This window comes from Nuphar pumila, chromosome 5 (genome assembly GCF_984573655.1).
Source record: "Nuphar pumila chromosome 5, dmNupPumi1.hap1.1, whole genome shotgun sequence".
NCBI classification, from domain to species: Eukaryota; Viridiplantae; Streptophyta; class Magnoliopsida; order Nymphaeales; family Nymphaeaceae; genus Nuphar; species Nuphar pumila.
Genome location: NC_143253.1, coordinates 121,232,819 through 121,349,420, shown reverse-complemented (window position 1 = coordinate 121,349,420; position 116,602 = coordinate 121,232,819). Strand labels below are relative to the sequence as shown.

The 116,602-nt window shown below is 37.9% G+C and overlaps 3 protein-coding genes, 1 long non-coding RNA gene and 1 pseudogene across 7 annotated transcripts; all 5 read right to left on the bottom strand.

The window, feature by feature from the left end:
- Positions 1 to 2,023: 2,023 nt before the first annotated feature.
- On the bottom strand, positions 2,024 to 14,474 carry LOC149838428 (fimbrin-2-like). 3 transcript variants are annotated; one of them, XM_090007688.1, is made up of 15 exons: positions 14,095 to 14,474; positions 13,831 to 14,001; positions 13,368 to 13,606; positions 13,090 to 13,261; positions 12,905 to 12,943; positions 12,648 to 12,716; positions 12,412 to 12,528; positions 9,743 to 9,954; positions 6,311 to 6,466; positions 5,933 to 6,132; positions 3,874 to 4,025; positions 3,688 to 3,784; positions 3,357 to 3,448; positions 2,251 to 2,554; positions 2,024 to 2,175 (listed from the first exon to the last, which is right to left on the bottom strand). In XM_090007688.1, the coding sequence occupies exons 1-14, from the start codon at positions 14,179 to 14,181 to the stop codon at positions 2,267 to 2,269; spliced, it is 2,091 nt and encodes a 696-aa protein (XP_089863814.1). In that variant the 5' UTR covers positions 14,182 to 14,474; the 3' UTR covers positions 2,024 to 2,175; positions 2,251 to 2,266. The 3 variants fall into 3 exon arrangements, with proteins under 3 accessions (XP_089863814.1, XP_089863815.1, XP_089863813.1); XM_090007689.1 differs by having other exon boundaries at positions 2,024 to 2,123; XM_090007687.1 differs by having other exon boundaries at positions 2,024 to 2,554.
- Positions 14,475 to 34,433: 19,959 nt separating this feature from the next.
- LOC149838427 (rho GDP-dissociation inhibitor 1-like) lies at positions 34,434 to 39,339 on the bottom strand. Its single transcript, XM_090007686.1, has 5 exons — positions 39,158 to 39,339; positions 39,013 to 39,079; positions 35,987 to 36,205; positions 35,622 to 35,746; positions 34,434 to 34,514 (listed from the first exon to the last, which is right to left on the bottom strand). The coding sequence occupies exons 1-5, from the start codon at positions 39,317 to 39,319 to the stop codon at positions 34,434 to 34,436; spliced, it is 654 nt and encodes a 217-aa protein (XP_089863812.1). The 5' UTR covers positions 39,320 to 39,339.
- A 3,111-nt stretch (positions 39,340 to 42,450) lies between these two features.
- On the bottom strand, positions 42,451 to 76,161 carry NHX3 (Na+/H+ (sodium hydrogen) exchanger 3). The gene is made up of 14 exons (XM_090008249.1): positions 75,997 to 76,161; positions 73,535 to 73,650; positions 73,342 to 73,439; positions 72,445 to 72,504; positions 72,299 to 72,345; positions 71,915 to 72,109; positions 70,790 to 70,836; positions 70,602 to 70,668; positions 70,374 to 70,474; positions 63,268 to 63,369; positions 60,585 to 60,726; positions 58,245 to 58,307; positions 58,081 to 58,164; positions 42,451 to 42,791 (listed from the first exon to the last, which is right to left on the bottom strand). The coding sequence occupies exons 1-14, from the start codon at positions 76,159 to 76,161 to the stop codon at positions 42,528 to 42,530; spliced, it is 1,551 nt and encodes a 516-aa protein (XP_089864375.1). The 3' UTR covers positions 42,451 to 42,527.
- A 1,866-nt stretch (positions 76,162 to 78,027) lies between these two features.
- Positions 78,028 to 78,598, bottom strand: LOC149838425 (uncharacterized). The gene is made up of 2 exons (XR_016432186.1): positions 78,473 to 78,598; positions 78,028 to 78,373 (listed from the first exon to the last, which is right to left on the bottom strand). It is a non-coding gene; the product is annotated as an uncharacterized LOC149838425 (long non-coding RNA).
- A 5,436-nt stretch (positions 78,599 to 84,034) lies between these two features.
- Positions 84,035 to 96,339, bottom strand: LOC149838424 (eukaryotic translation initiation factor 1A pseudogene; annotated as a pseudogene). The gene is made up of 2 exons (XR_016431960.1): positions 95,712 to 96,339; positions 84,035 to 84,309 (listed from the first exon to the last, which is right to left on the bottom strand). The product of XR_016431960.1 is annotated as a eukaryotic translation initiation factor 1A pseudogene (transcript).
- Between the last annotated feature and the right edge of the window lie 20,263 nt (positions 96,340 to 116,602).

Genomic DNA, 116,602 nt, shown 5'->3' with positions numbered 1-116,602 from the left:
CAAGATCAATCCTGCTGGCACATGGGAGCCGCGATTGCTTTATCACCGACAGTTGTGGCACGTAAGGCTGGGTGGTTGTGTCCTCAACCCAGAATTTTACCTTGCAGGGAGGCGAGCCCATTAAGTGACCCGGTTCTCAGTGAGGGTTTTCCTTCGTCATCTAAAAAAAGGTACATATAACATAGATAACTCTGCATACGTCCTTCAAATGTCATACATGACAGAGCCATGCTACTCACCTAGGTATGGAACGGAAAATATTGTTTGCTGCAACATTTTTTAACGCATGAAGGGCATTGCCTTAAAATCATAGATTTTGTTTTACATACCAATTCTATCCTCTTCTAAATTGACCATTTATAGGACAGTTTGGTTAGTATTTTTTTTTATTATTCAAAGAAATAGCATCTTGGATCGAAGACCTGATCACACGTTGGCTCAGCCTGCCATGCCTATGGTCGTCGTCCCAAAGGCGTAAAACTCTAGGGTTAGGATCCTCGCCCTGAGGAGGAGGTGATGCCCGCAGGAATCAAACCGTGACTGTCGTCTGACAGCAGAGGCCCAACCCCACTACGCCAACCCCCTTGGGGCTAGCTTGGTTAGTAATTTATTTCTTCTGTATCTAAAATATCCACTTCATGACTTGCTTCTTATTGAAGCCCATCCAATGTATTTTCAAAACTTTATGAAATACAGAATCCATATTGTCATACCAAGAACGAAGACGGAGAATTCATAATTATTTCATGGCTCTCATTTTATTCACACTTGCCTCATAATCTCGTTGAGTGCAGATATTATGGTTCCTGCACTATTTCATGCCATGCAAGTCAGGCTTTACCATGTACCCTTGATAGTATTGTGCTCCCAATCTTTGGATCTAATTGCTGATGTGTAATTTTATTTTTATTTTTATTTTTATTTTATTTTATTATTTTTTTTTTTTGGGGGGGGGGGGGGGGGGGAGGGATGAGGTCATTACCAGCTAATTTTGAATTCCTTTAAAAACCAGTATACGCATTAAAACCTCTTAGTCTAATGTGTTACGAAGAGATTATAGAGATTGTATTTGCATGGTTAAATCCACAACACATTTAAATGAAAATTTTAAAATTCAATAAGACAAATAGAGAACATGGTATCCTCAAGGGTACAACAGTAAAGCTTGTGCATGTCAGCTTCAATTTTCAATGCTATGAAAAAGCAACTGTAGGCTGTTGGATTTGGAATTTGTCTTCAATCGGTGGTTTTGTAGTTCCGAAAAGGAGTCGCATGAAATAAAGACGTGTGTGTGTGTGTGTGTGTGTGTGTGTGTGAGAGAGAGAGAGAGAGAGAGAGAGAGAGAGAGAGAGAGAGACAGACCGACCTGCTAGGAACTGCACTGGATGCTAGGGATGGTTTTATCAATGGGCTTCCAGTAAAATACACCCTGTGAAAGCGACTCATCAGGCATGCCAAGCTTGGTTTTCATAGATTATAGGGAGAGGAAGAAGCCAGTTTTGCAGCCACTTGGAATTGACAGAAAAGGTGGGGCTGATTTTCTCTTACACTTGGGGAGGTCATTTGCCGGGACTCCAGCTGCGCCAAAGAAAGAATTTAAAGGCACTTGCTTGGAAAAAATAGTATAAAATCTCCTGCCAACGCCAGGATATGCAAGGCATCACACCCTCATGATCCATAAACATGTGTTTCCTTTCCGTGAAAATTCCTACATACTTCAGGCCCACTTTCGCAGATCGGAAACAGCGATGTTTCTGCTGGCTCCACAGAGTCCCATTGAAACACAGGAGTTTCTTGATTCCAATGGGAGTGCCCCATTTTCAGCGGAAGCAAAATTGGATGAGGGGAGATCGGATTTCGTTTTAGGTCGAGGCTCCACGCTTCGCTGTTCGGGACAGATCCTGTATAACAAGCGGGTTCTTTACCCTCAAATTCAAACATGTGGATACAAATGCTAATCTAGCGCATCGTTCTGTGCGGAGAACCTTTCCACGTATTGCAAACATACTATAATTGAAGATTGACACCGCTGAATAGTATGGTTGATTGAATACAATACAAAGGCAAATGAAAGCTTCACAAATTGTACTCTCTTTTCAGCAGCTCCCAAGACAAAACTATTACTGCATTACAAGGATAGGATTTTCATCTACATACACTCTGAATGTCAATTATCTGCTTGTGTACAAGAACAAAGAATAAAGAAATGAAGAAAGAAAAAGAATATTAAATTTCTCATTTTTGCTTTACCTTCTTGGTCTTGCTCCTACTGTTGTGGAGGCCCACAGCCCGTGTTGTCCCCATTTCCAACAACTGGCAGAGAAGTTTCAGAGCTGGGCAAAGAGGCTTCAACAAGTTGTGACGATGTCTCAGAGGTAGTTTCATCAGTACCAGATGCTTCTGAGACTGTGTCATCAATGCTCAAGTTACCGACGCCATCGGAAATACCACCATTTTCATCATTTGAAGAGGCCGGAGGTGCCTCTTCAGAGGGTTGCTTCAGGCTCCAATACATGATGCTTGCAGTCAGTGTAAGAATCATCTTCTGATTCACCTGCCGGATTATAAGCAGAAATCACTACTCAGCCAAGACCAGACAAATCTCAGCAGTTTCAGTCCCAGAAAAATAAAAAAAAATTCCTCACATCTCCACAGGTTTTCGACAAATCCAAGGGAAAATACAAAAATGAAAGAAAAAATTAACAGAAACATGTAGATGCACCTATGTCACCTGAGTACGGGTGCAGGTGCAGGTGCTGAAAGTACGACACGGCAATTTCAAAAAATGTGGGTATGGGGACACGTGATATATATATATATATATATATATATATATATATATATATATATATATATATATATATATATATATATATATATTACATAAATACAAAATAAATTTAAAATAAACTGAATATAATCTAAATATATATGCTATATCTAAAATATGAAGTTATAAACTGAAAATATAATTATATGTCTGGGTACCATAGAAAAGCACTGTTACATTACATGTTACATGGACATGGTCTAAGTAGTTTTGTTGGACAATGGAATCTGGAATTGGATTTTGTCTTTGGATAATAGGGGCCTAGCCAACCAATGAAATACCATGTGGCCGTTATATTAATAGTTGACACCCAGTCTATTTGAAGAAAACGTGCACTAGGTTAGTACCACTAATGCATTTCTACCATTATTTTAATAAAATCACCCTTTTGCCATCAGTATACCAGAGTATTTCAAAACACACACGCATATATATATATATATATATATATATATATATATATATATATATATATATATATATATATATATATATATATATATATATATATAAAGTGAGCACTTACGTCCATTATGTCCTCAGGCAATAAGAAAATGGAACATCCAAGCTTTCGTGCCACACTGATAATATATGTTGCATTCAGCCTTTTCTCCTCATCTGCATCACCATCATATGAGTGACATGACAGCATAAACAACAATACATGAAGAAAACAGGATTGATTGCATGAAGTACCAAAAAGATGAACCCAGGAGTATCTCCATTATGGCATAAGAATAAACATTTAAATATCAACAATATGGAAACAGCAAAGAGCATTCTCGAAAATATTGCAGGTTCAAGATCATAACAACGAATAAAAAAGAATAGACCTAATGGCATTCAAGAAAGCATACCGGTTTCGCCTTTAGTGACAAGGTTCCAGTTGACAACCCTTGACTCAACAGCACTGAGAAGCTCAAGGAAAAATATTCCATTTGAAAGATTTTTGTCCTGAGAAAAAGTATAAAAGTACTCAAATGACTCATTGGCGAACCGTGGACATTCTACATATCATTTATGATCTGCCAAAGATTTGTTACCTTGAAACTTTCCATTTGGGAGTTCCTTCCTGCACTCTTGACTTTGTTATTTGCCCAATTTAGAATATCAGCATCAGTCACCTCCTTTCCCAAGGATCTCAAGTTCTTCAGAAGCTGAAGAATATTATATCTCATCAACTGCCACAGATAAGCTGAAAGAAGACCGTGCAACACCATGTCAATACAAGACGGTTGATAATAAAAAATATCTAAAAGAAAATATGGAGATGTCCACCATGGTTAAATTCTTGTAGAATTCCTAAAATATAACTTGATAAAATAAAGATCACTGGAATTACATCCAGAAACATAACACCTCTGTGTCTGTGTGTGTGTGTGTGTGGAATAAATCTAAGCCTTAAACCATCTATATGAAGTTTGGAAATGTCAACTTACAGAAATTAACAAAATACCCTGAAGGAACTGGCTCTTATGAAATTTACATTGATAATTTAGGGGTAGACTAAGACTTTCTTTTTGTTTTTTTGGAGGAGAAAGCGAAAGGCAAACAAGATTTTCAAAAGTAATGAAAGGTGATTAGGAAATTTTAGTTTGACAAAACTATAAGTAACTTTTATGACATCAAAAAATAACATGTTATTGAAAAGTTCCTCCATCTTTGAAATAGCAGCGTCCATGGACCTTTCATGGATGTTAACAACTTAATCATAAATTTATACCCTTAACGTATTAAAAATGACTTCATGGCTTTGATCCATTAATTGACACCACCATGGCATTTTAGTAATTTTATCAAGACAAGATACTAAAAGGCGAAGGGTACAGCAAATAGATGTGTCAAATTTGCTAAAATGCTCATGATGGCAACAATTAATGCATCAAACCAGGTAAACCAGGTATCATTTTAAATTCATTAGAGGCCTACAATTGTGGTGAACTTGTTATGGACCATATTAGTTTCTTAGTGTTATGTTTCATGTTTTCCAACTCAAAACTTATAAATATGATATATATAGTTTATTTAGTGGAAAACAACTATTAGATTAAAAGTATTTTATGTTTAAACAAGTCAAATCTAAGAAAAATCATCAAAAAATTGCCTTTAAAAATAAATTTCTGGGATAATATTACATATAACTGTGACTAGATTTAGAAATTCTCATGAGATTTTGGAGTGCAGTGTGCATGTCTGACATATGCATAGGTCTTAAAAATATCTCACAAGATTTTCGAGGGGCCTGTGTGTGTGCCTGCACACTATTTACCAACTAAACCTTGTAAAATGATTTCAAGGACCACAACTGCACATATGGTGTGGGTTAGTGAAAATTTAAAAGGCCATCCTTAAGTCAAAAGCTTGTTTATCCAATTGTTTAAAATGTCGTTGGCCTTTGAGCTTTCTCAGCAACAAATGAAGTTTATAGTCTGGTCCCATTGCAGCTTCCTGCCTTGTTTCTCTAGTTTCTTCTACTACTTCCTTGCACAGGAAAAAGTTGACCGTAGTTCAGCCAGATCTCCACTTTCCAATATCAGTTTAAGAACATGTTTTCCATTTTTTCCTTTATGTGTGTATGTGTGTGTGCGCCCATGGATATCATGCACATAAGTATCTAGGCAGAGACCAGTCTAATAAATTCCCTCGTCAGCTTTGAAGAAAAAGAATAAAATGAGAGATGAGTTAACACAGATTTAAATGTAATTCAACAATACAGAGGTGGCTTTTCATTAAAGAACCAAACCATGAGTTTTTCTTGCTAGTGGCATTTTGTTAGGGATTTGTTAGGCAAAACTGGGGGTACGTGTCATCAGTAACCTATCCAACAACATTAAGCAACAAAGTCTAAGATTTCTAAAAATTCTAGGAATGTCTGGAAGCAAGGTATATGTTAAACGGAATCTGTCATCACAAATTATAGATTTTAGTGGAATTGATATTAGCCAATGTCAATAAAAATTTGATAGCCCTGTTTCCATAGAGAAAAAAAACATGCTCCATGATTTATGTCATGAAATAACATAAATGCAAGTTGTTTAATGAGAATTCTTGAGAGGCTTAAAATTTCAAGTCAGAAAAATTGCAAGGAAACAGAAATTTTACCAAGTATCAATTTCTTGTTTCCTTGGACAATATCATTGCCAGCAACATTGACAAGAGAGAACTTCAACTCCTTCCCAATTCCTACAACTTGGTTGCAGTTTTCCACTTTCCTGAATGGCATCTTAATTGGAGGTTTTGTTGCTTGTTTCCATTTAACTATTCCTGGAGATACTTTGTCAAGAACTTCCAAGAGAACCCATCTGTCCATATGAGCATGCATTGAGTTAGCAAAGTAGATATCGCAGTTATCACTAAAATTCATTAATTGTGATTTAATTGATAATCAGGATTTGATGGACTGAATAGAGAGTCAGGTGAACTACAGTCACCTAGGTGCTAGGGTTGCTGGCCTTAAGCAGCACAAAATATGCAACTTACCCATTTCTGACATCCTCAAATACATTGTTGACATATGTATCAACACCAAGACTATTAATCCACAATCTGAATGCTCGCTCCTCTCTAGAAGTTTGTACATCCTCGTTCATCCTTTCGGCAAAAGATATTTTACTGCTGTCAACTGACAAACCATTCCTACAAAAAAAAGATTTAAGATACAATTACCATCAATTGGTAATTAAACAGTGTCTAGAAAAAGAAGAGCATAAGAACTCAGCAATACTTTCGCATGGAAAGAAGTTTGTGATACTGCTCTCTTCCTCAAAGAATGATATAAGATATTGGAGGTAAAAGGCTCAGCAAAGTTTCTAAATATTTGCTAAAATAGAGATCACATCCATTAGAAGATCAGAATGAAATCATAAACAATAAAGCAACAAGCAAGATGATCACATAATAAAATTTGCAGTTGTACTTCCTCCTTAGGAATGACAGATTGTTAGCACTACAAAACACCAGTCTACATTCATACTGTAGAATAGCATCCACAAAACTTTTGACCTTATGTATTACAAACGGGCGGATGGCTTTCTTTACTAAGTGAAGTAGAGACTTGTAATGTGGTTGTTATTGAATATCTGTGACCAATTCACAAAGTAGTATTGCAGCTTGGGATGTCAATGTATCTGATGCTGACATTACACTACTCCCTCAACCTCAATATGTTCCAAGAAGGTGAATACAAGTCACGTTAGAACCTCAATGTGGGTTTGTAATTTCAGGCTTGGATCTGGATTTTACCTATCTCCTGGGAGAGATGATTTACCCTGTTACATTGAATATTGGTCCAAGACCCATATCCGTCTGATTGAATCCAAAAATGGATTTACAATGGTCCCAAGAGGTTAGAACTGAATTTTTAAGAGTGAATGCCCTTTCAATTCTTCTGATAATGTTGAACCTATTCCATTGGACTCCTGGAAACAGCTGTAACTCACAAAACACAAGACTAGATAAACAGAAGATGACTGATTTGGATGTTTAACACAACACCATTTTTCTTTCCTTATTTTGTCTTTTGTCTTTTCTAGTAAGCAGAAACAGAGGATCTACCTGGTTATGTACTCTTGGCCTTGGGAAACGAACCAGCTTAGTATCAAATGCAAGGTTACTTTTGGGTCAATGTTGCATCTTTGGCATTCGATGAGCTCAGATCATGTCCATGGCTACTATGTTGGACCCTGGATCACCTCTATCATTGTTTTATAACTTCAGATACTATGGATGACATGTGACAAAAGGATTCTTAAAGACTCGTTATATCAAGAGGCTATATATGACTACCTAGATCTAGATGTTAGCTATATGGGCCGTTAAATGTGATTTTACCTAGGTGGTTTTGGATCTAGTACACATCCATAAGCTCTATCATATCAATATCAAAGTATAAGTAACATTGCAAGACTTAATGCATTAATGCAAACAAATAAAACTAATTACTCATTTTTCTTATAACCACCACTTTTTTCTCGGTCAGCCATGTGTCAGGCTTCATGGCTTAGATGAGCATGTCGTGCTCAGTCAATTATGACCCAATGGACCAAGCTAACCTTTGACATGTGCATTCTCTATATGTACATACTTGTGGAAATACTGGTTTGCTTTGTCCTTTTGAAGGCCCTTTACATGGTGACCAATCAACCGAGTGATGACATGGCCTCCCTATTGCAGCCTACTTCTGCATGTGCTGCTGTGCATAATGCAGACCAACTATGTAAGTGCAGCTCCTAGCTACCATTCATGATGTCTTCTTTGGCAGAACGATCCCAGAGGGTCACCAATAATTGTTTGCAGTTGGATAAAGAGGACATTCCTAGTGTCTCCAACCAAAACTCAAGAAGCAATACTCAACAAATTTCTCTGCTGAGAAGACCCTTGGCCGGGACTGCCTAGCTTTCTACCATTGCTAAGATTCTTTACTGGATTCTAATAATGACCTACATGTTGATATCTGGAGAGTGCTACACATGATAGAGATCACATTCCACTTGCAAAGTTTGCTGCATTAGCAACCATGATCATCTTAGAAGTGTTCTAGGTGAGACCATCATATTTTTAAGAAGAAACCTAAGATCTTTCGAGGAACTGATACCACATTGGATGCTGTCTCCGCACATCCAACAGCATGTTCCTTGCATGTTTTGCAGCATTTTCCGCCTATCACAGGCATACTTTAGAGTAAGCCACATGTGCCATATCTAGGGAGTTTGATACTATGCCAATAAAGAGAAAGACATGAAAGGTAAGGACCTGCTGTCTTTCCTTCCAAAGCATGGTTGCTTCAATCTTTCTATCTAACAAGCACTTTTCAAGAAGATCAACTGAGCTATGTCTGTCTCAAATGAAATTACAAGGTTCTCAAGCATCATGAGCTGCATCAATCACCATCATGGATAACAGGTTTTATTCAACCAGTTCTCAATTTTTATAACATTTGAGCACAAAAAAGAGACTCAAAAAGAAAGAGTAAAGGAAAAATACGCATGCATGCCATGCATATACGAGTGTGTGCACACAAGGATGCACATATGTATGGGTGATTGTTGGAATGTGTGGAAATAATTTTATATAGTCCATGCCATAATAAAACCTGAACATCCCAAATTCCAGAAATTTCCAAAAACAAAATTCTTTACACTAATTGGCAACAAACCCACTGAAGGTAAAAGTATTTGCAAATCACTGGCAGGTAGAAGTAGTAGCAACAGTTGGTCATTGGTAAAATTAATAATCTAAAATATAGTTGTGAAAGAAAACACTATAGAAGGTAACATATAGCATGGTTTGGAAATCTAGTGAATCAGTATCATCTCCTCTGGGCTTGACTTGAGAGATGCACAAGTCAATAAGATGACTCATCCAGACACGCACACACACACACAGTTATCAATCGAGCCAGGATCAGGTGACATCACATGGCACACTTTGAGTGAGCCTCTGCACCTGGCTGCTCTCCATCTGATTTTGGGCCCCACAACTGACAGACTGACAGCCAAAGATGGAGGGCAGCCAGGTGCAGAGGCACACTCAAAGTGTGACATGTGATGGCACCTGATCCTGGCTTGTTACCAATCAGGTATGAGGTGAAGTGTTTCAAAGCTGCATGTTCATAAATGCAATACATTATTTTTTTCTGGATTAGCACAATCACAGGATCAAAGATTATCTGATGTTTTGTGTTAGGAAGTAGGTGCGCATATGTGTGCATGCATGTATGTGCACCAGAAAAATCCAGCAGGACTCCACCACATCATTGGGTTGACCCAATAAATGAATGATCTGGTTAAACTCGGACAAGTCACAAGTTGTCACAATGGTTTTTAACCTCAAATAAGAAAACATCATTGCATGTGTGACAGTTTATTATTCCCAACTACTTTTAATGGATGTTGCAAAAATAAGCATTCTCACCTATGATGAAATATATGGGCAACAAAAGCAAGATTAAGATTTGGTGAGCCTTCAACAATGTCCTTAGGAGTTAAATATCTCTTGCAATCCATTCTCTCTGCATGTTCAAGTATCATTTTTGCTCTTTCAGCAGGATCTTTTGCACTTAATGTGGCTGGGTTACAGTGTTCTGGTGCAAGAACATTTAGAAGAAAGGCATAAGCCTCCCCATCCTGCAAGTGAATGACATAATTGTATAAACTTACATGAGAAGAATTCACAAAGCAGATACACTCTGGAATATAATAGGAACAAAATAAGAGCGATTAATATAATTGCATTGGAATCAAATAAAACTGTTACTTAGAAGGTCCCACTTGTGGATGGAACTCAGGCTGAAGAAAACATAAATGAAGCAGCTCAAAATATGTTTTTTCTTTCTTTTATTTTTTTATTTTTTTTAATTTTTTTTTTGTGGGCGAGGGGGCGGGGGGGGAGGGTTGAAGGAGAGTGGAACCAAAACTTGAGATATGATTGATATAACAGCCAATATCTGCATCTTAAATTTGGTTGAATTGAAAAGATCAATATATCGGACACCTATCAGTAAGAGACACAGAAGACACGGATAATAATAATGACCTGTAGATTTCCACAACAAAAAAACTGTTACTCAACAAGGAAAAGGGAAGAAAAAAAGCTCCTATGTTTTCTATGATATAAGAACCACCTAAACTTATCAAGGTGGTTAAGAGAAAGTAGATAATATCAGCATCCACGGGATTCTGACTGGAATGACATCACAACAGAAACAAGATAGTTGTATCAAAGAATAGTTCTTCCTAGAAGGAGCAGTTAGATTTCCAAAGTCCATGGGTGCTAAAAAGAAATGCAGGGATGCTAGTTTGCCTTTTCAGCTCAAACACTAGTTTATATTACTCTCAAGAACTACAGATGCTAAATATGTAGCATCTGTCATGAAAGATCCTGTTGATATTCCTGTATGTTTTTCTTTATCATGTGGAGAAGTCTAATAGATTTGAGAGGTTGGTTTTCAAGAGAAGATAAGAGGCCTATGGATGACATCATATGGACAGCTGATATGAGAATGCCAACTAACACTCTTCACATTTGTTCTATGCCCTACCAAAGATGTGCATATCACACAAACATGCTTTTAGATGTAATATAAGAATAACTTATTTGGCTCATCAGTCATCACTTATCCCAGTCTTCACAATTTGTGTCTGTTCAGTAGGTTGACCAGTATACTGCAAATCCAGGTCAACTCATAAGTTAGTGAACCAACACACTGGATTCCTAAACATCGAGAGCAACATAGAATTCTCTTTTCTTCTCTTCTGGGAGTAAGATGCCACACGACTTGAATGGCTCTTTCAAAACTAATATTTTATAAATGTTCACAAATGTCTGAACTGAAGTGAAGGTTAAAAGTGAAACCAGAATAATGAAAGCTTCTTAAAAGTGAAATCAGAATATGAAAGCTTCAATTAAACACTAAGGGATAATATCCTAGTATTGAATAACTTTATTTTAATGGGGGATGTATAGGATATGAACACATTTAAGATGTCAAATTTTAACCATGTGGTCAGCACATTCAACTGGCTCTGAATCATCCAAATAGCAGTTCACAGCATATACCTTGGTCATATAATCACACCCAACTTCCAAAGCATATTTATCAGATGATAAGAAAAACATGCTCTATTCCAGGAATATAGAGTTAGGATAAAGTATTATCAATTCCCTAAGTTTCACTTAAACACAAATTCTCAATGCACGGTTTGGTATATACTTGAGTATTTTGTATCAAACAAGGCAAGTGACACTAAATAAGTTTAACCTTCAGATAATTTAATTTCTATCAGGATGAAAATATGAAATGATCATGAAGAACCACAGCTAATATACAATTACCCAACTGAAACTATGTCACATGGATAAAGATGCGGGAATGGGATATGATGCGGCTACGCTTTGTAGGATATGATAATTTTCAAAAATTAGGACACAGGGACACGACCATCCACACACATAGATGTAAAAAAGCACTCTTAAGTCACTGGTCACTATAGTTAGGAAAACAATGAAACTAGGCTGAAATTGAAATATGATGTAATTGATGACAAATTTTAAAAGAATAATAACTCAAGTTAATACAAAACAAGTAAGATCATAAAAAGAAACAGATAAAGTTAACGACACAATTTTGACTGTGTTTGAAACTGACTGCGTCCATGAAGTGTCGTGTTGTGTCATGTTTTGTCGACACGGGATACACACGCCAAGTGAGGTGTTCGTGTGACATAGATCAAAAGCACAAATGGTAGAAGGTACACATACAACAACAGAAAATAAAACCTTAAATTAGAAAAATCATACTAAGTTGTTGTAAGTAGGTTAAAGTGAAATTTGTAAATAAGAAGAGAAATCAGAAATGACATCCTCACAAAAGCTGCTCTCTCTCTCTCTCTCTCTCTCTCTCTCTCTCTCTCTCTCTCTCTATATATATATATATATATATATATATATATATATATATATATATATATATATATATATATATATATATGTGTGTGTGTGTGTGTGTGTGTGTGTGGATGTAACGCTTGCATGTGTGTACTCACAAGAAACTGATGGCCATTTTCATTATAAGTTGATCATACCTTCACATCAGAAGAAAAGTTTGTTATATTCTTTTTGTAGCCAGCTTTTTTGAGATGGAAGTTCATCCAGCGCAGTAATATTTTCTCTGGAGGTAAACTCATCAGTTCCTCTACATCCTGTCAAACCACGTATAAATCACACAGATACCATATAAGTCCACAATTGTACAAGCATAAGAAATTTTGCAAGGGTTTAAGAAACACGAAACAATTCTACCTGCTTCAGTTATTCTTACCTTGCTATCATCTACCAATTCCACTAGCTGAGGTGTCTTCTTTAGGTTCAGATCTGCCAACAGTTGTATCTAGGAATAGACATTCATTTAGAAACCAACGAAGCAGAGTTAGACATCATATTCTCCTTTAACATGCGATGCACTTCTAGATGTAACAACATCAAACTACAACCTTTTCCAGAGTGCAGTATTATTTCAAAACATTTTCCCAATCTTTAAGCGCAAACATCAATGAATAAAAGAGCTGGGGAAGATACCTTTATAATTTGTGATATCAACCCAAGGACTAAATGGGACTGCACAAAGAAAAACAAGACTTAGTTTTATAGAACATTTAAACACCACATTGGGCTCAACCAAAAAAAAGTTCATGGCAACAAAAGAATTCATCAAACAAGGCATGACATTATACAAATGGACATTGAAGTCTTTTCTGACCTACCCTTCCCTCAACCAAATCTTGCGTTCCGATGTTTACGACAGTGCAGCCAATAGCCTTTGCAGAGTTGAGGCAAAGTGTATGGTTCTCATTCCTTTCCCAGGGATTAAGTATTCTTTTGGTGTTAATTGCTCGTTCATCAATGGTCCCAGGCACGGCAACATTAATCAATTTACTGCGTCAAAATCATAAATTCAGCAAGCCGTACAACATTCACACGTTTAAAACAGACACGGAAGCGACATCGCAAACATATTGCAGAAATCCTCATATGGATATACCAGAGAAGAACCCCATCTTTCGCAAGCTCGAAAAGACCATTGGTGGCAGGATCAAGGGGCAGGTATTTCTTCAAAAATGCATCTTCACCAAGGTAGCTGTTAATGTGAGCAACATACGATGCCTTCTCCGGTTCACTAATGGTATGCAATAGCGTTGTGGTCGCGTTCTTGAGAAACGCAGATGCGTGCTTCGCACTGCCAACTTTCTCATGAACGCGAGATTGCAAATTCAAATAAACCTGGCATGTTTGCGTCGCAGAATTTAAAAAAAAAAACTCCTTGGTTAAAAACAATCAAACGCAATTCCACCCATCGTCAATAATCAACCAAAAACTCTGTATAAATAAAAATCCGATCATAAATCCCAACAAAAATCCAAGCACGCAAGCATAATTCGAACTCGAAATCAATCAATAAACAAAACAAAAATCATCAATTTCAAAGAATGCGATCATCGACGAACCCGAAGAAACGCTTCGAAATCGATCTCATCCTCCGTGTTTGGATAAGTTTCCGCCACGAAACCCGCGATCTCTTCCACGCTCGAAATCTCGCCGAAGCGCTTGAGCTTCGCCATGCCGGCAGGCAAATCGGCGACGGTGACGTGCCCCGATTCCTTCCTCATAGAAAGGAACTAAACCCAAAACAATCAGATTAACCACGATCCGCCAAATAATCAAGAAACACTAGACAGTTCGATCGATTCAATCAACAAAAAACAACTTACGCTGGATTTCAGCGCGCGAAGCTCGACCTGAGTGAATTGGCTCTGAAGCCATTGATCGGAAACGAGGACGCCAACGTACCCGGACATACTTGCCACCGTCTGGGGATCACCACCAACGGCGACAAACAAACAAAGGAAGGTGCCAAGACCGTGAAGGGAAGCAAAGCGACAGCCCCTTCTTCTACCTCAAAACTCCTCCGCCAAAAAAACATGCAACCATGATGGGGATGGGGTCTCACGTCACGTGAATAAAATGTCACTCTCAAAGCGCGCTCGCTGGGATTGGGGTCTTCTCTCAACCCCAAAAACGGATCCGGAAAAGAAGAAACCAAAACCGTCCCTCCTCTGTCTCCCTCGGAATTCTTTTTCTGGCACTCGCCAACTTGGGAACGGATCGTCGAGAATTTCAAGCCTCTCTCTCTCTCTCTCTAGGTTTTAGAGAGAGAAAGAGAAAGCGTTGGTTGTCTGAGCGTGTGCGCCAGCTGTGGGGCAGCCCCGTCCTTGCGTGCACGCGTGTTGGCCCGAAATTCTCGGGGCCTTCCTATCTGGGATTGATGTGAGCACCGCACCCTAGCCACGCATGGCCAATTTCCGGAACCGTCTGCGGGTTCGAATGTTAGATCCTCATTAGACCCATTCTTTTAGAATGATAGGATAGGCAAACGGTTCGGATTTCGGATTAGAAAATACATTGGATCTGGAACAGCCAAAATTTGCAAAAGCTCCATACAGACCCGTTTGCAAACCTATATTGGACCCTGTGAATCGTGTCCTGATGATGTGAAACAATTACATACAGATTCGGTTTACAATCGGATTCAGAACAGCCAAAAATTGCTAAACCTCTATCTTGAATCTGACCCATTTGCATCCCTGGTCTTGCTCAGGCTTTTGTGAGTCTCGTGTCATGCAGGATATGATTGCAGGGTGTCAACGGGTTGGACCTTCGTTATTCCAGAAAAACTGTACCCAATTCCCGGCAATTCAAACCAATCCTTGAAAAAAAAATTAATTCTTTTATGCAATTTATATTAAAAAAAAATCCACGGATCCGGGACTTTTAAGTCTGGTATGAAATTTTATAAACCACACCCGACTCCATATGCTAATCGAACCTCACGGGTTCAACCCAGATAGTCAATCAGACACCTTTCTTTATTACTAAACCCAGACACTACCGGGGTTAGGATTTTGTGGCACCTGTTGTCAACCCTAGGGACATGTATTGTACAACTTAACACTGTTAACATGCCACGTATGGCCAGATTTTTGCTCTAATTGGATCCAATAGAATCCAGGTTTGATTATATTAAAATAGGTCCGATTAATTATCTGTGTCGGGACTTACCAAGGGGGGCTCCACCTGTTTGGTAGAAGCAGTTTGTGCAACTCACCACATGTGATGAGACGTTGCAAGTTCGAATCCCACTGGTATGGGTGGTTGAACAACTAGAACTGTCTAATTGTATATCCGCATTGCATATGTATCACATTTGATATCAAAGCTGGGCGCAAGTTTCTAATGGTTCTGCGCCAGGTCGCATCTGAGCCCAATACCGGCAACTCTATCCATTGACGGGTATGAACAGAGTTCATATGCACTCAATTCAGATCCATCCAACAAGGACTCTGCTCACCTGGCAAGGGAAATTTGTGAATGTCACCATGTTGGTGAGATTTCGTGAGTTCAAAACCCCTTGCCGCAAGGTTGAAGCCCGTGGGCTCCTTGGTGGCCAGCAAGGACCTCAAAGGGTTTTACCAACCAAAGTCCTGTCATTGTGCAGTCTGTGATGAAGGGGTTTTCTCTTGACCTAACAAAACCGCAAAAAAAAAAAAAAAGATGATGTGAGTTGGATATGGATTTGAATAAACTTATGACTAACCCATATCCTTATTCACTCTAACCATATCCAACATATTGTCATCCTCTCTAGATAGGACACGATGGAGGCTCCACCTAGTGCTGGCAAAATCAGCATGCTTTCAATGGAAAATCATGTGAACGAGGATGTGCGGACTGCAACTAGGACTCACCCCTGTATATATTATACTTGAGAGTCCATATATTTTGTATATATTTTTTATGCATCATTTTCTTTGTATATATATATATATATATATATATATGAGCTTTTTTTAGCTAAGCTGAGCCGAACACCCTTTATTCTAGCTCGTCTCGTTTAAATTGTATGAGCTGCTCGTGGCTAGACTCGGCAGCTATATGAACCGATCATGAACGAGTTCTTGATGAGCCGAACTGAGCCGAGTTACTAGCTGCTCGGTTCGTTTTCCAGCCCTAGCTCCACCTCCCACCAAGAGTCCCCGGACTGCGTAAATCCAATCCACATATAACTTATCAATGGACTTGTCGATTTTGTCTATCGTTATTAGAGTCATAGTGACAAACATTTTAAACGGCAATTTCTCATTTTTCAAAAACTCACAAGAAATTGAAAAAATTTCATAAATCTGGCATTTTTCTCGGCAAAATCTCTGCAATAAAAAAATAAATTAAAAATATAAAATTTATTTTTTATAAGAAAATATTAATAAAAAATATTTAAAAATAAAAATACACATTTTTTTGCAATAAATAGCCGTTTAAAACATAAATATCGCATTTAAATCGCGATATTTATGTTTTTTCATAAATCTCGCGAGATTTTGAAAATCTCACGAGAAATTGCCGTTTTAAACTTTCAGGCAATTTCTCGCGATATTATCGCGAGATTTTCGCGATATTTGTCACTATGATTAGAGTAAGATGTGAAGCTTAAATTAAGCCCCCTTGAAGGAGTGATTTTGTCAATGGAATGATTATACAGTCTTGATAATCCTGATAGGGATCGCCAAACCCCAGTTTGCCTATCCAGGAAGAAAAAAACAAAGAAGTGAAGCCAGTGTTGCAGAAATGTTTAATAGGAGTTGGACGCATGTAGTTTGAAGCGTTCAGGAAGCATAAAGTGACATCTCAACGATATTAGCGAGCAAAAAATGACATAAAAATATAACTATAAACTTATGTCCTTCACTCATGCATATTTTATAGTGAAAAACATAAGCTTTGAATAAATACAACTTTCTTAACCTAAGAAATTCATGCGCAAAAAAATCATTTTCATATTGCATGAAACTTGTTTTTCATTTCTGAAAAGCATAAAGTTTTTTGAGAGCATAAATTAAAGAAGCACATGGTTCATGCTTCCAAAGCAAGCTTGCTGATAACCAAAGGTTTCGAGGTCTTCAAAATCTTTAGATAATGTTGACACAAAAAAGAGGCCAGATCTTCACACATCAAGGACCAGATTCAGATCAAATCAAGCCCCTGTAGTACTTGTGGCACATTCAGATATTGGTAAAAAAAATGCAGGTCAGTTCACTTGCCGTAAGGTCGAAGCTAAATGTACTCTTTGGTCGGCAGTGGGGACCTCAAGGGTTCTTACCAAGGTGAGTGATTGAGGGGTTTTCTTTTGGCCTAGACCCAGAAAAGAAAAAGAAAAAACAAAAAACAAAAAGAGAAAGAAAGTGGAAGAACCCTAACTTGGTTCAGATAAAAGTGGGTTTTGGATCCTGCCTGATCCGATCTGATAAGCTATTGGACCCATTGTATGTGTTGGAGGTATGATCATGTCAGATATGGTTGCTGTCTGGCCCATTGACAGCTTGGGGACTACACCTTTGGTACGGAAACAAACGGGGAGAGACGAATAAGGTCAGGATGGAGTCTGGGACTGATGTTAGGCGTATGGGTTTGGCCCCAAAGCTTTGGTGAGCATGGTGGCTGGCTGTCTTGGAGATTGGTGCATAAGTCAATTACATGTAGTGAGCTCAATCTTCAGCTGACTTTGTGAATGCATTGTATAGCATTATAAGAATTATTATTTGCTACTATTGAACTGTACTGTTGAACTGGAAATCATAAGTCCAAGACTCAATCTAACCACGTAGATGTGTTTATTATAGTTTTTCTGCTAGGAACTGAGTCGTTGATTTTGGAAGCCCTTGAAAATCTGTCTACAAGTCAAAAACACATGTTTTAAAGCCTATTTGCTATTAAATAAACCGTGCAGATTACATATGTAGGATCTGATTTACAGAAGAAAAAAAGTGATTTCTTCTCCCAATAGTACGGTACCTTCAATAGTATCAAATGTTTACCCTCATGATCTATTTTATATAGAATGTAACAAGTTATTATTCTCAAGCAGCCAATTATAATTTTTTTTGAAATATTTTATTTTTCTTTTCCAAGTTCCCCTCTCTCTCTCTCTCTCTCTCTCTCTCTCTCTCTCTCTCTCTCTCTCTCTCTCTCTCTGCTTGGCCTTCCATGTAATAATGCAAGCAACAATTCCGTCCAAGGTTTTGTTTAAACCTTATTAGATAGTTTATTAGAATCCATACTACATATTGTGGACATATAAATCGGGTTCAACCCATGGAATGATCCAGTTTGACATTAAAAGCATTGTGGAGTAGTGGGCTGCATAATGAAAGACGGTTAATGTTTAGTAGAGGAGGTTACGTGAATGTGAAGTGTCCACATTCACTGAACCACCTCTCTTACCTCTACTATATAAAGAGGTGGCTAGGCAATGTATGATGACTGACATTGCATATCCTTAGCCAAGCCCACGTCAAGTTTATTGGGTTCAAGGTCTTGCTCATCGTCGACCTAAGGCCTGGGCTCATCGTGAGCGTCGACCGGTTGAGGAGAACGCTGAATACCCTGCACGTACTCTATAGCAAATATAAGTATGCTTTATGTGTTTGTTTTTACAAAAATCACCAACATAGGGTTATGGGCCCACCACGCTTCCGCTACGCATGGGTGCATGTAGGGCCTTTTCGGCATTGTTTGTATTCTGGCCATTCTCTAGTACCGCAGACAGCATGTCGTCGTGGGGCGACATGGGTCATCAGTCATTCCAGCAGCCTATCGCAAACAATAATAGATGATGGTGATGCATTATATTCCCCAAAGACTATTGCCATGGTGTGACAACCTTCATCGGCAACAAACCCATTTTTTATGCGATCGCCCATCGCCGTGGGGCAACGTGGGTAGTCGATCAATGGCAATTGTCATCGTGGGGCGACTGCCATTCCCAGCAGCCGTACACCGGTGGCGATTGCAGCTCCAACGATCCTCTATTAATAAAAAAAAATAGAGGATCGAGGGGAGGATCACCTATGGCCGTCGGGCTACAGGGATGTTCTGCCAACGTCGGGATCGTTGTAGGAAGCATCACCGGTGGAGGGGTGTGGTCGCTGGGTTGCAGGTAATTGGTCGATCATCGTCGTGGGGTGATGTGGCTCATCGGTTACCGTTTGATCATCGTCGACAGAGGTAAACCTCAACGTCTCTAATGGTCATTGGGCTGTAGAGGGGTTTACCTCGCCGGTGTGCTTTCGCCTGAAGATGGCGCCGGCAGATGGCGAAAGGGGTTTAAAAAAAAACCCTTCTCTGCTTCTTCAGTCGTCGGGGTTGATGTCGTAATCTGTCGGTCTTTGGCGGGCGACGTGGGGCGACGCGAGCTGCCGACATTGGCTGGCAGCTCCGACGACAGACATTAAAAAAAAAGGTAAATGTCAGCCCCTTTTCTGTTGTTGGGGTGTCACCGAGGTTGCATCATTAGAGGTGTGTCGTCGGGGGAGGTGACGATCATCGGTTGGTCACCAACGTCGATCATCGTACGGCAACGTGGGTCGCCGTGGGGCGACGAACGCAGAGAAACTGTTTAGTTTCTCATATTAAAAAAATAGAAACCCTCATATTTTTGTTTTAATAGAGGAAACAGATCAGTTCCGATGTGCAGACCCGGTGACAGACCCGTTCCAAACCCTTTTTGGGGTGGATCTGGTCTCGTTTTATTTAGATCGGACCCGAACCCATAATGGTTCCGGGTCTAGGTCTCATCCAGAAATATCGGGTCAGACCCGTGTCCATTTTGGTCTGGGTCTGACCCGTGTCCATTTTAGACTGGGTCCATATCAGACCGGGTCTGACCCCAGTCCATTTCGAATTGAGTCAGACCCGGATCCATTTTCGGACTGGGTTAGACCCGAATCCAGTTCAGACCGGATTGGATCCATGCTACTGCAGGATCCAGACACTATTTGGCCTGAACCAGATCAGGAACTGATTCAGCCTTTTTTGGGACCCGTTTAGAGTCATTTTTTACTGATTCCTTCTAGTTTTTCACCAGTTCTAAGATGCTAAGACCCTATTTTCATAAATATATGAAGATACAAAGATTTTGGCATACGATTATAGGGTTTTATGAATTTTTGTTCATATTTGGTACCGGTTCAGACCCTTAGATGATCGGTTTGGGGTTGTTTCAAACCGGTTCAAAGTGTTTTCAGACTGGTTCCTACTTGAGGACCCTGAGTTTTACTCATATGAGCATGCTTTTGTTATTTTTCATGCTTTATAAAGTGCTTATTTTAAATAATGCATAACTTATGCATGTTAATTCATGTGTTTTGTGTTTGTTAAGTTGTGCATAATGGTTTTCGGCATGAATTATGACTAAATTCATGACAGTTAGTTTATGTATAATAGTTGAAGTATGAACTTGTATTATGTCATGAATATACATGCATTAAAATATGTGTATGGGCGTGCTCCATAATACAAATAGGTTTTCAGTAAAATATCTTGATTAACCGATTCATGTAATCACCAAAGTGATCTGAGTCATGTTGATCACGAATTCTTTGAACCGTATTAAGATTCGTTATTATGATTGTGTATAAATTTATGAAACATCGATTCTACCCAAAGGTAGGTCGTTGTGTTTCAAATTTATACAAGGTGTGATAGTAGATGTGTATTTCAGCTTATGAAGCATGTTCATATCCAAAGGTACAGTGCTGAATTATCTCTGGATACATGATCTGCTTATTTCACCAACTAAAGTCAATTCTTTGAGAATTGAAGAGACTGAGCAACTATGAGTATTGTCGTTTCCACCAAAGTGGAACGATAATGGCTCAACTATGTTTGTCTCAGAAAAAAAGGTGAAAATAAAGGATCTCACTTTTACCTTTTCAACACGAGCCTCGTCTGAGCAATAATAGTAATGTTTTTCTGTTTTTGTTCCTTGTTTTATCAGGTTCCTTCCTTATCGACGGTTCCAGTAATATCCCCCTTTTAGATGAATCTAACTTTTTAGATTGAAAAGAAATTGTTTATTCACTTTGGGCTACATGGATTTAGATCTGGCCCTTAGAATTGACAAACCTCTTGCTCTTACAGAACAGAGTATAATCGATTAGAAGGTTGCCTCTTAAAAGTGGGAGCGCTCGAATAGACTCAGTCTATTGCTTTTGCAATATTGAGTGGCTAAGAATATTTGAGATAACATTCCTCATTGCAGGACAGTGAAGGAATTTTTGAGAGCCATTGAGGCTCAATTCATCACTTCTAATAAGGCAAGGGTCAGTACGCTCATGTTCAAATTAGTGTCTATGAAATATTCTGACGATAGTCACATCCGACAGCATATTTTAGAAATGAGGAATATTGCGACTCAATTGAATGGCATGAAGTTCGTCATCTCTGACTTCTTCTTGGTCCATCTGATCTTAACCTCATTACCTACTAAGTATGGACTCTTCAAAATCTCCTACAACCCACATAATGATGAGTGGTCTTTTAATAACCTCTTGGCCAAGTATATTGAAGAAAAGGAGAGATTGAAGGGTGAGAGGGTGCCAAGTGCACATATGGCCTCTCATAATAATAAACAGAGGTCGAGGCCAAAGAAAAGCTCCCTTAAGAAGAAGAATCAGAAGAAAGCCACTGAAGAGAGTTCAAACTCTCAAGCGAAAGCTAAATCCCACTCAGGAGGCTCTTCTATAAAGTGTTTCTTCTGCAAAAAGAAGGGACATAAGAAGGTGGATTGTTTGAAGTACAAGATGTTGATAAAAAATAAAGATAATAAGTCATTTATTTCTCATGAGTACAATTTAATTCATGTTCCATTGTATAGTTGATGGATTAATTCTGGTGCCACGGTACATATTGTCAACTCTTTGCAGACATTTTTGAACAAGAGGGAACCAACAAAGCATGAGAGAAACATCTTTTCTAGAAATAGTATATGTCCGCATGTCAAGAATGTTGGGACCTGCAGAATTATGTTGGAGTCGGGATTCATATTCGATTTGGTTGATACATTCTATGTTTTATCCTATAGTCAGAACCTGATTTCAATTTCAAAACTTGATAAGTTTAACTTTGTATTTAAGTTTAAAAATGTCAAACTTATTATTATGAAAAATTCAATGAATATAAGTTTTGTATATATGTGTGATGGTTTGTATCGATTAAGAACCAAATTCTGAATTCAAGAATCTCGCTCCATTGAGAACACAATGATTGACAATAAACGTGGCCTAAAGGATGATCAATCCTATTTACTTTGGCATCAGAGGTTAGGACATATCTCAAAAGCGAGAGTCCAAAGACTCATGAAAGAGAGAATCCTTGAATCTCTTGATTTTATGAATATAGAGCCATGTGTTGGCTGCATAAAGGCTAAGCAGTCTAACACGTATAAGAAAGATGTCAAATGCAGTAATAAAAAGTTAGAAATAGTGCATATAGATGTATACGACCCTTTTTCACCATGTTATACGGGTGAAAAGTATTTTGTCACCTTTATAGACGATTACTCACAGTATATATATCTCTATTTATTATTTGAAAAATCAAGTCTTTCAAGTTTTCAAGGACTTTAAGAAAGAAATAGAGAAACAAACTGATTGAGTTATTAAGGTTGTCAGGTCTGATAGAGGTGGAAAATATTATGGTTGTTTCACTGAGATAGAATAAAAGGAAGGTCATTAGCGCAGTTTCTAAAAGAGGAAGATATTGTATCTCAGTATACCATGTCTTGTAGTGCTTACCAGAATGGTGTAGCTGAAAGGAGAAACCGTACGCTTAAAAAAATGGTTCGAGCGATATTGAATCACTCAAACCTTCTTTTGACCTTGTGGGGTAAAGCTCTTAGGACAATAGTGCATATTTTGAATAACGTTCCTACGAAGGTTGTTCAAAAGACTCTTTACGAGTTATGAACAGGTAGAAAACTTTCTTCGTCATATATTCACATATGGAGATGTCTGACCGAAGCTAAATTGTATAACCCACATATAAAAGCTTTTGATCTTAGGACAACTAGTGGTTTCTTCATTGGTTATCCAGAAAGGTCAAAGAGCTTTAAGTTTTATTGCCCATCTCATACACCACAGATAGTGGAAACAGCTAAAGCAAGATTTTTTGAAAATAGTTCTGTTGAGATAAATGCATCTCAAAATATTATTTTTGAGGAAATACAGGATTCAAGTTTCACACTTGCTAAGGATAAAGGCCAAAATTTTTCTATCATTGTTCATTCAGATAATGTAAGAAAAAGTTCAGTCAATGAACATCAATCTCAACTAGATCCAGTTGTTGATGAGGATATACAATAACAACATGATACAGAGGTTCATTTTGAACCAACTGTAGCACCTGTATGGAGGTTCACCAGAATCAGAAAATCTGCTATACATCTGGACTATGTGGTGTATTTATAAGAGTCAAATAATTTCATAGACATTGATGAAGATCCCTTCACATTTGCAGAAGCCATTGAAAGTGAAAGATCAACATATTGGATCAATGTCATGAAAGAAGAGTTTGACTCTATGGCAAAGAACCAAGTGTGAGATCTTGTACATCGACCTGATGGAGTTAGTTGTAAATGAGTTTATAAGACCAAAACAGACTCTAAAGGTCATGTGGAGAGGTACAAGGCTAGGCTTGTTGTAAAAGGTTTCACACTGATAGAGGGCATTGATTATAATGAGACTTTTTCTCCTGTCTCAACTAAAGAATCATTGAGAATAATCGTGACCCTTGTAGCTTATTTTGATTTAGAGCTACATCAGATGGATGTGAAAACTGTCTTCCTTAATGAAGATCTGGATGAGGAGGTATACATGCAACAACCTCCTGGTTTCAGTATAGATGACTCAAATAACTTAGTTTGCAAATTGAATAAGTGAATTTATAGACTTAAATAGGCTTCTTGCCAGTGGTATAATAAGTTCAATCAGGTAATTATGAACTTTAGATTCACTAAAAACATTGTTGATCAATGTATTTACATTAAGACTAGTGAGAGTAAGTTCATAATTTTGGTTTTATATGTTGACGATATTCTTCTTGCAACTAATTATTTGAGTCTATTACATGAAACAAAAGTTTTCATTTCCTCTCATTTCGATATGAAGGACATGGGTGAGGCTACTTATGTCCTTGGAATTGCGATCTATCGTAACAGAAATAAAGGGTGTCCTTGGCCTCTCTTAAAAATCTTATATCATTAAGGTTCTTAAAAGATATGGGATGAAAAATTATTCTTCTGGTTCAACACCTATAGTGAAAGAGGATAAATTGAGCTTAAAGGATTGTCCTCAAGATGATATTGTGAAGGCTCAGATGGATGTTGTTTTATATGCTTCGACAGTTGAGAGTTTGCAGTACGTGCAAACCTGCACTTGACCTGATATAGCATTTGTTGTGGGAATGCTTGGTAGATATCAGTCAAATCCAGGCATTGCGCACTGAAAGGCAGCAAAGAAGATCATGCGCTATTTACAAGGAACAAAAGACTATATGTTGACTTACAGAAAAACTTACTACCTAGAGGTCATTGGATACTCTAATGCAGACTTAGGAGGATGCATTGACAGTAGAAAATTCACTACTGGATACATTTTTCTACTAGCGAGTGGTGTTGTCTCATGGAGAAGTGGAAAGCAGTCTACCACTGCTGCTCATACCATGGAGGCAGAATTTATTGCTTTATACGAGACTTCGTCACATGCCATTTAGATAATAAACTTTATTATAGGTTTTGGTATTGTGGACTTTATTGAGAGACCACTAAAGATCTTTTGTGATAATGAAGCAGTTGTATCCTTTTCAAATAACAATAAGAGTTCAACATTGTGTCGACACATGGAGTTAAAATATTTTGTTGTTAAAGAAATGACTGAGAATCATCTGGTATGTATTGATACAATTGGGATGAAGGAAATGACTGTGGATCCTCTTACTAAAGGTCTAGCATCGGAATTGTATTCCCAACATATAAAGCGAATGAGTTTTTTTTATTCTTTCTGATGTATGGCAATACATTAAGTGATCACATTTGTATATATGAATTTGATTCTCTATGGCTTTGTATATTATTGATTTTGCATAAAGAATCTCTCATATGGGTTAGAGAGAATAACAGAATAACAATATTAAATGATCAATAGAATAGATAAGAGACCAACCTATTCATAAAGGTAATTTCAACATGCTTAAGCACTGAAGGTGAATTGTAGTATAATACATGTGAATATGACATTTCCAAAAAAAAATGTTCATCTCCATGACTCATTTGATTCATCCTTTTGATAAAGGGTAACATGTGAACCCATATGAAGAATTAAATTGAGATAACGATATAAACCTCGATTTAGTGCACTTTTAGTGTTAATATGTCAAGTGGGAGAATGTTGGATATATGGATCGGGTCCAACTCATTGGGTGACCTGGTTTGACATTAAAAGCATTGTGGAGTAGTGGGCTGCATAATGGAGGACGGTTAATGCTTAGTGGAGGAGGTTGCGTGAATGTGGAGTGCCCACATTCACTGAACCACCTCTCTTACCTCCACTATATAAAGAGGTGGCTAGGCAATATATGATGAGTGACATTGCATATCCTTAACCTAGCCCACGTCAAGTTTATTGGGTTCAGGGTCCTGCTCACCGTCGACCTAAGGCATGGGCTCATCGTGGGCATCGATCGGCTGAGAAGAACGTCAAATACCCTGCACGTGCTCTATAGCAAATACAGGTACACTTTATGTGTTTGTTTTTACATAAATCGCCAATACATATTACTCAATTAGGTTCGTGCATTTGAGAAGAGGATATTTTTTCTTGTCATTCATTGAAATCAAATTGAATCAAGGGGAAAGTAAATTTTTTAGAGTTCTTTATGTGGATATATGCATAATTTCATATATAATATAATAATTAATATTGGCTTACCGAATAAAGTTTGGGATCTTGGTTTTATATCTTGCAAGAAATTTGTGTTTAAGGGAACATGGGAGTTTTTTTTAATCAAGTAAATTTGAGTGCCTTATCTGTTTGGCATTGATGCATATGAAGGCTTGTATGTTGGAAAGTGGTTTTCTTTCTGAAGTTTATGGTGAATTGTGAGATTTGGATTTGAAGTCTGATGGTTGTCCATTTTATGTTGAGAAACAGTCAGCGTGGAGTTTGTTTTGCAAGTCTCAACAGAGATGTAAACTACAGGCTTCGAGTAAGAAGAAGAAAATAGGTGAAGCTTGTGAGCAAGGAGGTATTGGAGAAGCTACATCCAATGGATCCGAGTCCAATTAAAAAAACAGATAAGAATAAGGAGTAAGCGTGCCAAATGACAGCTGGAGGGCAGTTGTGGTTATCTCCAGCTAATGTACAGATTTAGCTCCTATTTTTGCTCCACCGTTTCCTCCTTGTATCTCGTTATGATCCCTTGATTTGTGCCATGTATTCCCTGCTCTATTTATCAATGCAGATCAGCATCTCACTCCTTGAGAGAGTGAGAATCTTGTGAGAGTGGACGCAGGTTTATCAAAAACCCAACCACTATACATTGCATGTATTGTGTTTCTTGGGTCTGTTATCTTCTCTGCCTTCTTTTCTCTTGGATCTGTTACCCTCTCATGGTATCATAGCCATAAGAAGGCAGAGTTATTATTTTTCATTCTTTCACCTTCTTGCAGTTTCAGGAGTGCCCGTGTGTGGTGCAGAGCTCATGTATACCAGCAGTGCAGTTTCTGTGTGGAGGTGTTGTGACAGTGATTGCGCTGTTGTAAGCTATGGTGTGCCCTCTGCTGGTGTGGTGGTGCTGTGATCATGTTCCCTCTGCTGATGTTGTGTTGTCGTGAGCTGAGCAATTCGTGTGCGGAGGTGTTGTGACCGTGATTGCGCTGCTGTGTGCAGTGATGTTGTGACAGTGATCGTGTACCCTCTGCTGGTGTCGAGGTCACTTGTTACTGCTCAACGTGATTTCTGTCTGTGTGTGGATCTCAGAACTCAGCTATGTTAGGAGGTAACACAGTGGAATGCTTTTGCCTCGCTCGTTTCAATAAAACTCGATGGGAATAACTCTCCTGTGGAGATAAGAAATCGAGTTAGTCATACTGAGCCAAGATTTGCTGAAGTTTGTTGATGATTCTTTTCCCTGTCCCAAAATGTATACTGATGAAGTGAACAAGACTATAAACCCCGATTATCAGTCTTGGCATCCTTCTGACCAGCTTGCCCTAGCTGAATAAAGGCCACAGTCACATAGATTGTTCTTGGGCAAATTATATGTATGCACGGCTAAGTATGCTTGGGTTGCATTGGAAAAATAATTCACATCCCAATCTAGTCTGGGTATCATTTAACTGAAGGATCAACTTAGGAAAGACGGATTTTGTTCAGTGTGAGATAAATGGCCAACCCACCGAGTACGAGAGTTTGATCACTATGGTGACAAGTGACAACCAACACCAACAAATTTCTTCTCTCGTTTTACGAATGCTCTTGAATTAAGAGAGAAGACTCGAGATTATACAATCTTGATCTTTAAGCAATGAATCAAATATTGTTGCTTTCTTTACCTAAAGAGGACAAGGAGGTCATCATAATAACCACTATAACAATGGTGGAAGAGGGAACAATGATCAAGGAAAGAGGCCGTGGTCGATTTTACAATCAATCAAATCAATTCCAAAGAGGGAACAATAGAGATGCAAATCAATCCAATCATGGGCAGAATAATGATGGGAATTCTACTTATGTCAAGTGTCAATACTGTGGTCGATCCAATCATACCACTTGGCAATGCTTTGTCATTGCCCGAGCATTCTGTGTTATTGTCGTGTCATCGCAGCAGGTTCATCCTTGATACCCGGACACCGGGGCGACCCACCTGACGATCAAGAAATGGTGTATAGGAATGTGTATGGCGGTCAAGATTAATTGGTGATTCTGGGAAATAGAACTCAGTTGCCCATCTCCAATACCGTTATCCTTTTTCTTCCCTCCTCCAAGCATAAGTTTATTTTAAGAGATGCTCTTCATGTTCTTGGCATGTCTCATTATCTCATGTTTGTTAGATGTTTTACAAGGGATAACAAATGTTCTTTTGTCTTTACTAATTAAATCAAGTTTATTTATAAAGGGTCAACTGAAAGGGGATATCCTACATCAAGGGGCAATGTGTGATGGTCTCTATCACTTCATTCCAGATGTTAGAAATAAGGAGCATGCAGCCAACATTAATTTTAAGATCAATAAGCAGTTGTTTGCATTCATGACAAAGAGTATATCTATCTCGGAATGGCATAATTAAGCGGCTATGGCACCCATTACAAGATTTTGAATTATCTGTATTGACATAATCTAATTGAAGTTTGTGGAAAACCTTAATTTTCAGTTTGCTCTTCCTGTTTGTTAGGAAAAACTCACAAGTTGTCATTTAATAATTCCACATCACAGGCACATGAACAATTTGAAATTATTCATGGTGATCTATGGGGGCTATCGACCATTATCTCTCTAGAAGGTTATCATTACTACTTACTGCTTGTGGATGAATTTACCAGGTTTACATGGATGTTTTCTCTTGTGCGCAAGTCAGATACTTTGGAATGTTTCAAAATTTTCAAGTTGATAGTTGAAAAGTATTTTGGTGTCCAAATTAAAAAATTCCAAAGTGATGCTACTGGGGAATTTTTTAGCCATCATTTTTTTGATGTTTTAAGAGAAAATGAAATCTTTCATGGGTTCTCATGCCCTCATACCTCACAGTAGCAACAAGCTTGTTAAGCGTAAGCATAGGCATGTTGTCGAAACTGGCCTCACTATTCTCTTTCTCGCCTCCTTACCATTTGTTTTTCCAAACTATAATTTTCTTGGTAAATAGTATGCCATCGGTTAAATTAGGCTTTAAGCCTCCATTTGAGTCACTCATGAATAAAGCTGCTGCCCAAATTCTACACCCAAATGCACAAATTCTAGTGTATTTTGTTATCACCATCTTTTTCTTATAGAGATCACAAGATGCTGCCCAAAACCAAAGCATGTGTTTTCCTTGGTTGTGGGTTTAACACAAAGGATTTTATTGTTTTAAGCCTGTAAGTAAACATATTTAATGTGTCTCATCACGTTGTCTTTAATGAGACATCTTTTCTCTTCGCCGAGTTTGGGATTTTCCCTGTGGGTCTGGATTTAGTTCCAATAACTTGTTATGATCAGTTTAGGCTATTGGAGGGTTTATTGGGTTTTCTGATTTGATTTTAATTTTAATTCAATGTTATTAAAACATTGAGCAGGGTTTTGATTAGACCAATTGGGCGGCCCAAATCCATTGTTTGATCCAAAACGAGTTGATTGGGTCAAGTTATAGCTGTTGAACCCAAATCACCCCCATTGAGGGACCTGAACAGTGCTCTTTAACCCCAAAAGAGAGAGATGTTGAAGCCTAATTCTCTCTACTCTATATCATCAAGCAAAAGCTACATAAAAGGGGGTCTTTTGTTGAACTTTTTCGTTGAATCACAGTGAGAGATTTGAGTGTTTGGTAGCTTGCTGCCCTTCAGACTTGACACATCGAGATGTCACCTATGTGTGGACAGACCGTGTGAAGAACGACCGAACATCGACCTCCTAAGGTTCATCTGTGTGCTGTCGGAGTTAAGGAATTCTGGATTATCTCTTGGCCAATGATACCTTAGCTGGAGCTAAGGATTTGTCACTCTTGGCTAACACCTTTGCTTTGTTTTTTATGTTGTTTATAGACCGTTTGAATTGTAGATGCCTAAGCTGTTTCAGACATGGTATTTGACTATTCTTTATTGATTTTTTTAGTTGAATCTGGTTTATATTGTATTGAATGAATTATTGACATTTTGCTTATGACAGTTCTCTTTTGGGTTTCAAGAGATTTGTGGTTGATTGCCTAGGCTAAGTGTTTTGGTGAAATGCCCCAACAGTCCAGCTGAACTTGTTTGGTTCTCGTATAGATTGATATGCTTTGTTAAGCACTTAGGCTGATTTCTCTATGTTAACCTATTGTTTTACATTGATTCGAATTGAATTTAATTTTCTATTTTTGTTGAATTATTAATGTTAATATTTATGTTTAGGACAAGATATTGTGTTATTTTTACGAAACTCACGTTGAGGACTATAGGTAAAACATTGTTTGTGGTCTGTTTGAGAGGTGCACACCAATTGTTTGGTGAAACGCCTCGATGACCCAACTTTGGTTCAGATATTCTTGGCCATCCATTACCTTTTTTAAGGACTGAATCCTTATAGTGTTCGCACTTGTTAAACAGTGATTAGGCGTCCTTTAGGGTGGGGTTTGCTAATTTGTTGGGCACCTAAACAGTCCCTTGTATGGTGTGCTCAGTCTTGGATTTCTACCTTTTGATTTTGCAAATTTTATTTACTTGTGTGCATTCTGTTTAGTAGGATTGTTTTATTTGCATTGTCTTTCATAGGTTGTTCTGTCATTTAAGCATTGTTTGTCAGATATTAACTTTTTCTATTTGCTAATTTAGTCTTTGTTTAGTGTCACATTTTCTTGTTATGTGCCTTGTGGTCATAAGCATTCTCTAGGTCCCGAATCAGTCTATAGGCATGGCTAGTTTGGTATCAGAGTACAACTTATTTGAGTTTTCTAATTTAGTATGGTCCCATAGTTGCTAACAATGCCTTGAAGTAGCCTAGGCAATAATCTGCAGTTCCTTGAGACTGTTCAGGATCTTCGTCAACAAAGCCATGTCCTTCACCGATAGGTCAATAACTTGACACAGATAAATGTATGTATTTAGAGTCTCGTGTTTTGCATAGGTAAATTGAAAATCTAATATGGTGTATTGTTGCACTAGAAGGATGCTATATCAGATCAAATGACAAAAATATTGTTCGTGAGAAGGAAGAGGTTGCTTATTCCTTTGGTTTTTACTGAAGAACCTCATGATAACCTCTCTGTGAGATCCATGGTGATCTGATCTTCGACGAGATCGAAGATAGCGAGAAAGAAAAAGGCCCATATATCGCACTCATAGATGTCGAGTCTCTCGTGGGTGAAGCGGTTTTCTTATCTTTTGAATTTGACTAGAGTATGTGGAGTGAGGACAACTCTAATGTGTTCGTCCTCTATTTTGGAGATAATGCCTTTGGTATCGCCTTGTTCACTCTAAGAATACACATTGAATTCATTAGCTCTCAAAGGTTTGATTTTTTCGTATCACTGCTAAAATTGCATCAGTTTCAATTGCTCAAGTTCAAGAATCTTATCTTGTTATTATATATGCTCATGATTTCAGTATGCAATGAGTATAAATAAGTGCGAAAGCATAATCCATCACTTTGTTCATATTTTCTTATTTGTGGTTTGTCTTATTTAATCATAAACATTGGAAGCATAGAATGCAGGATGAATATTAGAAAGTGAAATTGAAGGTGTCTCAAGTTTTGAAAATTTGTCGTCTTGATATATGCTATTGGTGACATTTTGGTGTGTGATTCATCGATGCATAGTATTCTGCAACACTTTGGAAGAGTTACACATGCACCACACAAGGGAGCTAGAAGGATTGCAACTAATTATTTATTTGGTGTTGGATATGATGCATCTTATGTTTACTAATCTTTAAAAGTAAAGTCTCAGCATACATATTTTCTCTTAGCTAGCGGTTTTCCATACTACATCCAAGCCTGACACTCTTGAATCTGTTGTGTTATCTTTAAGTTGTTTTTCCTACAAATCTTTTGAATTGATAACTTTTATATTGTGTTTTACTTCTTTCCTTGCACTTCCTTATTTTGAATTAGGTTTGAATTATCATGTGTTGTTCTTAGAAGAAAATCATTTCTTTTATTTGTTTTTGAATGCTAAGTTGATAAGTTCTTGTCATTACATGTTGATGATCCACATTTTTTTGATGTTAGAATTATCTCAAGGTAAAATTGATAATTATTCTCTTCTCGATGAAATTTTATGTAAGAAAAATCTTTTGCATATTTTAATTGTCCTTTGCATTTTAGTCTTATGACAAAAGTACATAGTGAAGATCATTGTTTCAACAAGGATAAAACCAATCTTGTATTTTTTTTTGGTCGTACATACACAGAAAAGTCCACAAGTATTTTGATAAAAGGTGACTATAGATGATCTCTAAACCTAGCGATCTTATTGTTTTTTATAAGAGAAAAAGTACCTCCTGATAAGTATGAAAATTTTGTTAGTCATTGTATTATTCTCCATAAAGTTACTAAAAATATTTACAGGTTGAAATTAACATTTCATTATAATACATCTAAAATATTTATTTGCCTTCCCCATCTACGGCTAAACCCCCACCCCCATTTTCTCCCCTGAAACAGAGGGAAGAAGCTCAGGCGTAAACTTCTGACCACTACCATGGTGCCGCACAAGCCCAGGTTCCGGCGAAACCATCGGAGTTTCGACGAGCTCCAGTGACTTTCGTGCTGCTACCCCCTTTACCCCTTTTGTGTTTCAACCGAAACAAAGGGAAGAAGGGAGAGAGGCTCATGCATGAACCTGAGCTCACGATTTTGGCGAACTCCCCCATCACACCGAGATGAACGTAGGGAGGGTTCCCAAAGTTCAGCTGCAGCTTTTGGCAGAACCCTGTGAACGGTGGTGTGATTTTGAATCATGTGATTTGAAATCACAACCCTACCCGTGAGATTTCGAATCTCCCGGGTTGAAGTGATTTTTAATCACATGAGCCTCAAATCTCATGTTTGGTTGAGCATGAGATTTGGGGCCATATGAGATTCACTCTCTCATTCAAATGAGAAAGTGAATCTCATGTGATCGAACCAAACATGCCCTTAATGTATATATTGGTTTCATTCAAATTTATTAAAACTATTAAAAATATGAAAATAACATATTTATGTGTCCGTGTCCATGTCATCATGTCCGGGAGTCTCTAATCGTGTCACTAGGCCTGTGACATAGGTACCAATGGTATAAATCTAGTAAAACTTCTCCTCAGGACATCCTTTATGAGAACAGAAAAGTTCAAAGGTTGCCTAGTTCCTTTTTCTCTACCCAAGATGCAAACCTAGGCCCACCCATTTGGTTTCCGGCCAAACCTAAGGTGATCACAAATCTTAATCCCAGCTTAGCATTGGTTCAAATTCGATAATGGAAGCTTTTTGCTTTGTTCCTTCCTGTTTTCTTTGGTCGTCATACACAGGATACCAAAGTGAAAGAAATGCATTATATATTGTTCTCTTTCGCAATTTGATATTTTTAGTAAAATCCTAATGCAAAACCCAATTAGATGGATGGTGGATCTATGACCCAATCTGGTTGGATTAGGGCCTGTAGTTGGGTCACATTTGACATATGCCATATAACTTTGCAACCTGATATTGGATTTGAATGCTTCTGTCTATGTCAAAAGGCTTTTTAAGGATGTATATTCTATATTTTGGCACCAAAGAAACATATTCCTTCATTTTTTTTATTGACATGGGGAAACCAGCGCTTGGTCAGAAGGCCTGTCGTGCTGGTTAATCAACTTGTCCGAACAATAGTTTTATAGTTATATTAGGTTCTCTTTCATTAAAAAATTAGTTATATTATGTTCTAAGTTTTAACAATTAACTAATGGACTTCGTTTTTCTTATGGGTCATTGTTATCATGTCCCAACCCCTCACATTTTTCCAACTGGTTTAACAAAGAAAGAATGACTGCATGACACCCATGTAGATAGAGCACAAACATCCAAGAAAAAAAAGTAACATAACAATAATGAAAAATTAATCAAATTATAAATGGAGAGTGAGAAATTTATTCACTCGTGGTAAACAAATGTACCTATTACAAAACAATTACCCAAATAGACAATTCTATTAACAGCAGTATGAACCTAACATGCATGATAAGTTAATGAAAAGGCCACACATTTTTAACACTAATTGTTCCTTTGACTGCAATAGAGAGCGAACAAATACAATAGTTCCTTCAATGTTCACGAGCGATTCGGTAATGCCTGCTTGAATAATCAAATAATCAGGTCCTTCAATCCATTTTACTGATGTGCTCGAATCGAAGGTGCGATTGAAGTCGCTTGTGCAACTGCTTTCTGTTAGGACTATGAGTTAGCAAGCTGATCTAAATTCTTCTATAGAACTAAGAATAAGCTGATAAGCACGCTTACAAGAAGCTGGGACTTCAACTAGATTCTCGCCAATCTTTCTTGATAGCGAATGTATAGTTGATCTCCAGGTAGCACTTGTCGTCGTCATCTAAAAACTGAGACATCATTATCATACTATTAGCACTATGATGATTTATGGCATAGATCAATATAATTTTTATGTTCTCCAATCAATCTTGTATATTAGGCTCTGTTTGGAAGCCTTGAGTCAGAGGTGCATTCCGGTTTCCCCATCACCCTCTGCTGTTTGGGAGCAGTATATATATTGCAGTTTCCTCAATACCCAGCACTGTACAGTGGGAGTAGTGGAGTTGTCAGAGCTACTGCATTGAGGATAGAGTTGCAACTCCAACACCACATTTGAACACCATTCACAAGAATATGGTTTTGGCAACTTCATAACGCATGGAAATGTTATTTCCATCCCAATACAAGATTCCCAAATAGGACATGTGATGCAGCATGCAGTAACTAGTTGAATGGTTCCCAAATAGGACATGTGATGCAGCATGCAGCGACTAGTTGAATGAAACAAAGAACTAAAAGGAAGGCCAAGTGCCCACAAGGGCTCCACACATTTGATTAGGTTGCTCGGCTTAAGGTGTTGAAGTTGAAGGATGCCACAGGTTCAATACCTAGTGTGGCCGTTCCTTGCCATAACATTGACACTCCGCTTGTCTGGCAGGAGCAGTTAGTGCACATCACCTTGTGTTGGGACATTGCAAGTTCGAATCCCAATGGTATGATTGTATAACTGGTAGGGGTCTGCCTAACCCCAGCTTTCTCTGTCGAAAAAAACATTGACTGAGCAGATCCAGTGTTTGGGGCCAAATAAGTTACAAAGTACTTGGGCCACACAAACCACAGAAAATCGCTGCAAGTGTAACAATTTTCTGTGTTTTGTGCTTTACATAGAAAATCACTGATTTTTCTGTGTTTGTGTTTTACACAGAAAATCGCTGAATGCATTAGTAATTTTCTGTCTTGTGTGTGGCCTCAGTGCTTTGTAAAATACAGGATTAGGGAAACTTTCCCGGTCGGCAGGGAGGAGGTTCCCGAAGGAGTTTCACACTTCAGACACCGAAACAAGTCATGATTAACATGGCACTCTCGGCCCATATCGGGAATGTCTGAGCCATAACAGTAGTTTTTTCCTCGAATAATAAAAAATAAAATAAAAAAGGAAGGCCGAGTAATTGTACCTTTGATCTAGCCGAATATGTTCCTCTAGCAAACATTCCAGAAGGGGTGGTCTCTTCTGCCATCTCATATGTATAGGGCTCTTGTTGGGGACTAAAAGTTCCGAGCATTACTTTTGTACTGTCCACTAAAATTTTCATTTTAATCATTAAACTTTCAGATAGTATGCAACCTCATTGCTGTAAGAACAAGTGGAAATTGCTACTTACAAAGAAAAAAAGCAAGAAGAAAATAAGAGGTTCATCCTCTCATCTCTAAAAGTACACATGCATAACCTTAAATATGAACACCATGATGGCCACTACATAAACATTATGGGAACATTGAATATGAAAGAGTTGTCATGATCAACTCACTCGATGCTCACCTTTAAGGCCAGTTTTCCAGACGGTGTTGGTGTATTTAAGGCCAGAAACAATGTTATTGTTGACCACGAATGAGAACTTGAGGCTGTAGTGGCTTCCTTCTTTAAGAACAAACAATGGGTCACTTGAGTTGGTTTCCAAAGGAAAGGGAAGAACCATATCAGGTCTGCCAGGAGATAAGATTGAAAGGCTCAAGATCCTAACCTCTGCATCCAAGCTCTCTGCAAGAAAGAGAAAAGCAGCAAAACATCCCACACAAAGCTTAATTACTGAACGGGTCATAATTGGATCCTCTCAGGCAAATATGAGAGAAACTCTAAAACCATTTTTATTGTGAAATGATACAGTTAAAAGCAGCATCAAACAAACTGGTAGATGATATATCGCTTCCATAAGCATCAGGTTATATATATATATGGAAAATGAAAACCTCCTCAATAGAAAACCTCCCAAACCTACACAATGAGAAACATTTATCAGATTTTTGCTGTTTTTTTGAAATTTTGACCTTACAGATGTGTTCAGTATGATTGATTTAATAGAAATCGACACTTGAATCATGCATTTTGGATGGAAAAAATGGCATTTGGAGCCTCAAAAATTTATGAAATTACATGCCATTAATTTTCTAAACCTTATAAAAAGCATATCCATGCATCGGAATCAAATGCTCTAAGAACTGATTCCTATAAAAACAAGTGCATAGACCTTATCTGTAAGGTCAAAATTTCAAAAAAACACCAAAATTTTGATAAATATTTATTATTGGTTAGGTTTGGAAAGTTTTCCATTTGGTAGGTTTTCATTCCCCTAGAATCTCTCTCTCTCTCTCTCTCTCTCTCTCTCTCTCTCTCTCTCTCTCTCTCTATATATATATATATATATATATATATATATATATATATATATATATATATATATATATATCAACCTGCTTTTTATTAGGCCCCATTTCTCGTTCTACCCCATAGGTTTTAAGTGTTTTATGATAGATCTGAACCATTAGATGTGTTAACATGCTCAATTTAGTGGGAATCAACTCCAAAAAATATGTTTTTTCGACGAAAAAACATATTTTTTGGAGCCGGGAAAACAGATACCTTCATAGCCATTGATTTTGGATCACCGAAAAGACCTGTACACAGGTCAGATTCCAGCGATCCAAAAGTTGGTTTCCACTAAACTATCGATCACATCTATTGAGAAAAATACTTAAAACTATGATCTTTGAAGGGGCCTAACAAGACCTAACGGAAAAGAGAGCCTAAGGAACTCATTACTCTATATATATATAGAGAGAGAGAAAACTGAACATATTAGGCCTCATTTCTTGTTCTGAACCATAGGTTTTAAGTGTTTTATGATAGATTTGAACCGTTAGATGTGTTTAGCATGCTCAATTTAGTTGGAATCGACTCTTGGATCATGTTTTTTTGATACCCCATAGATTTTAAGTGGTTTATGATAGATCTGAACCATTAGATGTGTCTAGCATGCTCAATTTAGTTGGAATTGACTCTTGGATCATGTTTTTTTGATGAAAAAACATTTTTTTTAGCCGAAAAAAATGGGTACCTTCAAAGCCATTGATTTTGGATCACCGAAAAAACCCATATACATGTAAGATTTTGGCAATCCAAAAGCCGGTTCCCACTAAATAAAACTTATAGATCACATCTATGGTATTAGACATGAGAAAAAATACTTAAATCTATGATTTTTGAAGGGGCCTAGCGAGACCTTACAATAAAAGAGGCCTAAGGAATGCACTACACACACACACACACACACACACACACACACACACACATATATATATATATATATATATATATATATATATATATATATAGAGAGAGAGAGAGAGAGAGAGAGAATAATGTGTATTTTCAGACCATTTATCTCCTAGAGCTCTTTATAAAACATATTTGAACAAGTTTTTTTTCTTAATCCAAACATGTAGATGTGTTTATCATTGGTTATTTAGTAATGCTACAGCGGAGTACCTACTCCCACGTACTAGAAATCATGGTTGTAGATTGTATCTTCAGAATTAAACCTTATGGATGCATTTGATAGGAATCATGCTTTGGATCATATTTTTTTACATAAAAATAGGATTTTTTAAGTTATGAAATTTTGGTTGATTTGTAAAGGTATTAAAAAACATACATGTATGTTACAATCACATGATCCAAAACTTGTTTTCAACTAAATAATGCTTATACATCATATCTATAGTGTTTGATAAAAAAAAAGTTTAAGAAATTTAAAAATCTAAAGATTCTATTAGGTGGGAGTAGGTACTGGAGAAGCACCCTATCATTACCATTAACTATGTTTTAGATATAATCAATATAACTAAATCTCTAGATTTTTAGTTAATAAAGTTTTTGGTGCAATATATACTGGTGATTTTTTCATTGAGCTAAAAACACATCCAAACAAAAAAATACTTAAATTAATACATGTTTTCTACTAAATAAAGTATAGAAATCACATCTATGGATTTAGATTAAACAAAAAACACATACAAGTATGTTTTCCAAAGGAGTCCGGGATGGTTTGAGATAAATGGTCTGAAAAATACATATCACTATATATATAAATATATATAATTGAATCCTACAAACTCAAAAAGGAAGACAACAGGATGCATTATATCGCCCAAAATCAAACTGAGCACATCAAACCATGCAAAAAAACGCCTTTAGTGACATTCTTCATGCAGCTGCCTTTAAAGGGGGTCTTTGGTGGGGGCGAAAAGTCCAATTTGCATTTTTTTGTGATCACGTTGGTCCACCTAAGTTTGCAAGTGTTTTGGGTTTGTAGGATACCAACGGTGGTCCACTCTTATTCGCATGGATATACCCACCAAATGTTAAAAATCTAATTGTATAAATATGTTTAACATGTTCATTATTTACTACGTTAGTACATCAGAAATTCGTTTTTGGAAATGGTATCAACCGTTGACAATTCATGAATGCAAAGGTAAAATATCTTAGAGAGAGAGAGAGAGAGGAACCTCCAACAGAATTCAGATCCACGCTTCCCAAAAGCTGCTCCTTCCATCTCCTTAAGCTCTCGTCATCCTAGTGATCATCACATATCACCACCACATTTAAATCAAAGCACGATCATTTGAGAGAGAGAGAGAGAGAGAGAGAAACCTTGTCCTTCTCCAGCTGCTCCTTGATGGTACATTGAGGACCCAGATTCAGTTGGTGGCCGTGGCTGCCTTTTTCCTCATCATCATCCTCCGTCTCACAGAAGGAGGCCTCTGAGAAGGAAGCCTCACTCATCTGTCTGCTAAGCTTCCCACCTTCCTCCATGGTGTCTCTCTCTTCCTCCTCCTCACCCTCTCTGTCTTCATCACCACCCACTGCCGTTGCCATCTCCCTTCGTGCATCCACGACCCCAAAGATACCTTCAGAAGAAAGCTGAGAAACCCCAACAATTAAACTACTGCACTTCCTGCCAATCTGTGCAAGAAAAACGATAGGTAGGCCTTCTTTTTTGGTTGTGACCTGGTTTTTCTTCTTCCTTTCTAGAGAGAGAGAGGGAGAGGGTGAAATCTTTATTTATTTGGTCTTGAAACGGTTAACGGACACCACGATGAGAAGGGACGTGAGGGACATTACCCATTGATTTGAATGAGCAGTAGGTGCCACGTTAGCCACGTTTTCTGTTGGGGTTCACAGCCAATATTGGGGTGGAAAGTTTGACGCTTTCTCCTTTGATTTGAGCTGCGGGGGAAATACCCAATCCTACTGATCAAAGTTTTAGAACAGTTCTTTTTTTAAAAAAAATAGAACAGGAAAATGGGAAATAACGGCAGCCAAATTCTTGTGAAAAATAAAATAAATTTTTTTTGTTTACCTTGCATTTTTATGGGTAAAAATAAAATAAAATAAATTTTTTAAGAGAAAAATGTAAAAAATAAAGACAAATATACACTTGAAAATAACCCATTTCTCTGAGATACAGCCAATCTAAACATAGATATCATGATTTTTAATAAAATCACAAGTATTCTCATTAATACAAACAATTGCACTATTTTGAAGATTTCATGATACCTTGGCCGTTTAAAAGGATGACTAGAATATCACCTTTTCTTGCAATGTTTTCACACTATAATTGACATGGGTCACTGTGGATCAATGTTATTAGAACCGAATAGAATTAGCCCGATAATCAATTCGCTTCAGGGACCAATTGGACCTATTTAAAAAATCAGCCGATTCACCCTTGAATTGGTAGAATCGGGCTGAATCATCCCGATTTGAGCTAATTCGGGATTGAAAAAGCTCTTTTTTTTTAAAAAAAAATGCATTTTTTATTTTATTAAATTTGTATGATTTTTTTGAATTTTAAAAAATCGATCGATTGAGCCAACACAATTCAAGCCTGAATTTGGATGATTCTCTGAATCTTTTGGAAAATGGATTCGGGTCTGAAACCGATTTTGACAACATCAATGCTATGTAGTACATCCCAATTGGGTGCAGAAATACTGTTTTGAGGAAGAGTTAACCTGATCATCACTAATGATGTCAACTTTGGTTATCATTATGGATTATATGGAGTTAATTTACGCTATCTTATTAATGGAATGAGGCCCTGATTGTTAAGATGCTGATGAGTAGTCGGAGTGGCCCGCTCCTTTCATAAATTGGAAGGGCATAGGAATGTAAACGGATCGGATTTGGCTCGAATGTAGGCCTTACTGAGTCCAACATTATCAGATCCTGGCTAATGGGATTCAGGTGAAAAAAGAGAGTACCAAATCCATATCCAAAAAGCATAAAATGGCTGATTGGATACAGATTCAAATATTCAGACTTGAATCCGTCAGATTCAGGTACTGTTGAGATTCAGATGTAGAACCCTAAACCAAATCAAAATCCAATTGTTAATAAGATATTATTCATTCTACCTAATTAAACTAAACAGGTTCAGATTAAATAGGATAACAGATCCAAACCCAAACCATATACATCCCCAGAAGGCTCAATCCTCCTAGGCATTGCCTATCTTCTCTTCAGATTTATTAGATGATGTGTTTTAAAGTTCCAGTTCCATGAGAGCAGTTATAAGAGGACTTGTCTGGGTGTGATGAAAAGCATAATCAACGTATGCATTTATTGAGATGGAAGCAAGTTAGATTCCCACAAGGGCTGCGCACCAGGTTAGGTTGGTTGGCTTAAGGCATTCAAGTTGAAGGATGTTGCAAGTTCAATATTCAGATTTGTGCACCCCATGCTACAATACCGATGTGAGTGGCAGACTTTCTTGGCAGGATAGGCGGGAATTTTACACTGCAGACATTGAAACAAGGACATGGTCAATGTGGCACCTCTCAGTCCACATCTAGGATAGGGATGGCAGTGGACTGGGAAGAAATGGGGATCCATCCCAACCCGCCCCGTTTGGATCGGGGATGGAGGATATAAAACAGAGAATTGACCAGAGACGAAGGTGAAAATCAAAATCTGGATGGAGATAAAACAGTAACATGATATGACATGACCTAAAAGCAAACATGAGAAAGTTACTGCTTGAGAATGTGAATCACATAAATCACTTTATCAGGAACAAAACTTTCAGAGCTGAATAACTTGTGACCAAAACAACCATGCCCTGTATAATCTCACACATAAGAGCGTCCAACACCATCATTTCTACCTTCTTTTTATGACAAACAACCTGCCTGAATAAGGAGGGCGGATCAGGTGCAATCACATTGCACTGCACCTTGCTGCCCTATTATATACCTTTTGAATACAGCCTCTCAGCTGTGGGGCCAAACAGCAGATGGAGGGTGGCAAGGTGCAGCAGAACACATTTTCTGTGCAATATGAATGCACCTGACCTCCGTTCTCAAACAGGGGACTAACCTAACCTGCAAAGGACACTCACACCATGTGAAAACTCAGAAAGAATCGATCCAAGGCATGACAGGGTTCCATCGTCTTTCCAAGAATCGCCCTAACCACTTGGGCAAGCCGCCTTTTGCAAAAAAAAACCACTGGACATTATTTGTACTTTTTAAAAAGTATAGCTTTGAATGCATTTAATTATTATATTTATTAAAACTTCTAAATATATTTCAAACTCAAAAGTACCCACGCCCTACTTTTCATTGAAATCCCCTCGTGTCTCGCATCTGTATCACTAACACTCTTTTTTTTCTTTTCCCTCGAAAAAATAATTAGCCACATTTTCTTACAATGGAACTATTAAAAATATATTTTTTACAGAATATTTTTAAAAGTACACGCCCTGTGTCTTACTTTCCATAAACGTCATGTATTCATATCTCGAGTCCACATCACATCTGTATCCATGTGAAATAGCTTTCGAGTGGATAAAATACAAGCACGTTGGAATAGTTATACATTAATCTGTGCAAGCATGTAAGAATAATTTATTTTTACATACATATATGTTAAAGATACTATACAATTCTAAGATCAGCAGCTACTAGAAAAATTACACATACAACATCGCCAATATTCTTTCCCCCTTTATTTTGATTTAGCAAGGCCCACCAAAAACTGGTCTCATGTAGGTCTCATCAAACTTCCCCCAGTAAGAGTGTACAGTGGAGATTGGTCTCTCCAACAGAATTGACAGGCTGCTCCTTGCAAGTAGGATGCTGGTTGCAGCTGAGTCCTCCAATGGAAGGAAGGGGATGTGTAGCTCTTCCTTTGGGGACGACGTCTCCGGCTGGTTTCCATGCTCGTGTGCATGGTGCGGAAGTAAAACCCTTATCAACGGCCTGGTTAACAACCCGAAAACCTGTACAAAAACATTGCATGATTTCTTCTTCCTCCATGTTCAAGTTCTGGAAACTATGGTAGCGGATAACCAACCATGATGTAGAGGAAAGGGATGAAAGAGTCATATGCAAATGCACAGAACAATCATTAAATTAACATGAAACTTCCCCCACTATCAGCTATTTACTGTCAGCACAATGAACCGATACGCACCATTTTTCTAGGACCAAAAAATTCTTTGACTGAATCTATAGCCTGCATAATCAAGTTTCTTATTTCTTTTTAATTTGGGCTAATCAAGGAAACCACCTCACTCGTGAGCTCATTAGTGTAAAAAACCCAATTCGTTCCCTTAGCCCACCAGGGAATACACCCAGCATTGGCCTCATGGCATGGGGCTGTGCGCGTGCATTTTGAACTTGTAACATCCCTTCAGCTTGGTGACATTCATAAGTCACCTCTACCAGATGAGCAGAGCCCTCTCATAATCAAATTCATTCACACAATAGTTCCACATTCATATCAAAATTGTCCACAATAAAATATATTAAAGGGAAGAAGAATATTGTTGGAAGATATACACAAATAGATGTGAAGCCAAAGTCATGGTCCAAGACGCGGGCAAGGACCAATACTAAACCTTCAATCACAAATTCAAAATCCAAAGCCAAGATATAAAATAAACAAGCTCTCCTCAACCTAAATGCCATGGAATGAGGTGAACTTAGAACGCACTGGACAGGTTCCAATATGAATCAGAACATAATTACTGCAAATGTGGTGTCATGACTTGACTGTTTTGACTTTATCAGGGCCGAAAAACAAGCCTAGTAGCTCGTGGTTTGGCGCATAAAGGGCTCATTTGCACTCCTGCCACTTCAAGGAACTGTGTTTTTAACTGCTACTCTTTAATGGCGACCAAAAAGGTCACCTTTAAAAACAAGGAAATAACGGTGCTACAAGTATCGCTGTTATTGACACAAGTCTTTAACGGCGACTATAAATATCACCATTATTGCTAAGTCTATATAACGGCCATTGAATGTTACCGTGATAAATCAATAACAACGACACCAGAATGTCGCTGTTACTAGGTTTACTCTATAACGACGACTTTGCAAAGTCGCCATTATATACTTACTCTATAACGGCGACATGCAAAGTCGTCGTTATAGATTTTATAATTTCCCTCTTTAACGGTAAATCAGTAACGGTGACAACAGAATGTCGTCGTTAATAGTTTAGACTATAACGGTGACTTTGTAAAGAAGCGTTGCAAAGTCCTTTGGTGAACCGACATAGCTCCCCACCTTCCCTGCCTTGTTGCAGTCTCCATCTGTGTCACCAGACTCAGGTAATCAAACGAGTGAGTCCCTCGGCGAGCCAATACAACTCCCTACCTTTACTGCCATGTTTGTCTCCATTAGCGCCACTAGAGCCATGGTCCCAGCACCACACCACACCTCCTCTCTCTCTCTCTCAGATAATCCCTAGGGTGTTGGGGCTTTTATTGTGTTTGCAAAGAAGCTTTTTTCTCAGGCAAGCATACCCTAACTCCACTTTTTTTTATGGTTTTCTTCTTTTCTTTCAATAAAATTTTTGTAGCCCTGAATCTCCAAGTCTAATGCTTAAGGAATGGCATTTCCAAATTGGTTGTGGTGGATCAGAATTCCTTATGTATCTAGGCGGCTAACGTCATAAAAAACTATCCGTGCCTCAGTGAGTTTCAATTACATGGGTTTTTCTTCCTATGTAGCATTTTGAACTTGCAAAATAATTCCTAGGTAAGGTGAGATGGTAAACTTAGCTGTTGGAAAATATATATGAAAACTTAACTTTTTATTGTCAGTCACTACAGTTAACCTCAGTTAACTAATCTGAGTGGATCGACCATGTATCTCCAAATCGAGCTTTTTGTCTGCTAGGATTGGTGAATGACTGGATCATTTGATAAAAACCTTATTTAGATGTCTTTGCAGCACACATATTTGAAAATATTTGTGCTTAGAGAAGTTAAGTGTTATTTTGTAATGGTGATATAAAATGTTGAAATGTCCTACTTTTAATATAACTGGGCGTTCCTAAAAAAATATAGTTGAAAGCAACACTAGTTGCTTGTCTTTAAATTTGGATGTGCTTTTTTTTCTTTCAAGGGTTCTATGCATGAGTCAGATAGAGGGCTGAGGAGGATTGAACCCATAAATTATTTTTTATTTCTTTGCTACTACCAGCATTTGTTTAGATTGCTAATCATGTTAGCACTCTCTAGTATAGGTATCTACAAAGTGTTGGTGCATCAAATTTGATCATCTTATAAAGTGTGGAAACCTGTTTATGCATGGTTAGAATTGTAAACCCTCTCCGTCGGAGGGGATAACCTTTTAAAAAAAACAGATGGTTCCCCATTTGGGGGAACTGCCTTCTCAAGAAAACCGTAGGGGGTGAGGATAAACCTCACCCTCATAATCCGCAGGATGGGGGTGAGGGTTATCCTCATCCCCCCTCACATTGCGTGAGGGCTATGCAGCCGCTCTTCCTCCACTCACATCAAGAGAGAGAGAGAGAAGGAGGAGGGGGGCGACCCCTCTGCCACAAGGACGAAGGAGGGAGAGGGCCGGCAGGGGCCGGCCCTCTGCATATGTAAAAACGGAAGGGGCTATGCCCCTTTCGCTTTTAGGTTTTTTTAGCAGGGGATCAGGTCAGTCTGGGTGTGACCCAGACTAAGTCGGGTCGGTCTGGGCATGACCCACACTGAACCGGGTCGGTCTGGGTCACACCCAAACCGAGCCAGTTTTTTTTTTTTAAAGGGCTGATTCGACATGGGTGCGACCCAAACCGAACCGGAATGCACCCATACCGAACCGGGTCGCACCGAGACTGAACCACATGGTTCTTAAAATAAAATAAAATAAAAAATTGTTGGTTGAACCGATTCAGACCGAATCGGTTCAGACTAAACCAGTCTGAACAAAACCGGTTCAGTCTGACAGGGTCTCAGATCCATTTTGATTTGATATGAACCAGACCAAATATGGATCCAGTTCGATCCAGTCAATCTAGACAGATCCAATCTTGGGATTGGCTAGGTACTACCGGTGATTTGTGAAAGGGTTTTCTCTGTTAGCAGCTCCAATGACCAAGCTCACTAAGAAAGACGCAAAGTTCGAGTTAAATGACAAGTATGAGCAGAGTTTTCAAGAGATAAAGAAGTGTTTGACCACCGCTCCAGTGTTAGTCTTACCTTCTGGATTCGGAGGTTTCACTATTTACAACAATGTCTCTCATAAGGGATTGGGTTATGTTCTGATACAACATAGTAAGGTAATATCTTATACATCACGCCAACTCAAAACACATGAAGTCAACTATTTGACATATAACTTGAAACTAGCAGCGGTTGTATTTGCCCTCAAGATATAGAGACACTACTTATATGGCAAACAATTTAAAGTTTTTACTGACCATCAAAGCTTCAAATATTTGTTTTCGCAAAGAAACTTGAACTTGAGGCAGAGGAGATTGCTGACATTTTTAAAAGATTATGACTTTAAGATGAAATATCATCTAAGAAAAGCAAATGTATTCGCTGATGCTCTTAGTAGAAAGTCAGGAGCATTAGCCAGACTCGTAGATTGGGATTTATTTTCTTCAGTCGCGCATCAAAAAGCAGAATCCCAATGCTTACCAGGTCAGTTAGCATTTTTTAATATCACATTGAGGTAAGAATTGTGGAAGCAAATTAAGAAAAAACAATCCTTAGATCGAGAGTTGGCCCAAGTGAGGCAGAAGATTTCAAAAAGTGAGGAGTCAAACTTCAAAGTTGATGATAAAGGACTTCTCAAATTTTGTAATAGAGTATGCATTCCAAAGGATAATCAGCTAAGGCATCAGTTATTGGGTGAAGCACATCACTCTAGATATGCCATCCACCCTAGCAGCACTAAAATGTATCGAGATTTGAAAGATTCATTTTGGTGGAGCGGTATGAAGAGAGACATTGTAGAGTTTGTAAGCAAGTGTCGGGTGTGCCAGCAAGTGAAGATTGAGCACCAACAACCTGGTGAATTAGTGCAACCACTCCCTATACCTGAATGAAAATAGGCAGATGTCACTATAGATTTTGTTTCAGGACTCTCAAAGACCAAGAATTTGATGGATTCAGTATGAGTGTTTGTTGACAGGTTAACTAAGTCAGATCACTTTTTGGCTTGTAAGACAACTCACTATTGTGACCAGTTGGCTCAGTCATTCACAAAAGATATTGTCAGACTTCATGGATTACCTGATTCGATTGTTTCATATAGAGACTCGAAGTTCACATCCCGATTATAGCAAAGCTTTCAGGAAGCTATGAGGATGCAGTTAAAAATGAGTACGACATTTTACCCCCAGTCAAACGGACAGTTAGAGCGAACCATTCAGACCTTGGAAAACATGTTGCGAGAATGTACTTTAGAGTATAGTGACTCGTGAAATAACATCCTATCTTTGATGGAGTTTGCCTACAATAATAATTTGCAAGCAAGTATATGCAGGACTCAATTTGAGGCACTATACGGTAGACGATGTTGAACACCCTTGTGTTGGGATGAGGTCGGAGAAAGAAGATTATTAGAGTCTGATTTGGTGCAATGGATGACAGACCAGGTGAGATTTATTCGAGAGCATTTTCTGGCAGTGCAAAGTCGACAAAAAAGTTATGCAGACCAAAGACGTGAGTTAGAATTTGAGCAAGGTGATCGCGTATTTTTTAATATATCTCTTTTTAAGGGAGTGATGCATTTTGGTCGAAAATAAAAATTAAGTCTAAGATATATTAGACCATTTGAGATACTCGCGAGGGTTGGTCAGATGACATACCGATTGGCTTTGCCACCTTCCTTATCTCAAATTCACAATGTGTTTCACGTCTCTATGTTATGGAAGTATGTGCCTAATTCATCCCACATACTAGATACTGATGAGTCAGTGCTGAAAATACTAGATGATTTAAGCATAAGTGAGAAGCCTATAGAAATCTTGAATGTGAAAGTACAGACACTAAAAAATAAAGAAATATCTTTGGTTTTAGTTAGATGAAGTCATCACAACAAAAATGAGGCTACATGGGAGTTTGAATCAGACATCTGTGAATAATTTCCATAATTATTTTTAGGTAAGATTCAGGACGAATCTTCTTTAAGGGGGATAGAATTGTAAACCCCCTCCGACGATTTTGTCGAAGGGAATAACCTTTTTAAAAAAAAAAAAGATGGTTCACCATTTAGGGGAACCGCCTTCTCAGGAAAATCGTAGGGGGTGAGGACCCACAATCTGCGAGAGGGGTGAGGGTTATCCTCATCCCTCTTCACATTGCGTGAGGGCCAACCCCTCTTCCTCCACCCGCATCAAGAGAGAGAGAGAGAGAGAGAAGGAGGAGGAGGAGGGGGGCGGCCCCTCTGCCATAGGGAGGAAGGAGGGAGAGGGCCGACAACGGCCGACACTCTGCATACGTAAAAACAGAAGGGGCTCTGCCCCTTTTTCTTTTAGGTTTTTTAACAGGGGACCGAGACGGTCTGGGTTTTTTTTAAAAAAAGGAATCAGTTCGACCTGGGTGCTATCTAGACTGAACCGGGTCGATCTGGGTGTGACCCGGCACTCGGGCCGAACCACATGGTTCTTAAAATAAATAAAAAGATTTAGTCAAACTAGTTCAGACCAAACCAGTTCTGGCCAAACCGGATCCAGTTTAGTCAGTTTAGACCGAACCGGTTTGGATCAAACTGGGTCAGACCGAACTGGTTCAGTCTGACAGGGTCTTAGATCCATTTTGATTTGATCTGAACTAGACCAAAACTGAATTCAGTCTGATCTAGTCAATCTAGACAGATCCAAATAGAATTGGATCCAAAGAGATATGGGTTTGGATCTAGACTGAACATTCTGGATCTAGATCAAAACTGGATCTGATTGGATCAATTTTGGATCCAGATCAGTAAGCGTATGGATCCAGTTAGACAATTCTGGATCCAGATTAGAACTGGGTATAGATCCAATTAGACAATTCTGGATTCAGATCAGTAATGAGTCTAGATCCAGTCAGACAGTTTTGGACCCAGTTCATAAATGGATATGGATCGAGTTGTGAGTTATTTTTAAATTATGAAAATAATTTTGAAATAACTAAAATGACTTGTGAGTATCCAAAATCCATTTTTGGTAAAATGAATATAACTTCGTACTTCAAACTCAAAATCGAGTGAGGTTTGGTGAATTGAACTCGTATCGTAGAGGGAAATCTGCCTATCCACTGGTTTTAGTCAAATTAGATATACAAAAATTGAGGTCTCACGAGTCAATTCAGGAGTATTTTGGTAATTTTGTTAGAATATAAGAAGTTTTATGCATTAATACAAATATATTTATGCAATGACCATATCATATTGTTAAAGCATCTTGAAACTCGATTGCGACTAGAGCACAGTATTTGTGTTCGTGCTAAGGGATATTATAAGTAATTTTAGATGTGAATAAATATTTTTACATTGCATGTTGTTATGAATTAACATGATTAGCATGATAGATTTTAAGTGTGAAAATGATATGCATAAATTGACCATGCATGATATTATGAGATGATTGCATACACATTAATTGTAGAATACCTGTTAGTTATTGTATGTCATGCATGTTAGAAAGATTATTTTGTGATAGCATATCTATGTGATAAACTGCTAACAGTGTTGTTAAAAGCGCGCCTCAAGGCGCAAAAAGCGCACCTCGCCTCGAGGCGAGGCCCTTTTCGCCTTGAGGTGCACGTAAAAAGCGCAATAGCCTCAAGGCGTGCGCCTCATGCGCCTTGAGGCGTACGCCTTGAGGTGAGGCGCACCTCAAAGTGAGGCGCGCATTAAACATCGGATGGCCCGGACCCGAGTTCGACCCGGATCCGGGCCCGTATTCTCGAAAGATCGAGAACCTGTCTTTAAAAAAGACACAGGCGCTTCGAGGCGAGGGAAAGCCCTCGCCCCTTCTCTCTCCACTCTGTCCCCTTTCGTCCACCGCCACTGCTCGCCGTCGGCCACTGCTCGCCGCCGGCCACCACTCGCCGATCACCGCCTCTGCTGAGAAGGGATCACTCGTAGTGCGACCACTCGTAGTGCGACCACTCGCCGTGCGACCACTCGCCGCCGCCACTGCTGTCGCCGGCCACCACTCGCTGCCGGCCACCACCCGTCGCCGATCATCGTTGTCCTTCAGGTATGGCTTTTTCGTTTTTTTTTTATTAACCAGGGGCGTAGCTAGGGGGGGCAGGACTGGGCTGTAGCCCAGTCCTGCCTCCCGAAACAGTTAATTTTTTTTTTTTTAAAAGCCCAGTCTTACCCCAACCCTGATTCCATATGAAATAGATTTTTATCCATTTTTGTAGCTCAGCCCAGTCCTAGCCCAGCCCTGACTGCAGCAAATAGTTTGATTTGTCCATATGAAATAGATTTTTATTAATAATTGTAGCCATTTTTTGTCCATATGACTGCGGTCCCTTGTTTTCCTTTTTTGTCCATATAACTGTAGCGATGATGATTTCTTGGTGTGCAATCAAATATGCGATGTCCTGAATTGTTTAAGCATGCATTGATTTGGTTTTTCGTCAATAATGCTTGCTTACTTGAGGCATATGAGAGAGAGAGAGAGCCTGGACATCTTGTGCAGAATACAGTCTAGAAATTAATTCCTTGCTGTTAAATTTGCATATTTTATTATTCTTTTGGAAAGCATCATTTGCTTTTCATGGTGGCGAATATCAATCTGCTTTGAAAAGAAAGGAACTGAAAAGGCTCTTATGGAACTTGTATCCCTTGTCATGTTGGTGGTCACTTCATCGCAACTTCTCTTGAAGATAAAAGTTGGACATAAAGGAGCAGTTGTATGGTTATTTCAATCAGTTTCTGATGTATAGGAGCCCACCCGACCTACATTTTGGAAATAAATTTGTTGAATGAAACAATAAAAAACAACTTTTTCTTCAAACTGGCTATTTAAGGATCTCTCAAGATGCTATTAGGTCTATCTAGATGTTGATCCATAGGATATTTTACACTATAACCCATTTTAATTGAATTAATTTGTGATTTTTATTGGCTCACATCTTTGAGTATGAAAACAGTCTCAGTTTTGAGTGCTTTTACAATAGGATAATGAAGCAAACTAAAACAGATTGTGGGGTTGTAGGTTTCTTTTCACTAATGTGTAAACTGAGATAGAACACACAATTGAAATATTCAAACATAATGGTGACCTCTGTTTAGCATATTCAATATATGTTTTTTTTTTCCGGCATTTTCACAATTTCTTGGGGTTGATCTCCGGAGTTGGTTGGTGTTTTCTTTTTGTTTTTGAGAAGAAATCTGGGATCCAAACCACCTCCACTCTATCTCTACTATGTGTGTGTGTGGCTATAAGTGTGCATTATTGAATGAACTTTGAGACCCAATTAAAAAACTGACCTAATTATATTTATTATTTTTTTCTCGCCAATTATGTTTTTTTCTAGGATTCGTATATAGCTTATACACCAAGATTGTCTATTTTGCATTTGTTTTCATGTAATGTGGTCAGCAGAATGCATGATGTTAATATATATTTTGTGTTATGTATTTTTGCAGTTGAAAAATGGCAAAAGATGTAGGATGGGATCATGGAGTTAAAGTTCCAAATCCTACTAAAGATCCCAAACTTGTAGGACATGTAATTTGCAATTACTGTCATAAACAGACTACAGGAGGCATCTATAGGATAAAACATCACTTAGCTGGCACAAAGCATGGTGTAAGCATGTGCGAAGCGGTTCCACCTGACGTGAAAAGATTTTTTCAGAATCATCTAAAGGATCAGATGCTAAAGAAAGAAGAGTTAGAGCAAACCAAGTTGGATATCGGGAGAAGTATTTATTTTGGATCATCAATCGACGATAATGTGAATAAAGAAGCTAGTGGATCAGGTAGTGATGCAAAAACAAGTGCAGCTGGTCCTATGGACCTTTTTGTGAACAAAGAAGCACGGCAAACCACAATAAACACTGCTTTCAAAAGGGATGAAAGAAAAAATGCATGTCGTGCCATTGGTAGATTTTTTTATGCAAATGCCTTATCATTTAATCTTTGCAACAGTCCATATTTTGGTGCAATGGTAGAAGCTATTGCAAATTATGGGCGAGGGTTCAAACCACCTTCTTATCATGAGATCAGAACGTGGATTTTGAAGGACGAGGTAGATTGTACTCATGAAATTTTGAAAGAGTTCAAAAAAGAGTGGCCAAAGGTTGGTTGCAGTATTATGGCAGATGGTTGGACAGATGGGAAAGGAAGAAACTTAATTAATTTTCTTGTGAACAGCTCATCTGGGACAGTATTTTTGAAGTCCGTTGACATCAGCGACATGGAAAAAACTGGTGCAAATTTGTGTCAGTTGTTTGAAGAAGTTGTTAAAGAAGTTGGTGAAAGTAATGTGGTGCAATTCATTACAGATAATGCACCAAATTATGTGGCAGCTGGAAATATGTTAACAGTAGGAAAAACATGTTTTTGGACACCATGTGCAGCCCACTTCTTGGATCTTATGTTAGAAGATATTGGAAAGATATCAATTTTTAAAGATACAGTGGAAAAGGCAAAAAAAATTACAAGATACATTTATAGTCATGCATGGGTATTAAATTTAATGAGAAAATTCACAAAGAAGAAAGAACTTCTGCGTCCAGCCGTCACTCGTTTTGCCACAACATATCTTACACTTCATAGTATTGGATGTTATAAGAAAGAGTTAAAGTCGATGTTCTTATCTTCAAATTTTAGAACATCTAATTACTATAAGAAATCTGATGCTAAGAACATTTCTTGTATTGTTCTTAATGATCATAAGTTTTGGGCTTCCATATCATATGCAATTAAAGCTACACTACCTCTCGTCAAAGTGTTGCAACTCGTTGATGCAGACGAACCTGCTATGGGATTTTTGTATGAGGCAATGGATAGAGCGAAGGAGGAAATTGCTTCAAACCTTGACAATGTCCAAAGAAAATATAAACCTATTTGGGATATCATTGATAGACGATGAAACTTGCAACTTCATAAGTCTTTGCATGCAGCTGCCTATTATTTAAATCCACATTTTCATTATGCTGACAACTTCAACCCTGATGGAGAAGTTATGGGTGGCTTTTATGATTGTGTTCAAAAATTAGTTTCTGATGCAAATATTCGGTTGAAAATTACAACACAAATCGATGCATTTAAAAAGACAAATGGCTTGTTTGGCAGAGAGGCAGCTGTTACAACAAGAAAATTAAAAAGTCCTGGTAAGTTTGCAATTATGTTGTTATTTGTCAATATTTTTTATGTTTTTGTTAATTATGACATTCTTAATGTTTTTATCAATTTTTTATTATTTTATTTGAATGCAGTTGATTGGTGGAGTTCATTTGGGCACGAAAATCCTGAGTTGATGAATTTTGCAATTTGAATTTTAAGTTTGACATGCAGTGCATTGGGCTGTGAGAGGAATTGGAGTACTTTCTCATTGGTTTGTGACTTTGTATTTTATTTTTGAAATACATTTTTATATTTTAATTATCTTATATTTGATTATCAATGATTTGAAATTATAGGTGCATACAAAACGAAGGAATAGACTTGAACAAGAGAAGATGAATGCATTGGTTTTTGTAATGTACAATATGAAATTAAGAGAGAGAAATATGAAGAGGAGGGCTACCAAAGACCCTATATGTCTAGATCATATAGACTCAGACGATGAGTGGATTGTGGAGAAGGAAGATCCAGTGTTGCCAAGTGATCCCAATTGGTTGGAGGATTCATGGTTGGATCCGAACTTCGACATAAATGCCATTGAGCATGTTCCTATTGAAAAAGTCACTTCACCTCATGTTTCACAAAGTGGTTCTAGGCAAGGCATGTCTTCAAGAGATCGAGGTAAAGTTATATTCCTTTTACCTAGCTATGAATATAAATGTATTTTTTTAATTACATAACCTAAATATTTAATACATGTTTTTTTATTGAAGGAAAAAGAAAATCAAAAGAAGTAATTGAGGACGTGGATGAAGAAAGTGTAGATGATGAAGAGTCAGATAATGAAGATGAAGAAGAACCTATTTATATGGATTCTTCAGATGATGATATTGAAGACTTAAATATTGATGATGACGAGACACAACAAGAGCCTAGGCCCTAATTCATATCATAGAGCTATTGGCCATTTATATATTTTTTGGGACTTTCAGTTGTAATTGTGAATGTTAACACTCTCATTTTGAAGAATTCTGGACAAATACATTAACATTTGGTTGTTAATGTTAACATGCATTTTTTAATTATGACATAATGTTGTTAGTGCTAATATGCATTTTGTTGTTAATGTTAGTTTTTTATTGAATGAATGCTCATATTTATGCAATTAGATACTTATATAGATCAAGTTGTTGCATTAATGCTACTTTTACATGTTAATCTCATATTTTTTCGTATTTATTTGAGATTTTTTATTTCGTGTTGGTTGGCGCTTCATCAATAAAGCATTTCTTATTTATTTACAATTTTAGATCATTTTTATAGTTTTTTTTAAGTTTAAAAAAAAAAATTGAGGCTTACGTTTTGCGCCTCGAGGCTTACGCCTCGCCTCAGATTTTGGTGGAGCGCCTCGCTACGCCTCAACGCTTTTAACAACACTGACTGCTAATGCCATACATTGTGATGAGATTGTGTTTAGACTTGAGCCACATTTTTATTCTATTCATTTTGTATGAATGGATATATTGAGATTAGCATGCATAACCTCTTAAATCCTGAAAGTGGCGACCTGTGATAAGGGCTACCTGGTTAGCGGCTAGAGTGCAACCACTATAGAGAGTGGGTCACCGATGATTTAACGATGTGAAAACCCTACATCGTTGTGTGTTTATTATGAGAACAGTGTGAGTATTAATGTCATCCTGAAATTAAAGAATGAGATATGTCATGATCATCTCATGATATCACTCGTGAGAGAACGAATGAAATACGAGTTTGAGAATATGGATCTATATGTTGAACTTAGCCTTTGACTTAGGGTTACACTCACACAATGTTTAGTAACTCTAGACGACCATGGATGGTTGAGAACCATCATAGTTAGGATGTAGCATGAACCATACCGAGATTGAGATTGAGCTTAACCTCCCTACTAGCTACCGACGGAATTTCTTTCTTTTTTGTTTCACTACAGTGCCTGGTGGTTCGGGGACCACTAGGAGTGTATGTTCATTGTCTAGCCAACATGTAGAATTGAGGTGTTTTACGCGGATTGCTATGACCGATATAGCCGACCTAGGATTAATGTGATGTGATAGAGTGTTTAAGAGTGTATTGAGGGGTAATTAAAACATACAAACTTGTGCGACGTGTCAAAAACTAAACTCAAACTAGGGGCTTAGAGCCCACTGCAGTTGTAAGGTTAAATGTTTATTTGCTTATAATTATTTCTTACTGTGTTGTAGATTCACCCTCCTGTTTAAATTATAATTGTAGGTTCGAGGCACACTAGCACATACAATACTTGATCGACTACTTCTTTGGCAGAATACTTGATAGTTTTTACTTTCTTGTCATTGAACATTTATGTAATTGTTATCCTCTTTTGTTATGAGTGATGAACAATGTAAAGAAAGTGAGTTATTGGAAGATAATGAAAAAAAATTTAGTCATGTTTTCTCTTTGTAAACTTTGTACACCCTCTAAGAAGTAATACCAACCGAACTCGGACTCCCGAGGTCCTAGATCGGGGTGTTACAAGAATATTTCTCTCTCACGATTCTTCTTGTTGAAGCATTTGTTTTTTGCCATAGTGTTGCTGAAAATAAAGAATTCTGTTTTTTTTTTTTTGAGCAATTAGGTTTTTAGCTTGAGCTGGCTCTAGTCTGTGTGCAACCCTATTGGCAATTGAGTGCGCACACACACACATATATAAGCTGTCCTGAGTCTCTTGACCGTCTATCATGGTTTTCTACAGTCATTGACTCATGGTATCCATATTCTCATCGCAATATGTATTCTGCTATTGATTTTTTTCTCTTATTGTTTTTGGTGAATGTTCTGCTAGAAAAAAGTTTACGGGAACTGCTTTAAAGCATGACTTTAAAAGTTTTAGGCACTTTATGAACTGTTTATGTTATGCGTGCACTTATATATAACTGTTATAATTTTATGGACTGTTTATGATGTTCTGACATGTGCTTTTGACGACCACCCATACGAGCACATATGAAGGCCCTCAAGAGCGAGACACCATCACTAGCAATAGTTCTTCCTGGCATGCAAATGTTATCTTGTATTTGTTGCTACAGTGGCAAAACATGTTCTCTTTTTTCAATTGCTTACTCATGAAACCTTTGCAAGAATGAAATTAATGACTTTGCATGCGTGTGAAGAGGCTATGGCTTTGCACTATTTTAATTTGGTTGATTCAGACACTAAGAAGGTTTTGCTAAATTCTTTGAGAAATGGGTCTGAACTCTCATGGTAGACATGTAGATGATATTTCTTAATCACGTGGCTTGACTTGTAAGATGTTTTGCTTTCTGTTTTCATGGTAAGGTTTTTTGTTCTGGCAATAATTTATCGGATCCCCTGTTTTCCTTGTCTTTCTATGCTGCTTTGAGGTTAACTATTTCCTTCTCATCTGTTTGTGCACTTTGTAGACAAATATTGACAAAGATCAGATAAAAGCTGCCATAAGAGCTCACAGGACCAACAAATTGAGAATGTAAGATCTCTTAAACCTTGGCTAATGCTATCTTTTTGCTACTGCACCCTTACGGTTGAGTCATGGCTGAAATGCATCTCTGTTTCATGTTACTCAGTAACCACAAGAGTGCTACATTTTTCTTTTAGCAATACTTTTTCTTTTTAACTTTCTTTTTTTATGCATTTATTGTAATATATTGTTAATGGTAGGTTTTGGGTGCGGAGAAAAGAATATATTTTTTTCGCCGATACGGCGACAAAAATGTCACTGCTATAGGCCAATAATGGCGATAAAAATGTTGCCTCTATAGGCCAATAACAGCGACAATTAAGTCGCCGCTATAGGCCAATAACAGTGACTTAATATCATCTATAACTGTGACTTAATTGTCACCGTTATAGGTTAGTCGCCGTTATAGTTTGTTGGCGTTATAGGAGAGTCGCTGCTATTGGGGTGTACCCTTTATCGGCGGCCTATAAATGTCGCTGTTATTACTCAACAGAGGCCAAAACTAGATGGCCACTTTTTGTCGCCATTATAGACCTATAACAGCGACAAAGAGAGCAATAGTGGTGACTTTCGTCACCACTATTGACCCATATTCTTGTCACCACTATTGACCCATATTCTTGTAGTGTGCCATACGCTTGGCAAGCTGAACATGAATCATTGGTTCAGCTCATCTCTGTACGTGGAAGGACGTTAAGTAGTGATAAATATACTTTAGATGTATTTTGTATCAGAACATATAGTGTAGAACAAATTATTGAAGCATTTGCTTTGCAAGCAATAAGTTCAGAGATGAAATCTTATTGTTTCCAGCTCTGGAACAATGTACTTTTTTTGTAATCCTATTACTCCAGCTCTGAAACTATATATTTTTTCTGTAAACAAGCCAGCTAAAGCTTGTAGGGATGGCAGTGGACCGGGAGAAAGCGGGGCCCCGCCCCACCTCGCCCCGTTTGGACCGGGGATGAAGGGTATGAAACGGGGATGGAGGCGGGGACGAAGGTTAAAATCCATCCCTGTTCGGGGATGGACATACCCTTTTCCCCGCCCCATCCCTGCCACTTTTCCCCGCCCCGCCCCGCATCCCCTTTGAACCGGGGATGGAGGACATGAAACGGGGATGAAGGTGGGGGTGGAGGTTAAAATCCATCCTCGCCGGGGATGGAGGCAAGGATGGAGGTTCTAATCTTGAGGCGGGGCGGGGGTGGAGACCTTGTCCCCCGCCCCGCCCCGCCCCGCCCCACTGCCATCCCTAAAAGCTTGGCCTCATTATAAGCTTGAACTTGGCTTGGCATGCTGGAAAAATGATCCAATCTTGAAAACTTCAAGCTTGGTGCATTCGGCCCGTTTACCAGCCCTAATTAAATTTAGAAGCTTCGCAAACCTATACAGGGGTATGAATTGTGAAATACAAAATACATTTAACTTAACCAACTCTAATAAGCAAAAAAAAATTGGAAGCTTCGCAAACCTATACAGGGGTATGAATTGTGAAATGCAAAATACATTTAACTTAACCAACTTACCAATGTGCTAAAAAGTACAACGATAATGGTAGTAGTGATGATTGTAGCATGGACTGGGTTCCACGTAACACCAGAAAATGTGAACTACAAGAAATAAAATAATAAATGAAATGCAAAAGGAAAAGGTACTGCTAATATCATGAATATGTCAAAGTAACTTTAACCTGATTGAATGCCAAAGCAATAGAAACAGCACCTCTCATTAGACCAGCCCACCAGATTATAACCTACAGAAAGTTGCATATGTAAGCTAAATATTGATATAAGCCAAAAGGAGCTTTCCCCAACATGAAGTCTGAAAAGAAAACACGTGAAAAATTCAAGCTGAAAAAGAATTGCCAAGCATCACAATATCTGTATAAAATATAAATCATTCACAAGCATAAAACGAAGCCCCAGCATCATAAATAATTAGTTACAGTATAGTTATTGACTGTCTTTGGTAACGTAAAGGTAAGCAAACGATGGATTTAATTGATCACTCTTTGAGAACTCTGTTTCAACAAAAAATATTACAGAACTGCAAGCACATCATGATTATTATACATAAAACTTTATTTTATCCACCGAGTTCAAATTTTGTTTTTCATCAATCATATTCATCACAAGAATATAGTATCCCAAACTTAAAACCAAAGGTAGGCATCTAGGTCACATGAATGTTGGACACAAACACGAGCACAATATGAACTTGAGATACAAATGCTTGAATTTTATAAAAGGACGTGAGGAAACATACTTTTATAAATATTTAATCTATAAAAACAAGGGAAATGAGAGTATCCATGATGCGGGCTATGAAAACTGGGCATGTTTAGCACTTTCTCGCAAATCTGACTCTGTAGATGTGTTTAGCATGGTCTATTTGCTATGAACCAACACTTGGATTGTGTTTGTCCTATGAAAAATATGATCTTTTGAGGCTTGAACTTTTACTAAAATTTTGGGCCATTGATTTCTCAAACCCTATAAACACCTACGCATGTGTTGGACTCGAAAGATTTAAGAGCTGATACCTATGAAATCAAGCATGTAGATGGCTTCCGCATGGTCGGAATTTAAGGGAGGGGGGAGAACAAAAAAGTCCTAAAAAATTCCAGTTCGTATGGTGGTTCAAATATATCTTGTTTGCATCTTATGAAAACAATATTGCTTAATAAACTATGTAAAATATGTTTTTTATTAGACGGTATGCATTTTCTAGAGATATGTGCCCACAAACTAAGGATTGAACTTAAAGTATCAAGAAAAATACAAAAACAAAGCATAAAATCTATTAAAATATAAAAATGCATTCATGATGCACATCCACGTGAGGTATTATCATGTCATATCTCCTAGACATGAGACCCTAGGTATGCAAGCTTTGAATTTCTATAGATCATGAAATTTTTAAGCTGCCACTAAGTGACTTCATCAGACATTAAACCACTAAAGACAGCTACACTTTTGATTCCAACTTATCTCAGCAATTACATCAGTATAGATGCTGACATTTCCTACTGACACCAACAATCAAATGGTCATAACTTTCAACTTTTAAAGATTGGTTTCTTCTATCAAGCGAAGATGGGAACATATGCTACTATAAGCAGTGCATGTACACTCCAATCATTTTACACTTTCTCCATATACGTTGAGACCTTGATAATAACACCATGGACTATTTTCCATTTCATATCCACTAATGATCAGTTAGATGATTGAAATTTAAAATAATATACTGCATCAAGAATCTAACAGAAAGTCTCAACTATGTTATTTGATAAGCTAATTGCTCCTAGACAGGAGTGACTTAAAAGTGAGGAGTAAATAAAGTTCACTTGAGGAGGTTCACTGAATCACTTGCTCCACCCACATCTCTACTGTCAATTCAAGAAGATGGCGCGGATTAAAGCATGGTTCGGGAAGTAACTGTTAATCTTTCACTATTTTGCTGTAAAGGACATCAACAAACTCTAGAATGTTAAGTTGTCACAGATGAGATGATTCTATAAAGTCTTGAGCGATGTTCAGGACTTGGATTTGGCCAAGTACACTTTTTCGTGACCATAGATCAAGCGATTCATTTGCACAATATAGTCCAAACATCTCTGTTTATCCTGTCATTTTTCGGAAAATCATTTTGCTTAATTTCAACCCCTTGTCAACAAGAGCAGACTTAACTCTTCAAAATTGTCTAATAACAAGCAGAGTTATCCATCTTGACTCTCAGTTAATAACCTACTATGATAATTTTTATTGATCCTAATTGCCAACTATGGGAAAAAGTTGAACAAAATAGAATGTAATCCCTGTTAGCTGACTAATAAATAATGCCAATCACATTCACGAGTGCAAAAACATTGGATGGTTCATTTGGCAAACCATCTGGTTTGTGAGTATGTTCTAGGATTCAAATACTATCAGGAATACAAAACACAGTCCTACTCATGAATCTACAAGTGTTACCATATAATCCAATAACATGTTCAAAAAGGAAAAAGAAGATATAAAAGTATCACCTGGTGCCTGAATGTAATCTTCGAATTCTCAGCCTTAGCAGTCATATAATTGGACAAAGCAGAAAGTGGGAATACAAAAGCAGCACGCCCAAGTAGAACTAAAAGTACAGTCACAGAGAAAATTCCAAGGATTGTCTTGAAGCTGCAAGGCAAGAAAATTTTTACGTCCATACAGAGGGATAAACAATGATAAACTTCCAAAAAGAAAGTAAACAAGTATATTGAGAGGTAGCTGATTAATGACTACATGTTCAGCAGAAAACGAAAAAGGAATACAATTAACAAAAGTTGCAAAAACACATGCACAACTTGACTGCACACGACAAAAAAACCAAATGTAAGAAAATTTCTAGGATTCAACTTGTTTATCTTTTTTTTAGCCACTATTTTGTTCAATATCTCTGACTAGCCGAGCTTTATGCAGATGTATTCATAGACTGGTAGAATTTTTGCATTGAATTCATAATACTGGTAGAATTTTTGCATTGAATTTTTCCAGAAAAGAATAATAGGGATACTCTGATATGGAAATCAATTGAGACAAGTTGGAAGCATAGTCACATATATCGGTGATATTTTCAAAATATCATGATTTTATTGTGGTAAAATCCAAAAAAGATTTTACAGGAAAAATCTCGCAATATTTTGAAAATATCTAATATTTGAATTATCACAACAATATTGGGATAATATCAGGAAAATCTCAGGAATTTATATTTATGTTTTATGTTTATGTTTATGTTTATGTTTTATTGCATCTTTGCTTAACATATATTTTTCTTGATTATATTTATATTCTTGTTTTATTGTGTCTTTGCTTAACATACATGTTTTTCTTATTTTTCCAACTTCTAATTTATTATTTCCCAAGATTTTCTCGATATTTTCCCAATTTTTATCAAAAAACCTATAATATCCCGAGATTCTTCCTTGCTGAGATATAACCAAGACCAATGTTTGTGACCATGAGTAGAAGTTACATCTTTCTACTATGCAGACTTCAGTAAATGAATATCATTTCACAAAGCAATGAAAATGAGGTCTACAGTAACTCAATGTAAAATTCATCAATCTAGAGTCAATACTTACCAAACATCTGATGCATTTCCATCCCATTTCACTTTTTCTTTCCATGCTATAGATGTGTTCATCCAATTAAGGGCTAAGAAGAATCTAGCACAGCTTGTCTACTCAAACAGCACACTGATAATTTAGAAGGATTCTTAGGTGCTGAAAGGCCACTATATGGCTATTTTCATTGTGTCATGGATACACTAATGAATCACAAATTTTCCTACATTTGTAAAATGGGAATAATCTCTTTTATATAGAATGACACAATAGCAACTGCTTCAGACAAGCAGCTATTTTCAAGGATGCAATTATATTTTTTGATATTTTTTTTCTTTTTTAAATACTCCTTTAAAGGAGCTCTCTCTCTCTCTCTCTCTCTCTCTCTCTCTCTCTCTCTCTCTCTCTCTCTCTCTCTCTCTCTCTCTCTCTGGTGCATCACACCAGGCACATTTCTATAAGAATCAAACCTAAAAACTTGACACACTAAAAAAGTTAAATTAAGATTATAAATATAACAACTAACAACCCCCCAAAAAATGGTTTCCCAACTTCTCCCCACAATTCCAAATTACCTCCCTTAACTTGTGGGTCTTCTCTCATTTATTGGTGTTCATCCCTCAACCTTTGTCACCTGGATGCGGATGCGGGTACGAGATATGATGCGGATGCGGGTACACAGCAGTACAGATATTATATATATTTATATAATTATATATATTATCCATTAAAATTTTATAAAAATATGTATTTATAAGTATAGTTTTATCGTGTCAGACACCATATTGAGTGTGTCGGACACCGTGTCTGTGTGTCGGACATGTGTCCATGTGTCGAATGCGATGTTGCAGGTCTAGGTCCATGTCGTGTTGTACCGACTCACGATTCACCCCTTGAGGGGTGTGTCCTTGTGATATAGCCCTCAACTTCCCACTTTTCACCAACCTCCCCTCTTTCCCTTTCAAAAATTAATGGTTCCCATAACTGGCTGATAAGTCAAAGAGGTGGTACAGGTGGATGCACAAGCAGGTTCATCCTGTTTTCCTATCTCCTATGGAACTCTCTTCATAATGAGTTCTCTCTCTCTCATTAATTTAGACGGGCTAAAACCCTTTACAATTTTTTTTTCTTTTCGAAAATGTTGTATTGTGTTTAATTTATTTTCTTTTGCAGGTATAAACAAAACTATGTCAATCTTGATCCTTTAATCCTTTACTAGCTTAATGCATTTGACTATGGACAGGGAAAAGAATTCTTTTTACTTGTCTTGTGATTCAAAACATGTGCTCATGGTTACATAGATTTTATTTGAACATTTTTATCTTAGTGTTTTACCAATGAATTGATGGTTAATTTGGAAAGTATGAGTAGTTGTTGGAATGTAGACTCTCTCTCTCTCTCTCTCTCTCTCTCTCTCTCTCTCTCTCTCTCCTGCAGCTTGGTTCCGTGCACCATCACATTTCTAGTAACCAACTTAGATCACAAAAGAAATGAGACAGCAGGCCCATAAATGTTTAAATGCATTCACCTACATATGCTACTTCATATTGAACGATGGCCAAAATGAGCAACTTAATAATGAAAGTCATGACTTCACAAGTGAATGTATGACCTGGATTTTGTCATTTTCCATTTCTGCATGTCCAAGGCGTCCATTCCCACATACAAAAATATGAATGTCTCTGAAATAAAAGACATTGTTGCAAATTCATGTCTGCAGAAAAAATAATAACAAAAAGCATCAGAAAGTTATTGTAAGTAGACCAAAAGAAACTATAATTTAAAACAACAAAGAAATGGAAAATAATAAAAAGCAAACAAAAAATGTCCTCTAAAAAAAGAAAAAAGATTTCTACTGAACCAATTGGGACTTGCACTTGGGAAGTGCACTTCCAATAGGAAATGTAATACTTCTGGAGCACATAAGAAGTGCACTAAAGCAAGCTTCCCTTAGCAGGAGAAGCACATGATAAACCTGTTCATGTACCATCGGAAACATGGTAAGCTATTTGGATTAGATCTGTTTTCATTAAAAAAGTTAAAGTTGGTATGCTCAATGTTGGTAATATCGGTATCGGCCCTGAATCGTTTGGCGACCGATTCAGCTGTATCGGCCGATACCGATACTCAAGTGAATTTTTCTGTATCGTCCAAAAAACAATACAAAAATATTATGTGACAATCATAACGTGACACGTGTTAAAACTATTAAAATAATATTAAAAACAAAATTTAAGTCTTTTTTTGCATTTATTAAAAAATAGCCGATTCACCACTGAAGCGTATTGATTTTCTGCGATGCGTATCGGGGGATACAGGATAATATGCACTGATACTGATAACATTGGGTATGCTTATCCAATTTCAATTAATTAATAAGATCTAAACCAAAAGTTTATGAGTACTTGAATAAGAGAAAGCTACAATGAAGATGCATAATAAAATTTACATTATTGCTATATATGACCTTGCCTGGTCTTCACTTCAAACAATGAAACACTTCTAAGTGATGAACGTTACAGTCACTCATGAATGACTACATCCATCACATAAGCTACATTAAGGCAAGTCCTAGCAAATTAAATAAGCTCCTCTTCAAGACATTAGAACTTTCCAAAGTCTTATAATTCTTACTCTTCCAGAAAAATAATGATTATGCTTTATAGGTGTGTGCCTGGTTTTTACTCAAAAGCATGTCAGTGTGTTGAAGCACATTACACACTTTTCTTTGACAACCAAATTTTTTTTTTTCTTAGATCTTGCAACCTTTGTTACAGGATACCAAAATTCATATAACCTCTTGGTTAAGTGTCCTTAGTTCTTGGATTCCTCATACATCACCAAACGTGATTGAAATAGATGAGTACCACGAAAATCTTGGTCCATGCTCCTTTTAAAGACACTACTAAATTCTTCAAATCAAATTCTTGGGATTGTTTCAATCTATATATGGCTTTCTTCAACTTGCAGACTTTCTCTCTTTGTCAAGTGTAAACCACTGTAGCAATAGAGATTTCTCCATTGATATCTCCATGAAAGATATTATTACATTTTTAAACTAATGAACAGACCGTGAATGGTGGGATGCACAAGTATACCAATTTGAGACTAACTTCACTACGGTTTTCTTGAATTTATTAGAACACAAGCCGAGCACAAGTAAATATGCCCTAACACTCACTTGTAGAAGAGGCCAGGCTGTAGCAGCCAGCCTTTGAAAGTTCTCACTCCCTCCAAAAAGATGTTCCGCAGATTCCTCCTCCTTAAGACATAAAATGCATCTGCTAGGCCCATAAAAACCAAATTTCATAAAATGTTGTTGAGCATCTGCTAGGCACTCAAGGATCTAAGAACTACCAAATGTTTGTTGAGTAGGTTTCCTACCCAACTGCCACAAAAGTCCAATAGTGCATGTGCTAAAAGTATAGTCAAGTCAACAGCATCTCAGGTGAATTTCTTGAATAAAAGCGTTACATGTTACAGATATAATTCTGATAGATAGATATCGAGTTCAGAAGCATAGTTCTGTCACCTGTGTCATAAAGCATTTCTGCATTCTTGAAGGCTTGACATTGTTAGAAAGTGACTTGGAATACATTGGGTTCAATAATGAACCCATACTTATGCACGTGGAGTGCAAATATACCCATTAAAGGGAAACAACATAAGCACATAATGTGCTAACACATAAAACCCATAAAAAGGGAAAAATATGACATAAAGTCATAAGTTGCATATCATTGAAGAATAATGGAGAAGGGGTAAAAACCCCATTACAATGGAGCATAAGCTCCCTCAAGAATACAAAATACAAAGGGGAAATCCCCTATTTATAAGCATGAAAAGGAACCACCTTGGGGGCTCCCAAAGGGGACGTTGGAGAGCCCCCAACGGTCACATTTGTGACCGTTGGGGGCTCCCAACGTCACTTTTGGGAGGCCCCCAATGTGGTACGAAACCCAAAAATATAAAAAACAAAAAATAAAAATAAAACAAAAATTACAATGCATATTCCAATTGGAATATGCATAAAATGCTAATTTACAAGAATACCCTTGAGGGTATTTTAGGAAGATAAAATATATATATTTATATATATATAAATAGAGATATATATACATATATATATGTATACGTATCTTTATATATATATATAAATATATATATGTACATTTAAGGATCAACATATTTTAACACCCCCCCTCAATCTTTGCGGGGAAACGAAAAGATTGAACAAAGGGCAAGACTCCAAGAGGCTCCGGCAAGGATGTAATGGAACTTGAAAAGGCCTTCCTCCTATTGTCTTCAAATTTCCCGAACTATCCAGGGTACTTCTCTTTGTCCTATCTCTAAGATCCTGTGAAATAACAACAAAGAAACAAGTAAAACAAATCTTTGTACTTTTATTCAAATGGAACATTTCTAACTAGCACAGGTTAGAAGAGATGCAAATTATGCAAAAATGACCCCAAAGTTTCAAAATCATATATCATGTTTAAAACAAAATGAGCGGAAGCAAATTATGTAGAAATAAATTGCAAGAATGCATAATGCATTCATAAGGTCCAACGTTGGACAAAAATAACCCCATAATGGGGAATAACAAAATGGTCCACTAAGGGACACCACAATAAGCCTACAAAGAGGCATGATATACATAAACATTATTGAATGAGGGCCCAAAAAGGCCATAAAGAGCATATGCATATACTTATCATGAAATGAATTAATACTCAAAGAACTCATTAATGAACATGCTTCAAACATGTAATGAAGTGCCAAACAAGAGAAACAAAGTCTCCAAGCATACTTTAGGCAAAATAAACCCAAGAGTTCACAAGGTTTTAAAAACATTTATGAAAGACATACTTAATACACATTTTGCATATAAGGGTGGCAAAAACCATAAGCACTTAATATATAGATTAAATGCTAAGAAATCAACTTGATATGCATATCAAAAATATGATTTGCTTGAAAAACACAAGTCATGAATGAAATTTTGCAAATTTCAACAATAGTTTATCCATTACAAACATCTTTTTCATTAGTCCTCCAAAACCCATAAATCAAGTGTATAAGCTACTAGATCAAGAATATAAAGCCATTAAAGGCCAAAGACACACACAAAGGTGTATAAAAAAAAACCTTTTGTCTACATATAATAATACTTGAAATAAGTGCATCTACGACAAGAACAAGAGAATACATGCCAACATGGACTAAAAAGTATCTCTTGTCTTCGTAAAAAATACACTTAAAACCAAGTATGTTCAGCTACTAGAACAAGAGTAATAAGCCAACCATGGGCTAAAACATAATACATCTCTTGTCTACATATGATAGCACTTGAAATGAGTGAAATAAGCCAACCATGGGCATACGTCTTAAGCGACTAGAACAAGGACACAAACGCCAACATAGGCTAAAAATCACACACCATGGTATGAATCAACGTGCCTTGTCTACATATAAAAACACTCAAGACAAGTGTGTTCAGTTACTAGACCAAGAGAGCAAAAGCCAACAAAGGGCTAAAAACACACGAAGGTGTAATAAAATTCTTGTCTACATATGATGACACTTAGATAATGGGCATAAAAGGAAAAGACTTTTGAGGCAATAAACTTGTAATGAAAATAAACCTCGAATAAAACAATACTCCTTTTAAAATGAATTCTCATAACAATAACATGTATGTAAAAAATATCTTCAACAAGATACTATAATCGATAAAATAAAATCCTTGAGAACAAATGTGTGAACATACACACACCAAGAACACTTAGAATACTTGTGCAAAATCACAAGAACACAAAATCATAAATGTGCAAATGCACTCATAAGATTCATAAACAAGAAAAGGTTGGGCAATAATCCCAAAACCCTTGATTTTTAATATACCTTAAAACATTTAAGGTTTTAAAACACCATATGTCCATCACATTTACATAGAAGCATTCATAATATCAATGGCCACAAGAGAAAAAATGAGTGACACACTCATAATTAGAGATCATACAACAAATCATTTTAGAGTCCCAAGGTGCCCATAACTCACCTCAACAACCATCTATAATATGGAAGGTGGACAAACTAAAATGATATAACACGAGGTGCCCATAACTCACCTCAACAAACATCTCTAATATAACAATAATAAGGCCAAATAAAAGATGCATTAAATAACATGTGATGGACAAATATAAATGCCACAAAAAGGCAATAAACACTTAAGGAATCATTTTTCAAAGAAAAGAGGACCGATTAAAAAATTGAATCAAAAGGTCCAATAATCAATAATGTGCTTTATAACAACAATTTTGCATAAACATAAATTATGCTTAATCTTCAAACAAGTCATTTATACCAAAAAGGACTTATTAAGCAATAAACACAACAACTTAAAGAATTCATCAAGACAATCAAGCTTTTAATCAAAGAAATCATAAGAACCGTAATGGTTCACAAAGAAGGCTTTAACACAATACTCAAGGAATGAATATTTAAAACACTTGAAAATTTATAAATTTGGGATTAAATCCCATACAACAATTTTAAAAAAAAACTTTGATTGTGATGAGATATGCGGAAACATTCAAAGTGCTAAAAGCACTTACAATGATTTAAAAAGGACTCAATATCTAAATTCATTATATTTTTCACAAAAATAAATGTGCATAAAGGCTCCATAATGCAAAAATGTCTACGAAGAGACAATACACATGTGAGCACAAAAGGCTTTATAAAAGATGTGCACGAAGGCACTCATACAATACTTGAACAAATACACACTAAGGTGTAAACAAACATGCACTAAGGCATGTATTTCATAAAAAAAGGGGAATGCATACAAGCGCAAATATTTGAGAAACAAATGTGCACAAAACACAAAAATACACAAAAGTGAGCAAGTATGCACTTTATAAAAAGAGCAATGTTTGAAATTCTCAAACTTTAACAATTGCAATTGAGGACAAAGAAAACCATATTATGGCCAATGTAGGCATTTTTTTTTAAAGATATTATTAAGAGGTTTCGAAACCTTATGAAAAATACAAACCAACAAGTTTATAAAGATAAAAAATGAAATCATTTATACAAAAAAGGATGCAAAAGATGAACTATGCACTTTATGTAGTGTGAGAAATTCCTTTTTTAAAAAAATCTTTCCTAATGGTTTATCATAAACAATTTTTCAAAAAAGAAACATTGAAAAACTTTTAGGAGTTCTTATAAGTTATCATTAACAAGAACTACTTTAGGATTCAACAAAGATTTTTTAGATGTGAGAGATTTTCATATAAGGATTATATTAAATTTTTCAAAAAATGCACTAAAATTCATAATCAAAAGAGGAACTCAAATCAAATTAGGGTTCATATGAGAGTTAAGAAATCTTAAGAAAAGATCATTACTTTAGCAAGAAATCATATATATAATTTTAAAAATTAACTTATAGGTCAATCATGAGATAGTTATGTAAGAATTATAAATCTCACATAATTGAAAGTAATAAAAAAACATAAATTGCTATTATATGCGATGAGTAGTTCGATAAACACAAATTATATATTTGAACAACAAACGAGTTCACCAAATTTGAGGGAGATAATTTTAAAATATACGAGCACACGAAATGTGAAAAGACATAATTCAACTATCATAACCATTAAACGAACAAACTATATGCAAGAAACATATTTTCAAATGCATAATACTTTAAGAAAAGGGATACATACCGAATAACTTCAAAGCAAAAAGGAAGAGCAATGAATACTTCACCATTTCTTGAGCGACACGCTTTCCGTTGCACCAAAGGACAACCCCATCGTGACCTCGCTCTGATACCATGTTAGAAAGTGACTTGGAATACATTGGGTTCAATAATGAACCCATACTTATGCACGTGGAGTGCAAATATACCCATTAAAGGGAAACAACATAAGCACATAATGTGCTAACACATAAAACCCATAAAAAGGGAAAAATATGACATAAAGTCATAAGTTGCATATCATTGAAGAATAATGGAGAAGGGGTAAAAACCCCATTACAATGGAGCATAAGCTCCCTCAAGAATACAAAATACAAAGGGGAAATCCCCTATTTATAAGCATGAAAAGGAACCACCTTGGGGGCTCCCAAAGGGGACGTTGGAGAGCCCCCAACGGTCACATTTGTGACCGTTGGGGGCTCCCAACGTCACTTTTGGGAGGCCCCCAATGTGGTACGAAACCCAAAAATATAAAAAACAAAAAATAAAAATAAAACAAAAATTACAATGCATATTCCAATTGGAATATGCGTAAAATGCTAATTTACAAGAATACCCTTGAGGGTATTTTAGGAAGATAAAATATATATATTTATATATATATAAATAGAGATATATATACATATATATATGTATACGTATCTTTATATATATATATAAATATATATATGTACATTTAAGGATCAACATATTTTAACAGACATCCCTTAGACTACTATAGTTAGCTAAATGCATACAATCAAGCATTCTTCATGAATGCTAAGGTATGATATTTGCTGCAAGTCCCAGTGCATGAAGGTAGAAACTACACTCGAATAAAAAATTGACTAATATTTTGCATACTAAAGGAAGCTTCTACAACTTAAAGAATTTATAATCAATGCATTAAGCAGTATACCACATCTGAGAATATAAACCATCCTTGTTTCTAAGTAACTTGCCTTGTTGTGATTCTTGAGTTCTCTGTCATATTATGCCATGCATAATGGGACATGACTATTCCGCAAAAGAAGACTGTGAGAATCCCACTTAAATGTAATAACTGCACAGCTTAAATGATTAAGCAATGGGTAAATAACTGATAGACAATCCTGATTCATGGCACTTTCAGAACATCAGTGTCTGTCTTCATAAATTAGAATTGAATGAGGATTCTGAGTCTCTCTAACCTCTGCCACCATATAGGACAAGTAAGCCATCAAGGCCAGTAGTGATATTTCACGATTTGTAGAGTGTCTGTCAAAAGAAAACATTTTAGTGCAGACTATTTTGCACATATATATATATATATATATATATATATATATCAAAATGTACATTCATAAACATAAAAAAGAGTAATATTGATGGCACTTACCTACCAAAGTATAACATCTTAATAGCATAAGAAGTCAAAAGCCCAGTCTGCAATAATACAAAGTATCATTTTGGACAACGAGGCACATACTAAGAAGGTGTCCAACTATGAAGAAAGTTAAAGATCACCATATGCAGTCACTGATGGACTCACAATAAAGAACTTTGGACACACAAACTCATGTCATGCTCTGAAATCTTCCACTTATCCATCCTATGTTCACTACTAAACCAAGCATATATTCACGCATGCACCAAGGAAATTATAACCTACATAGAAAAAACTAAATTGCAAGCATGCTCCTCACATCGAAAGGTGAGCATATCTATATGTAGAAGAGCCCGGACATATACACCCACATGGTCCTCATGAATGCAGATATGAGAAAAAATAAAGAACACATGAAGTTCGTTCATACATGAAGAAAACCATATAATTTGATTGTATGCATGAAATGACAACGAGAAATTAAGAGGAATCCTTGCATGCATTGTTTGATAAGCCATGCCACTAGCATATGGAGTATGTAGATACTTACAAACATAATTTGCATGCAAGACTATCCAGAAAGATACCATATGAATGTACCCTGTGCTAGAATGCAATTACAAAGAAACAAATGCATATGCCTGTTACGAGTTAAAAGAGGCAACATCTCCATCCCTCTTCTACGAGCATGTACACCTTTGCAAGTCCACATGCAGTTACATGTATTTCTATATCCACATAACATGTGCAAATGCCACACAGGAAAACTTATGAATGGTATACATCAAGACATTGAAGGTGAACTGTATGTCTGCTCCCACCAAAGGGAGCACACATTGCCACCAAACAGGCATGCCCAGAAATCATATACCTTCGCTTGCAACAAGCCATGGTACTATTAATAAACATATTTTTTGAAAATGAGAATAGAATTCAGTGGAAGATAAACAAAGCACGTTAATTAAGAAAAATCAATCATGCAATTTTCATCAATCAGAAAAAAATATCTGAATTTCTTTAGCTGCCCAATATTAGTGTTAATCAAAGAAATATGATTCCTGCAAACAGGAGGGCCTGACTACCACTTTGAACAAATAGCGATAACAAATTTCCATTTTTCAAAAGTGGGATACTCACGAAAATTCCAAGTGTTGTGCTTGTTACGAAGAGGTAGACAAAATCACCAAAAATGCGAGCAGCAATCCAACCATCAACTGCAGAAACATAAAACTTCTGAACTGCTCTAAAAAGGACAATAGAAGTAGCATCATTTACAACCCTTTCACCAAAAACTAGGCTGTATAATAGAGGGGTCTCATCTTGACAAAAGACCTGCACGAAGTATATTGGTTTAATATCTAGTGCACATATAAGAATTGAACATGAGCTAAACTATTTTTGAGAAACATATGACCACTGTTCCTTTGATTTTCATCTTACTGTAACAAAAACCAATTAAAAGATACAGATAAAATGAGAGCAGACATAGTCCCAAAAACTAATGCACATAAGTGCACTGACCCGTAGCGTGCATACAGTATCGGTTGCAGAAAAGATTGCTCCAAGTGCTGCATAAAGTAAAGATATAACAGAAAAAATAGTAATTTTGAAACACGGAAAATCCACAACTATCAAATAACATTCACAGAGATTAAGATCAAGAATACCAAGATAATCCTGAAATTGGAGCCCAAAGAATCCAACCTTTGGAAAAAGCCACCAGCTACCTGCATCAAATAATGAAAACTAAACTAATAAATAATTACAATTCATGTGCCCAGGAATTCAAAGAATCAGGAAGAATCCTACCTACATGTAACACGTCTTTTTAAAACATAGAAATAATTGGAAGAGACCCCTTACATCTACAACCAAATACTTTATGATAAGGAAAGTTTTACGTAATCTCTTGAAGTTTGTCTTTTTACAAACCAAATAATGGTCCCTGATATCTATTTTTGAACAAACAACTGGTTCAAGAATGGAGCAAGAGGAGCTTCTTGCTCTGTGTGGGTGGCAATCAATGGCTTAGCTTACTTTCTAGTTTCTACCTTTTACCACTTCTAAGGGACATCTAACAATAACCCACTCTCCCATACTTGGGAGCTAAATATGTCAAATACAGACTGAATGTGAGTACATCAAGAGCCAAGCAAGATCCTTAATGTCCCACAATTTGACTGGTGACCGATCAAGCTTATCATAATATTTTTGAAAATATATGAAATATCATGTAATCTTTTGGCAAAGGAAAAAATCACCATCATGACATACTAAGAAAATCTGTTATTATTGTTAAAAATAAGCATATAGTGCTTGTATCACTACGTGTTCACTCTTATAGGCAACATATTTTGAGAAAACTCGATTAATTTTGTTACCTACTCTTACTCTTAGCTTTTATAGATTTTATTCACTTAAATTATCATTTATTGCAATATTTTTAATAGAAACACAAGAAAAACAAAGTTAAAATAAAAATCGGCCGAGTGACCATTTTAAATGGCAGAACCACAATGTTCTTATTCACAATAATCATAAATTTAGAGGAAGGACATCAGTACCTGCTGAGATGATTGCAGATGATATGAAGACCCCAACAACTCCAAACAACATGATAGTTAGAAAATTATGAAAGAATTGCTTCTTCTTCACCTGAAACCTATAAAAATTTGCACGACCAATAAAAGTTTAACATCACATGATGAAAAAGTAATAACACAAATCAGAGGAGTAATTAGAGATTTAGTTGCATACCCAGCATTGAAGATTATAGGGGGAAGAAGATATATGAAGAAGAACTCATCAAATCTCAAAATGTGTGAACTGGTACCCTTGCTCCACAACAAAATGATAAGTCCAGTGATGCATCCCTACCAAGTAAAACAGTGAAATAGAGTAAGCATGAGGCATCTTTAGCAATCACAATGAGAGACAAAAAAAACAAGAAAAGAAAAAGAACACTTTCTTTCCGGCTCTCTCCTTATATGGTTAATTCACCAGAATTGACAGAAGAAAGTTTTCAATGCAATAATACAGTTATGCTGCTCAATGTTATGGTGAAATAGCTAAAAGGTGATTAGAATGCATGAGATAAAAGGTAACTAAAATGCATTTTTCAACAAGTTAGTGTACAGTTTTTTGAATTTGGATTCCTTTGCAAAGCTCAAGAACTGGAGATTGGCCAGGCCAATGTTGAAAAATAAAGCAGCAAGGAAACTTTCATGACTCAAATATCGCATTCGTTTTCCCAAAAGCATGATCTGAGGTGTTATCCATGGCAAAGACTATGGGGTCAAATTGAGCAAATTTACACTCCAGTTAGATAGGAGTAGGAGCTCTAGAAGCACCTAATATTACCACCAAATTTTTCAAAACAATTGTATCTTTCCTATGATTTTTCTTATTCTTTTATCTTCGTGTTCATTTAAAGCTTTTCCATCCAATTTTGCCCCAATAACAAACTGGAACCCATTCTTCTGTTATCGTTGAATGCTTTTTATAATTTTTATTTTTAATGTCAAGATTTTCTCATATTTATCAAAAAACCTATAATACCTCCAGATTTTGCCTTGTCAAGATGCAACTGTTGGTGATTATGACGCACTTCGATATCACCCTTATTGCAGATCAAAAGAATTCCACTAAAGGCATTCGAGCCTAAGGCCCCATGGTTGGGGATTACTCAACCATGCAAATACACAGGGAGAATTAGCGACACTAGAAGAAGGTTGTTCAATTTTCCCACTTTAAACTGGTTTGGCGTAGTTGGGAGGGGGGGCCTTGGCTGCTAGACAGGTGGTCAGGATTTCATTCCCATGGGCGCCAGCTTCTTGCATATAACAAGGGTAAGGGCATTACCTCCCTTGCTTGTGCCGAAGCAAGGGGACTCTTTGGGGACAAGAGGTCAGCCACGGGTTTATACTGTCTTAAAAGTAAGTATGGCAGGCATAGTCATTGCAACTCGGTCTCTGATCCCGGGGTGGTTTCTATGTTCCTCACAGGAAAAATAAATTAAAGAAATGTCACCATGCAGCAGCATCTCAACAACCATAGTTAGTGGAGGGGCTCCATGAAATAGGTGTTGGGACTTGGGACCCATTTGTGCAGTGGGCGGAACCAAGGGGGGCAGGCAAGGACCAGGGCGCTCCCATATAGGGGTGTCAACGGGTCTGGTTTACCCGGACCAAACCTTATAGGATTCGAGTATGGTGATGAATAAGAAGACCCGATTAAGACCCTGACCCAGATCCAAAAGTCTAATTAATACATGGATCCGGGTGTAGTTTGTGAAATTTTATACCAGACCCAAGCCTGACCTGAGTTCTGATTTAGATCGCAATTTTTCAATATAAAAAATGCTAAAAAGTATTATTTTACCAGGTCTGGTTCATGTAGTTCTTATTGGGTCCAACTATGGTTTTTCTTATAGTAGACCCAATTAAACTCGGTTCCGGACCCGATACCATACCTGAAAATCGGATCCAAGTCTGGTTTCACCTGGGTCCGAACCAAACCAGACCCGTTGATACCCTTACCCCCGTCCCTCTATGTATATTTTGAGAGAGAAAGAGAGAGACTAATTCAAGGAAGTCCCACTTCAAAAACTTTACCAATATTTATTCTTCTATCATTTGCAGCTTTTATACTATAGTTCTATTACCTAAAAGTAAATATTATCAACTTAATAATATTATGTTTAAACGGATAGAAACTTACCGTACCCAATCCCCAACTTTCGGCATCCTAACTCTATCTTCACATTTCCTTCCCCACCCATTCAAAATCAACATTTCCTATTACACGTTAATAAGCCAGCCTATCACTTGTCCTCAAATTAACAGCAACGCATGAATACTATTGTAGGGACAAATTCTTCAAAAGAAATTCTCAATCCTTATTATAAAGGTTAATCAATGACGGATTTGAAAAAAAAAAGAAAAGAAAGGAACATGCAAGTAAATAGAGAGTAAACAATGAAGAAAACAAAAAGATACAAGTGAAGTTAGGGAGACAGAATTTCCCGAGTCAGGTTTCACCGTGTCGGTGAAATGACACGGTGTGTCAAGGAGACACACTTGCTAAGTGAAGTGTCGGTGTGACATAGCTAAAAGCGAAACATATGCTCTAAAAACAAAAAAATTGAGAGAATGGGGATCTGAGAATACTACAGAAGAAGAGTGCGTACGATCAGGGAAGAGGAAGAAGGGGGGGCTTACGATCAAGAGAGCGGTGATGGACTCATTGACCCACCGATTCTCCCCGAGCAGGTGACCGACGACGATGCAGAGGCAGAGCACCACCACGAACACCGACATCGACGCCACGTGGCTCGGGTCCGTCTCGTTGGAAATGAACCCATCACGCGGGAGAAGCATCGCCATCGATCGATGATGAAGAAGGGCTTCTTTCTTTCTTTCTTCTTCCTCTTTGCAGATAAAGACGGGAGACACGCAACACAGAGAGAAAGGCAAAGTTTGGTAGGAGCGTGTCCATGTAAGCGGAAGGGATGAGCAGAGAAATGACTCGAATGCGTAATGGCGCGACACGTGCCCATGCGACTCCGCCTGGTGTAAGAACCAAGCGCGAGGGTGGCCGCGCAACCCCTGTTGCTGAACTGGAAACGGGTCGGATTTTATTAGATCCTGGTATTCTGCATCTGATCCGTACAGTATTTTAGATCTTCTTAATTAATTCCCTGTCATGCAACGGGATCTTTATTTTCTTTTTCATTAAAATAAAAAAGATCCCATGGAAAATGCTGATCCGATCTAAACCCAAATCTGGAAAAGGTCTGGTCTTGTATATTTAGATTCTATGTTAAGATTCGAAACCTAGAATAATGTGTTGGACTCGGATTGCAGATCTGACTGAATCCAATCTATTTGCACCCCCACCCCCTAGTTAGCAATGCCAACTTGGAATGAGTTTTGATATTGAATCCAAATCTAATTAATCGGATTCAGTAAAGCTAATAGAATCTGATTAATAATCGTATTTGGATACGGCATACAGTGTTTTGCATTTGAACCAAAATGAATTCGTGTTCCATAGATAATCTGACCCAATTATATGTAAAATGCATCTGACCAGCTAATAGGATCTGGATTTAAAATTGCCTTCTTCTTATCCTACTCCAAATCCCAATCTGAATCCAATTATGCTTATCTGATGAGGGCGGATATAGTAATGCTCAGATTCGATCCGAGTCTGACCTGTTTACACCCATAACCACCCTGCCTTTGGATCCGAATGCTGGGCAACGGCCTTGCCGAGATTACAAGCATAATTAAGCTGGTATGATCGATCCAATTAGGTTTCAGGTCCTGTTTCATTAGATATTGTCTTATCCAAATCCAAAAATATAATAATTGGGTTTTGGGTATATTATTTATTTCAGACCCATGTCGCTCATCTGCTTTGAATTTATATCTTGTGGGGGTATAAGCAAGTGAACCATCTAGAAAGTCGGTTTGAGTTTGCTCTAGAAATCTCTTTGTCTCAAAAAAAAAAAAAGAGTTTGCTCTAGAAATATCAGATCCAGTCTATGACGGATCTGGCCAAGACAGGTTCCCGTATGAATTAGTATGGGTCTACAATTGTTCCAACACATTGATGGCAAATGAAGAAGGCCATTTTCAAGACAGAGCATATAAGATAAGCATGCCCATGTGGGGAACTGGATTTGCTACCATTGTGCATGTTCGGGGTACATGGCTGTCAGCTATATCATAGTTGCGGGACGTGGTTGTGTGTTCAGGGCCGAACACTCTTATGTGCATTCTGAATTAATGGAAGGGTTGCAGGCACAACGTGGTGCTACTTGGTTGGGAAGTGTTCAGCCCGATCATTGAATCTGCTCTACTTGACAAAGGGAGACGACCTCCGAGTATTGAACTCTTGACACCCTTCAGTTTGAATGCCTTAATTAGCCGACCCACTTACTATTATCTAGAGCTCTTGCAGGACTCACCTGTGTCCAACCTAAATGTGCCTCTAAGCCTTTTTCTCGAATGCCCTCGTCACAACTAGAATTTCCAATAAAACTAATTTTAAAAATGAAAATATAACTCTTCTAACATGAAACAATGAATTTTCAGCACCAACGAACGATCAATACCATATTGAAGAATTAAAAATGAGTTTCCTGTAAAGCTTTAAAAAGCGTAAAAATGAATTATGCTTCCTAAGCTTGCTTCTGAGAGGTTTTTAGAAGCTTTCAAGATTCAGAGCATGAATTTGAGCAAGTATGAAATAGAAGTAGCAACACTTAGAATTAATTCTCTTGCCATTTTTATTGTCATACCATCCAAACAAGAGAAAAGATGAAAGGACATCATCTAGCCAACGGCTTTATTTGCTTATCATATACATGGATTATGGAAGACCAAACACCTTGCTATATAGTTGGTGTTGGCAGCTTATTTTTTCATTAATTGTATCCACCACGGCCATTAACGTGCACTGCTGCTCCTTTGGTTGGTTCATACTTGTTATATCCACCGCGGCCATCAACATGAGCATCCACAGCCTTGTTGTATCCACCGCGGCCATCAATATGAGCATCAGCTTCAGCCCTGTTGTATCCACCACGCCCTTCAACACATGCAGCAACAAGGTTAGTCAGTACCTCCACATATCTATGTATATATATCTGGATATAAACAAAGGAGGGAAGATAATTAAAGCCATTACCAGCTGCGACTTCTGATGTCATGAACAGAAGGGCTACCAATACAACGCAGACTATCACAACACCCTTGGAAGCAGTCATTGTTTCCTTCAGTTGGATATATGAAAGTGGCTTCCTTTCCCTTGAGACTGATATGAAAATGGCCTCCTCATATTCACCTATTTATAGCTGGTTGAGAGAGAGAGAGAGAGAGAGAGAGAGAGAGAGAGAGAGAGAGAGACGAATCAAAGATATCAACATTACGACAGGTTCAACAGACGTTGAAATCTGCAAACAAAACACACAGGACCCAGACCAACAAAGATAACATTTTTTGGAAAAACACATAAGAGAGACGTAATTGAAGTTGACACATTTGAAGGAGCTAATCCTCACCGAATGGGTCAAAACTAAGTAGGAATTAGGTGACAATAAAGAAGGGCACCTGTTCTTCCCTCCAATTCGTTCAGCCCAATCTCTTTGGGCGATACGTGTTGTTGTGTGCAATGTTGTCTGCATCGGTGCCAAGCCGGCCTGAATCGGAAAATTCATGTGTATCGACCGGAAATTGATATGTACAAGGCTGATTCAGCTTATTTTCGTTTGATAAAAATAATTTTATAATAAATATTAATATTTTTTTATGACACGTGTTAATTTGTGGTTAAAAGTTTTCCGATTCAGTTATATTCATCACCGAATCGGAATTGTCAGATTCTTTGAATCAATTTAAAAATCGGGTCAAGGGTCCGAGACCATTCTTACAACATTGGTTGCGTGACAGGATCCTGTCAAAATTTTGTTGGCCGCCTATCAGAATTGGGACAGATCTGGTTTAAGGTGATTTTTTTATGATGAGAAACGTTCCTTGTCATAAAAAAAAAAATCCCTCTGCCGAGCCAAGAAAAACCCCGGGTGGAGCCCCACGACCACCGGGTCTTACGTGGCCCGGTGGTGTGGGTTAGAGATGTCCAAATTAAAGTCATCCCATGTGCTTTCATGGGAGTCCCTAAAGTCATCCCATGTGAATTTTGAAGAGAGAGAGGAGGAAGAGAGAACAAATTAAGAGATGAAAGAACGATCAAGAGGGAGGGAAGAACCATAGGGGAAGGAGGGATGGTATCGGGGTCGGGAATTCCGATATCTCTATGGATTTAAAAAAATACCTAAGGAGGTGGGAACTCTAAAGATGGAATTCTAGATTTTTATAATTCTCTTTCTTAAAAGAAATATCGCATCCAAACAAGGGTAAGTGAAATATGCTTACCAACCAAATATATTTAATGGTATGGATCAAGATTTTTATAGGTTTTTTTGTTTTTTTCAAAAATTTCTTGATTTTATAGAAACAAATAACTCTTTGATCATCCAATTAAGATGTATAAGAACGATCTTTTAATGATTGAAAATCAATGGCTTTGAATTTTTATAAATATTCAAGCATAAATTAAAAAATTGCATTTCTTGATTCGATTACGATGATCCAACAATCGATTCTTAGCAAATGGACCAAGCCGAATACATCTGCAGGATTAGATTTGCAAAAAATACCTATGAAAATCTCGATTCATATATACCAGCAAACATATTTGGTTGGTAAACATATTCCAGTTTTCCTCCAAACAAGAAAATTCTATGTCATATAAAATGTGAATTCTCATTCTTGAGATTATTAATATACATGAATCCAAGCTGACACCCTAAGAAAATTTTGACAGGACAACCTGGGAGTTTTTTTTTTGGTACCGAGTCAATGGTAGTGACAAATGTTGGACGATATTTTGAAATATTGTGAAAAACGAAGTTATCATTTTAAACAGCCAAAACATGGCAATACCATTAAAGTCTCATAATATTATCATTCAAACAAAGATGTCATGATTTTATCGATCGGATAATATTTGCTATTTACCTAGAAATTTGTTTTTTAATTTTATATTTTTAGTTCTGTGGTATTTTAATGATTTTTAATTGATTTGTTTTTCTGATATTTTGTCGATAAAAATGCATCAAAGCAAAAGTTCTAAATTTATGCCAAAAGCTTTTCTACCAACTTTTTGCCCGTTTAAAACTTTTGACACTATCCTAGGTCGGAGTTTGAGTAGGGGGGGCACCAAATGCCAGAAACTTCTGATACGTTCACCTCCCCTTTATTTTGGTTATTTCGTGCAACATAAAATATATAAAAATATTACAATATTTAAAAATGTTTTTATTGCACAAGTATCATTGTATATTCTATTGTTTTGGTATTATCTCATCCTCTCAAAATATCACGATAAAATCGCAATATTTTTTTTTATCAGTGATACGTGTGACATAGATGTGACGTCATTTCATTAATGATACAACGACCTGACGACCTTTTTTTCCCTTCCAAGATCCAACTACCCTGGAAATGTTCAATGTAGCGTGGGCTCCACCTTATATTTTCTGCTGCCTTGAAAAAATGAGCAGGTCAGGTGGAGGCAAGCGGTAAGCCCATGGGGTTTTATGCTGCCAGGACACGATCATAGATACGGCATGCTGCCAGGACACGACCGTAGATACGGTAGGCAGAGTAAGAGCGGTTAGGTCTTTGATTTTGTAGGCAGTTTTTTTTTTTTAAATATCGAGAAAAAGGTCAGGTGATTTGATGAACAACTGCCAGAACACCTTGGATGGATAAGTCGTTCCACAAAATTTTTTTGAGAGCCGTTCAAGTTTCGGATTTTGAGGTGGGGGACCTTGTCCCCCACCCCGGTGCACTGCCATCCCTATTTAGTACTAATTATTTACATAGAGTGGGAGAAGAAGTGGTAGCAGTTAGCTACTTTTATAGCTAATTGCAGTCTTTTTGAGGGTTTTTTCATGTTTTTCTTAAATGATGTGTCCTACATGCTAGATTTTATAAGAATTAACTCTGGGATCATTTGATTATAATACTCAGGTAGTTTTTTATAAGGTTTAAAAATCGATGGTCTAAGATTTTCATAAATATTCAAAGCTTAAAAGATCATGTTTTCTATTAAAAAAAACATGATCCAAGTGTTATTTCTTAATAAATTGACTATGTCGTTAGATTTAAGAAAACATGAAAAAAAAAAACCTTCAAAAACTCGGTTAGCTAGTAGTTAGCTAGAAAAAGGGTTAGCAGCTACTCTCTCTCTCTCTCTCTCTCTCTCTCTCTCTCTCTCTCTCTCTCTCTCTCTCTCTCTCTCTCTATATATATATATATATATATATATATATATATATATATATATATATATATATATATCCACCTAGTGAAAACCATATGTTTAGGTTGCATCTTATCAATCGGACTTCATTGATGCATTCATCAAAGTCTATTTCATAAGAATCATGCCTTGGATCATGGGTTTTGGATGTAAAACTAAGATTATTCAAGTCATCAATTTTGCTACATTGTGGGCCTTCTATTTTCTTAAGATCTTAAAAAACCTACAAGTAAGAACTTGTTTTCTACTAAAAAATGCATGGAGATCATATTTATAGGGTCTGATCAACCAAAAAACTCAAAAAAAATAATAAATCAAACCTTCTATTATGTGGGAGTAGATGCTTTTTGAGATTCGAATACAAGACCCTTTGGTTATGGTATTGCAACCTAATTGACCATCCAGCTATCTCCCCATTGTATTGGCTTTTGAGATATTGCAGTAAAATCATGATATTTTCAAAGCATTGGCAATACAAGTACCAGAGGATGCAAATGAGTTGGATATGAGTTACAAGATGTCTGAATGGAGCGCATCTGTTTTTTCAAAAGTTAGGTCCATATCCAAATCCGGATCTAACTCAAGTCTCACCATTAGATTCTCATATATGGATCCTATCCATAGCTTTATCCCACGAGGTCTGACAAAATCCAACAATATCCTTCGTCCTCATGAAGTTAAAAGGGTAAAAGCAGGCTGGTTTATATCCTAGCTCAACAGATATGACTTTCCATACTTATCCAAATCCAGATCCGGGTCTAGTCAGACACAACCATGGATGTTCTGAATCTGACCTGCTTTAAGCCATGCATGAGCTGCCCATAACCAGTAATATTGGCAGGTTTTGGGAGAGATACAGACCGAAAATCCAACCCACTTGGATCTTTTAATTCTGAGCTACTTATCAAGATTGGTCAAACATGTGATCTATTGAAGTAATTCATCATGAACCGTGGCTTTGGATATATTTTATAATGAGACGGAAATTTATTTCAATTTTTTCACAGACTGATGGTGAAGCAAACTATTAATATCCATGATGGCGGTCCAAGAATTTCTAGCAATCAAGAACCAAATTAATCGGGCAATATCTATGGCTCTTGCTAGAAGACAAGACTTGGGTAGTCATAGATTTGAAAATATTTAACCCTCGATAGGCTGAGAAACGCCTACTTGTCTCATAAATCATAACTCAGATACCATATTAGTGAAATTCACAGGCTCCTCAAGGCATGGGGCTTTCATTGAAGAGGTGTTTAATAAACGTAAAACACAGAGGTCAAGATAGAGCTCCTCATGTGAGACTTCAAGATCTGGTGCAGAAACTTCCAAAGTCCATTCTAGTTATAGTCCAGAATAGGAACTTTGATGGATGATAGCAACATGAAATCTAGTCAATACAAGTGACTGTAAGTGGCGAAAATCAGTTCCAACTACCCACTAGCTCTATGATTTAGATAATGACATTAGTGAGGTAAAACCAAAGACCATGAATTTATGGTAAAATAATTTATAAATACATTCACAAAATTAGTTCTGCCTATAGAGTTCATGCAGTTGAACGAAATGGAATGATTCATCTAGGAAGCCCAACTTTAAAAACTAGTTACGTGAGACAAGATCAGTTGGTTGCATGAGAGGAAAAGGTCAGTCCTTTGAAGCAAACTCTATTACTGGAGATTTTCAAAAGGCAAAAAGGTAACCGAAATTTGATGCTCTAGAATAAGCATAGATCATGAACACAGGTGGTTGGTAAATAAATCGGCCACTACCATTTAGACATTTTGATCTAGGAACTCCCAAAGGTTATGTTGAATGGCCATAAATACAGACTATGGAAATATGAAGCCAATCATGTTGCAAAGTTTGTGGAGGAGAAATATTCGTGAAGAAACATTCCACAGCCTCAAAATTTCTATGGCTAAGGTTGTGTAGGGGGGAAAGGAAAATGAAAGATACTGTTTAAAAATCAGGAATCATCTAATTTGGTTTGAATGAGCAAGTTATCTTGAAAATAGGAATTAGTCTTTCACCCATCGAAGGACCAGCGCTTTTTAAGCAAGCTTTGCCCCCTACGGTGGACGCTTATTATGCCAAGATATACACCATATTTCAGCCGTAATGCATGAGTCAAAAGTGTCACTGTATGCAATTTACTTGAAATCCTCTCGTTCACACGTCTATTGGTGGGCAGGTATCAACTGCGAGATTCATTCATGGTTGGCGATATTTTGGATTTATCACAATAAGATATGAACAAATTATTAAACGATAAAAAATTATCTAAATGGCAAACAAATGACAAGATGTTCTGCCGAGAAAGGCAGAACAAGAAATAATGCAGCTCCCCACGACCTATTTTCAAGTTTGCATCCCATCACAGAAGATACCATTTGATCGAAATTCTACCTCATTAACATAATAATAATAATAAAAAAAATCATCAGCCTTTATTTGTCCACCACCATAACATGTATATAATCCTATTACCTTACCTGGTAAGGCAAGCACAGAAAGACTCAGTAACGCAACACTAATCCATTTGGTTCAGTAGCAACAACTACTAAATTTTCAAAGAGCCACAAAGGCTTCTGCTGTGGCAACTTCATACACCAGAACAGAGCACCGCCAAGCGGTTCCTGCAATTGCATTCATCACATCAGTGAAAAAACTGTCAGCTAAAGGAACCTGCTGCTGATCTACAACCAGAGCTATCTGGTACTTGATACTTGAAACAAGATACTAAAGAGCCAAGATGACAGAGACTATCATATCTGAAGAAGATCTCACCAACTAAAAAGAAAATAAAGAGCCATTGTCTTAAGATAAAACATTAAAGGAAACATGTCGAGCGAGACCTCGTTCTTTTTTATTTATTTTTAATATGAAAAAATCCAGTGTGGAGTTTCATGATCCAATAGGTTTTGGGTTTGGATCCCATAAGGGGCTAACCCCAAGCTTGGCTAATCCTGTTTAAGAGGGGAAAAAAAGAATCCAATGACACTTGGAATTTGTTCTCGGTCGAGCCCAAAAGCAAGGACATAATCTTGTCAGGATAATGCTGGAAACTATGATACTATGCTATATGGATGTACAGCATGACAGATTTGCACAAGTACATGCACACAATGAACTTACATTGAAAAGGATTTCCAACTCAAATGGGCAATTCATTCTTTTTTGCTTTAGACACAGATAAGTTGATGCATATATATCACTATCAGTGAGATTATTGAGCATCCAAGGATATTATTAGATTAATCAAATACTAGAAGGGCTTCACATGTTGAACCTATGGAGCCTCCAGCCTAAAAAGACAGGTTTAATGTCAAATAAATGCTATACGCATGTCCATGTATACTAAACTGTGTGCACAAAACCAGTTAAAAAAGGTCCACCTCCGCAGTCTTCTTTTCATAGACAATACAAGTTGGGTACCGTAGGACCTGGCAAGGATAATGTCTTACACTAAGAACCCTTCAAACCCCTAGCAGAAGCTAGAACCTACACAGAAGTGACACCAGCAATGACACCCAGAGCTCAGTAACCTGAAGTTGCCACGATCTGGCATCTCTTGGCACAGATTCTTAAGAAAAAAAAGGAAAGACAGGAAGAAAAAAGAAAAGAAAAAAAATCATGAAAATATACTTTGTCTAACAAACATGTGAATCTAAAAATAGACATGTCAGTGATGTTAAATGAATAAAAAAGATGCTTTGAAAGGTAAGGCATACCCCATGTAAAAGAAAACAAGTTTTATATCTTGCTCACTTCTTGCTGAAAAAATGACCTTAACTAGGAATCTCCTAAAGCTTAGGAACATCTAAAGGGTGTAATGGGCACCATAAGAAAAATATGCAGATAATAAGCTTGGCATGGGAATCGGGCTCATTGGCTCTTCAAAGGTTGAAATTCACATGGATAATCACCGTTTAATCATGCAATCTTGGTAATTCACCATAACTACAGCTTTAGCCATAACCATTAGCTACACACACATGCGCACACACAGGAACATGTAGAATAATTTGTTGCCTACACACTGAATTAAAAAAGAGTTGCTGGAACTATCGATCCACCAAAGCCACATTTCAGAATTATCCATGATTAAGAGATTCAACCATAAGACAGTTACAGAAAGATGACAACAATAATTCAGATAACCAAATATAACCAGTCATGATAATTCTTCATCCAAACAAATGGAATTTTGCTGAATGGAAAGAACAAGGCCAGATAGAAAAGTCCAATGGTAAACCATGTAAGGTAGGCCCAATCCATCCAGAACTCTTTACACCATGTAATGGTAGGCCAATTCATCAAGAAATCTTTACACCATGTAATGGTAGGCCAGTCATCAAGGACTCTTCTTTCACTCATCTCACTGCTACACACACCTCCTCTAGTAATTTGAGTCCATAGAAATTTGCACATGAAACTCCTTGCAATAACTATATTTCATCTGACGCAACCCTCCAGAAGTAACAGGAAGAATTAGAAGGGCAGTTGATAAGGTCCATAGAAAATATATGGGATGAAGTTGCCATGTCTTAGTTGTTATATAATTATATTCCAAAAGCATTCCTATCCTTGCAGATTCATGCTGAATTTTACAACCCTGTTAGTGTTAAAATACAAACTCCAGATTCACCTGCACAGGGAAGAAGAACAATAGAGAGAAGAGGCTACAGAAAGTCACGTCTGGAACTGATTGTATTCAGCAATACATATTAAGAGGTTACAATAATTAGGGTACGAAAATACCCTCTAATAAAGAACAGAATTACAACATAACGTATTTGGATCCAGGTTGGGTCCTGTACAACATAACGTATTTGGGTTTGGTCCTGCACAGACCTGACTTGGATCCAAAACCCATAAATGACTTCTTTTCACCCTCCCTCAAGTTGTACATGGTCCTGAACCATGAACAACTTGCCTTTCTGCATCCATAACCTGTCCTTCGTCAGTCCTTTGGTGAATATATCTACAACTTGCTCTTCAGTTCGCACAAAAATAGGTTCAATCTCCTTTTCTTCAACCTTTTTGTCTGACAAAGTATTGGTCTATCTCAATGTATTTTGCCCGACTACGATAAATGGGATTGAAGGACATATTGATGGCACTTTGATTGTCACATAGCAGAAGTGATCGAGCGATCGGTTCTCCTATCTCCGTTAGGAGATGTCTTATCCACGTAGCCTCAACAGTCGCGACAACCATTGACCTGTATTCAGCCTCTATACTCGACCTAGTGATGGCCTTTTGTTTTCTACTACTCCAAAAGATCATGTTCGACCCAATGAAACTACAATAACCAGATATTGACCGCCGTTCATCAGGGTCCCCTGCCCAATCAGCATCAGCATAAACAATGATCGCATGTGCATCTTGATTTAGTTTACTTTTCCTGTACACCAGTCCATCACCAACCATACCTTTTAAATACCGTAGTATTCTCATTGTAATGAATACACTATGTCGGGCCGAGTAAAAGTCAAGTATTGCAACATACTTACTATGCTACGATATCTGGTGGAATAGTATTCTCATTGTAATGAATACACTATGTCGGGCCGAGTAAAAGTCAAGTATTGCAACATACTTACTATGCTACGATATCTGGTGGAATCTTCATATAAGTCCCCTTCTTTAGAGCTCAGTTTCTAATGGATGATACTTGGGGTTGCCAAATGTTTACAATCATTCATGTCTGCTCTACTAAAAATGTTCATTGTATACTTGTGTTGAGTGAAGAGAGTGTCACACGTCTTGCTAACTTCCACCCCAAGAAAATATCGCAGATCTCCCAGATCTTTCATTTTAAATCTCTGATTCAATAATTTCTTTACTTCCTCAATATGAGTTCTGCAGTTCCCTATAATAATAATGTCATTTACATATATCAATAGGAGAGTGATTACATTTTGTTCCTTGTAGATGAACAATGAGTGATCTAGGAGAGACCGAGAGAAATCATGCATTTGTATCTCAAGCGAAAAACTCTCGAACCAAGAACGAGATGCTTGCTTCAAACCATGGATAACTCTTTTTAACTTGCACGCATACTGATTAGCATCTCGCTCTGCATGTCTAGCGGGTTGTTCCATATAAACTTCCTCCTTTAGATCCCCATGTAGGAAGGCATTTTTAGCATTTAGCGAGCTTAATGTCCATCCATGTTCAATGGCTAGACCCAACACAATTTGAATAGTCCCCATTTTTACAACCGGACTGAATGTTTTATCAAAATTTTGCCCTTGTTCTTGTGTGAACCCTTTGGCAACAAGTATAGCCTTGTACCTTTCAATACTCCCATCTAGTTTATATTTGATCATGTACACCCATTTCGACCCAACCACATTTATATTGAGTGGTCCGGGGACAACCTCCCAAGTACCACATTCATGTAAGGGTTTCATCTCCTCATTCATTGCTTCAATCCACTTCCTAGAGTTTGCAGCTTGATAGAATGTGAGAGGCTCATCCTCTTTGTTTATGGACGTTAAAAACAATTGAAAATCCATCGAAATTTTTTTATAGTTGACCCATCTGTCTAGTGGGTGTCGAGGCCGAGTAGATCTCCTAACATTCAACGCCAGTGAAGAGGTAGTAAGAGTATCAATATCTGAACAAGAGACGGATGGAGGCTCCTTCTCTCGTCGGGTGTAGACAACACCCTTATACCTTCTTGTTTCCAAGGAGTGCGCAACTTCTTCTGGTTGTGATGCATCTGTTGATTCCCCGCATGTTTCTTTCTGGCAGCAATTCGGAGGACAACCATCATTAATGTTGGAGAAGAGTTCGGAGCTTAGTCATGAGTAGTACACCTCAACATTAGAACCTAAACTGGAGGTGTTAGCTGGCTGGTAATCAAAGTTCATCTCATCAAAAACAACATTTCTCGATATTTTGATGTGTTTGCTCGAAGGATCATAACACCTATACCCCTTGTAGTCCTCAGCATATCCCACAAACCTACACTTCAAGGCTTTGTCCTAAAACTTATGTCTCAATGAGCTGTCAATATGCACATAACAAACAAATCCAAAAACGCGTAATTCATGGTAATCGGGACGAGTGCTAAAGAGAAAAATATGGCAAGTTGTTTTCTAAAATAGCCATGGGCAGCCAGTTTATCACATGCACTGTAGAGTGAAAAGCCATTATCCATAAGGTAATAGGGAGATTATTATCGTGCATCATGCTCATTGCACTCTCAACAATATGTCAATGCTTCATCTCAGCAATCCCATTTTGTTGAGGTGTGTGAGCAAGACACTCTTCTCCTTATTCCATTATGTTGAAGAAAATCAATAAAATCACTAGAGGAGAACTCTCCCCCCTCTATCACATTGAAAATGTAGAATATTTTCAAAGAAATGGTTTTTGACAGAAGAATGAAATCTTCGAAACAATCCAAAGACTTCTAACTTGTGCTTCATAAAGAATATCAAAGTGTAACATGAATAAATGTCAACGAAAATAAGATAATATCTACTACCAGAAACAGAGGCAATTAGAGCAGGGCTCCAGACATCAGAACATATGACCTCAAAAAGGTCTTTAAGCACTTTTATTGATTGAATTGAAAGGTAAAACATGACTCTTACATAAATGACAGCTAAGACATTTTATATCATATGCTACTAGACTCAGACTAGACTTAGGAATAAAATTAGTTGAGACGAGTTTTTCAATGAAGCGACAACAACAATGACCCAGATGACTTTACCAAAGAGTTGGCTTATTACATTCAGAAATACACACACTCAAAAGAAACCAATGATGGAGCTTCAATGATGAGTAAGTGGAATGGAATAAGGAGGAGGGATCTTCTTGAAAAATGTACATGTTATCTCGTCTCTTTCCCTCAGCGAATGTCTCTCTTGTGCGAAGATCATTGACATAAACAGAAGAGGGAGTAAATACAACTGAGGCATTAATATTATCAACAAGTTTTGAGACGGAAACAATATTTTTCTGAATATTGAGAGCATGGAGGACATTTAAAAGATTGAGGGAAGACTTGAACATAGGTATAATGGCATTTCCAATGCGTGGGATGGAGTGATGAGAACCATCTTCTGTGATTGTACTATTTCTACCAACATAAGGAGTAAGGTTTACGAGCTTACCCGCATCACCTGAAACGTGGGTTGCTGCCCCAAAGTCGATGTACCAAATGCCTTTATCATTCTGCTTCATATTCAGTACTGCCAAGGCTGTCAATAGCAACTCCTTTACTTCTCCCCCAACTTTTTGAATTTTTTGTGTCTTTCTTAAACTCTGTCAGTGAAGATTTTCCCTTACTTTGAAGATTAAACCGACAATTTGCTTTAATATGTCATTTTCTGTTACACAGAAAACAAGTAGGAATGGACCTTTGACCTTGTTGATTGGAGGGCACATTGGGCGTTGGAAGCAATCCACGACCCACAAAGCCATTTCTTCCTTGTCCTCCCCTACCTCGAAAGGCACTTCCTCCTCTTCCTCTTCCATAAGTCTGCCCCGTAGCAAGCACATCTTGAGTCCCTGACTGCACATAAGTCTCCACAGAAAATCCCTTCATGATCATCTCATACTGCAACAACTTTGCATCTAGATCTTCGAACTTTGGAAGCTCTGAGAGACACAACAAGGGCGTTGCCAGAACATGATAATCTGACCCCAACCCGCTTAAAGTCTGCTGCACTTTATCTTTATCACTGACCGCACATCTTACGATAGCCAGCTGATCCGTGATGCTTTTAATTTTATTCAAGTATTCCATGATAGACATCGAATATTTCTTTAACATTTGAAATTCTCGCTTGAGAAACACAACTCTTGCCTTGAAGATCTGCGAATATGACTAAACTAGCTTGTCCCACAACTCCTTAGCTGAACAATCATCAGGAATAGCCACAAGAACTTCTTGTGAGAGCGTAGAAGTGATGTATGCCACCAATGTTTGGTCATTTTTTATCCAAGCAACATAATCCGGATTTCTAAGAAGCACAGTAGAGGATGCCCCTTTATCATCGAAATGAACTTTGGAAGGGTTAGGATTGATCCATCCAGATGTCCGGAGAGATCTTGGCTCCTAATAAAAGAAACAATTTGTCTTTTCCAAGTCAAGAAATTGGAGTTATTTAACTTTTCATAGACTAGTTGACTAAGAAAGTTAGAAGAAAGACCCGTTTGCGAAAAAGATGAATCCATTTGAAAGGACACAAAGAAAGAAATGACATTGAATACGGGGAACAGGAAAAAAAGGGATTTCTGGACCAGATTCAGTTCACCGAGGGAATCAGCCACTCTAATATTCTGCCTTTCCTTTTTTTTTGCAGAAATTTATGACAAATATATTATATCCAGACGTGATCAGAAAACATGAGAGGTCAGATCGTATCGACACAAAATCAGTCCCAAATTGATAAAATCCCTTGTTGAATAGAGAAAATGATGTCTGGTCAAGAAGATAAAGACGTCAAGAAGCTTTGCAATTTGAAACAGCAAAAATATTGAATATAGAGAACAAAAATTTAAGATAAACATCAGATTAGCAGCAGAAAATCAGATCGACGTTATTTCAAGACAAAACGAAGATTTTCATATTGGCGGCAAGACATCAAAGGAAGAAACGATATCTTAATATGAAAAGAAGTTTCAGATTGACAGGAAGGAAAGACAATTCTGAATAAAACACGGCTTTTACAGATTCTTTAGAGAAGAAAGGAGCAGATTTGAAAAAGAAAAGAAGTAGATCTTGAGATATCACCAGAACCGGCAAGAGGAAGAAGAAGACGCAGAGTTGTGAGGCTGAATAGGACACGCATGTTCTTGACTTGGAATCTCAGATCATCTCCTTGGACATACCTTTTGGGAAAGCAATCTCAAGCCCAACTTTAACACTGCTCTGATACCATGTTAAAATACGAACTCCAGATTCACCTAGGCAGGGAAGAAAAACAATAGAGAGAAGAGGTTGCAGAAAGTCACATCTAGAACTGATTCAACCTGACAGATTGTATTCATCTATGTCACATGGGTGCGGGTGCAGGTGCGGGGGTGAAGCACTTTCAAAAACCTTGGGTGCGGAGGTGCGACAGGGCAAAAAGGTATATATATATATATATATATATAATTTTAAAGTTTTAACCGTTAACATTGTCATAATATCATTCTTCATGCATGCAATATATCAACCTAAATATCAATCAAATAAGTAAAGCAATTACATAAATCAACCTAAATACCAATCAAATAAGTAAAGCAGCAAAGAACTAAATTACATACCAAAGTATATCCTGATGAAGTAATGGATCTTAATAATTTTTTTCATCATTAGACGGAATACTGGGCTCAGCTAAATCCATGTTTGTTATGTTGAAATCATGTTCTCCCTCGAAGTCACACTCTTCTGGGTTTACATCCCAAAATTTGGATGTTCCTTGTCTGCGTTACAAACCCAATTTGAAAATGTTAAATATAATACAAGTATATTTAAATGAAAAACTAAGAAATAATCAAATAACTAAGAGAATAAATTAGTACATGTATTCATCATTGGTTCGCGAAAGTAATCAAAGATTTGAATGAACATATACTAAATCCAATGCATGCTTGCTGGTGAGTTTGTTTCTCTTCATGTTGTGGATTTGAGAATATGTGCTTCAATTTCTTTCACAACAAGATGAGCTAGAAGGCTGCGATAGCAATCTTAATGCAAGACGTTGGAGAAGAGATGTTTCTGATCCAAATGTTGACCACCATGTGATAGGATCTATATTATCCTCTTCTCTCGTGAATAATGTCGGTCCATATAATCTCGAAGATGAAAAATTTTCAAACTCTTGTGTGACTTGATGTAGAAGATATGCTTCTGAAAAAAGTTTTGTCATACACATATTTCCATGTCTTGATAGCTCTGGGTCTAAATTTGGAGGGACACGACTAATACCACCAGCCCGCCACTTATTTGCATAATATTTTTTATTAAAAGAATGTGTCATGCAATGCAAAAGCGTGTTGCACTTATCCCATCTTCTTACTAAAATTGAAAGAATATGATTACAAAATTTTGAATCATTCAATATAGGATTTTTTTTTCATGCTTAAAAACTATAGCTTGTATTTTTTCAATCATATTATCCCATATTTCATAAACTCTGTGAAGCATGGGCTCATCATTATCAACTTCTCTTAACATTTCCCAAATATGTTGCGTAAATTGAAGGAAGTATACCTCTCTGTCCCAAAACTCATTATCAAGAATGAATTATTTAATTTCTTGAGCCTTCATATCATCATGAGTACGATAGAATGTCTAATTTTCATCTGTCACCGTGTTAATCAAAGCATTCTTCACTCTTTTAATCCTCTTCACCATCACAATGATGGACGCAAAACGTGTTTCAACGACCTTCAACAATTTCAGGTCAGAATGCCTATTAAATATAGCATTAGCACTCCCCTGCCGAAAACAGAGGGAGTGAGCCCCTCCCCTGCCGACCCAACAAGAGAGCGAGAGGGGGGCTCGGTCACTCCCCTGAAATCAAAGGGAGCAGGGTGGGGGGGCTCGGCCACTCCCCTGCCGAAAACAGAGGGAGCAGGGAGGGGGGGGGGTCGGCCCCTCCCATGCCAAAATCAAAGGGAGCAGGAGGGGCTCGCCCCTCTCCTACCGACCCAACAAGAGAGCAAGAAGGCGCAGGGGGGGGCTCAGCCCCTCCCCTGCCGACCCAACAAGAGAGCGAGAGGGAGCAGGGGGGCTTGGCCCCTCCATTGCCGACACAAGAAGAGGGTATGTACCTGCGACGAGGGAGAGGAGGAGCCTAGGAGGTGGCATCGGGGTGTCGAGATGAGAGAGCTCGAGCTAAGCAGCGCAGGAGAGGAGAGGACAGATTAGGGCAAAAAAAAATTGCCCTAATCCTCCTTTTCATCGGTTTTTTTTTAAGTCCGAAACATGGACAAAAATGACCTTGGGTGCGTTGACTACACCCAGTGCCGCACACGCACCCGCGTCGCGTTGACGCGGGTGCGACACCTGCTTTGCCGAGTCCCTGTGACTTAGGTATTCAGCAATACATATTAAGAGGTTACAATAATTAGGGTCTATGTCACACGGACTCGGCTAAGGAGGTGCCGCACCCGAGTCGACACGCCCCGGCACGGGTGCGGACTCAGGTGCGGCTTCGGACTCGGCCTGGACTCGGTCAACACCGAGTCGGACTCGGTCAACGAGTCCAGGCCGAGTCCGTCCACATTTTGGACTCGGTCAACTTTGACCGAGTCCAAAAATGTCCCTAAAAAACCAATTTTTATATTTTTTATTTAAAAATATATATATATAAAGAGTGACAGTGCTGCAGTCACAGTCTGTGACTGTGCTGTGGCATTTTAAAAATAAAATAAAATTATATATATATATAAAATTATATATATATATATATTTTTTTGCCGAGTCCCTGTCCAAAAATTTTAAAATTGTGCCGCACCCGTGTCGCACCCGCACCCGCACCCATGTGACATAGATTAGGGTACAAAAATACCCTCTAATAAAGAACAGAATTACAACATAACGTATTTGGGTCCAGGTCCGAGTTTGGGTCCGATCCTATACAACATAACATATTTGGGTCTGGTCCTGCGCAGACCTGACTTGGATCCAAAACCCATATACAACTTCTTTTCAGTCAGCACTATCATCCCAGACAGTTAACTGACAAAGGATCCCCATACACTGGCCACGTGCTGCCTGTTGAAACCTCAGTCCTTGCACTTTGAGGCTGAAGATAGGCAAGCAGATCTTGGTTAAAATTTAAACCCTGTCTCTTGAGGATGCCAAGGTAGAAAAAATAACAAACAAGAAATCCATGAACTAAAATCAAGATGGAGATGCTTGTTGTTACAAAAGACTTCTCAATAGAATCAAGCATATCAAGTCACCATCTGCACCGTCAAGGCTAAATCATGAGTGGGTGAAGAAAAACAATGTTGGTATAAGACAAAGATGGCATTCCTATCCAGCACAACGGCATAAGGGGATGGTGGCGGTCATGCATGGATCATTTTGGTCAAGAGGAAGAATTAAACATTCAATCTGGAAAAACATCAAATATAGTACTTCTCAATCCATTGTCATACACTTTACGGCTTAGCTCAATATAGCTTCTCCATCTTCCCCGAAAATACAAAGGATCAGGACGCTTGTCACAAGACAGACAAGCAAAAATATGAAACTGTCTCCATCCAAACATCACACCTCCAAATCTTTACTCATGACAGTCAGTCCCAATGAAATACTTCACCATCAAACTCTAGTTAAAACCAAAAAAATATGGAAAAAAACATCACTTAACAATTACAACAGATCCGACCATGTAGAGAAAGAAAAGGCTCAAGGAATCTCTATTGCTTTCCGCAAAAGGAAGGCCAACGAAAACAAGAATTATTATGTAATAAAAAAATCTATAACACAAATGAGATACATCAGATACCTAATTTTTCCACAGCGAAATAACAGATTAGAAACCCTAATACATCATCCCCAAGAAAACACAAACAAAAGAACGAGAACGCAAAATCAAACAACACACTGGAACTCACAGGAACCTATAGAGACTTCATTGTCAAACTACAGATTACGTTTTTAGAAACCCTAATTCATTATCCACAAACTAACTCAAGCAAAAGTGACAACAACAACAATAAAACGGAGCAATCGGACAAGCAACTGAAACTAACATGAACCTAATCAGAAAACCCTAGCTCTGGAATAAAAGAATCAGAATCAACACAAACAGTCAATCAAACAAAACAAAAAAAGAGAATTCATTATCAAACTACAGATTACATTTTTAGAAACCCTAATTCACTATCCAAACTAACTCAAGGAAAAGAACCAGAATAACAACAAGAACAATAAAACAGAGCAATCAAACAAGCAACCGAAATTCACAGTAACCTAATCGGAAAACCTTAGCTCCAGAACAAATGATCAAAATCAACAGAAACAAGCAAAAGAAAGGCGTAGATCAGGGGAGTAAAGGAGACGAACCGCAAAGGGCACAGATCAGATCTTGTCGATGTCCTCGTCCTCGAACTCGATGTAGTCGTCGGCGCCGCCCTCGTCCTCGTCGTCGAGGCCGCCGGTGATGCCCTCGTTGAGGCGGGTGCTCTCGGGGAGCTCGCCGTAGGCCTTGAGGAGTCTGGCCTCGTCGGGCATGTACTTGAGGATGACATCGGCCTTGTCATCCTGGTAGTCGCGGAGGCCCACTAGGATGATGTCGCCGGCGGCGATCCATACCTTCTTGTGCATTTTGCCGCGGATGTGGCAGAGGCGCTTGGAGCCGTCGATGCACATGGCCTCGCACCGCCCGTTCCCCAGCATCCTCAGCACCTGCGCGTACTCCTGCCCGTCCTCCTTGAAGACCAGCTCCCGCTTCTCGTCGTCCGCCTCATTCTTCCCCCTCTTCCTGTTCTTACCTCCCTTCCCCTTGTTCTTCGGCATCCTTTTCCTTCCTTCCTTCCTTCCTTTCCCTCTGGCTGCAGCTCCTGCACACTCGCTAGACCTCCTTCTGTGGCCCTTCTTCTTTTTGGGTTCGCGTGAAAAGCACGAGGGAGGCTTCCTCTCCCTCCTTTATTGCGTTAGCGAGGAAATTTTTGTGAAGACAACTGTGGGGGGATAGGAGCGCTCTCTTCTCTTTGTAGAGCGATGCGGAATCGGATTCCGACTCTGGACGCTCTGTTGAGATTCTGACATTCAAGTAGGACAGAGTTTGTTGGGTTGGAAGAACACTGAGTCGGTTGGAGCCCAACGAACGGAACAGGGGCACGTTCGGGTGCGGCTCGTTTACCAGTGGATTGAGCTCGTGTTCGTGTTTAGCCGAGCTCGGCTTGTTCTTGAAAGAGACGAGCCAAACACCAGCTGACTAATGTAAAAACATTTTATATTATTTATACATGAAAGATTTTTTTTACTTAAAATATTTTTTTTATATATTATAATTAATAATGTTTATTTTATGTATGCATCCTTGTTTTGCACATATAATATTTTATGTATTCTTATTTTTATATATTACACTTGAAATATAAATTATACATAAACAAATATATATATTTTTTATCTATACAAACTCTCTCAGGCTAAGACAAGCGGAACGCCCTATGTTCGGGCTCGACTCATTTAGGCTAAACGAGTTGCTCATGGCTCAGCTCCGCAGCTACATAAACCGATCACGAACAAGTTTGTGATGTAAATTATACATAAACAAATATATACTTTTATCAATACGAGCTCTCTCAAACTAAGACAAACTAAACGAGGTGCTCATGGCTCGGCTTGGCAGCTATACGAACAGATCATGAACGAGTTTGTGATGACCCAAACAGAGCCGAGTCCCCAGCAGATTGGTTCACATACCAGCCAAAATTTAATCCAGATATTTAAATGTATTTTGATTTGGATTCTAGTCAGATTCGGACTCAGATTAAGATGCAAAACTTGACACAGGATTCTGATCTGATTATTAATTGCATCTGACTTTCTCTACAAAATCCAACGAAACATTCTATCTGATATTCGACTTGAATCCAAAACATTTACATCCTTAGATACAAGTAAATGAGTTTAAAATTTTAAAAAACATGGAAAAAATAAAAATAAATTGTTTTCCCAAGATATAAACAACATAAATGTAAATATCGTGCTAAAAATCGTTTAACCAATTATTTTGAGATATTAAAACAAACACAGTTTATCACTATTGCTACCGCCAAAGCCATCCATGACAAGTGTATTCATGTTAATGCCATGAAAATTTTTTTTTTTCAGAAGATAGGAGTAAACTGGTTAGTGCCATAAATTGAAACGATTATGTACTTATAAATATGGGCGCTGGTGGTATTTTATGTTGTGATTTTGGGGCTGTGCCCAGTATCACATTTGATCAAATATAATATTGATGTGATTAAGAAATACAAACAATCACAATAAAACCAATAAAATAATCAAATAATTACAATAAGATTTTATGGCAAAACTACCTAAGTCCACATAAAAAAAATTGACACCCTTTATTAATATAATCAATCACCAATACAAGAGAATAAATATAGCCACAAAAGATAACAACAAAATCTGTCGTTGGAATAATCAACATGAACAATATGTACAATCCAAAATTTCCTCTTTGTCACCAAGGAAAACCAGCACCTTCCTTCTCACATTCCTCTCAAAACTCAAGAGAAGCCCCAAAACCCTAGAGAGCACACCTCTCTCTCTCTCTATCTCAAGCCAAGAAACTAAGAGTCTTTTTCAAAAGATAGCACACCCTCTCTTTCTACTCTCTCCTTTTTAAAGCTTAAGTAAACCATGTTTCCTTTTGAGTTAACATAACCAAAAAAAGACAAAAAGAAGAGTTTAGAAAGGACTCTCACCTCGCACATGTGAGTTTCATTTAAACTCATTCAAGCCACAAATCAACATTGTCCACCTTGGCTTGAATGTTCTCCAACCAACTCTCTTTAAACACCCCCACTATCTACAACCCAACCCAAACAATCAGAACTTTGCAATTTTCACTGTTTACTTTTCTCACCAACAGAAGTCATATTTTTTTCATGCACAAACTTGCGTATTCAGCTGACAATGCGTACACTATCACATCATCATCCCGTGCACATTGCCCATGGGCCTCGATAATCTTTCTTTGAAATTGAATTATCTTCTGCAGTGAGTTATCCCGTGACTGAACTTGAAAATATCTAGATAAAGAATCATCACTCTTTTCTTTCTTCTTAACTTTCTACTCCACCTGCAATAAAGTCTTTTCATCATGAACCTTTGTTTCCCTTGCCATTGCCATGAAGCTCTTGATGATATCAACATCACAAACATACTTTTTTTCTTCAACCCAAGCAAGTGTTTTTCTCCAACACTATCCTTTAAAAAAGAAGATATTGTAGTTGCCCCGACTATCACATTCTCAATTAATTGGCATAGGCTTCAAAACCTCTTTTCTTTCGTCAACACCTGTGCATGCCTCTTAACCATCAGGGTTCCCTTCTTTGTGCTTACAAAAAAACCCTTGAAATCTAATGCACTCAATCTGGCACATGTTTGACATCATAGAGAGTTCAAATCACTCCATCAAACATTCTTATCTTAATCATACAAACTCCTATTACCATACAACAAACACTCTCACCATCACATAGTGTAGGAATCAAACATATCAATGCTACGAAACATGTGATAAGAACAATCAAAATCTAAAATCCATGAATCATAAAAAGAATTCATACTTGAGAAGACAATCAGACTCTCTCCATCATCCTCAGAATTGTTGGCTGCAATACTTGCATGATCAATACTCTTAGCCTTCTTTTTTATATTTTTTCATAGTTTATCTTCTTATGACCCAATTTCTTGTAATGGTTGTCATGCTCTTTGAACCGTCTTCAATCATGATCTGATGCTTTCGTCACCAAGACCCTCATCATGTCCAATACAAAGGCTAGTCTTCTCAGACATCTCATTAAAGGGCAATGATGTAGTTATATTATCAAATTTGACTCTCTTTACAGTATACAAAGCATCAGATCATGATTGAAGCCGGTTCAAGGAGCATGACAACCATTACAAGAAATTGGGTCATAAGAAGATAGACTGTAAAAAAAAAAGAAATTTAAAAAAAAGGCTAAGAGTATTGATCACACAAGTGTTGCAGCAAGCCGTTCTGAGGATGATAGAGAAAGTTTGAATATAAAGTTTCTTTTGCCATCAAATTTTTTCACCTCAAACTTAATATTTATCACCGTTAAGCCATATTTGATATTTTTTATAACCAATAACTCTTATACCACTTGTGATTTTGGGGCTCGTGCCCAAGATCACACTAGGTCATATCTTACATTAACGTGATTAGGGAACAAAGACAACCACAATAAAACTAGCAAAGAAGCAAATAACTGCCTACATCCACGAAGAAAGTACTGAAAGTCTTTATTAATATAATCAATCACTAGTACAAAAGAGAATAAATAAAACCACAAACATGGACAACTGCACCTGTTATTCGACCCATCAAGATGATTGATGTGTCAAACCCAAGATCCTTCTCTTTGTCACTAAGAAAAACCGACACATTATCTCTCACACTCTTCTCAAAATCCAAGAGAAGCCCCAAAACACTAGAGAGCACATCACTCTCTTTCAAGCCAAGAAACCAAGAGTCTTTTTCAAAAGAGAGCACACAATATCTTTCTATTTTCTCTCATTTTTAAAGCTTAAGAAAACCAACGTTTCCTTTTGAGTTAGCAACCTCAATTCATGTGGGTAACCAAAAAGACAAAAAGAAGAGTCCAAAAAGAACTCTCATGTAGCATATATGGGTCTCATTTGGACCCATTCAAGCCACAAATCAACATTGGTATTGTACACACTTGATTTATATAGATCTACGCTCCAAAGCCAAAATCTAACCATCGGATCATGTTTAGCATATTTTATTTATTACTTTTATAAGTAAAAGTTGTCTCAAATGTGATGTTTTGCAAAGAAAATTGAATCATTTTTTTTTCTTGTATAAGAATACAAGGGGATAGGCCTCCTTTCATTCTTATTCATAATTCAGAACCAAAATTGTACATCTTACACCAAAAAAATGGCATTTACAGGTAAGCTGTGCAATCTTTAGCAAAATCCGAATTGGTAGTTTTCCAAGCAATTCCCCTCACTTCCCATCCAAATCTTGTAGTTTAAGAGTTGACATGTGGGGAGGTATGGATTCGATTGGACTACACTGAGCAGGTGCAAAATGTGGCCAAGCTTCACAAACAAAGAGTTCAACCGATAACACCCTTCATTAACTCCTTTCATGCACAAAATCCATCTCCCATTTGAGCTGAGAGTCCAAACGACTAAACTAGCCCCTCCAAAATACTTGTCTCACTTAGCAAAACATTACTGAGGCAGGCAGAGCCAAAAATCCAAATTAGGGTGGGCACAGGTGTGCGGCTGTGTACCCATGCAAGTGGTGAACCTCACTAGAACCAGTAGGTAGGACCATGTTTGCATGGTCATGCTCTTTGTTTTGCTCAGCTACGGTTTGGTGAACCAACACTAGGCCAACGCGGCATAAAAACTCCTTAAACCGTGCTGGGGAACACTATGGAATAGGTCCAGCCTAACACACACCAAGCAAGGCCAAATAGAGGGACTCGGTTAGCCTTTGGCTGTCACGACCATGGATGGCCGGAATTATGATTGGAAATGCATGATTGCCACCGATGAATACGAACGGAAGGCCGAGCGAATCTCAGGCTTGATCTAACAATCAAACCGAGACTCAAGCTCAAATTAATGCCAAAAAACACAAAGGAAGAAAAGCACAATCAGATCTCTAATCTCTGATGCGAATTATGCTAAGGAAGCACGAGTATCGAGTACAAGGACTCACCGTGTGATGGTAGGGCCCCCACTGGTCGATCAGTCAGCGAAAACTTCAAATCAACAACTGCTCCTTGCCGGATCTCGCTGTGCTAGCCAAAGATCTCAGAGTGATCGGCCAACCTAGCCAAAGATCTCAGAGTGATCGGCTCAGAGATCCAAAGATCTGAGAGAGTGAGAGAGAGAGAGAGAGAGAGAGAGAGAGAGAGAGAGGAAAACACTTGCCCACCATAGCCCATATGTAGCTCTACCCCTGATCTGAGGATACCCCTACAAGGAGGAAAACACCCTCCCGATTTCAGAGGGTGACGACCAATTTAATACCCATCTTTCCAATTCAAGGTCCAAGGATAATGCCCAAACCTTAACCAGATCAACCTAATTAAGGTCGGATCATATCTAGTGATAGAGCCGGAGTACTTTACAAAGTACTCAGGCCACACAAAACATAGAAAATGACTGCGTAAATCACAGCAAATCGCCCCACACAGCAATTTTCTGTGTTGTGTGTTCTGCAAAGTATTCAGGTCAAACAAAACACAAAAAATCGCTGAGCGTATGGTGATTTTATGTATTTGTGTTTTACACAAAAAATAGCTGCAGGCATGGTGATTTCTGTGTTTTGTGTGCTACTTTACAAAGTACTGGGGCCTGATCACCTAACCGTGCCTCGATTAAGGTGATGCACATAACAGATTTTCTATGTCACATAGGTGCGGGTGCGGATGCGAGTGCGGGTACGTGTGCTGATGCGGCAATGCGGCACTTTAAAAAAAAAATGGGTGCGGGGGCGTATATATATATATATATATATATATATATATATATATATATATATATATATATATGGACTTGATTAGGATTAACTGAATCTACTTTTGGATAGAAATGGACCTCAGTGTGGTTGACTTCACCTAACATATAGAAAGCTGTGTCCAAGTGTCGCACCTGCCCGAGTGCGATGCAGGTGCGGTGCCCTATTAAAAGAGTCCGTGTGACAGCAGATTTTCCATAAGATGATATGCAAGACCTGGTGACAACAGGGGCAGAGCCTTGAACTTAAAACTAAACCACCATAAAAAGTCCCACTTGAGATCACGATTTAGGGACCTTCATTTCCCAAAATGGGAGACTAATGTCCCATATATGTGTTGCGACCGAGCATGACAAATAGATGCTGAACAAACTCCATCCCTATGCAGCACAGGGTGCATCAATTGGTAAAAGGCTAAAAGCTATAACGAATCTAATCTTAAAGATGACCAAATATTTGCTGTCAACAACGTATACAATCTAGTTAAAAAAATATAATTTTTACTTTTTTTATTTCTTTTGTGAATCTAACCTTAAAGATGTGATCTACATGGTCTGCTTAATGGAAAACACATTTTGGATCATGAAATTGTGCCATGGAAGGTGGTTAAGTTTTTAACAAATCAATGTCAAACAGTGCACAAAATTTTTACAACTCAAACTTATTTTTACATCAAAATGACAATCCAAAATGAAATTTACAAGATCAAGTTAACCATGATGAATGCATTTACAAGATCAAGTTAACTGCACAAAGCCTGCACTTATGATTTTTAACTAGATAGAATGATACAGTAGTCATTAGATCAAGGAACCTTTAGTTGGAACTCATAGGGAGATGTTCTGATTAAATCTGACGTCATGGATATGTTGAACATGTCAAAATAGTATGGGTCGACCCTTGAATTATATTTTCTCAATGTAAGAACATGTTATATATATATATATATATATATATAGAGAGAGAGAGAGAGAGAGACGAGAACAATTCAAATACAAATGACTCACAAATGGAGAACTAAGCTCGTGTAATCTGGTACCTCAAGGAACCCATGCTAATAAGGTTAACCAAATTAATGCAGAATAGTAAGGGAAATATGCAATTGTTTCATGAGCTATCATTCCCTAATCTGTTTACCGAACTTATCTCAGTTCTGGATTACTCTGTACAAACATGTGTTATATTATGTATTGAAGAAAATATATCCATTTGAAATTGTTACTCGCATTGGCTCTTTTTCTTTCTGCTTAGTGCACACGCCTATGTGAGCCAAAGTGAGCTGAGCAACCCATTAGATATTGACAGGCTTGTCAAGCTGAAAACTGGCCTATTTTATCAACTCAAATTGGTGCCCATAACAAAGCAACATTGGGGTTCAATGAGATGGTTATCCATTATCAAACCAAGGGGTCTCACGTTCAAATCTCAAAGGGGTTATCCACCATCATACCTATAAGAAAAAAGGCAAAATCCTGATCTGCTAGTGCTTGGTACATTTACCAGCCCAATATATTATAAACTTTAATCATCTTAATAGTCATGGGTAAAAGTTATTTCAACTTCTTTGCATCTGCAAACTTTTATTTATAGACAGAAATTGACAAATTTATGTCTATTTATTTTCATTGTTTAGGTCACGTTTTTGAACACCCAATTAATTTTTGTGACCCAAATTAAAAGAACATACCTTTCCTGTTGGTCTAGCTTCTTTCTATGCAAAACCTTGCCTTCCATTGTTTTATTGATCAAAGTTATGGCCAACTCAGGCTGAGAAGCCCTTCCATCCTTGTATATTTTACACTTTGCTATTTAGAAACTTGTGTCTAACCCCATTTCTAAGGATATCTCTTAAAGTTGAACCAAATAATTTGACTAAACTAATAGATCTAATCTTCCCTTTCATAAAATTTAAAAATTTATCAACAAAAAGTACTTTGGATTGGTCTTGTTAAATACTATTTCGCAATCTGTACTTTTGCTGGTCACTAGCAGAGTGACAGATATCAGTGATATTTGAAAATATAGACAAAGAAACATGATATTTTGGTCACTGTTTTAAACAAATAAATACATTTTTAATACATTTATGTTTTAGTGGTTATTTTGCAAAAAATAGGGCGCTTTATTTTTTATGGCTGATAAAAACATGAGAAATTTTTAAAAACTTTCAGATCTTTGCTGTCATTGTTTTCCTATTTTAAAGTTTTGTTGCTATGGTTACTAGTGTTGAATATATCCTTGATTTGCTGAGGATTCTCCTGAGGCCATTGCTTCGTACAATCAAAAGTGCTCATTGCTGTCAATGAGGAACATAGGCTTGGATCCTGAGAACCACCACTTGTGCAAAATGCAGAAGGTTGCAACCACCTTTAGTCTAACCCTCCTAGCATCCTGGACTTCTGGAGTATAAGTCAGAATTGCATATGGAGGTCAGATCAGGTGATATGTCAAAACATAGTTGCCAGTGACAGGTAAGGGTAAGGGTACGCAAGGCCCTCAAAAGTTTCAGGTACGTTTTCACTGGAATGTGTATCTAAAAATTTTGGTATGAGCTTCTAATAGACATTGTTACAAGGTTCTGATGTGTGGTTTGCTTGACGATGATACGAGTTACTAATGAAATTGATACGAGTTTCTGAAAATTATATCTCATCATTTACGTTATAAGAATATAATGACATCATACTTAGGTGTGTACGCGTTCGGATTTAGCGTACATTGTTGGGATGTTAGGAAGATATCTTAATAGCCCAGGTATGGATCATTGGAAAGCAGCCAAATGGGTTATGCGGTATTTGCAAAGAACAAAAGGTTACAAGCTCACATAAAGGAAGTCAGATCAATTGGAGATCATTGGGTATTCTGATTTTGACTTTCCAGGATGTCAAGACAGTCGCAGATCCACGTCAGCCTATATTTTTCTGTTGGCTGAATGAGCTATTTTTTGGAGGAGTGTCAAACAAACACTCATTGCTTCTTCCACCATGACAGTATAATTTGTGGCTTGTTATGAGGCGTCCAATCATGGAATATGGTTGCGCAATTTTGTCACAGGGCTGCAAATTTTGGATAATATTGAATGACTGCTTAAGCTATTTTATGATAATAATTTAACAGTGATATATTCCAATAACAACAGAAGCTCCTCGATGTCAAAGCATATTGACATTAAGTTTCTTGTTGTTAAAAAAAGAGTATAGAATGGTCAAATATCGATAAAACATATTGGCACAAACTCCATGATTGCGAATGTAACACCCACAAATTTTCTGAGGAATTTACTGCTTATTTAGTGTTGATATATATATATATATATATGCTTTTGTGTGATTACAAGATTATATCGCGTAATTGACTATGATCGATGATGCCTTGTGTTTTTTGCTTTGCACGCGCGACCCGAAAATCACGTAGTTTCACTGTGTAAGTAAGAAGTGCTTAATTCTGGACGAATTAATCTTTGAAATTTTAAGGGTTAATTTATAATATATTTTTATAGTTTGTCCCCGAATTTGGGACTCATACGACGTAAAAACCTTGTCGGTGCATTTGAATTATGAGTTTTGATCTACGATTAGACCCGAATCATAATACGCTTAATTCTCGCAAACGAAAGGCAATTTTCTTGAAAGGCTTTGAGCATTTCATGTTGATTAAGGTTTGGTAGAGCACTAAATGATTTATTGGAATTAATTTAGTATTTTAAGGCATTAAATAAGCATTTTCTTGAAGTATTGCATGTGGCGATTTTTGGATTTGGATCCGGATCACTAGTAGAGGACCCAAACCCATTGGGCATCCTCTCTAGTGGGCATTTTTGAGCTTGGTTGACCAGCTGGTCAAGGTTTGATCAGCTGGGTGGTGTTTTTGCAAGAAATCGCATGGCTCTTGAAAAGAAGGTCGTGATTGGCCCTTGTTCTTTTCAAGAACTCATAATGAAGCATAGAGCTTCATTATGAGGGTTGTTTTTCCCATAAAAGGAGCATGGGGCTGGCGCCTCATGGCATTTTTGAAAGGTTTTTAAACTAATTCAAATTCTAGAAACCGATTGGCTAGCCTTAGGGGCAGCCCATGTAAATTCTACAAGTTTTAAAGGTATTTCTAAAACCTTTTCAATGGCATTTCTGAAAACCTTTTTAGAAATTTCAAATGCATGACATGCATTGGGTGTGAGCTGGCAATGGGGGGGCATGGAGCACCCCAGCCCTCCATCTTGCTTCTTTAGATCCTAGCCGTCCAATGCTTTTAACCCTAACTACTTAAAGTTTTAAGAGAGAGAAGAGGGACCCCTTGGGCAATTTTTGGTGGAGCTCCTCTCTCCTCCTTCCTTCTTCTCTTCAAACTGTGTGTGAGAGAGTAGTGAGTGTGGTGTGGAGCATCTCCAACCGTGAACACCATCGCCACCATCTCCTTCTCCTCCATTGTAAAGCCGCGAAGGTGAGACACTCCTACACAAACCCCATGAAGGTGGATTTCATTTGAGCATGCTTACAATGCATTTTCTTTTGGTTGTTGCGAAATGTGGTAGTGAGAAGCCTTTACACATCTCTGAATGTGGTTTCTTTTGAGTAAAGCAAGTTTTAGGCGTGTCCTTCATACAACATTGACATTATAGCTTAAAGAAATTCGACTCTTCGTGGTTTCACGCTCATTGGTACGTTTTAAATCTGGTTTAAGCGTTGGAAAATTGTGGACTGCAAGAAACGTTTAGGTCCTTGTGTTTTCCTCGAAAATTTCCAGTTTTCTTCTTGCATGGTTTGATTCATAGCAGCAAGGCTTTTCTAAAACGTCGATTCGGTTGGCAAGGAGGCCATGGTTAGCACAAATCCAGCAACCCTTCTCATTCGGGTTAGCCCCTTGTGGGTGCTGCTGGTTTTAGCCAAACAGGTTCAGCCATGGAAGAATGCACATGAGTTTTCCCCATTTTTAGTTATTACGTTTTGATTGACGCCTTGGCCCATGTTTCGTGTCTGTTCGGTCCTTATGACTATGATGTTCGGTTGGACCAGTCCAACCAGCTGGACGTGCCCGGCCATGCATGTCTCTGGTTAACCATAACGGGTCAACCAGGACCTTTCCCCTTTGTGCGCCTTTCAGCACTTCGCAACACCGAGCCGAGCTCCATTTAGGGGCTTTGGGTCTTTGGATTTTCCTCCGTCGGCCTGACACGGTCTGGACCGAATATGGTCCAGACCTGTCAAAGGCCTTTGTTTCGTTAGTTGGGCATCATGCCCCTTTCACGTTGGGCTGGTTGGAGCGTATAGCCCTGCTCGGTTCATTTTGGGCTTTCAGCCCTTGCCGCAGCCTTGCAGCTATTGGACTGCAACTGGGTGCAGGCGATAGGTCTGCACCCCTCCCCTTTTTGGGTGTTGGCTGAGCCCAGCTGGGTCTGGATGTTCTGTCCAAACCGTGCACCGGTGGGAGCCAACCCTCTATGATCTGGACCATTCGGTCCAGACCTGGACGGTTTGAGTGGCTGAACCACACCTGGACTGGACGCCCAGTCCAGACCTCATTTTCGTTGAGCCAAGTCCAACATGGGTCTGGACCGATTCGGTCCAGACCTGGGCCTCCCTCACGTTGTCGTGGTCACCGCTTGTGGCTTTTCCCATGGACCAGACTTACTTGGTCCAGGCGGTCTGGTCTCAGCCGCTTGAAAATTTGTTGTCTTTTCGGTCGATGTTGCCTTGTATTGGTTCAGCAAAGCCTCCCATCGTTGGGTCTGCTACATGTGTGTGGTGCCCCATGGCACCAATGTAGCGGTAAGGTTGGTAAACCTGTTTTGGGACGACTTCAGCCCGCAGCTTGTTTCCCTTCGCTTTGTCGTGCGTCGTGGGTTGTTTTAGCGAGCTTCGAACTGCAGCCAAGGGGTTGCATGTGTGTTCGCAGCACGGGGTCCAATACCCCAATAACGTTATGGATATTCGACTCATTGTGTCAAATGGATGGTGCTCGTCGACCAAAGGAATTTTATATGTATATATTTTTCCTCCCGTTGTTGTGTGAATAAGCATTATTTAGCAACCTCCGAGCTGCAACAAAGGGGTTGCAAGTGTGTTTGGAGCGTGATCCAATATCCCAACGAGTGCACTAAGTGTTTTTGACTATTTGTAGCTTGTGCGATGAATGTGCGTTGTCCGATGTAATTTATATAAATAGGGTTATGATTGCGCAGTGATATGATAGACCCACCAATATGAGTAATGTGTGTGCCTACCCTTTGTTAGTTTTGGATCATGGATCCGACCCGCACCACATTCCAAGGATTCATCTTGGGATGCGTGGGCGGTGGTATGTTTGTAATTTGTTTTTACTTCTTGTGTAAATGTCATACTATGTACAACACTTATAAATATTAAGTAGAAGAGGGAAAACCCTATTGCCGCCGACCCCTCTCTTCTCTCTCTTCTCTCTTTACCTCATCTCTAACCCTTGCAGGTGGATATTTCTGACATTGTATCAAAGCACAGGTGCGAAAATCAATCATCTAGAAGGCCTCTAAAGACCAACACGTGCTGCTAAAGAACGTGGGTTTATTTTTGTCCCTTCTTCCTTAATCAGCTTTGCTTCTTTTCCTCTCTTTTTTTTCTTAATCCTCTTTCACGCCTCTTTCACGTCATTCCAGTTTTTTTTTTTGTTGTTTCTTCTCATTCTCAATATTTCTGGTACGCACGTCTTAACATCCTGTTTCAGTCTGCCGAGTTTTTGTTTTCTCCCCAAAATATTTCTGATTCTTTCCCTTTTTCTGGTTCGCACGTTACTATTCTCTGTGTAACGTGTGTGCTGATATCCTTTTCAGCACACAGCAGCATCGCTGCTTTCTTTTCTCCGTGTAACGTGTGTGCTGATATCATTTTCAGCACACAGCAATATTGCTACTTCCTTTTCTCTATGTAACGTGTGTGCTGATATCATTTTCAGCACACAACAGCGTTGTTGTTTCTTTTTCTCTGTGTAACATGTGTGCTGGTATCATTTTCAGCACACAACAACATTGTTGTTTTCCTCTTTCTCTGAATAACGTGTGTGCTGATATTATTTTCAGCACACAGCATTGTTGTCTCCTCTTCAATACACTGTTAGAATAGTTTGGCTTCTTATTCTTCATATAATCCATGGATTCCAAGTTGAACCCTAGTTTTCTTACTCACCTTATGACCCACAAGTTATCTCATGATAACTACTTACTTTGAAAACGTTAGATTGTGCCTTTTATTCGCAGTCATGGTCTTTATGGGCATCTAGATGGGCGATCACCCGCCCCACCCACACATATCATGCAAGAAATAACAGGTGAAGATGGGAAGGTGAGTCAACTTCGAACCACCAATCCTGCTTATGACATATGGGTACAACGGGATCAGACATTAGTTGCTTACATAACTTCCACACTTTCTGATCGTGTTTTACAAACTATTTTTGATGATCAATCTACTGCCAAGTTGTGGAATGGACTAGCTCATTCCTTTTCTCAGGTCTCTGAATCTCGAGCTTTGCAACTCAAGTGGCAATTCCAATCCATGCGAAAAGGAAACAAATCTATTACAGAGTTCATGGGGGATGTCAGGGTTATTACAGACCAGTTAGCTGCCATTGGAAGTCCTGTATCAGATAAGGACATGGTACCACAGGTATTAGGTAGCCTTGGACCTGAATATCGCATGTTTTGCACAACACTCCAGGTTGTCTCAGTTCTTCCATGTTTTGATAATCTTCAATCTAAGCTTTTGCAATATGAGGTCAGTTTAAATCAGGAACACGCGTCAGATGATACTCATACTATGATGATGGCACATACGCCTATTCAAACAGGAGCCTTATTTACTCCTCCTCGTCCAAATGGAACAACTATAAACAAAGGAGGATTACTACCTACACCAGCTGGAGGAGGCCTTGGCTCAGGCAGTGTACCACGAGGGGGACGTGTTCCTACTTGTTTTCTATGCAACAAGAGGGGACATGTTAAAGCAAATTGCTAGGTACAATCCTCAGAACCGGAACAAAACAGGGAGGCCAGGGCAGAGGGCAACTCAGACGTTTGCACGCACTCCTCAGGGACAGGTTCTTCCACAGGACGTACAAAATATCCTTATGACTACTTTCAATCAGATGAACTTGCGTCAAAATGATGATGGTATATGGTATATTGATTCAGGGGCAGCAACACATGTTAATTCTGATGTAGGTAAATTTTCTCACTTGACTCCTTACACTGGAAATGACACTATAGTCATAGGAGATGGATCTCACCACCCCATCTCTCACACTGAAAATGTCTCCCTTTCTTTGCCTAAATCTCAATTACCCTTGTCAAATGTCTTACTCACACCTGCTATTCAAAAGAATATTCTATCTGTGTCTAAATTAGTTGATGAAACAAATTCTTTCGTTGAATTTACTCCTTCTTTTGTTTATCTTAAGGATCTTCACACCAAGAAGACGCTCGCTAAAGGTGAACGGCGCAGGAACATGTACGTCTTTGAAGAATCTCATGTGCTTTTAAAGACGTTGTCTTTCGTAGCCGTGGCTTCTTTAGCTCCTTTCTTTCCAACATTTTTGAGTCGATCCACAGATCATAGTTCTTCATCTAGAGTCTTGAAACTTAATAAGCCAAACTTATGGCATCTTCGTTTGGGTCATTGTAGTCAAGTTTTTCTTGACAAGTTGTCTGCTAAAGGTCTAATACCCACAGTCAGTTTAGAGTCAAAATGTCCAAGTTGTCATTTATGCAAAAGTCATGTACTTTCTTTTCATATTATCAATAAAAGAGCAACAAAGCCTTTTGAGATTATATGCTCAGATGTTTGGGGTCCTGCGCCCACTGCATCTCTTTCTGGATCTCGATACTACGTACTCTTTCTTGATTCTTACACTCGTTTTAGTTGGATTTACTTCATGAAAAACAAACATAAAGTTTTCAAGTTATTCAAACAGTTTCATGCACTAGTCCAAAACCAATTCAATACCAATGTTGTATATTTCCAGTGTGATGGGGGAGGGGGGGGGAGAATACATATCCCATGATTTTAGTGAATATTTAAAGAAGCATGGCATTACACGTAACATTTCTTGCCCTCATACCCCTCAACAAAATGGAGTAGCTGAGAGAAAACACATGCATATTGTTGAGACAGCCTTGAGCATGATGCACACTGTGGGTATTCCCTGCTCTCTTTGGACAGAGGCTTTCCATACAGCTGTTTACGTTATCAACAGGTTGCCCATGACCATCCTTGAAGATAATTCTCCATATTTTGTTCTTTATAATTGTCATCCATCATATGAAGAACTACATCCTTTTGGTTGTGTATGTTATGTTCACATTGATCATTCATTGAGAAATAAGTTTCAAGACAGAGCTGTACAGTGCAAGTTTCTTGGGTATGCAGATGACTATAAGGGATACAGGTGTTATGATCCTCATACAGGCAAAATTCGAGTATCTAGAAATGTTGTTTTTTATGATGAAAATTTTGACACTCTGGGTTCGTCTTCCACAGATACACAGGACAATTATGATCCTTGGCTCAGTGACTCACTTTTATATGACTCGTTGCCTTATGAGGATTCATCTTTATTGACAGACAATGAACCCTATACTTTCGATGTGGAACCACATATGGAAGACATTCCTCCTACAACAACATCCTCAGATTTTTCTGGTCTTGTTTATTCTCGTAGAGCTCATCCAGTCAATGATGAGACTCCTCTATGACGTTCCACTCGGATTAGACATCCTATAGATCGCTGGGTAAGTTATAACAATTTCTCTTTGGATTTTCAAACATTTCTAACCAGAGTGTCAAAAGAAACAGAACCTTCCTCCTTTCATGATGTTGTACATTCCCGTGCCTGGGTAGAGGCGATGAATGAGGAAATGGAAGCATTGCATGAATGCAATACATGGGAAATTGTACCAAGGCCAGATAACAAGAATGTTGTAGGGTCCAAATGGGTGTACAAGATCAAGCACAAACTGGATGGCAGTGTTGAGCACTATAAAGCTTGTCTGGTCGCACGAGGCTTCGCACAGCAGTATGGGCAGGACTACGATGAAACGTTCAGCCCAGTAGTAAAATTGGGCACCATCAGGATTATCATTGCATTGGCATTACAACATGGATGGTCACTCAGTCAACTTGATGTTAAAAATGCCTTTTTGCATGGTGTACTAAAGAAAGAAGTTTATATAGAACAACCACCTGGTTATAGTATGCATGATTCATCCAATTGGATATGTAAACTTCGACGCTCTCTTTATGGCTTGAAACAAGCTTCTCGGTCTTGGTTTGAGAGTTTTTCCACAGAGATCCAGCATTATGGGTTCACTAAAAGTGTTCTAGATCATTCATTGTTCATATTCAAAAGTGATTCAGCTATTGTTTGAGTGCTTATATATGTTGATGACATCATTATTACCGGGAGTGATGAGGTTCACATATCTTGGGTTAAGTCTATGCTGATGGCTAAATTCAAGATGAAAGACTTGGGTCCCTTGCGATATTTTTTGGGTGTGGAAGTTGATAGTCGACATGAGACTATTACATTGAGCCAACATAAGTACACCATTGATATTTTACTTGCTACAGGGATGGAGAATTGTAAACCAATTAGCACACCTTGCCTTCTAAATCATAAGCTAAGTGCTAAAGAAGGCATTACTTATCATGATCCTACTTTGTATTGTCGAGTTGTAGGGATGTTACAATACTTAACATTCACTAGGCTTGACATTAACATACTCTGTCAATCAGGCTTCACAGTTTATGCATGCTCCTACAGATGTACATATGGAAGGAGTAAAAAGGATCCTTCAGTATTTAAAGGGTACGATTGGAGATGGTTTGATGTACACCAAGGACACAACTTTTATGTCAGGGCATCTACTATTCACCTACACAGACGCGAACTGGGAGGGTGATCCTGACGAGCGAAGATCAGTTTTGGGGTATTGCATTCTTATCGACAATAATATTGTAACATGGAGTAGCAAGAAGCAAAAGGCAGTGGCACGATCTAGTACTAAAGCAGAATATCGTGCAATGGCAGCAGGAACAACCGATGTTACATGGGTGAGACATCTACTGCAAGAATTACACGAACCAATCTCGTCCTCTATGCTTCTTTGCTATAATCAGAGTGCTATTAATATTGCCTTCAATCCCATCATTCATTGTCGTACGAAGCATATCGAGATCGATCAATATTTTGTTAGGCAAAAGGTGGAAGAAAAAGAAATTGAACCTGCATATGTTCGGTCAGATATGCAAGTTGCTGACATTTTTACCAAGGGATTATCCACTCATCAGTTTTGGGCACTCAAAGGCAAGTTGAGCATGATCAAAGACCATACTCAACTTGAGGGAGGTTGTTAGTTTTGGATCATGGATCCGACCCGCACCACATTCCAAGGATCCATCTTGGGATGCGTGGGCGGTGGCATGTTTGTAATTTGTTTTTACTTCTTGTGTAAATGTCATACTATATACAACACTTATAAATATTAAGTAGAAGAGGGAAAACCCTATTGCCGCCAACCCCTCTCTTCTCTCTTTACCTCATCTCTAACCCTTGCAGGTGGATATTTCTGACACCCTTGTGCATAGTGTTGCTTGGCATAGAACGTGAAAGGTCGCAATGATACCTTGTTATTGCCTTTTTGTAAAATGAGATTTTACGAAGTTAAGAGGGTGATGGCACCACTCTTGTCATATGTATTTGACACCTTGGCACTTCATAACCTATTATTTAAATGTATCATGATGATGTTACGAAACGTAGTTGTGCACATTTTAGCACGAAGCTAGCACGCGTAATGAATGCAAACACATACTCATATTTGTACGAAATGAATGTAATCGCTAACTCATATTAGTGAATTTTGAAGGTAGTCATGGTCGTGCTTGTTGTAATTGTGGGTTGCACGAATCACTTTAGCAATTTCAATGTAGTTTCCTAAGTGCGTGGGGATTCTCAAGATACATGTTGGATATTGCAGTCTTGTGAGACTTGTGCAACATTAGAACTCCTTGGCGAGTTGGTTGTGGGCAATGGACCCACTTAGCGAGAAGAGCTCACTTATGGTTGTAATACATGGTTTAATGAACCTTAGCACAGCTTGTGAGTCACGCGTTACCGTGGCAAATGTTTCTAACTGTCTCATCATAATGTGCAATGTTTGTAATGTCACTTGACTAGTTCTCTCACTTATGACACTCTGCACATACTTGTCCACTTGTATCTGTGCATAGTTCACGATGACACATCTGTTTGCATGTCACATTCTTTGGTATTGTTACATCAGTGATTTATGTTCTGTGATGCATACCATGTTACAAGTGTTATAAACTGTGTTAGAGATTTATGTTCCTTGATGCATACTTTATAAATGAATATGAATTGCGAAATGAATTAGCGTAGTTATTTCTCATAAACTCATGCTAGTAGTTGACATTTATTGCTCCATGTGTAGTATTGTCACTCTTGTATACTTGCTCGCGTTTAACTGTTCAATTATTGTAAATTAGCATGCTATGTATGTCTTGAATAACTTCTTTTCAATTTTCACCCATTGGTATACTGTGTTTGGTTTGTCTCACCAGCTCGGAAGAGTACTGACCCCGTTTTATGGGGATACAGGTGTTTTACTTAGGCATGCGATGGAGCTCGGTGTGTTGTAGCAGACTCTGAACCCACACTTCTGAACTCGTGTTGGATCTTGGCAGTTGTTGGTTTTGTACAAGGGAAATGATTTATACTATTTGTAAAAGGATTAATAAAGTTGTTTCTTCCATTAAATTGTTGTTTCACCCCTGCGGCCCCGCTCAGTGTTCGCCGCTTGTTTTCTCCTTGTTTTGGATCTTCCGCACTTGCGCTTTTGGTTTTCAAAAAAAAAATTCTTTACCCCCAAAATCCAAAGGATTTTCAAAGGATTTTACAAGTCAGGAATTCTAGGGGCGTCGCAGCGGATCTGCTTACCAAAGGTTTTCCACCCAAGGTCTTTCACGAGCATACTGCTCACATGGGTGTTTTATCATTTTATGATATGCTGGTTTAGTGCGAGTTTGTATTTGGACGTTCTATGATATAATAAAGTTGCTTTTACCACTTTGGTATAAAATTAAAGTTTAAGTTACATTCTGTATTCATTATGTTGTGATCTCACTAAAGTTTTCAGGAAGGACTAGTTGGAAATAGGCATGTTTGATCACATTGCATGTAGTTTCCATGCTTCACATCCATACTTGATCCATGTTTATTGGTTACGTCAATATACATGATCGTTGATGGGTCTAATTACGTTATTTGTAATGAAGACCATTTTGGTTCTATGTTGACATAATCAATGAATTGGATTGGTAGAGATATCAATTGATAAGACAATATTTTGAGCTCATAAGGTTACAATGTATGATTATAAGGTTATGTATGTGGCCCAAGTGAGAGATTGTTAGAAAATTGTCCGGGCTTACATACGCTGAACCACACATCATAAGTCTGTCTTAGGTTCGGGTCTGGTTCATGTGGTCTAATCCGGATGAGCCCTGTGGAATCTCAAATTGTATGGAACACTATGTGGAGAGACCTACTGTAACGCCCCAAAATTTTTACCCAAATTTAAGAGGAATTTTTTTTTAACGGTTTTCAAAAAGACTCTAGCACCCAAGGGGATTTGAATCGGGTTCTTCTCTCTAAGAGACAACCACCCTGACCACTGCACCATGGCATGTTTTGTTGCATAACCTTGCAACGCTATTTCATTTATCTCCTTCCAAAGTTATTCCAAAATCCTTAAAAAGAATGCTTTCACACATTTTTTTTTCCTTAGTCCAAGGCTTTGAACTTAGGACGTCCCCTCTTCTGGTAGTGCGCCCCACCACATTGCTACTCTGTCACTTGTTGCTCTTTGTTCGTCGTCCATTTCTTTTAAGTGGAGGAACGACTCATTGAAGACCAGAGTTCGGAGGTTAACTTGCTTCTACTCCTCACGTGCGTCGAATGATCCCTTGCAAGGTTTCCCTCAGAGCTAATGGAGGTGAGGTTAGAACGAAAATGGAGAAACCTCGGTTGATAATGAAAAACGTGAAGGGATAGAAAGATTGATCTCCAGAAGGTCAAATTTTGTAAAGTCTCACCAACTACCGTTTTTTTTTTCATTACAACCTCTTGTTCAATTACGACATCGTCCTCTTGGGAGTTCCAAATTCGTTACAAGGATTAAACAATTGGATTGGGATATCTTACTATGTGTGTTATACTTAATGAAAATTTTCAAAATCAATTGAAATTTAAACCTTGTGTCTTATTTAGAGTCTATAGAGTCCTGTTTAGGATATATGTGACTAAAGCTTATTTGTGATTATAGGTACTGGATGTTGTAGATCACCTTACTTAGGCTTACCTTCTGATTCCTAGTAGTTGCGAGAACATGGAAAAGGAACAAAATGTAAAATGTATTGTAATGTCAAAAATTTCTATTTCATGTTCTAAATTAGGTTTTGCAGTATTTCATATGAATTGGAGCTCAAAAAAAAATGTCTCATTTAAAATGTGGTGGAGTAGAGTACCTTGAAAGTGATCCACCCAAGGTGTTCACAAGGTAGGCTGGAAGTTATTCTTGTAGAGTGGTGCAACGTAAAAGAATAAATTCATGTTAGAAGCCAGGTGTGGATTAATACGT

What these genes read in the sequence shown, in the direction of transcription:
- LOC149838428 (XM_090007687.1), bottom strand. Translation starts at nt 14,181, where the DNA reads ATGTCCGGGTACGTTGGCGTCCTCGTTTCCGATCAATGGCTTCAGAGC. An exon ending in ATTTCGAAGCGTTTCTTCGG is followed by an intron (nt 13,607 to 13,830) that starts GTTCGTCGATGA and finishes CAAACATGCCAG; the next exon opens with GTTTATTTGAATTTGCAATC. An exon ending in AATTGGTAGATGATAGCAAG is followed by an intron (nt 12,529 to 12,647) that starts GTAAGAATAACT and finishes GTGGTTTGACAG; the next exon opens with GATGTAGAGGAACTGATGAG.
- LOC149838427 (XM_090007686.1), bottom strand. Translation starts at nt 39,319, where the DNA reads ATGGAGGAAGGTGGGAAGCTTAGCAGACAGATGAGTGAGGCTTCCTTC. An exon ending in GGATCTGAATTCTGTTGGAG is followed by an intron (nt 36,206 to 39,012) that starts GTTCCTCTCTCT and finishes TCTTTCTTGCAG; the next exon opens with AGAGCTTGGATGCAGAGGTT. An exon ending in CTGGAAAACTGGCCTTAAAG is followed by an intron (nt 35,747 to 35,986) that starts GTGAGCATCGAG and finishes TGAAAATTTTAG; the next exon opens with TGGACAGTACAAAAGTAATG.
- NHX3 (XM_090008249.1), bottom strand. Translation starts at nt 76,161, where the DNA reads ATGGCGATGCTTCTCCCGCGTGATGGGTTCATTTCCAACGAGACGGAC. An exon ending in TGTCCTATATGGTGGCAGAG is followed by an intron (nt 70,475 to 70,601) that starts GTTAGAGAGACT and finishes TAAGCTGTGCAG; the next exon opens with TTATTACATTTAAGTGGGAT. An exon ending in AACTCAAGAATCACAACAAG is followed by an intron (nt 63,370 to 70,373) that starts GCAAGTTACTTA and finishes TTTTTTCTGCAG; the next exon opens with ACATGAATTTGCAACAATGT.